Source organism: Trachypithecus francoisi, unplaced genomic scaffold, assembly GCF_009764315.1.
Source record: "Trachypithecus francoisi isolate TF-2019V2 unplaced genomic scaffold, Tfra_2.0 Lachesis_group10, whole genome shotgun sequence".
Taxonomy (NCBI): domain Eukaryota; kingdom Metazoa; phylum Chordata; class Mammalia; order Primates; family Cercopithecidae; genus Trachypithecus; species Trachypithecus francoisi.
Window position 1 is genome coordinate 107247804 of NW_022681455.1, and position 143081 is coordinate 107390884.

General features: G+C 43.7%; 4 protein-coding genes across 14 annotated transcripts; 1 reads left to right on the forward strand and 3 right to left on the reverse strand.

Moving 5' to 3' along the window:
- Window positions 1-315: 315 nt before the first annotated feature.
- DYNC1LI2 (dynein cytoplasmic 1 light intermediate chain 2) lies at window positions 316-33087 on the reverse strand. Of its 2 annotated transcripts, XM_033218691.1 has the most exons (14): window positions 32751-33087; window positions 32539-32612; window positions 30499-30615; window positions 23502-23732; window positions 16593-16762; window positions 14760-14853; window positions 12576-12711; window positions 10346-10457; window positions 8968-9027; window positions 8041-8082; window positions 7532-7649; window positions 5639-5755; window positions 3181-3248; window positions 316-2253 (listed from the first exon to the last, which is right to left on the reverse strand). In XM_033218691.1, exons 1-14 carry the CDS (start codon window positions 32855-32857, stop codon window positions 2167-2169), a joined length of 1533 nt encoding a protein of 510 aa, XP_033074582.1. In that variant the 5' UTR covers window positions 32858-33087; the 3' UTR covers window positions 316-2166. The 2 variants fall into 2 exon arrangements, with proteins under 2 accessions (XP_033074582.1, XP_033074584.1); XM_033218693.1 differs by having other exon boundaries at window positions 318-3248.
- A 3964-nt stretch (window positions 33088-37051) lies between these two features.
- TERB1 (telomere repeat binding bouquet formation protein 1) lies at window positions 37052-88931 on the reverse strand. 7 transcript variants are annotated; one of them, XM_033218697.1, is made up of 19 exons: window positions 88775-88931; window positions 88284-88362; window positions 84152-84214; window positions 73420-73530; window positions 73094-73222; window positions 70074-70202; window positions 67826-67886; window positions 67615-67730; window positions 67387-67509; window positions 60496-60648; window positions 58519-58650; window positions 56474-56599; window positions 54261-54421; window positions 51381-51724; window positions 49533-49597; window positions 48845-48940; window positions 41606-41755; window positions 41241-41303; window positions 37052-37343 (listed from the first exon to the last, which is right to left on the reverse strand). In XM_033218697.1, exons 3-19 carry the CDS (start codon window positions 84180-84182, stop codon window positions 37120-37122), a joined length of 2214 nt encoding a protein of 737 aa, XP_033074588.1. In that variant the 5' UTR covers window positions 84183-84214; window positions 88284-88362; window positions 88775-88931; the 3' UTR covers window positions 37052-37119. The 7 variants fall into 7 exon arrangements, with proteins under 7 accessions (XP_033074588.1, XP_033074589.1, XP_033074587.1 ...); XM_033218698.1 differs by lacking the exon at window positions 88775-88931 and adding an exon at window positions 88699-88739; XM_033218696.1 differs by lacking the exon at window positions 84152-84214 and having other exon boundaries at window positions 88699-88914.
- A 1574-nt stretch (window positions 88932-90505) lies between these two features.
- On the reverse strand, window positions 90506-121142 carry NAE1 (NEDD8 activating enzyme E1 subunit 1). Of its 4 annotated transcripts, XM_033218703.1 has the most exons (20): window positions 120989-121142; window positions 116858-116961; window positions 116704-116764; window positions 115027-115057; window positions 113055-113126; window positions 112153-112232; window positions 109283-109392; window positions 106366-106475; window positions 105273-105335; window positions 104815-104878; window positions 104420-104511; window positions 101667-101726; window positions 101443-101576; window positions 98648-98723; window positions 98327-98366; window positions 96955-97041; window positions 96488-96580; window positions 93862-93976; window positions 93727-93776; window positions 90506-90742 (listed from the first exon to the last, which is right to left on the reverse strand). In XM_033218703.1, exons 1-20 carry the CDS (start codon window positions 121039-121041, stop codon window positions 90633-90635), a joined length of 1605 nt encoding a protein of 534 aa, XP_033074594.1. In that variant the 5' UTR covers window positions 121042-121142; the 3' UTR covers window positions 90506-90632. The 4 variants fall into 4 exon arrangements, with proteins under 4 accessions (XP_033074594.1, XP_033074595.1, XP_033074597.1 ...); XM_033218704.1 differs by lacking the exon at window positions 113055-113126; XM_033218706.1 differs by lacking the exons at window positions 116704-116764; window positions 116858-116961 and having other exon boundaries at window positions 120989-121133.
- A 9807-nt stretch (window positions 121143-130949) lies between these two features.
- CA7 (carbonic anhydrase 7) lies at window positions 130950-140792 on the forward strand. Its single transcript, XM_033218708.1, has 7 exons — window positions 130950-131092; window positions 133621-133818; window positions 137186-137304; window positions 138111-138206; window positions 138312-138374; window positions 139353-139508; window positions 140018-140792. Exons 1-7 carry the CDS (start codon window positions 131053-131055, stop codon window positions 140138-140140), a joined length of 795 nt encoding a protein of 264 aa, XP_033074599.1. The 5' UTR covers window positions 130950-131052; the 3' UTR covers window positions 140141-140792.
- The last annotated feature ends 2289 nt before the right edge of the window (window positions 140793-143081 follow it).

Below are 143081 nucleotides of genomic sequence, written 5' to 3' on the forward strand. Positions count from 1 at the left end.
ATGGCTGTAATTTTTAAAAACCAAAAAAACCAGGCTGGGTTTGGTGGCTCACACCTGTAACTCCAGCGCTTTGGGAGGCCAAGGTGGGAGAGCCATTGGAGGTCAGGAGTTCAAGACCAGCCTTGACAACCCCCACCTCTAAAAAATAGGATAAAATAAATATGGCTTTACAATGTTATTCTTTCCAGAATTTCTGACAATTTCAAGTGAGAGAGGTAAACATTTTTAGTTACGTGATCAGATACCCCATATGATTAGCAGACAATTCAGTATATCTCCAGTGGGATGATTTACCATAAAGAAAGCCACCAAAAATTGTAAGCAGTCTGGATTCGTATTTATTGAAGCCAGTAATTAGAGACATCTTCTTTTTTTCCCAGGACTAGAAAGCAAGGTTCCACATGACTGCATACTGCACCCGGACAGAGCCACACCCCTGGACTAAGGCTGGTGGGGGATCATCTGCAGTCTTAATTTTAAGTTAGAAACACCAATAAATTTAGTATACAGACAACAGTGAACTTTCACTTACAGCATTAACATTGTTAAGGTCATGATGTACAGAGCAGTCACTTTCAACTTTGTTAAATTAATAAAACACGACAATGTCTTCAGTTTACCGATTTTAAAATGCCAATCAAAAAAAGTGCAAACAAAATAACAATCTAGCAGCATATCTATTGCATTTTTAGGAAAGACCAATTCCTGGCTGTTATCTCAGCCACGTATTCAAAGTTGGGCTTTTCTTTGATTTTTTTTTTATTTTAAAGACAAACAGCAGATGTAACCATTACAATGTGCATAAATAGTCATAATAGTCATAAAATTGTCTTTAACAGTCTACCATACAAGTGTACTCTGCAAATAAAATGAATTTTACTTTAAAAACTAAAGGCTGTTTATTATTTGGCCTTTGGTTCCAATGCTTGAAAACCCCAAAATAACAAAACTCATCTCCCTTCCTCCCACCTCCCAAAAAGAACCCTGCAGCTCCCCAAAGTTGGTAGACTTTGGCAACCACTGAGCACATGACACTATGTATCAGCTTCTTCTGATACTAGGAGCATCCACTTGTCACGTGTAAATAAAAGTGGTCTCCAAGAAACCTTCCTTCACAAGACATGTCTTAGCATTTCATCAGTTTTAGTATATTTTATATTGACACAAAAAGTGCTTATCAGTTCAAATGATAGGAAAAAAAAGACAAATTAAAATTTTGCATTAAAATTTAAAATTATACCATATCCCTCTTCGGCATGTGCCTTTCCAGGAATTCTTGTTTCTGAGGTCACTCATTTTACTCCCAGGGACTAAGCGACCCCACCTTTAGTGCGGCCACAAGCTGTTTGACATCTATTGGTCACTATACCACAATTATCATTCTACAGTCAGTTTACTGTCATTACCTAGACAACCTGGTAATTGGAAGCCACAATACATTTGTTTTTTTAAAAAACTGAATTAAAAAAGGAAAAAAATAGTATATTTCAACAATAAAACTGGCACAAGAAACGTTTCTATCTGAAAGGCAAGTTGATACTCAGCTTTCTCTTTAACAGTGTTCAGACCTTTACGCAAGCAATTCAAGAAAGTCTTAAAAGACTCTTGACACAACATAGAATATTAAGTTATCCCCAGTACTACATTAGTGGTCAGTCAAATCTGGTATGTAAAAGTAATGACATTAGGGAAGTTATGCTTAGACACAGTACAACAAACATTCATATAAAAAAAGTAAACTCCACATGGTGAACTGTGGTTTTTTCCCTTGGTTTGACAACATTTTATACATGAAATTCATGGTAGTGTTTGCATTTAAATGCTGTCATATATAAAATTAAAAGTGCAATTTCAAATCCACAGAAATCATTTCCAGAATGGTGGTATGACATGACAATGTGCGTGAAATTTGCCCTAGGTGGGGAGACACCTGAAACTCTTTATTCCATAAGAAAAAAAATGCTACATTTTATGAAAACACGTAACAAGAGAAATGTATCATTTCCATTTTCGGTATAAAACATTCATGCTTATCTGTCCATCTGATAGCACTGATCAGACCGGGAAGCTAGGAAAAGACCCTTTTGCATCAGTGGACTCCTTGAAGCTTTCCACAAATCATAAGGCAGGACTTGGTACGAGCCAATTAACCAGAGTGCAATTACATTAAAAAACTCCCCCAAACTTTCTGTGGCACATTGCATTATGGTAAAACCAGAGGTTGATCACCCATTTTCTGTTAGTTAGGCCAGCCTGTGGTAGTAAAAACAAAAAATTTAATTTAAAAAACAAAGCAGGAGCTATTTAGACAACAAAATTCAAAGTAAACGAATTCTGTAACTGCTGACTTTGAAGACATCCCACAGTGACTGTCTGCCCCACAACACATATCCATGGAGCCCAGCACCTCTCAAGAGGACATAGCCTGAGCCAAGCACATGGGTCCCGGGCAGCTGCCATCATTCCCACCCCTGGGTCAGCTCCACCTGACTCAGGCACCCCCACAATTAATACATCTTTCATAAGTTAAAGATGCATTCAAAATAAGCCTAATTCCCATTTTGCTTAGTGTTTTGTTTGGAAATGCTTCTAACAATGATTCTCCAACTTCTACTGAATGCACAGTATTTACTGACACTGCTCATCTCCTCCTTCCTCCACCTCCCTCAACATTCAGCTTCCCCACCATCACTTCTCTCATTACTCCTTCTGGTCTTTCTTTCCTGGACTCTCTGCCACTTAATCTGCTTCCCAAGAACAAGTGAATTTGCTAACATGAAACTGGTCAGACTAACCATCATCTTACCAATGATTTCTTGGTCTCATTTGCTCCACCCTGATAGAAAGCGGGCCCTCCTTCTTTCACTCTACCTCCCCCTCCACAAGAAGCCCAGACGTGCTTGCCTCCCACAAAAGAGCCACATGCCCGAGAGTCCAAGGGTTATCCTTAACAAAGGGTCTGACATGTAACCTTCCTAAATGTGCATTTCATACTCGGACAAGCCAATGAAGTTTTTTTTTTTTTTTAAGTTCATCTCCCCTGCCCCAAAAAACTGATAGCATGTGCCATATCAGAAAAATCCTGGTCTTAGCAGATCAATATACATAGTTATTTGGTCATTCAACATATGCACTTTTTAAGGAGGTTCAGGCTTCATTTTCTGTTGAAGAGTTTGTTACCATAGAGTCTGGCTTTCGAGTCATTCTATCCAGTTCTTCCTGAACATTTGACAACACAGTCTTTTGTCCTGAAAAAAAGCAAAAAAGCAAAGTAATGATGTGAGAAGAGGAAACAATTTTTTTTAAAGGAGCATTTAAAATTATACAGCCTTCTATAATCACTTGATGACAGTAATCTCAGTAAGAATGAGGAAAGCCTTTTTCCACTGCTGTGGAGAGGAGACCCCAACTCAGCACATCTTAATCCCAAAAGTCACAGGCCAGTGCTTCCTCCAACTCCAAGTGGGTGACCTGACTGCTCCCTGGCAGGGGGTGCCTTTGTGCCAAATACAAGAACCTTTCTGAAAACTTTCTCACCACCCAACCCTGACCCCTGTGCACTCTCACCACCACCTTCCTAGAAGTAGTATCTGAATTTCAGCAATGGAGGAAACTATTTTCTTCGCCCCAGACAGGTGTTTAGGTTTTGTTTACAATTATAACATTCTAGACTGACTCACATGGATAGCCTGAAAACATTGTTTCAATAACAATGTAAGACTATAGCCAGATAATTCAATCCTGCACCAAGTCTGTACTTGTGTTTTTCTGCTGTCAGAAACTAACGGGCCTAGAAATAGACACCTATTTCCCAGTAGGGAATACTACCAGCCCAGAGTCTGGGTCACTAGACCAGACTCTGAGTTTCTTAGAATATGGAAGCCACTGAAGGCCCAGGCTGCCCCAAGAATGGAGTGATTTCCTGAGGGTCTCCTCTGCCCTGAAGACATCAACTAGGGAAACACTGTATAAATATACCTTATAGCCAATGGAAAATGGAAAGCAAAGACCCCTTAAAATGTCCTCCAGCACGCCAGGTGCGGTGGCTCACGCCTGTCATCCCAGCACTTTGGGAGGCTGAAGCAGGGGGATCACAAGGTCACAAGTTCAAGACCAGCCTGGTCAATATGGTGAAACCCTACCTCTATTAAAAATAGAAAAAAATTAGCTGGGCATGGTGGCGGGCACCTGTAACCACAAGCTATTCAGGAGGCTAAGACAGGAGAACTGCTCGAACCCGGGAAGCAGAGGCTGCTGTGAGCCAAGATCATGCCACAGCACTCCAGCCTGGGCGACAGAGTAAGGCTCCAATCTCAAAAAAAAAAAAAAAAAAAAAAAGTCCTGCAGCTTCCTGGGAAAATGTGTAATTCCCAAGGAACATGTTTTCTTTTGTTTCAGAGATCTCCAAGACACAGACCTGCCCTACCTGCCTACATGGAAGAACAGGTGGTGGCTGCCACAGAGGTGTGTATGTGATAAGTGGGGAGCTTCAGGGAGGAGGAGGAGGCCCTGACTCTGCAGTGAGACAGTGAGGGTTCACAGGTTCTAGTTCACAGCAAAACTGGGGGCAGTGGAGTAAACCAAAATCCTTACAAAGCGTCACAGAAAAAAAAAAAAAGAATAGAACAAATAAAACATCACTGGTTCAGAACAACTAAGGCTTTAGTATAATTTAAAAAAATTAAAAGTATGCCGGGTGCAGTGGCTCACGTCTCTAATCCCAGCACTTTGCCAAGACAGGCGGATCGCCTGAGGTCAGGAGTTCGAGAACAGCCTGGCCAACACAGTGAAACACCATCTCTACTAAAAATACAAAAAAATTAGCCAGATGTGGTGGCGCGTGCCTGTAATCCCAGCTACTCAGGAGGCTGAGGCAAGAAAATTGCTTGAACCCAGGTGGCGGAGGTTGGCAGTGAGTTGAGATCATGCCACTGCACTCTAGCCTGGGCGACACAGCAAGACTCCGTCTCTATTAAAACAAAACAAAACAAAAATTGTCAGCCAGGGGCGGTGGCTCACACCTAATCCCAGCACTTTGGGAGGCTGAGGTGGAGGGATCACCTGAGGTCAGGAGTTCAAGACCAGCCTGGCCAATATGATGAAACCACATCTCTACTAAAAATACAAAAAATTAGCTGGGCGTGGTGGCAGGGCGCCTGTAATCCCAGCTACTCGGGAGGCTGAGGCAGGAGAATCGCTTGAACCTGGGAGGCGGAGGTTGCAGTGAGGTGAGATCGTGCCATTGCACTCCAGCCTGGGCAACAAGAGCAAAACTCCATCTTGGAAAAAGAAAAAAAACAAAAAGTCACTGGTACACCCTCCAGGGACCATGACTTCTACTGAAGAGGTTCTACAACAGGGCCACGTATGTAATTTAGGCTATATCTCAACTCACCCAACACCCAGTTCCCGAGAACCCTAATGTACACAAATCCCACTCTCAATGTGCCAAGGAAACCTGCATGGTAGTACGGCAATCCCACTGAAAGCATGGCACACTGCTCAGTAGGAAGTGAAGACCTGCTTCCTTGCTTGGCTATTCAGGACACTGAGGGGTCGGCAGGGCAGGTGTCCTCCTCTCCATCCTTGCAAGACTGCTCAACCACAAGAGTCACAGGTCTCCAGGGCCCTTCTGTACCTGACTTCTTGGCTGTGCTCTGCACCCCACCAGCACCAGGACTTCCAGGAGAGCCTGTCTTTTTACTCAACAGACTGTTGAAGAAGCTGGCCAACACCCCTTCACTTGCAGCATTATCTAAGGAAAATTAAAGGGAAAAAAAAAGCATCATATAAACTGGAAGACTTAAAATTAAACACCCTAGTTCTCAGCTTGGCATTAGCCATTTGTGGCCATCAGCTTCCTAGGATACTGATAACATTCATTTGCTACGATGCCTTTACACTGCTACCGCTGAGGCTACTTAGCATGATTACTAAGTAGAACCATGTTTACATTTCCCACTTGTTTGGGGGCAGAATAGATAACCTGTGCTCCACACCACCCCCACCCCCATCCATCAGACAGTGTTTTTCAAAGTCGCATGAGCACTTAACATTCCAAACTTGCTGTGAAAAGCTCACATCCTGAATAGAACACACCCATCAAACATGCAAGCATTAAATAAAACTGTTTTTTAATGGTTTCATTGCAGGCAGTATCTCTGAGTATCACTAAGTTACTGGGATAAAAGCTACTTAATCTGAAAAGTAGTTGAGCTTGACAAGAGAAGTGAAGGAGGAAAAAATCCCCACAATTCATAAATAGTAATAATATAAACATAATGAAAAACAAGGCTAAGGATTCAAAATACACACTTTAAAGTGACTTCCTCAACCAGGTGTGGTGGCTCACGCCTGTAATCCCATCACTTGGGGAGACCAAGCAGGTAGGACTGCTTGAGGCTAGGAGCTTGAGACCAGCCTCGGCAATATAAGTGAGACGCCCACCTCTACAAAAAAATTTTTTGTGTTTTTTTGAGATGGAGTCTTGCTCTGTTGCCCAGGTTGGAGTGCAGTGGCACAATCTTGGCTCACTGCAACCTCACCCTCCAGGGTTCAAGCCATTCTCCTGCCTCTACCTCCCAGGTAGCTAGGATTACAGGTACCCACCATCACGCCTGGTGCCTTTATGTATTTTTAGTAGACAGAAGGTTTCACCACGTTGGCCAGGCTGGTCTCAAACTCCTGACCTCAAGTGATCTGCCCGCCTCAGCCTCCCCAAGTGCTGAGATTACAGGATTACAGGCGTGAGTCACCACACCCGGCCTTTTTTTTTTTTTTGGAAGAGTCTCACTCTGTCACCCTGGCTGGAGTGCGGTGGCATAATCACAGCTCACTGCAGCCTCAATGCCCTGGGCTCAAGCAATCCTACCGCTTCATCCACTTGAGTAGCTGGGACTAGAGGCAAGCACAATCATGCCCAGCTAATTTTGAAATTTTCTGTAGAGGCGAGGTCTCACTATTTGGCCCAGGCTGGTCTCCAACTCTTGAGCTCAAGCGATCCTCCCACCTTGGCCTCCCAAAGTACTAGGATTATAGGCATGAGGCACTGCATCTGGTCTACAACAAAAATTTAAAAAATTAGCTGGGCATGGTGGCACACGCCTGTAGTCCCAGCTACTCAGGAGTTGACATGGGAGGATCGCTTGAGCCCAGGAGTTTGAGGCTGCAGTGCGCTATGATCACATGACTGTGCCACAGGCTGGGTGACAGACTGAGACCCTGTCTAAAAAAATAAAATAAAGTTACTATTTTGCATTCCTCTCTGAAGGAATGTGCAGGGCCTAAGTGAGGTCTCACACAGAGCCAGGTGCATGGGCTACCAATTCCAACAAAAGAACAGGCCCTGGTCTCTGTCTACCACAGACCTTCTTCCTCTGGAATGGGGAAAATGGAAAGTAGTCCTTATTGAGGAAGAGAATAGCCTGGCTTCCATGAGTCTCCACCTTATAGACTCAGCCACGCAGCCCCTGTAGGGCTCAGGTCTGAAACTACTACTCTCCAAAGAGACATACTTTTGAGGAATACATACTTTTGATGTTTGGGTCCGGCTTTTTTACTGACGTGCCTGGGGAGGAGCTAGGTACACTGGCTGGCCCTCCCCGACCCTGAGTCCTTGGAGAGCCAGAGGGTCCTCTTGCAGGAGATTCCTAAGTTCAAAAGCAGCTAAGGTCACACACAGGCATAACAATAACAAAAAATACATATGCCACAAACGGAGACATGCTTCTGCAGGATATTTTTCATAGGCTATGGTACAGGACTGGCAGTATGCTCTCAACTCAAGCCCTTTCTGGATCTGGTTCTCCTGAAAGACATCCAGATAACAAAGCCAGCTCACTCTAATTCCCAGAGTTGCATTCTTTCACCAGAAACATCTTGAGTTTCTTTTATGTTTCTGGTCACGGGTCTTTAGGGAAACCAAATTCCCACTGAAAATACAAAACCCACACAAATATAAGCTCTCACAAATAATGGTATAAAGTTTGATGACACCCGCAACACTAGGCCTTGACCCTCTGTTTAGTGTAAGGTACTCACAGAAGCTCTCGTGGGCGTGGCTGGCTGCTTGGCAAGGAGTGACTGCAAAGAGAGGTACAAACTGGTCATTAACCAAGGCCTAGAGAAAAACTTACTCCAAGTACTCCACTAGAGGGCACTATTAACAACAACTAAGTGCCATGTTTTATACTACAAATGCAAAAAATTTTAATTGAGCAGTCTGGTGCATGGTGAAAAAAAATACTCCAAGTAACCAGTTTTGAAGCTCAGGAAGCAAGCAAGGGACAGAAAGGAAAAGGTTGGAAAAAGAAGGAAACAGTTGGAAAAAGAACCATCAAAACCTCCTGCTGACCTGCCTGTACCATTGGGCAGACAATAGGTGGACCCAGCACAAATCTAACAATAATCTAGGTTAGAGAAATGTGCAGTTTGTATTCTAAACCGTCAGCTTTGGGAAGTTACTCTCCTCACCTGCAAAATGGGCATCACCTGCCTTTATGTACAGGGCTGTGTGAGGCTACATGAAATAATGGATGGGTGCAGCGCACTAACATGGCACATGTATACATATGTAACAAACCTGCATGTTGTGCACATGTACCCTAGAACTGAAATTAAAAATAAATAAATAAAAAGAAAGAAATAATGGAAGTGTAGTCAGGTTACTTGGTAAACTGTCAACATAGGAAGAATTATGCCAGAAAACCGTATTTCCAAAGAAAGCACTTGAAAGACACAAATCCTACTATTCCTGTAGGAGTCTGCAAGGCAGGCACGTGATCTGCTAAGGGAGGTGGTACATCCCCAACTAATCCTAGAAATAGGAGGGAATGAGACCTGGTCCCAACCCCTCTACCACTGCAAGCTCTCTGTGAATTCCCACATGCAGACACCCCCAATCCCACCCTAGGAACTGGCATTTCATACATGAGAAGGCCTCTGTTCTAACCTCACTGGTCTTCCTACCTGTTGCTTCATTAGGAACACCTGCTCATCTTCTGCTGCCAACTCTTTGTCGTGGACCAGCTGTGAAGAAACATACACGTTTGTGGCCACAGGCCAAGAATACTCCCAAACACTGTCAAACTTCATGCTGAAAGGAGAGTCTGAGGCTCAGGTTTTGACACAGGTCTGGGGGATCCCTGCTGAGACTGCAGAGTAACATTTTTCTAGCCTGGCACAGACCTCTCCCAAAACCAGCTGTGGCACGTAGCCAACTGGCGTTTTTAAGTCTCGCAAGTTCTAAACACCTCAGGGTCTGCAGGACATCACATGAGAGGATCCAGTAACAGTAATCCAGAGGCAACAGCAGCACTGGCAGGACTTAATGGGAAACACCACCAACTCCAGGTGGGCATTCCATCACTCCTGCCCACCAGCCCCGAGCCATTTACATAACACCAGACCTCATGTAAAGATCAACAAGGCCAGGGGCGGTGGCTCAAGCCTATAATCCCAGCACTCTGGGAGGCGGATCACGAGGTCAGGAGATAGAGACCATCCTAGCTAACACGGTGAAACCCCATCTCTACTAAAAAAGACAAAAAAAAAAAAAATAGCTGGGCGAGGTGGCGAGCGCCTGTAGTCCCAGTTACTCAGGAGGCTGAGGCAGGAGAATGGCGTAAACCTGGGAGGCGGAGCTTGCAGTGAGCCGAGATCTGGCCACTGCACTCCAGCCTGGGTGACAGAGTGAGACTCTGTCTCAAAAAAAAAAAAAAAAAAAAATCAACAAAAGGCCCTGGGACTTAATACTCCCCACTACCCCCTACAATACTACACAACATGTAAGACCTGTTTCTTTATAGTTTTTTGTTTTGTTTTGTTTTGTTTTTGAGACAGAGTCTCGCCCTTGTCACCCATGTTGGAGTACAGTGGCATGATCTCGGCTTACTGCAACCTCCGCCTCCAGGGTTGAAGCAATTCTCCTGCCTCAGCCTCCCAAACTGCCGGTATTACAGGAATGAGCCACCACGCCCATCTTTATAGGTTTCTTTTTGCATTAAAAACACCTAAACCCTTTTTCTTTTTTTTTTTGATACGGAGTCTCGCTCTGTTGCCAGGTTGGAGTGCAGTCGTGCAATTTGGGCTCACTGCAACCTCTGCCTCCCAGGCTCAAGCGATTCTCATGCCTCAGTCTCCCAAGTAGCTGGGATTACAGGCACCCGCCACCATACCTGGCTAATTTTTGTATTTTTGGTGGAGACAGGGTTTCGCCATGTTGGCCAGGCTGTCTCAAACTCCTGACCTCATGTGATCTGCCTGCTTGGCCTCCCAAAGTGCTGGGATTACAGGTGTGAGCCACCACGCCCAGCCCTAAGCCCTTAAAGCAATTGTCTTTGACTACCTTTCTCACGGGAGGTTTCACAATAAACTCTTCATATGCATCTTCTGGCTTCACGGTTGTAAAATTTTCGTGTAAAATAGCTATTTTCTTTTCATTGTCCCAGCCTGCAGGTCTAAAGGCAAAGAGAGAGGAACTGAATTGCTTTTTCTGGGGTTGCCTTAGAGCATACTCAGATCACATTCAGGACTCCTCGGTAGGACCCTTCCCATAAGATACAGTGTGTAGTTGTTGGGGGCTGTTTGTAGCTTTTGGCAGATGTGCCAAAATACACTGTGGATATAATCCATCAGAACAACATCGCAGGTCCTGCTCCACACTGAGTTCATGGGCCCAAGGTCTAAGGAGCCAGTACGAGATCTGACTCCACAGGCTGCCCCACTCAAAGCATTTAGCACTTTCCCACAACTCCGCCTAGAAGAGCAAGGACACAGTGGGATCCTGTTCTGACAGAGCATAGGATGCAGAGAGCAGCACAGAAGGCAGAGCTCAGGATGGGATGGTTTTCTTGGGCTCTGTCATGGCTCCCCTCCTGCAGGTTGTTTCTCTAAGAATTCTTTCTACAGTTATCTTGTGGACTGGTTCATTAACTTTGCTTGCATGGGAAGATGTGTCCCAGAACCAAGTAGCATGCAGGGCCTGTGTTTATCCTAGACCCCAAACCAGAGGAGCACAGTCCTTGAGGTTCCTACACCAGTGCTGGGCAGCTCAATATCACAGGTAGGATGGCACCCAAGTTCCATTATGTGAAGCCACAGCCTAGGGTTCCCACCTGAATCCCTTAAAGGTAGCAATGGTAAAATGTCCTGTATGACACACTTTTGAACTCAAGCAGCTCTGAAAGATGGCAACTGACTGATTGTTCTCACAGGCCTTTCATTCTCCATCTGACTTCTACTCCATAGCTCTATAATCAAGAGGGTACTTAGCCAGGGTGCTCCACCCCAATATCCTTGCTGACTTTGCCAGTCACCAGAGAAGTAACCAACAGGACCAAATGTGCAAAGGGGTAGGGCATGACTGAGATACTGCCGTGGGCCATGCAGCCTTCGTAAGCTCAGAGATGCTTCTTCATTCCAGACCAGCCCCAAAATCAACTGGTCTCCTTGATCCTAGGGATGACATGTGATTTGGATACCAAGTGATTCCAAAAACACACCTCTCACTGGGCTTGTGCCTTTGGCACCTGCCTGACTGCTCTGAACAAGTCTCTAAAATCAGCCCAAGCCTGTAGGTATGCCACCTAGGATTAGCCTGAGTGACACTCTCCCTGACTATGCAGGAGGCAACCCAGTTCCCTGATAGCTCCTGGCTTTCGCATTTCCAGCCTCTCATAGACTGCACTCCCCGGCTTCCCCTATTGCAATTCTTTCCAGTCCGCCTGGGATCTACCACTTGTCTTCCAGCATCACCCCCCAACCTTCCCTGCCATACTTCCTCCATAACCCCCATCACTGCCCTTCCCTTCTTCAGAGGCTGTGTATGTGCCCTCTACAGTGCCATGTGCAAGGAACACGTATCATTCATTTCTGTGTCCCTTGCAGAGAACCTGAGCACCTAGTGGGTGCTGAGTAAGGTTTCCTGAATGAATAATGTAATTGTTTTTTAAGTCAGGAGGATACTGAAGCCTGAACATCAATCTGCTAACACAATTCCTGTCAGAGACCACAGCTTCACATGTATGCATCCAGCAACACTATGATTCTCCAGTGAGAGAAAGACACCAGGTTGGGGAAACAGGTCTCCAAGTCTCTATCGAGGACAATCAACTCCAGTGGCTCCCAAAATGTGAAATGCCAGAAACACAGTAAGCACTTAGTATAGCCAAAGCCTGTGCTGACAGAGATGCTGAGAGGATGTCTGCAATCATCCCTGCCAACACACAGACAAAGCAGGTGCTTTAACAGAAGACATTCAGGATCCCCCAAGCACAATCCCCTATATTCCCTCCCCAGCCAGTATTTTACCAGAGTTGGCAGTGAGTGCCAAAAATGGCTAGCTTAGGTTTTGGCAACTTGCTCTCAATGAAGAAAGGCAGCACCCCTGACCACACCACCCACTTCCCTCAGGCAAATGCCTCATAATCCGGAAAGGAGCAGAAAGAGAAGGTGCAGTGAGAGAGCTGGCTGTAGAAGACACAGACAGAAGGCACTTTCCTTGAAGGGGTAAAATGTAAAAAGCAAATGTACTTGTAAAAAGAAGAGTTTCAAAGCATCATCTCAAAATAACTCACATAAAAACGGCATCCTTTTCCACAACTAAGGCAGGTGTGGTGAAGTGGAAACCGTATGTTTTATGAACAATATACTTATACAACAAGTCGAGGTTTTTCTCTTCTTTCACTGATGTGTAAATCAAGGCAGCTCCATCTAATCAATCTGCTTAAGAAAAATCAATTCACTGCAGGAGGAGACAAAATCAAACACATACAACCTCAAAGTACTACTCATAGGTTGATCAGTTTTTGATCAATACATGAGTAACAGAAAGCGTTACAATTTTAAAAACTAAAACGCTTATAGTATTACATATGCATATTGCAAACTGGTAAAATAAATAAATAAATAAATAAATAAGTAAGTAAAAAGGTCACAGTAGCAGATGAACCACGTCAAAAGCATAAAGCTATGTTGATGCTAGTGGGCTGTGCAGTTTATTTTTTAACATGTAAATTGTTGTCTTGATCCCACAAATTACTCCCTGAGAAGTCAAGTACTGGCTCTGAGGTTAGCCCAGGAAAATACTCTCAGAATATCAAGGTACACAGATTCCTTCCCAGGCAGATGCCTACATGTGACCAAATTTATCACTAAACCCATTTTTTGAGGGATGGGTGCCAACAGGCTAATGGGCCATCCCAAAAAAGGTGGCAGGAACTCATCTCTCACCTCGACCCCAGGGTGTGGAACCATGGCACCAGCTGCTATTGGCCTTTTACAGTAACAGGACTCAAAAGACTGCAGACACCACCACCTCTCTATCATGCACAGCATGAAACATAAACATATGGGAAACACCAATGGCCTATAAAACAATACCCTGTTTGGTAATTGACCTTTTCTACATAAAAGCAAAGTTTAAAAGTATTTCTGCCATACGCGGTGGCTCACGCCTGTAATCCCAACACTCTGGTAGGCCGAGACGGGCGGATCACAAGGTCAGGAGATCGAGACCATCCTGGCTAACACAGTAAAACCCCGTCTCTACTAAAAACTAAACAAAAATTATCTGGGCAAGGTGGCGGGCGCCTGTAGTCCCAGCTACTCAGGAGGCTGAGGCAGGAGAATGGCATGAACCCAGGAGGCGGAGCTTGCAGTGAGCCGAGATCATGCCACTGCACTCCAGCCTGGGCGACAGAGCAAGACTTCGTCTCAAAACAAAAAAATATTTCTAAGACAGTATGATAAAAGTAATTTGATGATAAAATGATCACATTAAATTCTTAACACAAAAGCTTATCAAATGCATAGCATTAATAAAATTGGGCGGACGCTGTGGCTCACGCCTGTAATCCCAGCACTTTGGGAGGCCGAGGCGGGCAGATCACTTGAGGTCAGGAATTCGAGAACATCTTGGCCAACATGCTAAAACCCTGTCTCTACTAAAAATACAAAAATTATCCAGATGGCCGGGCGTGGTAGCTCAAGCCTGTAATCCCAGCACTTTGAGGGGACCGAGGTGGGTGGATCACATGAAGTCAGGAGTTCGAGACTAGCCTGGCCAACATGGTGAAACCCCATCTCTACTAAAAGTACAAAAATTAGTCAGGTGTGGTGGCTCATACCTGTAATCCCACCTACTTGGGAGGCTGAGGCAGGAGAATCGCTTGAACCTAGGAGATGGAGGTTGCAGTGAGCTGAGATCATGCCATTGCACTCCAGCCTGGATGACAAGAGTGAAGCTCTGTCTCAAAACAAACAAAAAATCTGGATGTGGTGGCACACAACTGTAGTCCCAGGTACTCAAGAGGCTGAGGCAGGAGGACTGCTTGAACCCAGGAGCACAAGGCTGCAGAGAGCTAAGATTGCACCACTGCACTCCCGCCTGGGTGACAGCGCAGACTCCGTCTTAGAAAAACAATTAAAAAAACGCCAAGCGCAGTGGCTAACAGCTATAATCCCAGCACTTTGGGAGACTGAGGTGGGTGGATCACTTGAGGTCAGGAATTTGAGACTAGCCTGGCCAAAGTGGTGAAACACTGCCTACAAACAAACAAACAAACGCATGATCAAAGGTAGACACAAGTTAATAAAACTAAAACTCCAACACAGTAAAACATAAACCTACTAAAAAGATATATACAAAATTCTCTCTGGCAGAACACTATTTTGAGTTCGGGAGGTGCTTTATCTCTTTGAAGATGCCCCATTTGGAAGAAAGCCTGTGACCCAGGCCCCACACAGTGCCCAAAGGATACACTGAAGGCAGAACCTCCGCAGGTGTGACTGGATAAAGTCCAAATGCTCATCCCTGTAATCGTGCTCCTTCTCCAAGACACTCACCGCATCACACTGCAGGGAAGACAGACAGAGTCATCTTTTTGCCTCATTGCCTGCTGATGATGGGAACACCGCATTCTTCAAATATAAAGTATTGTGACTCCAAAGAAGAAAGCCATAGCTCATAGGTCCAAGCATTAATTAGAGAAGAGTAAAAAAGAACTGGAGATTTTTCTCATTCATATTGGCCTCAGTTTTTTTTTTATCCATAGAGTGAAGATGTAATAGGCCTGATCACCTAATAGTTTGTTCTAAACATCAAACAAGCTCCCATCAGGAGACAGGTCCAGTGCACACAGTTGTGCACTCCACTCCACAGGGCTCCATTCTCAAGAACAGGATGAGAATGGCACACTATAATTGGGTAACATGATGGCTCTGACTGGAAATAAAGTACTTTTAAAACCCCAAATGTGGCCAGGCGTGGTGGCTTATGCTTGTAATCCCAGCACTCTGGGAGGTCAAGGCAGGCAGATCACCTGAGGTTGGGAGTTTGAGACCAGCCTGACCAACATGGAGAAACCCCCATCTCTAATAAAAATACAAAATTAGCCGGGCGTGGTGGCAGGCACCTGTAATCCCAGCTACTCAGGAGGCTGAGGCAGGAGAATCACCTGAACTGGGAAGGCAGAGGTTGCAGTGAGCCGAGATGGCACCATTGCACTCCAGCCTGGGCAACAAGAGTGAAACTCCATCTCAAAAAACAAAAAAAAAGTTTTAAAACCTATTGTTTTTCCTCATATAAGAGATACAACTTTATTTCTCTATGACTGAACTTAGTTTTTGTTTTGTTTTGTTTTGTTTTTTTGAGACATAGTCTCACTCTGTCGTCCAGGATGGAGTGCAGTGGCGCCATCTCAGCTCACTGTAACCTCAGCCTCCCAGCTCAAGCAATTCTCCTGCCTCAGCCCGAGTACCTGCGATTTACAGGCGCCTGCCACCATGCCCAGCTAATTTTTGTATTTTAGTAGAGACAGGGTTTCACCATGTTGGCCAGACTAGTCTTGAACGCCTGACCTCAAATGATCCACCCACCTGAGCCTCCCAAAATGCTGGGATTACGTGAGCCACCATGCCTGGCATGACTGAACTTAATTTCTATTCCTACCTCATCATTCTATTTTTCCACCATCAGTTTGGACCACATTAACTGATTTAAACAGACTTAAGAAAACTGCTGTGAGTTCTTTTTTTTTTAATTTTTTTTTTTGAGACGGAGTCTTGCTCTATCACCCAGGCTGGAGTGCGGTGGCGTGATCTCGGCTCACTGCAAGCTCCGCCTCCTGCGTTCACGTCATTCTCCTGCCTCAGCCTCCCAAGTAGCTGGGACTACAGGCGCCCACCACCACGCCTGGCTAATTTTTTGTATTTTTAGTAGAGATGGGGTTTCACTGTGTTAGCCAGGATGGTCTCGATCTCCTGACCTCGTGATCCACCCACCTCAGCCTCTCAAAGTGCTGAGATTACTGCAACTGGCCAACTGCTGTGAGTTCTAAGTTTGAAAGTCAATAGTGCTTCAGAGACATTAACCCTAGGCCATGAGTAAACTGACTAGTCATGTTTCCTGCATTTAAATTTTCAATTTACATGATAATTTTTTCTGTCTTGACATATTCAATGTACCTTAACGAATCCCAAATAGGCCCAACTCTCCCTTGGGAAAAAAATGTCAATAGTTTCTCAAACTTTCTTGCAGATGGTGACTGTTCACTACCTGAACCCAGCCAAGCCAATAACCCCCTGGCACGCACCTTTGTGCACACCACCAACACCGGGATCCCCAGGTTATGAGTCAGCACATTGTCACCCAGAGGCAGGGCAACATTTTCTTCATCGGAGCCTGAGGTCAGAGGTCCTCTCCTCTGTGGTGAACCTTGACAACCTTCTTCAGGTTCCATATAGTCTTGAAAATCTTTCACAACTGGGGGAAAAAGGGAAAAGAAATTACATGCACATAAATAAAAACACATGTTAGCTTTAGAACACTGAAAAGAAGGCAGTAACAAGCACAAAACACACATGCAGTTGTGTGTGACAAACTTCCTAGTCACATCCAACTGCAAAATCAAGGATTTGGGGATGGTGATACAAAATGCTGATTCTGACAGATTCAGTGTGAGCTTTGTAACATTAGGGCAGCAAAGACATTCCCCTGGGCATCTTTAATTGCACCAAACTCCTGAACAGGTTTTTTCTCTTCTTTTTTGAGACAAAGTCTGGCTCTGTTGCCCAGGCTGAAGTGCAGTGTGGAGAGATATCACCATCTTGTGAGCTCAAGTGATGTTCCCACTTCAGCTTCCCAAGTAGCTGGGACTAACGGTATGTGCCACCACACCCAGCTAATTTTTAAATTTTTGTAGAGGTGGGATCTTCCTATGTTGTCAGGTTGGTCTCAAACTCTTGGGTTCCAGAGATCCTGCTATCTCGGCTTTCCAAAGTGCTGGGATTATGGAATTACAGGCTTGAGCCACCATGTCTGGCCCTTAAACACGTTTTTAAAAAATTCTTGCCGGGCGCGGTGGCTCAAGCCTGTAATCCCAGCACTTTGGGAGGCCGAGGCGGGAGGATCACGAGGTCAGGAGATCGAGACCATCCTGGCTAATACGGTGAAACCCCGTCTCTACTAAAAAATACAAAAAACTAGCCGGGCAAGGTGGCGGGCGCCTATAGTCCCAGCTACTCGGGAGGCTGAGGCAGGAGAATGGCGTGAACCCGGGAGGTGGAGCTTGCAGTGAGCTGAGATCTGGCCACTGCACTCCAGCCTGGGTGACAGAGCGAGACTCCGTCTCAAAAAAAAAAAAAAAAAAAAAAAAATTCTAAGGTTTCAATAGTTCTTACCATGAAGAAAGCCACTTTTCTTTTTTTTTTTGAGACGGAGTCTCGCTGTGTCTCCCAGACTGGAATGCAGTGGCACGATCTCGGCTCACTGCAAGCTCCACCTCCCAGGTTCACGCCATTCTCCTGCCTCAGCCTCCCGAGTAGCTGGGACTACAGGCGCCTGCCACCATGCCCGGCTAATTTTTTGTATTTTTAGTAGAGCAGGGTTTCACCGTGTTAGCCAGGATGGTCTCGATCTCCTGACCTCGTGATCCACCTGCCTCGGCCTCCCAAAGTGCTGCGATTACAGGTGTGAGCCACCACACCCGGCCATCCACTTTTCTTATGTATCTTACATTTTCAAAATACCAGAAGAGTTGAACTGTGTTACTTCAACATAGCCAACCATCAGAAACAGCTATAACTTACAATACTCATCACAGTCCATTAGAAACACTTAAACTGGGCGCAGTGGCTCATGCCTGTAATCCCAGCACTTTGGGAGGCCGAGGTGGGTGGTTCACCTGAGGTCAGGAGTTCGAGACTAGCCTGGCCAACATGGCAAAAGCCCATCTGTACTAAAAATACAAAAATTAGCTGGGGGTGATGGTGCACCTGTAGTCCCAACTACTTGGGGACTCGTGCTAAGGCACGAGAATAGCCTAAACCTGGGAGGTGGAGATTGCTCTTGCGTCACTGTACTCCAGTCTGGGCAACAAAGTAAGACTATATCTTAAAAAAAAAAAAGCTTCCACCCTGGCCAACAGGGTGAAACCCCATCTCTGCTAAAAATACAAAAATTAGCTGGGTGTGGTAGCGCGTGCCTGTAATCCCAGCTACTCGGGAGGCTGAGGCAGGAGACTCATTTGAACTTGGGAGTCGGAGATTGCAGTGAGCCGAGATCACACCACTGCACTCCAGCCTGATGACACAGCGACTCTCCGTCTCAAAAAAAAAAAAAAAAAAAAAAAAAAAAAAAAAGCTTAATGAAACAATTCAAATTTTATAAGAACATGCTGTTTCCACACAGCTATAGTCTGTCAGCACTAAGTAACCAGGCTGGTCTTGCCCAGCACCAGATGTAATTCCTTATTATCCTCACTCTTGTGAACTCAGTCTTATCTTCTCGGGATCCCAAGTCACTTGTGCAGTGTTCATGGCCTATTCCTGCCTAACACAAGAAAGGGTCAGTGGTACAACATCCACTTATTGGCATACAATGTTCACTAATCCAGCTAAGGAAGGCCATTAAGGTGACAATGGTCCAAGCCTCAGTTAAGCCAAGTGACCACAAAGTCCACAGCTCTGCACCTTTATGTGAGCACTTCAAGACTCTCATGTTGGGCCAGAGAACAAAAAATGCAACAGTTAAAGCTACCTTGAGCCAGAGAAGAAAACAGGCAGCTCTACCCTTCTAAGTCCAGTTAGACTGAAGGATCAAAAAGCCTTTTACTCTCACCAACATGCTAAGTAAATTAAAATAACAAGACTGAAGTGGATCTAGAGAAAGGTCCTACCTAGTCCTCTTTACCCACAAAACAGGTTTCAAACATGTCCCCTGCTGTGAAATACCATCTCACCATCCGGAGAGAAATTGTTAACACTGCAGTATGTGTATACCCAAGAAAAAATGCACGTTTTACTATCCAACTTACATCGTCCTTCCTCTTTTTAATACTGCCTTTTCACTCATGTTATGTACATTTGCTCTGCCTTCTAAATTGCTTTCTAAAATGCTAAGTTGGCCAGGCGCAGTGGCTCAATGCCTGTAACCCCAGCAGTTTGGGAAGCTGAAGTGGGCCAGTTGGTTGAGCCCAAGAGTTCGAGACCAGCCTGGGCAACATGGCGAAACCTCGTCTGTACAAAAAATTAGCCAGTCATGGTGGTGCACGCCTGTAGTCCCAGCTACTCAGAGGCAGAGAAATTGAGTGAGCCCAGCAGGTCAAGGCTGCAGTGAGCCATGATGGTGCCACTGTCCTGCAGCCTGGGCAACAGAGCCAAGACTCTGTCTCAAAAAAAAATTAAATAAAATAAAATGCTAAGTTATTTAAAAATATGAATTTCCTACTGTTGTTGGGCAGCCACAATTAAGTCATTCCTCTAGAGTGTGAATAATCTAACCTAGGGCTTCTGAACTATTTGCTCCTCATGGCACAGGTAAAGTACAGCAGAAAAGTTTACAGTGCACGAGGTAATGGGGTGGAGGTTTGTAGAGCCAGCTGTCTGAGCTGCCTGCCTCCACCTTCCCACCATAGCTTAGCTCACCTGTGAGCCTTTCCAGGCCCTGTGCTGCTCACTGTCTGGAAAGCCCTAGTTGAGTGCCTCATGAGATCTTGGGGCATTAGATCTTGCCCAGTTAAGCCACTGTATATTTTATTGATTTGAAGATTTGTTAAAAGTGCTTTTAGAGAGAAAAATGTGAGAATATTTGATTCTTTTAAAGACCCTTCAACAACCACGTTGAGTTCTTCTCTGTTTTTGTCCAAACTGGAGTAAAGGTCACTTGACTAGATTATTTATATTGACAGTGAAGTGTTTGTGTGTGTGTGTGTGTGTGTGTGTGTGTGTGTGTGTGTTTTGAGACAGAGTCTCACTGTCACCCAGCCTAGAGTGCAATGGCACGATTTTGGCTCACTGCAGCCTCCTCCTCCTGGTTTCAAGTGATTCTCCTGCCTCACCCTCCCAAGTAGCTGGGATTACAGGTTCCTGCTACCATGCCTGGCTAATTTTTGTATTTTTAGTAGAGACAAAGTTTCACCATGTTGGCCAGGCTGGTCTTGAACTCCTGACCTCATGATCCACCCACCTCAGCCTGCCAAAGTGCTGGGATTACAGACATAAGCCACCATGCTCGGCCTGACAGTGAAGTTATATGAATGAGCTTAATTAAAGAGATGCTGTAGAGATGAAATATCATATCTGCACTGTAGGGCTTAATCGGTTAGTTTTCAGTTTGCTCACTATGATATGAAAGACAAAGCTCTCAGATAATTTCAGAAGCTCATATAATAGTAACCTCAAATCTTTGTAAATAAAAACTCACGGTTTCGCCATGTTGCCCAGGCTGGTCTCGAACTCTTGGGCTCAACCAACTGGCCCACTTCAGCTTCCCAAACTGCTGGGGTTACAGGCATTGAGCCACTGCGCCTGGCCAACTTAGCATTTTAGAAAGCAATTTAGAAGGCAGAGCAAATGTACATAACATGAGTGAAAAGGCAGTATTAAAAAGAGGAAGGACGATGTAAGCTGGATAGTAAAACGTGCATTTTTTCTTGGGTATACACACACTGCAGTGTTAACAATTTCTCCCCAGATGGTGAGTTGGTATTTCATAGCAGGGGACATCAGCCCACCTGGGGCTTCCCTTTGCAATCAGATGGGAGTGGGTACAAGAAGATCAAAGAGTATCTTCACTGCTGCTGCTGCTTCTCTCTCAACTTTTCCCTCCTACCTCATTTATTGGTTCCAGAATCCTGAGAAGACCCCATAGTCCTACATAAGCACAAGAAAAGCCACAGATATAAGACAAGAAGACTAAAGTACAAAAAAGCGCCACCTTCTGGTGGCTATTCCCTCTCACTCAGATGATCCCTGCAGCCAAACAGCAGCCACACACACAAAACCACAGGGAAACTAACCCTAAAAGAGAGTGGCCAGCCATGGAGCTGCTTTCCAAAATCAAAGACTGGAGACTGGTGTTGGACTGGAAACTAGGTTGAATAACAGCATTCCATACACTATCTAGAGTCCAATTAATCTGGAAAGGAAGAGTTCTCTGGGCAAGAGGATAGCCAACTGCTTTATTAAAATGTAACCTAAACCCAGTACTAACAAAGCCTCCTCCAACATACAACACAAAGACGTGGCTACCATTCCAAACATCTGAGAAGGGGTGGTGACAGCAGAGAGGCCAATGGAAAGCCAACCAGAGTCATGAGACATGGTTCCAGCAATTGCTAGCTGCCCTACAGTGTCCTCTCTCCTCTTCCTCCTTATAACCAAACTGAACTGATATTTAGAACACATGGCAACCCAAAGTAAAGATTACACATCCCAGCCTCCTTAAAAGGCAGTAGCCCCTGCAGCCCTGCATTCCTCTTCCTCTATCCTGCTGACTGGAACACGGATGTGAAGGCTAGAGCTCTGTCAGGAGGAAGAGAACCACACCCTAGAAATGACAAAGCAGTAAGCACAAAGGAGCAAGGTCCTCCAGCTGTCTTCCCAGGACTACTTTCCAGTCCTCAACTACCTACAACTCTAGATTTCATTTACAGGAGAGAATATCCCTCAGTCTTGTTTAAGCCATTATGTTAGCTCAGGTTTTATGTCACATGCAGCTGAATCTAATTCTAAGTAACAGCCATCAATGACTAAACCACAAAATAAATTCAGTGTTTTAAGGAAATTTAAGCTCCCCAGGGGCAGGCATTTTATTTACTGTGTCTCCAGCACCTAGAACAGTACCCGGTATCTGGTACAGTATAGCGCAGATGCTTTCCCTATCTGGGAAAAAACAATATCCTTGGCTCAATCTCTCTCTTTTCTGTCTTAACAAATCTCTAAGAGGTTATCACTCTAAGAAAACAGCTTCAGAGAACTGAAGTCGCCAGTGCATTAGCCCACTCATCTGGGTACAAAGCTGTCTGTGCAGTGGATGAAAGCAGGTCTTCAGACTCAGAACTATTCAGAGAAGTTGTCCTTAAGGGCTCTATTTCAGAGAAAAAGACGCATTATCTAGAAAGGTCAGTGGCTGAAGACACATGAGCTGAGCTGCATAACAATCACAGTAGTACACATGCGGGTGACCAGGGAAATATACACATGCACAACAAGCCGAAGAATGAAATGTTAAACTCATTGTTTTAGCCAACGTGGGACAGAAGCAAGATGAAGGACAGGATAGAAAACACACTGCGAGAAATTTGATTTAAAAAGCACATCAAAATTTCTGAACCATTCCGCCAGTTAAGTGTGAAGATCCTGAGTGCCATACCCCAGAAGCCCTCATTAATTCACTAGAGGGGTGATGTCATCCTGTGGAAATATGCCAGGCTGGGTCAAGCTTGCCCTGGCCAGGACGGCTGCTGCTGCTGCTGCTGCCATGGCTCTAGCCCCTGCCCCTCCCATTTCCCTGGCAAGTGGACAGAAGATGATGTAACTGCACAGAAGCAAGGGAAAGGAAAAACAAGCTTCTGAACCACATTAAGGAAAAAAAAAAAAAAACCAAACAAACTTCCTTTAATTTGAAAGTTATTTGCTGTCAAAAGGGCTTGGATGTCCTTAGTCCAAAATAACTTTTCATGTTAACTACCAAAAAAAAAAAAAAAATCCTCCTATTTCTAATTAAAATGATATTTTGCTGGATTCCAAAATGAACTAAGGAGCTGAAAGCTTTGTCTTTTTTAGGACTTCCTCTAAGCCTGCCAACATGAGGGTCCATAGAGCCTTAATGGAATTCCAGGGTAGTGAACTCAAGCTGCACAGACCACAGCAAACCCTCACATCCTCTGATGTTAACTCTGCAGACACAGCGTAACAGAAAAGCTCAGAGATCCACAGAACTTAACACATTTTGGGAAGTGAGGGAAGAACTCTTATTTGAAATGGAAACCAATGAAGATAATGAATGTTTATTTGTTTTTTTCAACTTGTGACACTTGAGTTACAGACTGCTTTGAATACTTTTGACTAGTAAGTTTACAAGAGGAACTCTTAAATAAATGGTGCAAACAAAACAAAACCACGAAGCAGGGGAAGCCTCTAGGATTGGGAAAAGGAAGGTGATTCAAACCATCTAAAGAGACTAGTGAATTTCCCAATTAAGAAAATTATATTTTACTCACACTTCCGTTCCAGCTCCCTCATTTTTTCTGGTGGAATTTTCATTTTATCAATGTGCTCACGTAAAACACTAGCCCATTTCTGCAGAGATTCCATCACAGTCCAAGGTCTAGACATGTCTGCAACAAAAATGACGAGGGTCTCTGGCAAGGATTCAGCAGAAACTGCAAATTTCAGCAGGCCTTTGTGGTACAAGTCTCCATCCAGAATCCACACATTGCAGCGTGTGTGATCTGCGAAAAGAAGTGAATGAAGCTAGTTACCATGTAACAACGACCATCAGCACAGCTGTAGAAACAGACATATCAGGAAGATCTTGAAGGTGACAGCTATGAATTCTAAATAGAATGCAAAATTTAGTAATCCAAACTAAAAAGTGCCCAAATGCTCAGTAGACAGCAATCCTTGGTCCTGGTGCCTTTAAAACTACAGTAATATAGGGTCCAGGCATGGTGGCTCACACCTGTAATCCCAACACTTTGAGAGGCTGAGGCAGGTGGATCACTTGAGGTCAGGGGTTCGAGACCAGCCTGGCCAACATGGTGAAACCCCATCTCTACTAAAAGTACAAAACAAATTAGCCAGGCGTCGTGACACTCGCCTGTAATCCCAGCTACTTGGAAGGCTGAGGCAGAATTGCGTGAACCCCAGGAAGTAGAGGTGGCAATGAGGTGAGATTGTGCCAACGCATTCCCACCTGGGTGACAGAATGAGAGTCCGTCTCAAAAAAAAACTACAGTAATATAGGAAGTGTTCACACCTAAAAAGGTTTCCAAAATGTCTATGTAGTAAAGAGTAAGGGTATCGGACCGGGCATGGTGGCTCATGCCTGTAATCCCAGCACTTAGGGAAGCCAAGGCAGGCGGATCACGAGGTCAGGAGTTCAAGACCGGCCTGGCCAGCATGGTGAAACCCCATCTCTATTAAAAATACAAAAATTAGCTGGGCATGGTGGCGGGTGCCTGTAATCCCAGCTACTTGGGAGGCTAAGGTAGGAGAATCACTTGAACCCGGGAAGCAGAGGTTGCAGAGAGTCGAGATTGTGCCACACTGCACTCCAGCCTGGATGACACAGTGAGACTCTGTCTCAAAAAAAAAAAAGAGTGAGGGTATCTTAGCTTTCAATAAGAATCAAAAGATACTAATGTTCACTGGTCAACTGTGCCACAATCTAAATAATCCATCATCCTAAGATAACAGCAATCAGTGAAGCAGTGAGCTGTGCTGAAGAGCCTATGTTTAAACAAGCCTTTCTTATGTTGGTCACACTAAACAATGCGTTCACATACTATAAAGGATGCCAAAGAGACAGAAACTTTGTATTTAAATGTGAAGATAAAATCATCACTTACATAAATTGAGATATGAATTACCAGATGCCTGATTATATTAGGGAATTAGTAATTTTTTGTTATAATAATAATAGTTATGTTTTTAAAAAATCCTTATCTTAGACATCTTTATGGCAGTGTACATAGATAAAATTTAATGTTTGAAATCTGCTTCAAAATCATCTAGTGGGGAGTAAACAAAGCAAAGAGTAAAAGTACAGTTGAAATAAAACTGATCAAGAATTGATATGTGTGTATGTATGTATTTATTTATTTTTGAAACAGGGTCTGAGACACCCAGGCTGGAGTGCAGTGGCAACCGCAGCCTCAATTTCCCGGGCTAGTGATCCGCCCACTTCAGCCTTCCGAGTAGCTGGGACCACAGGCACAAGCCACCACTCCCAGCTAATTTTTTAATTTTTTTGTAGAGATAGGGTTTCCCAATGTTGCCCAAGCTGGTCTCAAACTTCTAGGCTCAAGCAATGATCCCGCCTTGGCCTTCTAAAGTGCTGGGATTACAGGCCTGAGCCAGTGCGCCCAGTTAGAACTGGTCATTGTTGAAGCAAGGTGACAAGTACACTGTGGCTCATGATACCACTGTCTACTTTGTATGTATTTTTTGTTTTCTATTAAAATATATTCACACAAACGTGCAAGTGCTAAGATTTAATCAAACACGGTTGCAAACAAATACCAGGATGATATAACTATCGAAGACAATTATCCAAATTTATTCATTTATTTGAAACAGATTCTCACTCTATCACCCAGGCTGGACTGCAGTGGCACGATCTTGGCTCACTGCAACCGCTGCCACTCCTCTCCCGCCACCCAGGTTCAAGTGATTCTCCTGCCTCAGCCTCCCAAGAAGCTGGGATTACAGGCACGTGCCACTACGCCTGGCTAATTTTTGTATTTTCAGTAGAGATGGGGTTTCACCACATTGGCCAGGCTGGTCTCAAACTCCTGACCTCAAGTCATCCGCCTGCCTCAGCCTCGCAAAGTGCTGGGATTACAGGTGTGAATCACCACGCCCGGACAACTTTATAACATATTTTTAGAAATTTTCAGTTATCTTTGAGAACTTTTTTTTTTTTTTTTTGAGATGGAGTCTCCCTCTGTCACTCAGGCTGGACTGCAGTGGTGCAAGCTCAACTCATTGCAATCTCCTAGAGCTCCGAGGCTTCAATTCTCCTGCCTCAGCTTCTGAGTAGCTGGGATTACAGGAGTGCACCACTATGCCCAACTAATTTTTGTATTTTTAGTAGAGACGGGGTTTCACCATGTCGGCCGGGCTAGTCTTGAACTCCTGACCTGTGATCTGCCCAACTCAGCCTTGTTGGGATTACAGGCATGAGCCACCATGCCCGGCAGAACTATTTTTTATAAAAGTACCTTGAGAACTATCATCAAAAATATTTTATTAACTATTAATACTTTTTCTTTTTGCGATCAAGTTTCGCTTTGTTGCCTAGACTGGAGTGTAGTGGTGTGCCCAAACTGGTGTAGCTCACTGCAGCCCACACCTCCCAGGTTCAGGCGATCCTCATGCTTCAGCCTCTTGAGTGGCTGGGATTACAGGTGTGTGCCACCATGACTGGCTGATTTTTGTATTTTTAGTAGAAATGGGGTTTCACCATGTTGTCCAGGCTGGTCCCGAACTCCTGGGCTCAAGGGATCCGCCTGCCTCAGCCTCACAAAGTGCTGGGATTACAGGCATGAGCCACCGCACCTGGCCTATTAGCTTCTTTTTCAACAAATACTTTAAAACCAGTCAGGCGTGGTGGCTCACGCCTGTAATCCCAGCACTTTGGGAGGCCGAGGAGGGTGGATCACTAGAGGTCAGGAGTTTGCGACCAACCTGGGCAACATGGCAAAACCCCGTCTCTACAAAAAATACAAAAATTAGCCAGGCTTGGTGGTATGTACCTGTAGTCATAGCTACTCAGGAGGCTGAGGAGAGAGGATTGCTTGAGTTCGGGAGGTGGAGGTTGCAGTGAGCCGAGATGGCACCACTGCACTCCAGACTGGATGACAGAGCCAGACCCTGTCTCAAAAAAAAGAAAAAAAGAAAGAAAACAAAACAAAAAAATCCAATCTTCCTCTTTTAGAAAAATATACTTTAAAAAAACCCTATCTTCTATTAATTACCTTTTTTGTATAAGCAATTAATCAATATGCTATAAAAAATTTGTATTCATGACTTCGTGTCAACAGTACAAAGTATCTAAATCTAGCTATACTTTCAGACTCTATTTTAGCGGCTTTAGTTTGGGTTCTGTGAATGTCTTCAAAAATACTGCTCTGTACCCAAAGTCTGTGGGTTTTAATGCCTACCCATCCACAGGCATGGTTCCTTTTTTCAGCCTCTCTCCCCACTGCCCACTACACGTAACTCACCCATGTGCTTGGAGATCACACCATGTGTAGCATTAAACAGATGCCTGCAAACCTGGAGGCAGGGGTCCTTTGACATGTCACATTCTACCACAAACTAGGTACAAGCCAGAGACTATTTTCTCTACCTGGGTCTGTGAAGTGTATATTTATAACTCAATCACACCACACAATAAAAAAGACTAGGGCTGGAAAATGTATAATTAACAATAGATAAGGGCAATTCTTCCATCTAACAGGAACTTGCAAGTGGGTGGCCTAAAAAAATCTAATAAATGCAGAGACCAAGAAGTTTTTAAGGTAACCTTAAAAAAATCTGTATAGAAGTTAAAATACACTTAAAGGCAAATAAACGTGGTCAGCACGATGCTCTGGCATGAAATATGCTTATGGTATCTTGAAACAGAAGAGGCTATAGAGATTCATAGATTATCTACATCATGTTTTACACTTTCAAAAGAAACAAAAGGGTACTAGAGTTATCACCATGTCTCAAGCACTGTTACACCTGATATACCCTGTCTCATTTGTATAGGCACCATTAGCCCATTCTACAAATGAGGAAACTCAAGTACAGAGTGGTTAAGTCAGTTACCCAAAGCCACACAACTACTGGCTACAGGCATGGCATTCTGAACCAGTTCTGTCTGGCTCCAAAGCCACAGCTCTTTCCACAGCAACCACACTGTCCAAAAAAGACAGGAAGCAAAAGACTGAACACATGCGAGATCCTCTGGCCAGGCTCAGCAGCCCTGTATGTACAGACTCCAGTGGGCTTAGATGGGTACCCAAATGCCTCTGTCCTTACACAAGAGACTCCACCCATACCCTCAACTTTTTTTTTTTTTTGAGACGGAGTCTCACTCTGTTGCCCAGGTTCGAGTGCAGTGGCACAATCTCAGCTCACTGCAACCTCCGCCTACCAGGTTCAAGTGATTCGCCTGCCTCAGCCTCCTGGGTAGCTGGGATTACAAGCGTGTGCCACCATGCCTGGCTAATTTTTGTATTTTTAGTAGAAATGGGGTTTCACCATGTTGGCCAGGCTGGTCTTGAATGGACCTCAGGTGATCCGCCTACCTCAGCCTCCCAAGTGCTCAGATTACAGGCGTGAGCCACTGCGCCCAGTCACCCATGCCCTCTACTAAACAGCTCTTGGAGATGGTAGAATCACGGTGCTGGAAAGGACCTTGGTTCAACTTTGTCATTTTAGCAATAAGGAAATGGGGGACTAGGTGGTAGGATCAGCCCTCGTTATATAATTGCCCATACATTGTAATCTCTACTGTTTAAATGAGTAAAGGCAAATATAAAGAACGTAATTTTTTTTTTTTTTTTGAGATGGAGTCTCACTTTATCACCCAGGCTGGAGTGCAGTGGTGCAATCTCGGCTCACTGCAACCTCCACCTCCTGGGTTCAAGAAATTTTCATGCCTCAGCCTCCAGAGTAGCTGGGGCTACAGGCATGTACCACCACGCCTGGCTAATGTTTTGTATTTTTAGTAGAGATGGGGTTTCACCAAGTTGACCAGGCTGGTCTTGAACTCCTGACCCCAAGTGATCCACCCGCCTCAGGTTCCCAAAGTGCTAGGATTATAGACGTGAGCCACCGTGCCCACCCTAAAGAAAGTAATTTAGTGACTACATTTTATCTTTAGGTTATACAGATAACTTTCCTACCAAAAAAACAAACCAACCAACCTAGGTACCAATGATTATTTATTTTCGAGTCACTGAAAAGATTTAACATAGGCTGGGCGCAGTGGTTCTTGCCTGTAATCCCAGCACTTTGAGAGGTTGAGGCAAGCGGACTGCTTGAGCTCAGGAGTTCAAGATCAGCCTGAACAACACAGTGAAATCCCATCTGTACAAAAATTACAAAAATTAGCCGGATGTGGTGGCATACACCTATAGTCCCAGCTACTTAGGAGGCTGAAGTGCAAGCAAGGATGACCTGAGGCTGGGAGGCAGAGGTTGCAATGAGCCAAGACTGAGCCACTGCACTCCAGCCTGGGTGACAGAGTAAAACCCTGTCTCAAAAAAAAAAAAAAAAGAAAAAAAAAGATCTAACGTAAAATCAAAAGATTATAAAGGAGGCATTACTGAGCAGTTGTAACCCAAAACCATTATTCCAACTCACAATTACAAGAAAAAATTTTTAAATTATATGTAATCCTTATAAGAGTGTTTATCATGTGCTTTTTTTTTTTTTTTTTGAGACGGAGTCTCGCTCTGTCGCCCAGGCTGGAGTGCAGTGGCCGGATCTCAGCTCACTGCAAGCTCCGCCTCCCGGGTTTATGCCATTCTCCTGCCTCAGCCTCCCGAGTAGCTGGGACTACAGGCGCCCGCCACCACGCCCGGCTAGTTTTTTGTATTTTTTTAGTAGAGACGGGGTTTCACTGTGTTAGCCAGGATGGTCTCGATCTCCTGATCTCGTGATCCACCCGTCTCGGCCTCCCAAAGTGCTGGGATTACAGGCTTGAGCCACCGCGCCCGGCCTATCATGTGCTTTTAATCATTCTAAGCAGAAACTATTACTACTCACATTTTAAAGATGAGGAATTAAAGAACATTCCCACCTCTGAGAATCTATTCTTCTACCAGAAGAAACACAGAAAATGAGCATTTCTTTCATTCTTTCTTTTTTAAAAAACAGAGACGGTCTCGCTCTGTCACCCAGGCTTGAGTGGATTGATATGGATATAGCTCATTGCAGCCCCCAACTCCTGGCCTCAAGTGATCCTCCCACCTCAGCCTCCTGAGTAGCTGTGATTACGGCAGGAGTCATCAAATTCTGCAGAAATTACCATTTCTAAACTGTCACAAAGAGACTCAGGAAACTCTCCTATGAACATACGTTAAATTGTTACACTCTAAACCACACCAATTTCAGATTCTCTACTAGAACCAGGCAGAGTAACAATGGTCCCCAGGACAGTCAAGCATTTCTCTCATTCAAAACTCCAAAGCTTTAAAAAATCTTTCTTACCACCTTTATGGGTAAGTGAAAATTTACCTTCAGTATCTCTTTTTAAGAGCAGGCTAGCCAGAGCAACAGCTAAGTGTCCCATTCTCCAGTTTTGCTAACATACTCTATAAAGGAAAGTGGGTTAAGTCCTGCAAAAGACATATACTTCATCTATTCTCTGTGATTACCTCTCTGAGAACCAAACAGAAAACTGAGAATGTCTGGCCATGTTGCAAGAACTGCACCCAAGGAAGCAGTCAGAGTCCTGCATACACCCCCTTACCATGGGATTAATGCTTCACTCACCATCTCGGTCCTCATCATGGACGCTGAGGTAGAGATATTCTAGGCCTCTTCCTTTTTTGCCATGCTCAGCTCCTTGTAGTTTAGTCATGAGGGTTGTTTTACCAGAACCATCTTCACCTACAAAGGATGTTTGCAAGACAAAGGTGTACTGTTTATTCTGGGCAAGGATGGGGAGGCATAACACTCACATGACATGGAACAACTAAGAATTTCATGCAAAGTCTGCTGTTGAGGTCTCACCTGCTTTCATAAACAAAGGACTTTGCTGGAAGAGTGGTTGGGAGGGTGGGGAGGAGAGGGTGGTAAAGGCAGCAAATCCCAAAATCTAAAATGACATTCTACTGCGTTATCCTTACTTCACAAGGGAAATAATGAGGCAGGTCCACAGGCCCTATCTATAATTTATAAGACATACATTTGGAGAAGTGAAAGTAAAAGGTAGGGTTAGTTTCTCACAAGATAAACTTTCACCACAAGAAAAACAAGAAATCTTTTATGATATAATTAACCTAAAAGTCCAGGTACTGTAAACTAAAAAAAGTCTGATCCTACTTCACAATGGTGAAGAATGGAAGTTATTCACTTTTGATTTTAGTACATCTCCTTCACAAGCATTCTGAAGACTAAGAAACTGAAGAAAATAATTATAGACCTAGCAAAACTCTTTAGTACAATCTCAGTTAATTAATAAGCACTTCTTCATCTCCCTCCACCCAAACAACACCCCCTCTCCAGATCCTTAAACATCAAGGAGAACCATCGCCAAACATTACTAGGCACTTCTGGCATTTAATAATATGGAATTACAGAACATGAGAATTGAAAGGCAGTCAGTACACAGATCAAAGACCTCCTCTGGGTCTCCAATGCCTCTACCTTATTCAGGCCCTCTGCATACAGACCATGGTGAGTACCTATCAGTCTGACTTCAGTACCTGCTCATTTTGAGCTACTGTCCCTCTGCAGGCAGTGTTCTTTCTAAAACTCAGATCTGGTGATCTTGATCCCCCACTTCTTGAAGCTCTCTAAGGGTCCAGTATTACCGACCACAGTCATTTCCTGAGGAAGGTCACACATTCTCGTCAGTAACAGTAGGAAAACTATCAAGGCAGTGATTCCCATGAGAATTGGGGGATGGAGGTGAGATAACAGGCCTTTGAGAATCAGAGAACTTCAGGAAACAGCACTAACTCTTCAGCCTTCCCACGATCTGCCCCCAACTTACCTTAGCAGCCACCAACCACAAAGCGCTTTGAGCAGTTTCCAAACCCCACACCCTCTTGTCATCTGTGTCCCTGCATACTGACACTTTTCTGCAAAATACTCAACCCCCAAATCATCCTCCTTCAACAGTTCCAAGCTGTGTGATGCTTCCACAATAATCGGCATGGATCTGTCTTCCACCGGACTGAGATTCTTGTATGGTGTTTAAGAGACGTCTATGCTGAGCCAGTGCCCAGCCCACAGGTCCCAAGCAAATGGACTTGCTGTGTGAATGTACCCAAACTCCCTCACTTGAGGAGAGTGAGGCCAGAGGGATTAAGAGACCTGACTCAGGTAACCTAGCAGTGAGGGCTGGAGCAATGCAGGAAATGTCCCCAGTGCTGACTCTCTGTCCTCTGCAAAGTCCCTAAAACCTCGGACTATGAGGCTCAAAGAAGGCTCCCGTGGCCATTTCCCCACAGCTCCAAGCCCAGGTCACCTAGTTCTCCCATCTTTTCCACCTAACCTCATTTACTAGCTCCCCTCTCCACGATCTCAATTTGGTAACCGTCGAGGCTATGGAGGCATAGAAGGCCAAGTGACTGAAACAATGTGCCGACAACCCCAGAGCACCACTAGGCTCTCTAAAGACGGCAGCATCCTACCCTCGGGCGCGGGAGGTTTGGCCACACTCCAGCTGCCCGGCCAGGGCCGACGGTCCCTTTCCCGCCAGGCTGCAGGCAGGCGGCTGGCAAGGGGAAGGCGGGGACCTGTGGGAGGGGCGCCCGTCTCGCCCACCCCAGCGCCCCGGGGCAACGCCCCGCTGCCGATGCTCACCGAAGACCAGGATGTTCTTGCCGGACGGCAGCTTCGACCTGGCACGGGTGGACACTTCGCTCAGAATGGAGGACCTGCGGCGACAATGGTGAGAGTGGTCAGCCCCAGGCCAGACTGGGATGGCCCGGCTCGCGATGGCCCCTCAGTGTGTCTGACGGTCCGGCCCAGAGGCCGCGGCCTCCCCGGCCCGGCCCGACCGCCCGCGACCTCACCATAGGCTCTGGCCTTCCTCCTCCTCACTGGTCAGGTCGCCGGCGGCCGCTACCGCGGGCCCGTTGGGACCCAGCAGCAGCTTCTTCTCCACCCCCACCGGCGCCATCTTGCCAACTGCAGCCACAAAGAGGGCCCTCCCCCGGGCCCGCCGAGGACCCGCGAGGACCCGGCCGGGCCGCCCCCCGCTCGCCGTCCCCCGCGCCGCGCCGCCCGCCGACCTTGCCGCGGCGACTGCGCCACCCAGTGTGCCCTCTAGGTCTGCGATGGCCACGGGCTCCCACAGGTTGCGAGGCCGCCGAGGTGGCGCGCGACGGTCAGGCAGCCGCCGGGGCAGCCATGCGCGGGGAGGTGGTGGCAGGGGCGGGCACCGTCTGGACCGAGGGCGCTCTGGCGGCCTCTGCCGGTTGAGGGGCGCAGCGCAGCGCCCCGCCAAGCTGGCGGATTCCGCTGTGCCCTCGGGGGTCGGACAGCCGCATGACCCTAAAGCCTAGGCTTTGGGAATGAGACTGATGCACACAAAAGCGCAATTTATCTGGAGCTCACTATGTGCCAGAGTCACACATTATCTCACTGAATTTTATCTAACCCTTTCACAGATGAGGAACCTGAAGCTCAGAAAATTTAAGAAACCCACCTAAGGACCCAAGGCTAGAAAATAACATTCGATACTTCTAATTTATTCGCCAACCCTGGACTATTATATCATCAACTTGGCCTAACCCTACTCAAGCCCTGCATTGAAAGACCAGCCTTAAGCAAGACGCCAGAATCCTCATAAATATCCTGCTTTTCCCCTTCCTCCTCGGAAGACTAAAGACTTTTAGTGCTCTTGACCGCAGTGCATAAATACACTTGGCTTTGCTTTATTAACATGCTTTTTAAAATGATGTTTTCAGGGAGCCAGCATTTCACACCAGAAGAGGAGCCCTTAACTTCCTTGGGGGCCAGGTGGCAGGTGCAGAGTGGGGAGGAAAACAAAAGGAAAGGGGATGGAAAAGGGAAAGAGCGGAGAGTAACCGAAAGAAAAACATACATTCCATTATCAAGCTTAATTTTAGGTGTGGCCTCTACTTGAGGGCTCTTGCCATTCTCTATGGAAACAGGCTAAGAAGACATTTCTAAATATCACAAGAAAGTGGAATATGGCAGAAAAGCACCACCTGAGTGGGTTTCATATGAGTAGGATTGTGATCCTGACGCCAAAAATCTGGCAGCATGAATTACAGGATAAAACAAATGGGCATATCATCTGCCAAACTGGATGTAAGGTTTAAACAAGACAATGAGAGTGAAAACCCACTGAGTTCCTCCCTTGAAAATCTGGAAAAATCAGGCAAAGTGCCAGAAGTCCTAAAAGAGCAAGCAGTGCTGAATTTTCACAGAAGATGGAGTTGAAAATTACAGTCCAGTGAGCTTAATCAGCACTAAGTGAAATTTTGTGATTAGACACTAAAGGAAAAGAGAGTACCAGATTTACACAGTATCTTTCTTTTTTGCAGGAGTACCAGGTAGGCGGATGCTGCAGATACAGCAAATGCAGATTTCAACAGGGCATTTGACAATTCACATCTTAGATGCGAAAGTGAAATCAATGCTGGATGATAGCATTGAGGCTTATTAAAGACTAGCCCAGAGGTGCCTGATGAAGAGGAGGGACCAGCAGAAGAGGCTGCTAGGGGCCTGCCCAAACCTCCTGCCCTGGCCAGCCAATTCAGGGTGCCATCAGTGACTTGGATAAGAATACAGCAGCAGTAATGGAAGTTGTGGATGACCTGAAGCAGGAAGGGTTGCCTTATCTACTGCTTGACAAACTGAGCAGAGACTAAATCTAACAAGATGAAATTTAGTAGGTTTTTTTTTTTTTTTTGAGACAGAGTCTCACTCTGTCGCCCAGGCTGGAGTGCAGTGGCCAGATCTCAGCTCACTGCAAGCTCCGCCTCCCAGGTTCCCGCCATTCTCCTGCCTCAGCCTCCCCAGTAGCTGGGACTACAGGCGCCTGCCACCTCGCCCGGCTAGGTTTTTTTTTTTTGTATTTTTTTAATAGAGACGGGGTTTCACCGGGTTAGCCAGGATGGTCTCGATCTGCTGACCTCGTGATCCGCCCGTCTCGGCCTCCCAAAGTGATGGGAGTACAGGCTTGAGCCACCGCGCCCGGCCTAGTAGGAACTATTAAAGTCCTGTGGAAAGGTTTAACAAAAAAGCATAGGAAGGCCAGGTGCAGCGGCTCACACCTGTAATCCTTGCACTTTGGGAGGCCGAGGCTGGTGAATCACTTGAGGTCAGTTCTAGACCAGCCTGGCCAACATGGCAAAACCCCATCTCTACTAAAAATACAAAAAAAAAAAAAAAATAGCCAGGAATGGTGGCATGCACCTTTAATCCCAGCTACTTGGGAGGCTGAAGCACGATAATTGCTTGAACCCAGAGACAGAGGCTGCAGTGAGCTGAGACTGCACCACTGCACTCTAGCCTGGACAAGAGACTAAGACTCTGCCAAATAAAGTAAAATTAAATTTAAAAATGCATAGGAATAGGATAGGAAATTATTTAAAATAAAAATTATAATCTAAACGTCATTCAGTAACTATAAGAGTTGGTCATGTAGAATGACAAGAAGCATCTTAGGGTAGAACCCATAAAACTTCACTGATGCTAATAAAGAAGCTAGCCCCCCATGCAAGTCAGGCTGGATTTCTTAGGGTGACATTTCTGGACACATTTTGCAAAGACAGAGTTATCCAGTGTCAGTGACTAAACTCCTAAGGGGATAAGACATTGTTCTGCTGCAACATGAAGTAACTAGGGCTCATCAATATGAAGGATAAAGACATAGAGGGAGAAGAAGGGAAAGTGTAGACACTTCTGAAAAGCTAAAGCAAATAAACATACACTACAAAGAAGTGAACCTGACTATACAATGTGGAAGTATTCAAAGCACTGCATAATTAGTCTTTAGAAGAAGAAATTTTTTTTCTCTCTAGGATACTACAGTAAACAATAGAAGAGGTAACTTTTTTTTTTTTTGAGAGGGAGTCTCGCTCTGTCGCCCAAGCTGGAGTGCAGTGGCAAGATTTCAGCTCACTGCAAGCTCCGCCTCCCAGGTTCATGCCATTTTCCTGCCTCAGCCTCCCGAGTAGCTGGGACTACAGGTGCCCGCCACCTCGCCCGGCTAGTTTTTTGTATTTTTTAGTAGAGACGGGGTTTCACCGTGTTAGCCAGGATGGTCTCGATCTGCTGACCTCGTGATCCGCCCGTCTCGGCCTCTCAAAGTGCTGGGATTATAGGCTTGAGCCACCGCGCCCGGCCAGAAGAGGTAACTTTTTTAAGAGACAGGGTCTAGTTCTCTAGTCCAGGCTAGAGTATGGTGGAACACTCATAGCTAACTACAACCTCGAACTCCTGGGCTCAAGCGATCCTCCCACCTCAGCCTCTCAAGTAGCTAGGACCACAGGGGCATGCCACCGCATCCAGCTAATTTTTAAATTTTTTGTAAAGAAGGGGGTCTCACTATGTTGCCCAGGCTGGTCTTAAACTCCTTGCCTCAAGTGATCCTCCCACACTGGCCTCCCAAAGTGGGAGATTACAAATATGAGCCACCACCACAGCCAAGGAAACGTTTTAATTAACAAAATGTCAAATATTGATTCAGTGTGTGGGAACCTTAAACAGCTTGGGGAACTATTCTTTCTGAATTCTAGGGAGGGACTTTTGTGCCGTATAAAAATACTAAAATCCAAATGTCTCACGTAGTATTTAATGCAATATAATGTCAAATAACGTTTAAAGGCTGGTAATTCTTTTCTCTATGTCATTTAAGCTTAAGGAAAAATAAAAGCATATTCCTAAACAAGTGTTTGATCTTTTTTTTTTTTTTTTTTTTTGAGACGGAGTCTTGCTCTGTCGCCGGGGCTGGAGTGCAGTGGCCGGATCTCAGCTCACTGCAAGCTCCACCTCCCGGGTTCACGCCATTCTCCTGCCTCAGCCTCCCGAGTAGCTGGGACTACAGACGCCCGCCACCTCGCCCGGCTAGTTTTTTGTATTTTTTTAGTAGAGACGGGGTTTCACAGTGTTCGCCAGGATGGTCTCGATCTCCTGACCTCGTGATCCGCCCGCCTCGGCCTCCCAAAGTGCTGGGATTACAGGCTTGAGCCACCGCGCCCGGCCAACAAGTGTTTGATCTTACGAAGGAATTTTATCTTACTAATCTGTACACTGGAGATATATTTGCTTTATAAATCATTGTAATAACTTGATGAGTTTCAGCATCACAAAAACTGTTTAATGAAAACTGTATCCTCATTTCTACATTCCTTCTCATGAGAGTTTAGAAAAATACTTTAAATGTTGTATCTTTCACGGCACTGTATTTTAAAAATCCAAACTAAAGTGACAGTCTTCTTCCAAAGAAGAAGCTGCACACATGGGGCTTTTGGTCAGCTTGCGGTATTTGTGAGCAAGGTCCACAGCCTTCCGTCCTTGCTGAAAGGGGAAAGACCACAAAATTGAATTCCAGTGATTTCCCATTTTCTTAACTCCATTGAAAAGGTAATTTACTTCTTCTTCAGTAAAGTTTTTGCGAACTCTTCTTTTTTCTGTAATTAGGATTGTAGAATATATTAGTATTTGCTGAACAAAGGTCCTGAGATGCAAATAGGTGCTTATTTGGATATGCTTACCTTATACCTAAGGATATAGAGAAATGCCAGGGCTTCTCATCATGTGGTAACCCACTTCAATTTTAAAAACCTGAGTGCCTAATATTAAGCTAGTTGCTATCACTGTGACTTCTGTAGTAATTATAACTTAATTGATAGTGCTAATACAATATCTTCCAATCAAGAAACAACAGTTTATAAACTTTTTTTTTTTTTTTTTTGAGGCGGAGTCTCGCTCTGTCGCCCGCGCTGGAGTGCAGTGGCCGGATCTCAGCTCACTGCAAGCTCCGCCTCCCGGATTTACGCCATTCTCCTGCCTCAGCCTCCCGAGTAGCTGGGACTACAGGCGCCCGCCACCTCGCCCGGCTAGTTTTTGCATTTTTTTTAGTAGAGACGAGGTTTCACCGTGTCAGCCAGGATGGTCTCGATCTCCTGACCTCGTGATCCGCCCGTCTCGGCCTCCCAAAGTGCTGGGATTACAGGCTTGAGCCACCGCGCCCGGCCACATTTGATTGTTAATTCAACATTCCTGTGAGGACAGTTAACAAACATCTTACCGGCCAGGCATGGTGGCTCACACCTGTAATCCTAGCACTTTGGGAGGCTTAGGCAGGTGGATTACTTGAGGTCAGAAGTTCGAGACCAGCCTGGTCAACATGGCAAAACCCTGTCTCTACCAAAAATACAAAAAGTAGCCAGGCACGGTGGCGCATGACTGTAGTCCCAGCTTCTCAGGAGTCTGAGGCACAAGAATTGCTTAAACCCAGGAGGCAGAGGTTGCAGTGAGCTGTGATCGTGCCACTGCATTCCAGCCTGGGTAACAGAGCAAGACTATCTCAAAATAAAAAAAGTAATAATAAAAAACAGCTTGCATATCTTACAGTCTTCCCAAAGGGCTCCATAACTTGATAAAATAGAAAAGAATATCAACACTTGTTACTTTAAATATTAAGTTTGATAATATTTTTAAGAATAAGGGTCTTTTAAAATTTGCTTTTAAAAACACGTGGTCAGCTAGATCAAAACTCAAAATATAGGCTGCACAATGGGGAAGGAAGTTTTTAACTATCTGGTTTTTAAGGAACACTTTCTATAAAGAAAGAATATACAGTTGATATCTGTAAACAAATATTTTCTGGTGATGATTACTAGGAAATAGTTTTCTTTAAGCTTTTTCATTCATTATTATCCCATGTTATCATTGTAGGTAGATGCTAGTGAGGAGTTTTTTGTATTTCCACTTGAGGCTGTTATTTACTTTCGTAGTACTGGGTGCAGCTGTCCTGAGTTACCCTTAGAAAATCTTGTCCTTGCAGGCCAAGACAGCCATTTGTTTACCTATTCTAAGAGCCATAGCAGACCTTTTAAAACAGATGAGAAAAATCTTCCCAGCAGAAGGTTATCAGTGTAAACAATGTCTGATTATTGCTTAATAGTATTATTTAGAATGTAAGCTCCATGAGGGCAGCAATTTTAATCTATTTTATTCACCATTGTATCCCCAGTGCTTAGAATAGTATCTGACACACAGTAGTAGTCAATAAATACTTGTTGAGAGAACAAAATTATTGGTAAAACTATCTCAAAACTTATCAATGAAATTACTCCTTCATTTTGGGTGTACTGGAAAACTGTGGCTATCCAAGAAATAGGTTTCAACTTCCCTTGTTAAATGATTTGAACTCATAATAATCAGGACTAGACTGGTTACTATAACTTTCAGGATACTGAGCCCGGGAGCTGATCATGTAAAGCCCCACTTTTCCATTGTGGCTGCCATCTCCCTGAATTTTATACTTACCATCTGTGCCCAAATCCTCAAAGATTCCTACAGCAGAGTACTGAGCAGCCTGGAAGAAGGAAGCAGCTCTCTACACCCCAAGCTCCCCGCTCTGTGACTTATTTAGTCTTAATATTAGGTATTAGGGAAGAGTAAGGGAAAATGGGCAAGAGGACTTAATTCTAAGGACTCTTTATTTTTCAAGCCCTCTCAAAACACCAATCCATCCTAAAATAGAGGCTTGGGGAAATCTGTAAATGCTTAGTACAGTGGTCCCTTCTCAGAAGAATGGGCTCAAATTTGAGTATAAAGTATAATTAAATGAATAGTAGTGAGTGTCCTAAAAAAAGGTAAATTTATTAAGAGGGGAAAAAAATGGCAACACACCAAATATTCCTGGCCTACTTGTGAAAGAGATGTAAGAATCACTACTTTCTCAAGATTCCTTTCTAAATACTAAAAAGTAGGCCAGATTATTTGGTTTTAGCTAAAGCAAGTTTTACCTACAAAAAAAAAAAGTATGTTTTTTTCTGAGCTCAATGTCACTTAATAGTATATAGGACCCCTGTATATAATCATTGTATAACCATTATTATGCACATTTCATGAAGTTCTGCAAATTATTTTACTATGCAAATAGATTATAGCATATTTTTTGTTGTTACATACTTGCTTTGAAGACATGTTGTTGAAAAACACCTATTATTAATTTGATGCCAAGCCCTTGTCAAGAACAAGGTCTCCAAGTGCATGATGTTTCTATGAAAAAAATACCCATTTTCTAATCATTACTACAGAAAACATTACTTCAGAAAGTGGGCTCATCTGTAGTGGTACTATACTTAATTATAATTTGCATGCAGAACTTTTAATCTAGAAAAAGATTCAGATATAAAAAGCAAATTTGCAATTTCCTTGAAAGTTCTGCCAGTGAAAATAGCCAAATAAATATATGTGGCAAAATGCTTCCTGAATGTATCACGTTCAAATGTCTAAATAACAGAGTGGCTCTATAGATGTTACTAATTAATATATCCAACCTATTTTAGTCTGCAGGTATTAACTCCACATGAATAAAAGAAAATGATAATGTTATTTAAGCTTCTGATAAATCGGAAATGGTGATCAATGCGAAATGTTAACCCTATAGTTAAATTAAAATTCCCATAAATAAACTAATTGTTTAAGAGACATTTTTATTTTTAAGCAGAGTTTTAAGGTTTATACTATTTGTCTCTTCAATTTTTATTGTTTCAAGCACTATAGTTATGAAAAAAACCTCCTGCAAAGTCTCTCTGAAGCGCTTGTGCATAATAATTTTGTTCTTAAAATAAAAACGTGAGGATAGAATAAGGGCTTCTGAAGAATGGCTTTTTGAATCTAAGTTCTGCTACTTACCAACTATTAATAATTATACCTTACAATAGGAGCAAATTAGTATCTAACTTACAATATTACTATAGGAACTAAAGGAAATAATATCTATACACCATCTAACACCTAGCAGGTGCTTAATAAATGTTAGTATCCTCCTGCTCCTTCCCCTGCTGGCAGGCAATGAGTGAGCAAGCAACATGAAGGGAAGAGGAAAGTCTCTTTTATTAGGGCTGACCCTCATCAGAGGCAAGGTTTATCATTTAAGATCCGTTAATAATGAGACTGAGAACAACCACTCAGCTGTTCTCTTCTTTCTCAGGAATATATGAAATTTAAGTTCATTTAAAAATTAAATATATTCAGCCAGGTGCAATGGCTCATGCCTGTAATCCCAGCACGTTGGGAGGCCAAGGCGGGCAGATCACTTGAGGTCAGGAGTCTGAGACCAGCCTGGCCAACATGGTGAAACCCCATTTCTACTAAAAATACACAAACTAGCAGGGCGTGGTGGCACATGTCTGTAATCCCAGCTACTCAGGAGGCTGAGGCAGGAGAGTCACTTGAACCTGGGAGGCGGAGGCTGCAGTGAGCAGAGATTGCTCCGCTGCACTCCAGCCTGGGTGACAGAGCCAGACCCTGTCTCAAGAAAAAAAAAAAACTAAATTAAATATATTCACTTATTCTTCCAGGGGTAGTAGATTCATTACTGAGGCGTCTTCTACGTGGGGTCAGCAGAATTTCTGAAAAATATGGAAAACATTTAGGACACTTAGCATATCAATCTGAGTAATAGCATATCAATTCCATTAGTATATTTCCTTTATTCCCCCGTCTAGTGGGAATACTTAGATAGATTAGGAAGAATTTTTAAACTAACAGTCTAAGACTACTCCCTGGGTACATCTTGAATTACTGGTTGCTTAGAGACAGATTTTCTTTTTAAGATTATTTTACCCTCTAGTTTTTGATATATTTAATGCTTTAGATAATAGTTCAGAAGGTATAGCCATAATTACAGTTTTAAAGCTGCTGAATTAATTACTTTTGTTACAGATAAGTAATTTCCTTAGTTCACTTTTATATCTGTCTTCAGCTTCCACAATGACTTTGTGACGATCACATTGGTATGGGCAAGAGTGCAAGAGCTTGCTAAAATTTCGGCTATTCAGGGATTTTTCTACTGCTATGCAACCTAAAAGAAAACAAATTCAAGTTATGTGTAGATGTCATAAAATATCTAGTAACAAATCTATGAAAGCAAATATCTATATGATGGTAACTGAAGTAAAATCAGGAACTATAAACACCTCAAAAAGCTCAAAATCATGTGAAGGAGTAAAGACAACAAATACAACAGAGTGAAATAAGTGCTGGGAGGGAGGTATGGACAGACAGTTATGATGCTTTAGAAAAAGAGCATCTAGGCTGGGCACGGTGGCTCACGCCTGTAACCCAGCACTTTGGGAGGCTAAGGTGGGTGGATCACGAGGTCAGGAGTTCAAGAACAACCTGGCCAATATGGTGAAAGCCCGTCTCTAACTAAAAATACAAAAATTAGCTGGGCATGGTGGCATGCACCTGTAGTCCCAGCTGCTTGGGAGGCTGGGGCAGGAGAATCACTTGAATCCAGGAGGTGGAGATTGCAGTGTGCCAAGACTGCACCACTGCACTCCAGCCTGGGCGACAGAGCAAGACTGTCTCAAAATAAAAATAAAAATAAAGACAGAAAAGAAAAGGAAAAGAGTATCTAGGCTGTGCACAGTGGCTCACACCTGTAATTCCATCACTTTGGGAGACCGAGGTGGGCTGATCACAAGGTCAGGGGTTCAAGACCAGCCTGGCCAATATGGTGAAACCCTGTCTCTACTCAAAGTACAAAAAGTAGCCATGCATGATGGCAGGTGCCTGTAATCCCAGCTACTTGGGAGGCTGAGGTGGGAGAATCACTTGAACCTGGAAGGCAGAGGTTGCAGTGAGCCGAGATCATACCATTGCACTCGACCCTGGGTGACAGAGCAAGACTCTCTCAAAAAAAAAAGGAAAGGAAAAAGAAAAAGCATCTAGGGCTGAGAGTGGTGGCTTATGCCTGTAATCCCAGCACTTTGGGAGGCCAAGGTGGGAGGATCACTTGGGCTCAAGAGTTCAAGACCATCCTGGGCAACATAGTGAGACCCTGTCTCTACCAAAAAAAAAAAAAAAAACCAAAAAACAAAAAAATTAGCCGGGCGTGGTGGCACACATTTGTAGTCCTAGCTACTTAAGAGGTTGAGGCAGGAGAATCCCTTGAGACCTGGAGTTCAAGGCTGCAGTGAGCCATGATCACGCTATTACACAGAATAAGACCCTGTCTCTTAAAAAAAAAAAAAAAAAGGTTGGGCTGGACGACCCATGCCTGTAATCCCAGCACTTTGGGAGACCTATGCAGGCAGATCATGAGGTCAGGAGATGGAGACCATCCTGGCCAACATGGTGAAACCCGGTCTCTACTAAAAATACAAAAATTAACTGAGTGTATTAGTGCGCCCCTGTAACCCCAGCTTACTAGGGAGGCTGAGGCAGAAGAATCGCTTGAACTCAGGAGGCAGAGATTGCAGTAAGCCGAGTTCACGCCACTGCACTCCAGCCTGGCGATAGAGTGAGACTGTCTCAAAAAAAAAAAAAAAGAAAAAGGAATATCTATTTTGTCTGGTTTTGAGCAAGAGTCACTGTTAAGGGAAGATATCCAAAAGAAGTGATCCTTAAGCTCAGTCATCTTTTTTGTTTTTAACATTATGTAAAATTTCAAACACTGAACTCCCATGTATCCATCATCCAGCTTCAATAATTATTAACTCATGGCTAATCATGTTTTATTTATACCTCTACCTACTCAGCTCTGTCCCCATGTATACACTGGATTATGACACTTATAATTTACATTAAAGTATCATTTCATCTGTAAATACTTCACATGCATCCTTAACAGATAAGGATTTTTTTTTTTCCTGCGACAGGGTCTCCCTGTCACCCAGGCTAGAGTGCAGTGCTATGATCACAGCTCACTTTTAGCCCAGGCTGGAGTGCCAGTGGTATGATCACAGCTCACTTTTAGCCCTGACCTCTACCACACCTGGCTAATTTTTTATTTTTTGTAGACATAGGGTCTCCTTATATTCCCACGGCTGGTCTCAAACTCCTGGGCTTAAGTAATCCTCTCACCTCGGCCTCCTAAAGTGCTGGGATTACAGGTGTGAGCCACTGCACCCAGCCAGGATGTTTTTTCTGAGATAGTGTCTCACTCTGTCACCCAGGGTGGAATGCAGTGGCGTGATCTCAGCTCACTACAACCTTAACCTCCTGGGCTCAAGCAATCCTCCCACCTCAGCCTCCCAAGTAGCTGGGACTACAGGCATGCAACACCACACTCAGCTAATTTTTGTATTTTTTTTTAGAGATGGGTTTCACTATGTTGCCCAGGCTATTCTCGAATTCCTGGGCTCAAATGATCCACCTGCCTCAGCCTCCCAAAGTGCTGGGCTATAGGTATGAGCCATCACCACGCCCGGCCAGGACTCTTTTTTGTAAACACATAAAACTATTATGACACCTAAAAAATCATGCTTAATATAACCTAATATCTAGTGTTCAATTTTCCTCATCAATTCAAAAATTTCTTTTGAAAGTTAGTTGTTGGAATCATGATCCAAATAAGATCCACCATTACTTTTTTTTTTTTTTTTTTTGAGACAGGGTCTCACTATGTTGCTCAGGCTGGACTTGAACTCCTGGGCTCAAGCAATCCTCCCACCTCAGCCTCCCACGCAGCTGGAACTACAGACACACACACCACCGTGCCTGACTTACATTCGGTTAACATATGTCAAGGTGCTTTTAATCTATCAGTTCCCCTCTCTTCCTTGTCATTTACTTATTGAAGATACTAGGTCATTTGTACTATAGTTTCTCAAAGGCTAAGTTTTGCTGATTGCATCCTAGTCTGGTCCTTTAAAATGTTGTTGTGTGTCCTATAAACTAGTAATTAAATCTAAATGATTGCTCAGATTCAGGTTCAAGTGTTTTTACTAGAATTCCATGCAGGTAGTATTGTATGTTTCTTACTGTATCATATTAAGAGATACATATTGTCTGTCTCTCTTTTTTTTATTTTTATTTATTTTTTATTTTTTAATTTTTTTTTGAGATGGAGTCTCGCTCTGTCACCCAGGCTGGAGTGCTGTGGCCGGATCTCAGCTCACTGCAAGCTCCGCCTCCCGGGTTCACGCCATTCTCCCATCTCAGCCTCCCGGGTAGCTGGGACTACAGGCGCCCGCCACCATGCCCGGCTAGTTTTTTGTAGTTTTTAGTAGAGACGGGGGTTTCACCGTGTTAGCCAGGATGGTCTCGATCTCCTGATCTCATGATCCGCCGGTCTCGGCCTCCCAAAGTGCTGGAATTACAGGCTTGAGCCACCGCGCCCGGCCTCTCTTTTTTTTTTTTTTTTTGAGACGGAGTCTCGCTCTGCCGCCCAGGCTGGAGTGCAGTGGCCGGGTCTCAGCTCACTGCAAGCTCCGCCTCCTGGGTTTACGCCATTCTCCTGCCTCAGCCTCCCAAGCAGCTGGGACTACAGGCGCCCGCCATGTCGCCCGGCTAGTTTTTTGTATTTTTTAGTAGAGACGGGGTTTCACCATGTTAGCCAGGATGGTCTCGATCTCCTGACCTCGTGATCCGCCCGTCTCGGCCTCCCAAAGTGCTGGGATTACAGGCTTGAGCCACCGCGCCCGGCCGTCTCTTTTTTTTAAAAAAAAAAAATTGTAATTGGGCAGCCTCTTGAGCCAATAGGGTTAGACAAACTTCCTCTTTTCTTAAATATTAAGAAAGATCAGCAGCAAACCACGTGGCACATGTTTACATATGTGACAAACCTTTACATCCTGCACATGTATCCCTGAACTTAAAATAAAAGTTGGAAAAACATTTTTTAAAAAAAGATAGATTGGTAGGTTCAGGTAATGTCAGCCATGTCTGTCCATTATAAAATTCTCCATCAGTTTGTCACCTAATTGTATTAGTGGCTCATTCCTAAAGGACTAGAAGTTGGCCATGCAGATAGTTGGCTGAAATGAAGACATTTCAGTACAATAAAGATGTGCAAAACCATTGAAGTGTGAAAAAGCATAGTGTTCAGAGAATCATGGACACTCTAATATGGCTAGAGTACAGAGAAGTGCAGGAGAAAAGGTGGGGCTGGGGAGAGTTGCAGGGAACCAGACCAAGAAGAATCTTGAAAGCCGTGCTAAGGAATTTTAACTCTCTTCAAGGCAACAGGGAGGAACATAGAAATAAAAGCAGGAAGATGACACAATTTCACTTGTCTTGTAGAAACGGCACCTGAAGGCAAGAGGATCAGTTGAGAGGTTACTTTAGTAGTCCAGAAAATAAATGAAGGGATTTTGAAACAAAGCATTTGCAGGGAGAATGGAGAGATTTCTGATGTAAAATTAGCAGGGTTTGATGAATGAGCTGTTGGGATAAGGGAAACAGTTTAGGATAACTCTCAAGAAATTCAGTACTTGCATAAATGGCAAAGTTTGAAATAACCATAGCACATTTCTAGCAGATTCAGAGTAAATGTACAGTAAATTTTAACAAGTGGAAGCAGGACAAAATTCCATACAACTTTGAAAGCCAGGCAGAGAGCTTGATTCAATGGGTTACAGAGAAGCACAGAGGGTTGTTTAGCATGATGACACGATAAAGCACATATTAAGAAGATAAGTTAACAGTGATATGCATATTATAGTTGGGAGTTGGAGATGCTTAAGACAAAGACTGCTAGATAAAATTGCTGTGATAATTTAGGCATGAAACGAAAAGGGCCTATGTGGCAAAAAAGAACAAAATCTGATAGACTAGAAATAAGGGACGGAATGAGAGAGAACAGTCATGGATGATTCAAGACTTAAAGTCTGGGAGACCAGACAAATAGTGGCAACACTGACAGAAATGCAGTGAGTGGGGAGGCCAATTTAAAAGGAAGAAAGATGCTGTGGATGTTGTGTTTAGGATACATTAAGCTTAAAGTAACAAGAAGATATTCAAGTGGGTATGTGCTGAGAACTACTGGAAATGAAAGAAGAAGGCCCAGGTTAGAAGCCAAAAGTCAAGATACATATTTGAAAACCATCAATAAAATGATAGATGATGCTACAAAAGTAAATGTAGTGAAAGAACTGAGTAAGTGCTATAGACTAGGTTTTGAGGAGAATACATGTGGCAATCTGGCAGGAAGAGAAAAATAAAGGTGAAGACTGAGTTCTATTCATCTTAGATTCCAGTGCCAGCCAAGGACTAAGCACTCCATAATGTTTGTGGAATGAATGAATGGTAACTAGGGAAGAAAGGAACAAGGAAAGAACCATCTCATACAAACTAAGGGATGAAATGGGGTTAGCAGTTACAGAACATCCACTCTGCCACCTAGAATACTTTTGACCAGAGATTCCCAAACTTTCTAGGTTCATGGCACCTATAAGCCAAAAGAAATGCCTAATGATTCTGTCAGATCCAAAACAACTTAATAAGTATTTATGTTCTAACAACTTAGTAGCCTTTTAAAAAATAATACAATTAAATTGAAATAAATATTTGTACTTTATTCTTATTAAATACATTTTCTTTTTTTTTTTTTTTTGAGACAGAGTCTTGCTCTGTTGCCAAGGCTGGAGTGTAATGGCAGGATCTCAGCTCACTGCAACCTCCACCTCCCAGGTTCAAGCAATTCTCCTGTCTCAGCCTCCTGAGTAGCTGGGATTACTGGCACATGCTGCCATGCCCAGCTAATTTTTTGAATTTTAGTAGAGATAGGGTTTCACTGTGTTGACGAGGCTGGTCTTGAACTCCTGAGCTCAGGTAATCCACCCGCCTCAGCCTCCCAAAGTGCTAGGATTACAGGCATGAGCCTCCGCACCCGGCCTATTACATTTACTTTCTAATGGCATATGTGCATCTGTTGGGAGGAGTGAATGAATACTTGAAAGGATAGCAAATCAAACAAACTTTTGGGTATTTTTTTAAGATGAGGAGAAAAGAGCATAGTTCAAGGTGGAACAAAAAGAGTTAATGAATAGAATGGGAGTAAAGAGAAAGATTTTGCAATTAGTATTAAAATGTGGAGGAAAAAAAGATATGGGACTCAGCTTATGGCTACACATCAGTTTTAGAGGAATAGAGATAACCTCTTCATCCAAGAGGGAAGAACAATGACGTTCTGAGCCGAATACAGAGAACCTCAATTTCATCCATAGAGCAGAATACAACAGCAAGATGAACAAAGAGGAAATACTGGGGTGTGAAGGAGGAGGAGAAGGGATGGAATAAGTATTGTGGAATATTTACAAGACCCCTGCAGAAAAAATAAATAATGGACATGAAACACTAGAAATATTTACATATTATAAATATAAAAATAGGTATTTTAAAAACTTAATGCCTATGTTTACAGGATAATCCAGAACGCATACCTAGTAATAACTGGTTCTCTGAAAACATTAAAAAATGTTTACTTTACTCAGTAAGGTTAAATTTATAGATGGTATTATGACAAAAAGATAATAAAGTAATAAAAAGGTACTAACTGTGTTGATTCATACATACAAATATTGGAAGCTCAGCCTGATGCTGATAAAAGGTGTTTTGTTTTTTGTTTTGTTTTGTTTTAATTATAGAGACAAGGTCTCGCTGTGTTGACCATGCTGGTTTGAACTCCTGGCCTCAAGAAATCCTCCAACCTTGGCCTTCCGAAGTGTTGAGATTACTGCTGCCTCACCTGGCCCAGATAGAAGATATTAATTTGAATGCTTTGATACTCCATAATATTATTTCTCCAAAGGGAACAAAGTAAATCATATGTGTAGAACTATTATAAATTCTACTTAATTACAATAAGTGCAGTGGCTCATGTCTATAATCCCAGCACTTTGAGAAGCTGAGGTGGGCAGATCATTTGAGGTCAGGAGTTCAACATCAGCTTGACCAACATGGTGAAACCCTGTCTCTACGAAAACAAACAAACAAAAATTAGCCAGGTGTGGTGGCGAGCACCTGTAATCCCAGCTACTTGGGAGGCTGAGGCATAAGAATTGCTTGAACCTGGGAGATGGACAGTGCAGAGAGCCAAGATCTTGCCACTGCACTCCAGCCTGGGTGACAGAGTGAGACTCCGTATCAAAAAAAATAAAAAAATTGTAGTTAATATCATAAAAGGCTTTTACTGTGAAACAACTGCAATTAAAAAAATACTTACCTGAGCACCTATACGTCAACATTTTGGAACAACTGGGAGTTGCTAGAAAACTGACTACTTCTTTATTTATTATATCTGAACATAATGTAAATGGATCTGGAAAAAAATTGCAAAATGAAGGATTTTTGGATTAATGAAAAGAATCAGATATTTTAAGGATTTATTAAATATCAAGCTTTTCATAAACCTTAGCCTAGTACTATGCCTCTAGTCATGCTGGTGAATAAACAGAAAGATTCTGGATCTTGATGGAAGGCATTTACAACAGGAAGAGTCAAAGGTGTGGCTTATACTTTAGAGGGCCAATATACCAATGGACTTTTTTTTTTTTGAGATGGAGTCTCACTCTGTCGCCCAGGTTGGAGTGCAGTGGTGTGATCTCACCTCACTGCAACCTCTGCCTCCTGGGTTCAAGCAGTTCTCCTGCCTCAGCCTCCCGGTAGCTGGGATTACAGGTGCCCACCACCACACCTGGTTAATTTTTGTATTTTTAGTAGAGATGGGGGTTTCACCATGTTGGCCAAACTGGTCTTGAACTCCTGATCTCAGGTGATCCGCCCACCTAGGCCTCCCAAAGTGCTGGGATTACAGGCGTGAGCCACTGTGCTCAGCCAATGTACATTTTTAGCTATATGGTTACCTAAATATCTGTTTTATTGAAAAACCAAAGAAACATTTTTAATCATACCTGTTACTGGTAACTGCTGCTTTATATTTTTGGCAATGTGAACTGGATGTTTAAAAACATGGTCACTAAAAGAAAATAGACACCAGATTACTAAAAGTGAACATACTGTTTGGTGTGTGGACCAATGTTTCTGTAAGCAGTGTTGTGATTTTCAGAGTTTTATGGGCAAAAGCAACCTGGAATCATGATCGACTAAAATCTACCAAATTCTGCCAAAGTAGGGCCTGCAACAATTAAAGCCTTGTTTCTAGAGCTACAGTCAAATAAGACTCCAGAGGGCAATAGTATTGATGCCAGATGAAACTTGGAAGAAAAAGATTATAAAAAGAAGGAAGTAGGAGAGATGAAGGCAAAAAGGAGAGAACAAAATCAGTGGGAGCAAAAATGAACATGTGTACAGGATGGCAAAGTGCTAACAATAATCATTTAAAGACCTGAATTTAAAAATCCTTCCTAACCCCCAAAACATTTGTGTGTTTGAACCCTGTAGTCCTTGATGAATAAATACAAGTTTTGATTATACTGTCACAATGATAATAGTACAGAAAAAGGCAAGAACTGTAGATCAGGTAGCAGGCATAGCAGTAGCTTTACAATTACAGCTATCTGTCCATGTACATATATTTGTAGGAGGGAAAAAGCATTTCAAAGAGATAAAAATATTAATAACTTGGCTGAGGTAGAAATATGGCTAACCCTAGCTGCGTGCAGTGGCTCACACCTGTAATCCCAGCATTTTGAGAGGCTGAGGCGGGCAGATCTTGAGGTCACGAGTTCGAGAACAGACTGACCAACATGGAGAAACCCCATCTCTACTAAAAATACAAAAAATTAGCTGGGCGTGGTGGCATATGCCTGTAATCCCAGTTACTCAGGAGGCTGAGGCAGGAGAATCCCCTGAACCTGGGAGGCGGAGGGTGCGGTGAGCTGAGATTGCGCCATTGTACTCCAGCCTGGGCAACGAGAGCGAAACACTCTCTCTCTCTCTCTCTCAAAACAAAACAAAACAAAACAAAAGGAAATATGGCTAACCATATAGAGGAAAGAAGGCTATGGGTATGGAAAGCTTGGGATGGAGGTCAAGCAGGCTGGCCCATGACCATATCTTACTGCTTCCCAATTCCCATACCTGAGAAATCAAGTTAAAATTAACATCAAGAATGGTCTTGAAACAGATAAAAGGGGTGGTACTGATGTAACCCTTCTTCTTGGTACTTAGTTTACCCTTCAACCTGCCCAAAATGTAGCAGCATCCTCTTCATTTTTCCTAAGTACTGTAACCATCAGAAGAGCACAACCTAGTAAAGGGTTTAAGAAAAGCTACAATCCCGGGTCTAGCCCCACAAACTAACTGCAAGGGAAAAAGACTATGTTCTAGAGACAAAGTGCAGGGAACAAACAAAAGGGCAAACCCAAACCAAATTTTATTGACATCCTATTCCCTTTATCACATTCAATTTAAAAACTAGTTTTTGCTATACTGCTGACAGATTATCAACGCATGCATTGTTACTTCAAGTAAAGGGTTTCTGTTTAGGTTTTATTTTCTGAGTATCCTTTCTAAAATTCAAATATGCTACGCCACTTAATTTAAAATCCTCAATCACTCCCTATACCCTGGGAGTTAAACCCCAAAATCCAGAGTATGACATTGCAGGGCCCTAGATGAACTGGCCCATACCTCCCCGTCCAAACTCCTTTCCCAACACTTCCTACTTCAGGCTCTTCCCAAGACCATGTTTCATCATGTCGTTTCTACATGCCCGTTATTTAACAGTGTGGCATACTGTAGTACACAATAAATACTCGCTGAATAAATAAAAGTTACACATAATTATTAAACTATACCTTGATTGAGAAATAAAATTCTTTTTAAAAGTAGTTTCTTCACGTAAGTTTTGATTGCAGCTTGACTTGGCTTTATATAAAGACTTATTTTGCTCACTCTCTCTACAACAAGTATGGACTGGATTTGCACTCTTCAATAGTGTCTTCATTTGGTCATCATTTGTACATGCTTTAGACATGGCTGAATGGGACTTATAACTCTGCAACTGTCTAGAATGGCTTTTATCCTCATCTGCTTTGGTAGCTCGACCAATATGATCTGCATGGAGATGTTTCCATGTATTCTGAATATTCATGTTCATAGATGAAATATTATCCTGACAGTTTTCTCTTTGTATTTCTTCCTATAGTGTAAAAATGACAAGAAAATAATTTCAATATAATGCATTCCCTTTATAACCCAATTTATATTTCATTTAAATAATGAAGAATGAAGAAAAAGTTTATGATTACCAATAGAACATATATGATAAAAGTCAGTTTACATTAGGAAGAAAAGGGAGTTTATTCGTTAAACGATATTGGGACAATTGGGTAGCCATCTGGTGAAAAAATAAGGTGAATATCTTACAGCTTATACAAAGATAAAGTCAAAATGAAACAAATATATTTAAATACAAAAACAAAGTCATATATGTTCTAAAAGGAACCATTATATTTTAATATTCTCAAGGGGTATAAGACCTTTCAAAGTATTACCCAAAATTAAATAATAAAAGAAAACTAATATACTCAACCACATAAAATTTTTTTTTTAAATTCTGCTAGAGATCAAAAACGTTACTCTGGGCAGGGATCTCAGGAATAAAGAACCAGAAGCAAAACCAAATTACAATCAAAACACCCAGAAATAATATGTATAAAGCATATCTTAAGCAACAGGATATATATATATTTTTTTTTTTTTTTTTTTTGAGACAGGGTCTTGCTCTGTTACCCAGGCTGGAGTGCAGTGGCATGATCACAGCTCACTGCAGCCTCGACTTCCTGGGCTGAAGCAATCCTCCCACCTCAGTCTCCTGAGTAGCTGGGACCACAGGCATACACCATCATACCGGGCTAATTGTGTATTTTTTGTAGACACAGGGTTTTGCCATGTTGCCCAAGCTGAAGGATAATTTTTAAAAATAACATTTATAAAAAGTTACTACAATGAAATATGAAAAAGATCAACGATAGCACGAAAAAGCAGGCAGAGAAGATGAACAGATAGTTTATAGGAAAGGAAATATAAATAGCTCTTAAACACAAGAAAAAATGTTCCATCCCACTTGAGATAAATAAATACTAAAGCTACACTGAGATATTTTTCTTCATCTATTACACTGACAAAGATCAAAAGGCTGTGGCGAAATATGTACTCTTAAACATTACTACTGGGAGTGTAAGTTGATATAACTTCTATGGCGAAACAATTTGACAGTATCTTTCATAATAAAAACTATGTCTATCTAGATATCTGAGAGGTACTATTATTTTCTCCATTTATCAATGATGAAACTAAAGCACAAAGAGATTAAATAACTTGCCTAAACTTCCCCTAAAGTTCCCAGCATCCATGAATTTGGGTATCCGTGGGAGGTCCTGGACCCAATTCCCCATAGATACCAAGGGTTGACTGTACTTTAAACGGGTGAACTGTACGGTTTGTGAATTATATATCATTAAAGCTGTTACAGAATACACACACACACACACACACACGGGTACATGTGTAGCAGGTATTTAGAGTTGTTTCCAATGTCCATCAATAAAGGACTGGTTAAATCAATTATGGCACATCTGCCATAGTGAATACTACTCAGACAATTAAAATAATAAAATCACGGCCGGGAGCAGTGGCTCAAGCCTGTAATCCCAGCACTTTGGGAGGCCGAGACGGGCGGATCACGAGGTCAGGAGATCGAGACCATCCTGGCTAACACGGTGAAACCCCGTCTCTACTAAAAAATACAAAAAACTAGCCGGGCGTAGTGGCGGGCGCCTGTAGTCCCAGCTACTAGGGAGGCTGAGGCAGGAGAATGGCGTCAACCCGGGAGGCGGAGCTTGCAGTGAGCTGAGATCCGGCCACTGCACTCCAGCCCGGGCGACAGAGCGAGACTCCGTCTCAAAAAATAAATAAATAAATAAATAAAATAAAATAAAATAAAATCACTATATTATACTAACTTGGACACTGTTTTTATTTTTTTTAATATATGCATATACAAAGACACAAAGCATGCATACATAAATATATTTATATAGAGAGGAAAGACGTTATTAGATTATTACCACTTTTCTCTTTCTTGAACCCCAATTATTCAGATGTTAGATCTCTTGGCTCAATATTCCATGTTTCCTGTCTTTTCAGTCATCATTTCTACTTTTTAAAAATCTTTTTTTTGTTTTGTCAAAGCATGATTCTTCAAGTATTACTATGGAGTTTTCCATTTAAAACTTTAAAAAACAACTTGGGAAGAAAAAATTTTTTACCCTCCAATCTCTACTGTTAAAAAATATTGGCTGGGCATGGTGGCTCACGCCTGTATTCCCAACATTTTGGGAGGCTAAGGCAGGCAGATCACTTGAGGTCAAGAGTTCAAGACCAGCCTGGCCAACATGAGGAAACCCTGTCTCTACTAAAAATACAAAGAAATTAGCTTAGTGTGGTGGTGCACATCTCCTTGAAAGGCTGAGGCATGAGAATCACTTGAACTTGGGAGGCGGAGGTTGCAGTAAGCCAAGATCACGTCACTGCACTCCAGCCTGGGCAACAGAGCAAGACTCTGTCTCAAAAAAAAATTTTTTTAATGTATATGTCACTGTAGTATGGAGAAAAAAAGACATTTTAAAAATGTGAAAAAAGTTCTATATATTCTTTAAAACAAAGAATCCAACCTCATTTCCTTCTCTTTCAAGCTGCTCTATTCTGTGTAGAATTTCCTTTGCTTTCCTCCAGTGCTCTTCAAGATTCTTCTCTTTCACATTTATGTCCTTTAATTGCTGTGCTTCCTTTTCATCAAAAGGATATTCTCCTAGACTTAGAGATAATTTCTCAGCTTTGTAATATGGGAAAAACACAATGAATGAAAGGTTAAACACTTTATATGTAAGGACAACCTCATACCCCACTCTCTCCTTTCTCTAAATTTTTCCATCCAAACTATCTTAACAGCTTAATTGGTACTGAAAAGTAAGTGGAAGAGTACCTAGCAGAGGTCCAGAACTCAAACAGTCATAAATTAGACTTTACTCTTCAGAGTTACAGAAGAAAAAACATGCAAATACGTTATGCCAGGCACATAAACACTCTCAGGTACATGCATACTGGTTTTAAAGTAGTTAGCTTTTTAGGCCGGGCACAGTGGCTCACACTTGTAATCCTAGCACTTTGGGACGCCGAGGCGGGAGGATCACTTGAGGTCAGGAACTCAAGGTCAGCCTGGCCAATATGGTGAAACTCAAAAAAAAAAATAATAATAATTAGCCAGGCATCGTGGCACGCACCTGTAGTACCAGATACCAGATACTCCGGAGGCTGAGGCATAAGAATTCCTCGAACCCAGGAATTTGAGGAGGCTGCAGTGAACAGAGATTGCACCACTGCACTCTAGCCCCAGTGACAAAGTGAGACTTTGTCTCAGAAATAAAGTAGTTTTTTAAAAAAACAATGTTCATAAATTGATTCCTTCCTATAATCTTTTTTTTTTTTTTTTTTTTTTTTTTAACATACTGTGTCTGCAGTTTTTCTTCCACAAAGATCAAAATTCTTATCATGGCCACTGCCCTCTGAGCTCAAGCTACACTGGCCATCAATTCCTTAAGTGCACCAGGTTCCTTCCCTCCTATCACAGGGCCTTTTTGCCTCACTGTTGCTTATGCCTGAGATGCTCACTGGTAACAAATTCCTTCTTTTCACCTAATTAACTCTAGACATTCAGTTCTCAGCTCCCAAAGCCTTTTCTGCTCCACGTCTAGACCAGATTTCTTTGTTATAGGCTCTTAAAGACCTGTGGTCTATCCCTTTATACTTGTTATGTCAATTTATAATAACACATAATCTCATTTTTTGAGTTACTATTTCTCTAGTTAAACTAAGCTCTGTGAACACACAGACTGTTTTCTCATCACTGTATCCCTGATGTCCCTGATGCCTAGCACACTGCCCAGCACATAGCAGAAACTCAAACTTTTTTTTTTTTTTGAGACGGAGTCTCGCTCTGTCGCCCAGGCTGGAGTGCAGTGGCACGATCTCGGCTTGCTGCAACCTCTGCCTCCGGGGTTCAAGTAATTCTTCTGCCTCAGCCTCCCGTGTAGCTGGGGCTATAGGCGTGCACCACCATGCCTGGCTAATTTTTTTTGTATTTTTAGTAGAGATAGGGTTTCACCATGTTGGCCAGGCTGGTCTCCAACTCCTGACCTCATGATCCGCCTGCCTAGGCCTCTGAAAGTGCTGGGATTACAGGCGTGAGCCACCGTGCCCAGCCCAGACATTTAAAAATGAATAAATGTACTTACGATTTAACAGTAAATAACCCTTAGTCCACAAATTTAATTCCTGCAAACTAAATTTGTGCACATGGCATAAAATAGTGAATTATACTGCTGCTCTCTTCCACATGGGTTTGTATATGCTGAATATACCCTAGTTGTCATGTCCAAATTATACACTCTGACTTTTTTTTGAGACAGGGTCTCACTGTATGAGCCAGGCTGGAGGGCAGTGGTGCAAACACAGCTCATTGTAGCCTCAACCTGAGCACCTCCTGAGCTCAGATGATCCTTCTACCTCAGCTTCCCAAGTAGCTGGCAGGCGTGTGCCACCAGGCCAGATAATTTTTTCTTTCTTTCTTTCTTTTTTTTTTTTTTTTATAGAGACAGAGTTTCTCCATGTTGCCCAGACTGGTCTTGAACTCCTGGACTCAAGCAATCTACCTGCCTTGGCCTCCCAAAGTGCTGGGATTACAGGCATGAGCCACTGTGCAGGGCCTACTCTGCTTTTCAAATGTAAGAAGAATCTGAGAGCTAAAAGGCGTTGGCTCATGAAAGCAGATATAAATTCCCCTTTATAAACTTTGGTTGGTATGTTCTTAAAGTAATAGTACACTTACTAATTTTTTTGCAGTTGTGAAGCACAAATGTGGCAGCTTTGTTCAGTTCCTCATTCTGAGATTCAGTTAAAGCTTGAATCATGAGTGGAAGCCCATTGTTTTTAAAAAGGTCATACTGATTTTCCTCTGGAAAACACACAGTTAAAGAGGACAATGATTTTATCATAAACTATCTATATGAGGTCGTAATTCTTCCTTGTGATAATTATGAACATAGTTCAAAATTTTAAAAATAGGCCAGGAACGGTGGCTCACTCTTGTAATCCCAGCACTTTGGGAGGCTGAGATGGGTGGATCACTTGAGGTCAGGAGTCCAAGACCAGCCTAGCCAACATGGTGAAACCCGGTCTCTACAAAAAATGCAAAAAAATTAGCCAGGCATGGTGGCAGGCACTTGTAATCCCAACTTCTCAGGAAATTGAGGCACAAGAACTGCTTGAACCTGGGAGGTGGAGGCTGCAGTGAGCCAAGGTCCAGCCATTGCACTCCAGTCTGGGCAACAGAGTGAGACTTTGTCTCAAAAAACAAAAACAAAACAACAACAACAAATTTTTAAAATAGAGAAACACATAGTTTCAAAAGGATTTTTTTTTTTTTTTTTGAGACGGAGTCACGCTCTGTCACTCTGATTGGAGTGCAGTGGCGTGATCTCGGCTCACTGCAACGTCCGCCTGCTGGGTTCAAGCAATTCTCTTGCCTCAGCCTCCTGAGTAGCTGGGACTACAGGGGCTCACCACCGTGCCCAGCTAATTTTTTGTATTTTTAGTAGGACAGGGTTTCAACATGCTCGCCAAGCTGGTCTCGAACTCCTGACCTCGTGATCTGCCTATGTCAGCCTCCCAAAGTTCTGGAATTACAGGCGTGAGCCACCACATCTAGCCTCCAAAAGGATTTTTAATACAGAAAATAATTCACTTAAGGCCGGGCTCAGTGGCTCATGCCTGTAATCCCAGAACTTTGGGAGGCCGAGGCGGGCAGATGACCTGAGGTCGGGAGTTTGAGACCAGCCTGACTAACATGGAGAAACTTCATCTCTACTAAAAATACAAAATTAGCCAGGCATGGTGGTGCATGCCTGTAATCCCAGCTACTTGGGAGGCTGAGACAGGAGAATTGCTTGAACCTGGGTGGCGGAGGTTGCAGTGAGCCAAGATTGTGCCATTGCACTCCAACTTGGGCAACAAGAGCAAAACTCCGTCTCAAAAAAAAAAAAATTCACTTACACAAAATATCTGTCTCATAAGTGATCTCTGAAATGCAGCCACAGAGTAGTATCATAACTCATAAAACTGCCCTCGCTTGGTTTGAAAAAGGGTATAATCAATCCTAAATTACACAGAAATTAAGGGAAAGAATAGATAAACTAATGGAGGGAGTAGAAAGTGTAGGGGAAGGAAGAAAGAATGGGAGAAGCAAGAGAGAGCAAAGGGAGGAGAGTGGAAAAGTGAGAACTGAAAGAGCAGAGACAGATTAGAAGAAGAGAGGGGGTAGAGAGGAAAATGGAGAGAATTGGTAAGAAGAAGTAGATTGAACAGAGGGAGAATGAGAGGAAAGTAGAGAGGAGGAGGAAAGTAAAAGGGGGAGGAGAAAGAAAAGAGAGAGAAGACAGTAATAGGTAGAAAAAGAAAGAATCTTTGAAAGTTTTAACAAGGAGAACAGAATCAGATTTGTGCAGCAAGGTGCAGAGTGGACTAAAAAATGAAGATAGAAGGGAAAGAGCTTTCTCCCTGTGCTGCAGTGAGAAAACCATTGCAATAATATTGACGAAAGATGTGGGTTTGAGGGCCTACTGTGGAAGAGCAGCATTGGAACTGGACAGAAAGGGATCAAGAGGGGTAAACAGAAGCAGAACTACAGGTCTTAATGACTGACTTAATACAATGAGTGAAGGAGAATTAGAAGCTGAAATGATTAGTTTGAGGTCTGAATAACTAGGAGAAAAGCAATACTTTTAATACCTTCACATGACTGGAAGAAAAAAAAAAACAGAAGTATATTTCCACTCTACTATTTTAATAACCACACTCAATAAATCCAATATTTACCACAATCCTCTGTGCAATGACCAAGAGTAAGCATGATGCTAAATTTTTCTCCTGAATCCAGACTTTCATGAAGCAGTAATGCCAGAAGTTTTGAAACAATGTGGTACTTGGAGAGTACTATCCCAAAAGTAGCTATTAGTATAAAATAGGAAAAAAGATAGTACAAATTTAAAACTTATAAATGTATATATACATTTTTCAGCTTATTCAGATAGAATGTTATATATCTATATAACATTAAATATACACATATAACATCTAATAAATATGTGTATGTGTGAATATAAATAAAATATAAATTCATTGTAATAAGATGGTTGCTTATTACTATAACCCTCATTACTCTTTCTTCCCATACTAAAGACATATTACTAAAGCAAATTTTTTGAAGAATTTTTTTTCTTAATTGTTCTGTAGAATGCTGTGAAGATGAAGTACCACTAACTTCCTAAAAGCTGAGTATGCTTACTCTCCCCTTACCTACTTCTTCTTATCTAGATTGGATAGTAAAGACTTTCCTACATAATCAGTTCCTGCTGTCATTTAAAATACACTATTACTATTAACTGACCACAGTTTTGCTGACTTACAATGAAGCATATGCGAAGCTATGCTGAGATTGACAAAAGTCAAAAAGTCCTCCATTTTTTGGCCAGGCGTGGTGGCTCATGCCTGCAATCCCTGCAGTTTGGGAGGCCGAGGCAGGTGGATCACGAGGTCAGGAGACCGAGACCATCCTGGCTAACATGGTGAAACCCTGTCTCTACTAAAAACACACACAAAAAATTAGCTGGGTGTGGTGGTGGGCACCTGTAGTACCAGCTACTCAGGAGGCTGAGGCAGGAGAATCGCTTAAACCCAGGAGGCGGAGCTTGCAGTGAGCCGAGATCACACCACTGCACTCCAGCCTGGGCAAGAGAGCCAGACTCCGTCTCAAAAAAAAAAAAAAAAAGTTCACCATTTTAAGCTATATTTCTCCAAATGTGGCTTTTAACAGAATTCACCCAGAGTCTAACAACATTAATATCAACAAAAAAGTTGTGAATTCCTCAAGGGACTACATCTTAGTCATTTTTGTACTTGTAAAGCTCAGCACATAGCAGGCCCTCAATAACCACTTTTTTAAAAACCATCTATTTTTTGCCCCCTAGTTGTTTGTGAATACCAATAGAGTTTCTTACCCTTCAGTGTTTGCACATGTGAGAAGCAGCAGCCATGAGTTCAAGTACGGTTCTGCCACTCACTAGTAATGCTGTGTTGGGTAAGTCCAACCTCATACTTAGCAGAAAGAGATGTATTCTTCACATAAATTGGGTTTTCCATTCCTTAATCTCAAAAATATCCCTTGGTTTCTCATCTGAATATTATTATTATTATTTTTTTTTTTTTTTTGAGAGATGGAGTCTTGCTATGTTGACCAAGCTGGTCTCAAACTCCTGGCTTCAAGCAATCCTCCCATCTTGGCCTCCCAAAGTGCTGGGATTACAGGTGTGAGCCACCATACACAGCCTGAAATATTTAATTTAATGTTGCCTTTTTTTTCCAAACAGAGTTTTGCACTTGTCGCCCAGGCTGGAGTGCAGTGGTGTGATCTCAGCTCCCTCACTGCAACCTCCACCTCCTGGATTCAAGTGATTCTCTTGCCTCAGCCTCAGAAGTAACTGGAATTACAGGCACCCACCACCACGTTCGGCTAATTTTTGTATTTTTAGTAGAGACAAGGTTTCACCATGTTGGCCACGCTGGTCTTGAACTCCCGACCTCAAGTGATCTGCCTGCCTCAGCCTCCCAAAGTGCTGGGATTACAGGCATGAGCCACTGCGCCTGGCCATGTTGGATAATTTCTAATACTCCCTTCCACTTGTGAGAAACTGTTGGTCTGAACCATGTTACTGTTCAATCTACTATTTCAACACTCTTCATGCTATATTCAAAGAAAATTCAATTTCAAAAAAACTAGTAAGCACTGTCACTCACGATTATCAGCAATGCATGCATCCACAGTCTTTGTCACAACCACTGCAAGTTTAGCACTGGAAAGAGTCTCATGTGAATCAGATTCCAGTTGCACGAGAACTTGAGACAATACATCCAGTCCACCCACAGATATGAAGTATTTCTGAACATATGCTTAAAGAATAAAGTAGCAAAACTATTAATATTTCAAACAAGACAGCTGAATGGTTTTATTCAATCAATTTGCACTAAATATAACATTAACTTGGTCTTTTCAAATACTTTCTAAAAATCCCAAAATTAAAGAATTAAAAATCCAATCTTTACCTGTGCATATACATAATCATAAAATAGATTATTTATTTACGTAAGTACCTTTGACATAGTAAATTATATGTATAGTAGAGTATTTCTTGTGTATTAGAAATCTTTTTTGTTTCATTTAGTAAGAATTGCTCTATTTTGTAAGAACAGCATTATTAAGCTGCCCTTTGGGCCGAGCATGGTGGCTCACACCTGTAATCCCAGCACTTTGGGAGGCCGAGATAGGCGGATCACAAGGTCAGGAAATAGAGACCATCCTGGCTAACATGGTGAAACCCCGTCTCTACTAAAAATACAAAAAATTAGATGGGCGAGGTGGTGGGTGCCTGTAGTCCCAGCTACTCGGGAGGCTGAGGCAGGAGAATGGCGTGACCCCGGGAGGTGGAGCTTGCAGTGAGCCGAGATTGCACCACGGCACTCCAGCCTGTGCAACAGAGAGAAACTCCATCTCAAAAAAAAAAAAAAAAAAAAAATTTAAAAAATAAGCTGGTCGTGGTGGTACACACCTATAATACCAGCTACTCAGGTGGCTGAGGCAGGAGGACCACTTGAACCCGGGAGGCAGAGGTTGCAATGAGCTGAGCTAACGCTACTGAGTGAGACTCTGTCTCAAAACACAAACAAAAACAAAACAAAACAAAAAACCAAAAAGAAACCTATCCCTCAACATTATTAAGCAAGTATTTCAATAGAGTTATAAAGAATATATTCATTCATTTATCTTGGTAATTAGCAAGCTGCCTATTTTCTGCAATCCAACATAACTAATTCCTCAGATTGTTTGACTCCTCAAGATGCAAAGTAATTTAACTGTTCTAAAAGAGCATACATCTAATCTGTCATATTTACACCTAATTATTTTACTTCTTGGAGCATAAAATTATAACACATCCCTGAGAGTCATAACAACTATTCCAAGCAAAGATTCAATGACCGGCATCTATTTTTCTAAATCTGAAGTCTTTTGTTTCCTAGTTGAAAATAATTCTGGGCTGGGCATGGTGGCTCATGCCTTTAATGACTACAGATGTGCACCACCATGTCCAGGTAATTTTTGTATTTTTGGAAGAGACAGGGTTTCACCATGTTCCCCAGGCTGGTCTCGAACTCCTGAACTAAAGCAACCTGCCTGCCTCGGCCTCCCAAACTGTTAGGATTACAGGCGTGAGCCATGGCGCCAAGCCTAGAAACATTATTTAAGGGAAGGCAAACATTTTCAATATTATGGTGGCTCCAAAATAGACTTCTTTACTAGTAAGTATTTTCACTTTTTAAAAATCTTCAGAAAAGAGGCTGGGTGTGGTAGTAGCTCATGTCTGTAATCCTAGCATTTTTGAGAGGCTGAGGCAGGAGGATTGCTTGAATTCAGAAGTTCATTATCAGCCTGGGCAACATAGTGAGACTCCATCTCTAAAAAAAAAAACAAAGTAAAAATTAGCCAGGCTCAGTGGTGTGTGCGTGTAGTCCCAGCACCTCAGGAGGCTAAGGCAGGGGGATCGCTTAGGCCCAGAGGTTTGAGGCTGCAGTGATCCATGATTGTGCCACTGTACAATCATGACAGAGTGAATAAGACTCTGGGGTGACAGACTGAATAAGACTCTAGCTCAAAAAAAAAAAATAAGCCATTTGTTAATGCTTAGATGAAAATGGCAGTGTGTTACCACAGATTCTTAGTTATAGCCTACGTGACAAAAAACTCAGGCATATAAGCAGAAGAACATCCTAGACCACATTTATTGTATACTGAATATTTTAGATTTTCTCTAATCTGTAGTTCACTGAAGGTAATGAAGTCCTATAACTATCACTCATTAAAGTTGGCTTTTAGAGATAAAGGGACTGTCAGGGTATCATGGAAATATATTCCAATTTTTTTTTGAATTCTAGAGATATATCCTTTGCATGTGACACGAGTATTTGTTTCAAACACTTGAATATAGATATACATTAGCAATGTGTGAAAGTTCTAGTTGTTCCACATCCTTTGCCAATATTTAGCATGATCACTTTTTATTTTTAACATGCTAGTTGGTGTGTAGTAATATCTCTTTGGGATTTTAATTTGGATTTCTCTGGTAACTAATTATTTCTTGAGCATTTTTTTTTTTCCCCTGAGACAGAGTCTTGCTCTGGCTCTGTCACCCAGGCTGGAGTGCAGTGGTGTGATCATAGCTTACTGTAAGCTTGAACTCCTGGACTCAAGTGATTCTCCCGCCTCAGCTTCCTGAGTAACTAGGACTACAGGTGCATGCCACCATATTTGGCTAATTTTTAAAATGTTTTTGTAGAGACAGGGTCTCACTACATTGCCCAGTCTGGTCTCAAACTCCGGGGCTCAAGCGATTCTCCCTCCTTGGCATTCCAAAGCGCTGGGTTTACAGGCATAAGCCACCATGCCCAGCCAATCTTAAACTTATCTTTTCAAGTGCTTATTTAATATTCACATCTTCTTTGCTACAGTTTCTGTTCAAATCTTTTGCCCACTTTTTTAATCATCAGGTTGCTTTTGTCTTATCGATTTATAAGAGCTGTTGACAAGTTTCTGGGTACAAATTCTTAATTAGATAAATATTTATCAAATATTTTCTTTCAGTCTAGCTTACCTTTCATCCTCATAGCAAGCTCTTCTGAAGAGCAAAATTATTTCAATGAAGTCCAATTTACCATTTTTTCTTTATTTATGCTTTTTGTGTCCTTAGAAACCTTTGCCTACCCCCAAGTTGTGAGAATTTTCTGATTTTGTCCACGTTTTATATTTTTCACTGTTACATTTAAGTCTATGAACTATTTCAAGTTAGGTTTTGTATACTGTATAAGGGTTCGGATTCATATTTTGCATATAGATATCCACTTTTTCTAGCATTATTTGTTGAAAATATCTTTTCCTCCACAGAATTACAATGGCATCTTTGTAGACAATCAACAATGATATATGTATGAGTCTATTTCTGGGCTCTCACTTTTATTTCCTTAATAGGTAAGTCTACAAGGCCGGGTGTGGTGGCTCATGCCTGTAATCCTAGCACTTTGGGAGGCCAAGGTGGGAGGATCACCTGAGATCAGGAGTTCAAGACCAGCCTGGCCAACATGGTGAAACCCCATCTCTACTAAAAATACAAAACTTAGCCAGGCATGGTGGCGGGTGCTTGTAATCCCAGTTACTCAGGAGGCTGAGACAGGAGAATCACTTGAAACCGGGAGGTGGAGGTTGCACTGAGTCGAGACCATACCATTGCACTCCAGCCTGAGCAACAAGAGTGAAATTCTGTCTCCAAAAAAAAAAAAAAAAAAGAATCTGTAAGTCTATACCTACACCAATGCCACGCTTTCTTGATTTCTGTATAAGTACTAAAATCAGGCAACATAGTCCTACGGTTTTATCCTTTTTTCCCCAAAAGTTTCAATTATCCTAGGCCCTTTGTATTCCATGTAAGTTTAGAATCAGCTTGTTAATTTCTAGAGAAATATCTCCTGGGATTTTCCTTGAGAATTCCATGAATCTAGAGATGAATTTGAAAGTGACATTCTTACAATGTTGAGTCTTACAATCCAGAGTATTATATATATCATCAATTTATTTTCTTTTTATTTCCGTTGTGTGTGTGTGTGTTACAGGATCTCCCTGTTGCCCAGGCTGGAGTGCAATAGCAGAATCATAACTCACTGCGGCCTTGACCTCCCAAGCTCAAGCAATCCTCTCAAGTAGCTGAGACTATAGGTGTAAATCATTACACCTGGCTAGTTTTTAAATTTTTTGTAGATACAGGGTCTTTCTATGTTGCCCAGGCTGGTCTTGAACTCCTAGATCCAAGTGGTCCTCCTGCCTTGGCCTCCCAAAGTGCTGGGATTATAGGCATGAGTCACTACACCTAGACTCTTATCTTTTTTCCAGTCTCAAGGAGAAAACATTAAGTCTTTTGCCATTAAGTGTGCTACTTGTAGTATTTTGTAGAGGTCCTATCACATTAAGGAAGTTTCCTTCTGTTTCTAGTTTACCATGAGTTTACAGATGTATGTTGAATTATGTCAAATGCTTTTCCTGCATCTATTGAAATTATCATATTGTTCTTCTTTTCTAGACTGTACATATGATGAATTTTCTAATGTTAAACCAATCTTGCATTCCCGGGATACATGCCACTTGGTCATAATGTATTATCTTTTCTATATGCTAAATTAGATTTGTTAATATTTTCTAATGCTAAATTAGATTTGTTAATATTTTGTTAAGGATTTTTACATCTATGTTCTAGAGCTATTAGCCAACAGTTTCTCGTAATGTTGTTTCTGGGTTCTGATACCGGTGTAATGCTGGCCTTATACGTTGGGAAGTGTTTATCCCACTTCTGTTTCCTGGAATAATTTATGTGAAATTATTGGTTTGTCTCCTGAAATGTTTGGCAGAATTCGCCAATGAAACCATTAAGGCCTGGAATTTCCTAAGCTAAGGTTTTGTTTTGCGTCTTTGCATTGTTTTTTGTTTGTATGTTTGTTGTTGTTGTTGTTATTGTTATTGTTTAAGAGGTGGGTTCTTGCTATGTTGCCCAGGCTGCAGTGACTATTCTCAGGTATGATAATAGCAGACTATACCCTTGAACTTCCAGGCTCAAGTGATCCTCCCAGCTCAGTCTCCCAATAGCTGGGACTACAGGCATGCGCAACCATGCCCAGGCTTGTGTTAAGCTTATAAACTACAAACTTGACTTATTTAACAGATATAGGAATATTCAGGTTACTAGTTCTTCTTGGGTGAGCTTTGTTTGGTAGTTTGTATCTTTCAAAGCATTTGTCCAACTCATCTAAGTTGTAAAATGTCATAACATAAAGCTGTTTCTACTATTTTTTCATTACTCTTAATATCTGTTAAGATCTATAGTGAAGTTATCATTCCTGGCACAGGTAATCTGAGCTTTCTCTCATTACTTTGTGATCAGTCTGGCTAAAGGATCACTTATTGATCTTTTCAAAGAATTAGCTCATGTTTCAATTATTTTTCTCTATTCTGTGCTTTTCTCTATTTCACAATTTCTAATCTTCTCATTATTTCCTTGGTTATGCTTATTTTAACTTGCTTGGTTTGCTAATTTCTTAGGTAGAAGCTAATATGATTTTTTATTTATTTATTTTTGAGACGGAGTCTCTCTCTGTTGCTCAGGCTGGAGTGGAGTGGTATGATCTTGGCTCACTGCAACCTCTGCCTCCCAGGTTCAAGTGATTCTCCTGCCTCAGCCACCCGAGTAGCCGGGATTACATGTGCACACCACCACACCAGGCTAATGTTTTTGTATTTTTAGTAGAGACAAGGTTTCATCATGTTGGCCAGGCTGGTCTGGAACTCCTGACATCAAGTGATCCCCCACCTCAGACTCCCAAAGTGCTGGGATTACAGGTGTGAGCCACCACACCCAGGCAGAAGCTAGTATAATTGACTTGAGATCTTTCTTCTTTTCTTATACAAGCCTTAATACTATAAATTTCCCTCTCAACACTGTTTTGCAGAATCACACAGATTTCTTTTAATTTTTTTTTTTTTTTTTTTTTGAGACAGAGTCTCACTCTGTCACCCAGGCTGGAGTGCAGTGGAGTGATCTCAGCTCACTGCAATCTCTACCTCCCAGGTTCAAGAGATTCTCCTGCCTCCGCCTCCTGAGTAGCTGGGATTACAGGCACCCATCTAATTTTTGTATTTTCAGTGGAGACAAGGTTTCACATGTTGGTCAGGCCAACATGTGGTCTCAAACTCCTGACCTCAAGTGATCCACCCGCCTTGGCCTCCCAAAGTACTGGTATTACAGGTGTGAGCCACTGTGTCTGGCTTTTTTTTTTTTTTTTTTTTTTTTTGAGACAGAGTATCATTCTGCTGTTGCCCAGGATGGAGTGCAATGGTGCGATTGTGGCTCACTGCAACTTCTGTCTCCTGGGCTCATGCGATTCTCCTGCCTCAGCCTCCCAAGCAGCTTGGATTATAGGTGTCTGCCACCAGCCCAGCTAATTGTTGCCACCATGCCCAGCTAATTTCTGTATTTTTAGTAGAGATGGAGTTTCACCATGTTGGTCAGGCTGGTCTTGAACTCCTGACCTCAAGTGATCCGCCTGCCTCAGCCTTCCAAAGTGCTGGGATTACAGGCGTGAGCCACCATGCCCGGCCTAATGTTGTATTTTCATTATTATTCAGTTAGAAACATTTTATAATTTTCCTTATGATTTATGCATTGACTCATGGATTTCAGTACAAGTTGTTTAATTACCAGATATTTGGGGCTTTTCTAGATGTTTTGTTTTTATTCATTTCTAATTTAATTACCTTGTGATCAGAGAACACACTCTATGGGTATTTAGTCTTGCTATTTGGTTTCTCCGTTTTATGAGAGTATCTGGAGAGATTAAGAAAACGATGCTGCTACCACCATCTTCCCAATATCCTCCTAAAAATATCCACTTTTAAGATTTTCTTATCTTTAAGAGTCTAAATACATCCAAAATAACCCAAATTACAAGGACTCAATTGATTCAATAATAAATTCAATAGTTTTTATTATGCTTTGAAATGTTTCTTCAACTATGACCTAGAAAATAATGACTACTTACTGTTATTTGCAAGAGTGAGTCCAATAAATGAGCAAATAGGGCGAATTATCTCAGGTTTCATGCAATTTTTTAGCCATTCATTAGCATGTGGAAAAAGTGAACAGCAAAACATTTGATTCTCATCTGAAAGAAGACAAAATCAATCATGATTTAATATGACAATTGGAAAACATCAGTTTTCATTTGTTTTTATCTTTATTTTTATATTTAAACATTACAGATAGTTACCATTTTGAGGATTGTTGACACAGACACACAGAGTACTACACACTGAAGACCACAACTGATAACGCTGGAAAACATTTTTATTTGACAAATCCAAATCATATTTTGAAATAACTGTCCTATTAGGTCAAAAAGAAAAGAAAGTAAATTAATACAAATGTGTTAAGGTCCTAAGTAATTAATAATTAACAAAAAGAAATTTGTATTTGTTTACCTGAATAACCGTGACAGAACCGTAATACAACCTGTTTCTCTCACAAGTGTTTGTCCGGTCCCTTAAAAAAATAGCCATATAAAAATATGAGTTTTATTTACAAATAGTCTTGCAGAAATGAATAACAGAAGTTTTATTTTAATAAATAAGTTTTAAACAACTTTAAAGTATTACAAAGTATAACATAGAATTACTGTGGATAAAAATCTGTAATCAAGATTATTATGAAAAATATATCACTACTTCTTAGAGACTAATTGCATTCAAATTCCTCTAAAAATTACAAAACTCTTACTTTGCATCATGGTTCTGTGTTACAGTATCAAGATAAGTTCCAAAATGGAAAAATAAATAAATTTGACGTTTTCTAGTTTTTCCAAAATAAAACAAAATCTAGAAACTTTTTTTTTTAAAGTGCACATCTGGCAAGAAGGCGACTCCTCAGGCCTCTCTGGCAAGAGGCTTAGCTGAATTGCCTGAGCCTGCTCAGACTACCATTGTGCCTGGGTCTGTGACCCACCCCATGGAAACAATAATAGCAGAGGACTAGAGGGGTGAGGGACCAGCCACTGCTAGCAGAAGAAAGTAAGGCTTGACTCCTCCACTTCAAAGGATACAACCTGATGCCTAGCTTCCCTGAGGCTGCCCCACCCCCACCCAACACCCTGGGGGTTTGGGCCTTGAGCTCTCAACCACCCAGATGTCCCCCTCTATTGATGCCCATACCATTTCCCCTCTAGCAGGAAGGGTGGCATGAGAGAGTCTGCTGGTACTGAATATGGTTGTTGTGCTGGGACCTGGGTGACATAGGAAAGGGGCTACACCGCCTTGGCCTCCCCAAGTGCTGGGGTTACAGATGTGACCCACCATGCCTACCTAGAAGCATTTCTTTTTTTTGAGACAGGGTCTCGCTCTGTCACTCAGGTTGGAGTGCAGTGGCTTGATCACAGCTCACTGCTGCCTCAACCTCCACAGCTCACTCAATTCTCCCACCTCAGCCTCCCAAGTAGCTGGTAGTACAGGTGTGTGCCACCACACCCAGTTAATTTTTCTTTTTCTTTATTTTTTTAATTTCTTCGTAGAGACAAGGTCTCACTGTGTTACCTAGGCTGGTTTCAAACTCCTGGGCTTAAGGTATCCTCCCACATTGCCGGGCGCCGTGGCTCAAGCCTGTAATCCCAGCACTTTGGGAGGCCGAGACGGGCGGATCACAAGGTCAGGAGATCGAGACCATCCTGGCTAACTCGGTGAAACCCTGTCTCTACTAAAAAAAAATACAAAAAACTAGCCGGGCGAGGTGGTGGGCGCCTGTAGTCCCAGCTACTCGGGAGGCTGAGGCAGGAGAACGGCATAAACCCGGGAGGTGGAGCTTGTAGTGAGCTGAGATCTGGCCACTGCACTCCAGCCTGGGCGACAGAGCAAGACTCTGTCTCAAAAAAAAAAAAAAAAAGGTATCCTCCCACCTTGGCCTCCCAAAATGCTGGGATTACAGGGATGATCTACCACACCTGGCCTAGAAACATTTTAAATGCTTACAAAATTTCTAATAATTTGAAGAATTAAAATTTTAAAAAGTTAAAAAATAACTGAGCAGTAAGTATACGGGAACATATTATCTTTGCAACTTTTCTGTAAATCTAAAATTATTCCAAAATAAAAACCATCACTGGTTTATACTGTAAACACTGTAACTAAATGGTCAATTCAACAGAAAATCAACTAAACTAATTCATTAAATGCCTCTCTTTTTCTCTTTAAACCTGTTACCTTTCAACGCTAAGCACTATAAATTACTTTATTATTTCTTAAAATTAATAAGTATTGAATGATTAAATACATGCTAATAACCCACTTTTCTTTAAACTAATATTTCTCAGAGGTGAGGTTAAAAAAAGACACTGGGCCAGGAGCAGTGGCTCACACCTGTAATCCCAGCACTATTTGAGACCAGTCTGGCCAACATGGTGAAACCCCTGTCTCTACTAAAAAATCCAAAAATTAGCTGGGCATGATAGCATGTGCCTGTAATCCCAGCTACTCAGTAGGCTGAGGCAGAAGAATCACTTGAACCAGGTGGTGGAGGTTGCAGTGAGCCAAGATCATGCCACTGCACTCCAGCCTGGGTGCCAGAGCAAGACTCTGTTTCCAAAAAAAAAAAAAAAAAGGATATAAGAACTCAAATAAAAAATTAATAATGGCTGTTCCAATTGATTAGTGTTTTCAAATATTCATAAGAGAATGTACTTACTATTATTTGAAACCAGAACCAAAATAACATAAACAGACATTCTTTTCAAATTTATGTTTGAATCATTAGATAAGAACCAAGTTAAGTCTTCAAGTAACTCTGAAGTACACAAAGTCTGCTGACAGTAAACTGAAATATAAAATATAATTTTAATTTCAATGCATTGTCACAAACATGCTTTAAAATATGCTGAACAAAATAAAAAATTACCTAACTGGGGATGGTTCTTAACCAAATCTCATGTAATTGATATTTATTAGTCATACAATAAAATTTCTGACAAACTGATATGTGCTTACTCAATTAGCAGACCAAAGAAGCAGTATATTAATCAAAAGTACTTAATCTAGGCTCCAAAACACATACTGAAATCCCCTAGAATTTACAATAAAAAACGTATCTGAATAAAAAATTAAATAAAATTTAGCAAAAAAAAAAAAAAAACACTTTAAAGGATGAGTAACAAAACATAGCAAGAAAAACAATTCAAGAAAATTCAGAAACCTGCTTTAGAAAACAGAGGGACAAACAATATTTGAGATATGTTTTGAGACTTTGCTAGAAATAAAAATCATTTCAAGAATCATACTACCTGATAGTTTTTTTGTGTGTGTCCTAATGCAACAAGCAGAATTTTACAAAAATAATATAGACGTAAAGATACAATCAACATTCCTCCAGTTCTTAGAACCAGCTATTAGACCCTATCTCAAAGGCAAGGACTAAGCCAGGCGCAGAAAGACAAACACATTCTCACTTATCTGTGGGATCTAAAAATCAAAACAATTGAACTCATGGAGATAGATGATTATCAGAGGCTGGGAAGGGTAGTGGAAGATGGTGGGTATGGTACCAAAAAAAAAAAAAAAGAAGAAAGAATGACTAAGACTTACTATTTGATAGCATAACAAAGTAACCATAGTCAATAATAATTTAATTGTACACTTTAAAATAACTCAACAGTATAATTGGATTGTTTGTGTAACACAATGAATAAATGCTTGAGTGGATGGAAACCCCATTCTCCACGACGTGATTATGCACTGCATATCCGTATCAAAACATCTCATGTACCCTATAAATATATACACCTATTATATAGACACAAACATTAAAAATAAATTTTAAAAAAAAAAATTCAAGGATTATATCTGACTTATCCCTGTATCCCCAATGCCTTGCACAAAGATTGCTTCCTAAAAGGTGATTTTTTTTTTTTTTTTTTTGGTGACAGGGTCTTACTCTGTGGTCTGTCGCCCAGGTTAAGAGTGCAGTGGCGGCCGGGCGCGGTGGCTCAAGCCTGTAATCCCAGCACTTTGGGAGGCCGAGACGGGCGGATCACGTGGTCAGGAGATCGAGACCATCCTGGCTAACACAGTGAAACCCCGTCTCTACTAAAAATACAAAAACTAGCCGGGCGAGGTGGCGGGCGCCTGTAGTCCCAGCTACTGGGGAGGCTGAGGCAGGAGAATGGCGTAAACCCGGGAGGCGGAGCTTGCAGTGAGCTGAGATCTGGCCACTGCACTCAAGTCCGGGCGACAAAGTGAGACTCCGCCTCAAAAAATAAATAAATAAATAAATAAATAAATAAATAAATAAAAAGAGTGCAGTGGCATAATCTTGGCTCACTGCCACCTCCACCTCCCAGGCTCAAGTAATCTCTCACTTCGGCCTCCCAAGTAGTTGGGACCACAGGTGCATACTACCATGCCCGGCTGATTATTTGTATTTTTGGTAGAGATGGGGTATCACCATGTTGCCCAGGCTGGTCTCAAACTCCTGAGGTCAAGTGATCCACCTGCCTCAGCCTCCCAAAGTGCTGGGATTATAGGTGTGAGCCACCATGCGCCTGGCTGATGAAGAAATATTTAATAAATAAAAATATCAGAATATAAAGTTGGTCTGACAAACCAATGGTTTATATTCAACCTCATTTTAGATACACTGCAGAAAAGTGTTCTTGCCAACATGAATTTCTATACCCACACATTACATGGCTGTGGGTTATCTTCATCCTTTGATCTGGAAAGATGAAACAGAAAGGAAAGGACAGGGAAAAGGGAAGGGAAGGGAAAAAGGGAGGGGAGGGGAAGGAGAAAGAGGAAAGGAGGGGGGGAGAAGGAGTGGAGGGAGGGGAAGGGAAAAGAGAGAAAGAGAAAGAAGAAATGAAAGAAAAGAAAAGAAAGGAAAGGAAAGGAATGAAAGGAAAGGAAAGGAAGGAAAGGAAAAGAAAGAAAGAAAAGAAAGAAAAGAAAGTGAAGGAAGGTCGGGCGCGGTGGCTCAAGCCTGTAATCCTAGCACTTTGGGAGGCCGAGACGGGCGGATCACGAGGTCAGGAGATCAAGACCATCCTGGCTAACACGGTGAAACCCCGTCTCTACTAAACACTACAAAAAACTAGCCGGGCGAGGTGGCGGGCGCCTGTAGTCCCAGCTACTCGGGAGGCTGAGGCAGGAGAATGGCGTGAGCCCGGGAGGCGGAGATTGCAGTGAGCTGAGATCCAGCCACTGCACTCCAGCCTGGGCGACAGAGCGAGACTCCGTCTCAAAAAATAAATAAATAAATAAATAAAAATAAATAAATAAAAAAATAATCCAAACATGTCAAAAAAGAAAAGAAATTAACTAGAAAATTAGTTTTGGGGCCGGGCGCGGTGGCTCAAGCCTGTAATCCCAGCACTTTGGGAGGCCGAGACGGGTGGATCACGAGGTCAGGAGATCGAGACCATCCTGGCTAACACGGTGAAACCCCGTCTCTACTAAAAAATACAAAAAATTAGCCGGGCGAGATGGCGGGCGCCTGTAGTCCCAGCTACTCGGGAGGCTGAGGCAGGAGAATGGCGTAAACCCGGGAGGCGGAGCTTGCAGTGAGCCGAGATCGCGCCACTGCACTCCAGCCTGGGCGACAGAGCCAGACTCCATCTCAGAAAAAAAAAAAAAAAAAAGAAAATTAGTTTTGAGTATACTGTTGAAATATAACACAATGCTTAAAGTATAATGAAATAAAGTTTTATATTTTACCATTTTTTTCTGCAATAGCTCCTAATGTATATAAGGCTGCTTCTTTTACCATGCTATGTTCACTTGACTTTGCAAGATTTTTTACAAACATCAAACCACCAATTTCCCGAAAATAAACACTTGCATTACCTGTAGGATGTGCAGAAAAAAAACAAAATAGAAATGATATTTATTTTCATTATCCTTTCAGGGATAAAATAAATCACATGAAGACAGTAACATGATATGTAAAATAAATGAATGGAAGATAAAGAACTATGCTTATTTGATATATCATAGTACTAAAGAACTAGAATCACAGATAAAAATTCACTATTATATCTTACTGTTTTGTTGACAAATTGAATGAATAGTGACCAAAGCTTCCTTTTGTGAAAAAGCATTGTCCATTTGATACTTTAGACACTCCAATAATAAGTTCAGGTCAGTCTTCATTTCTAAAGAACAAAAATGTCATTATTTTAAACCAAAAAGTTTATTTCAAAAACTAACCATTAAAATTTCACTTACTAAATACATATCTTTGGAATGGTCAACTTTTAAAGTAATAGGCATGTATTACTTTTTTTTTTTTTTTTTTTTTTTTTTAGATGGAGTCTTGCTCTGTCGCCCAGGCTAGAGTGCAGTGGCCGGATCTCAGCTCACTGCAAGCTCCACCTCCCGGGTTCACGCCATTCTCCCGCCTCAGCCTCCTGAGTAGTTGGGACTACAGTCGCCCGCCACCTCGCCCGGCTAGTTTTTTTGTATTTTTTTAGTAGAGACAGGGTTTCACCATGTTAGCCAGGATGGTCTCAATCTCCTGACCTCATGATCCACCCGTCTCGGCCTCCCAAAGTGCTGGGATTACAGGCTTGAGCCACCGCGCCCAGCCTGTATTACTTTTATAATCCAACAACCATGTTTTTTTTTTTTTTTTTGAGGCGGAGTCTCGCTCTGTCACCCGGACTGGAGTGCAGTGGCCAGATCTCAGCTCACTGCAAGCTCCGCCTCCCAGGTTTACGCCATTCTCCTGCCTCAGCCTCCCGAGTAGCTGGGACTACAGGCGCCTGCCACCTCGCCCGGCTAGTTTTTGTATTTTTAATAGAGACGGGGTTTCACCGTGTTAGCCAGGATGGTCTCGATCTCCTGACCTCGTGATCCGCCCGTCTCGGCCTCCCAAAGTGCTGGGATTACAGGCTTGAGCCACCGCGCCCGGCCAACCATGTATTTTTTTTTTTTTTTTTGAGACGGAGTCTCGCTCTGTCGCCCAGGCTGGAGTGCAGTGGCGCCATCTCCACTCACTGCAAGCTCCGCCTCCCGGGTTCACGCCATTCTCCTGCCTCAGCCTCCTGTGTAGCTGGGACTACAGGCGCCCGCCATCGCGCCCGGCTAATTTTTTGTATTTTTAGTAGAGATGGGGTTCCACCGTGTTAGCCAGGATGGCCTTGATCTCCTGACCTCGTGATCCGCCCGTCTCGGCCTCCCAAAGTGCTGGGATTACAGGCGTGAGCCACCGTGCCCGGCCTAAAGATGTTCTTTAAATAAAAGAACTTAAAATGAACTTCTTATAGTTATTTGAGCTTCCCTTTTTATAAATACAGGAATAGAAAGTCAAAATATCGTTCTCTTTAAGTAAAGCTACACTGGTTTAAATATCGGTCATTTAGAAAAAAAGGTGGATAAAAATGAAAATACAACATATGAGAATTGTGGGATGCTTTGAAAGCAGTATTTAGGATGAAAGGTCTCAGATCAACGATGTCAGCTACCACCTTAGGAAATTAGAAAAAGAACAAATTAAACCCAATATAAGTACAAGAAAGGAAATTATAAAGATCTAAGCTGAAACCAGTGAAACAGAAAACAAATGCAGAGGAAGTTCTTTGAGAAGAGCAACAGAACTGATAAACTTCTAGCCAGATGAGTTAGGAAAAAAGGAGTAAAGACACAAATTACCAATATCAGAAATGAGAGAGATGGCATTACCACATTCCACAGATATTCAGAAGATATCAGAGGGAGTACTATGTACAATTTCACACCTATGGATTCAACAACTTAGGTAAAATGACATCACCAAAACTCACCCGAGAAGAAAAAGACAACTTGAATAGTCCTACATCTATGAAAGAAGTTGAATTAAGAGTTAAAAACTTTTCCACAAAGAAAACCCTGGGTTCAGAAGATTTCATTTGTAAATTCTACCAAACATTTAAGGAAAGAATAATATAAATTCTACTCAAATTTTTTCAAAAGTTTAAGAGAAGGAATACTTCCCAACTTATTCTATGAGGCTAGTATTACCTTTATACCAAAACAGAAGCCATTAGCAAGAAAACTACAGACCAGTTTCCCTCATGAACATACATGCAAAAAGTCTAAACAATTTTAGCAAATTGAATCCAACAATATATTAAAATAAAAAGACATCACGACTAAGTGGGTTTATCCCAGAAATACAAGATTGATTTATGATTTGAAAAAAATCAATGTAACAAAACTAAACAGGAAAACCTTTGGTCATCTCAATGGATGTAAAAACAGCATCTGATAAAATCCCACATGCATTCCTGATTAAAGAAAAATATTTCGCAAATTTGGAATAGAAAGCAACTTCCTCAACCTGGCAAAGTGCATCTACAGTTGAAAACCCTACAGCAAACATCATACTTAACAGGGAAAGACTGAATATCTTCTCTCTAAAACCAGGTATAAGACAAAGATGTTTGCTCGTATCACCACTCCTATGTAACACTGTCCCAAAGAGTCTAGCCAGTGCCGTCAGGTAAGAAAAAAGAAATAAAAGGCACTCAAATTGGCAAAGAAGTATTTGAATTTACATACAACATGATCTTCCACATAATTTGATGGAATCTACAGAAAGCTACTAGAATAAGTGAACTAAGTTTTCCAGATAACTCTTTAATACATAAAAATAGATTATACAGTCAAATGTTGCTTAATGATGGGGATACATTCTGAGAAAAGCATTAGGTGATTTCATCATTGTATTAACATCATAGACTTTACTTACACAAACCTAGATGGTAGAGCTTATTACACATCTAGGTTGTATGGTATAGCTATTGCTCCTAGGCTATAAACCTACGCAGCATGTTACTATATTGAATAATATAGTCAATTGTAATACAATGGCAAATTTTTGTATATCTAAACATATCTAAACATAGAAAAGTTATAATACAGATTTTTTTTAAAGGTATATCCAGAAGCTGCTCTGGGTGCATCAGCGAGTGGTGAGTGAATGTGAAAGCCTAGGACATTATTGTACACTACTGTAGACTTCATAAACACTGTAAATTTAGACTACTCAATTTATTTTTAAAATATCTTCAATAGTAAAATAAATTTAGCTTATTGTAACTTCACCACACCCAGCTAATTTTTTTTTTTACACAGATGGGGGTCTCACTATGTTGCCCAGGCTGGTCTCAAACTCCTGGCCTCAAGCAATCCTCCCATCTTGGCCTCCCAAACCACTGGAATTATTTATAGGTGTGAGTCATCATGCCTGGCCTATCTTTATCTTTTAAAAAAACTTTATTAAAACTAAGACACAAACACACACATTAGCATAGGCCTACACAGAGTCAAGATCATCAATATGACTGTCCTTCACCTCCACATCTTGTCCCACTGGAAAGTCTTCAGGGCAATAACACACACGGAACTGCCATCTCTTATAACAATCCCTTCTTCTGGGATACCTCCTGAAGGACCTGCCTGAGGCTATTTTACAAAATTTTTGTTTATAAGTAGAAGCAGTGTATTCTAAAACAACAATAAATAGTGTAGTAAATACATAAACCAGTAACAGAGTCATTATCAGGTATTATGTACTACACATAACTGGATTTGCTATAGTTTTACACAACTGGCAGTATGGTAGGTTTGTTTACACCAGCATCACTGCAAACATGTGAGTAATGTGTTGTGCTTACTATATTACAATGTCACTACATGACAGGAATTTTTCAGTTCCATTATAATCTTATAAGACCACTGTCCTATATGAGGTCTGTTGTTGACTGAAACATCATTATGCAGCACATGACTGTATTTCTATATACTAGCAAATAAACAAATGGAAATTGAAATTTTAAAAACCACCCCATTTACAACACAGCATTGAAATACTTAGGGATAAATTGACAACAGAGGTGAGACATACACCAAAAACTAAAAAATACTGCTGAGAGAAATTAAAGATGACCAAAATAAATGCCATTATATGCCATGTTCATGAGTCAAAAGACTAAATATTGTTAAGATGTAAATTCTTCCCAAATTGGTCTATAGACTCAATGTAATCCCAGCAGGCTGTGTGTGTGCGCGCGCGTGCGCGCACGTGTGTGTGCGTGTGTGTGTAAATTGACAAGCTGATGTCAAAATTCATATGGAAATGCAAAACCCTTACCATAGCCAGACAACACTGAAAGAGAAGTATAAAGCCAAAGGGCTAACTCTACCATATTTCAAGACTTTAAAAACCTACAGTAGGCCAGGCACAGTGGCTCACATCTGTAATTCCAGCACTTTGGGAGGCTGAGGCAGGCGGACCACTTGAGGTCAGGAGTTTGAGATCAGCCTGGCCAACACAGTGAAACCCCGTTTCTACTAAAAAATACAAAAATTAGCTAGTTATGGTGGCACGTGCCTGTAATCCCAGCTATTCAGGAGGCTGAGGCAGGAGAATTGCTTGAACCTGGAAGGTGGAGGTTGCAGTGAGCCAAGATTGCACTGCTGCACTCCCTCCACTCTGGGCAAATAGAGCGATATGCTATCTAAAACAAACAAACAAACAAAAACCCTACAGTAACAAAAACAGTGTGGCACTGCCATCAGCATAGACAAAAAGATCAATGAAACAGGACAGTACAGAAATAAACCTACACAAACCCATGAGTTTTTACAAAGTCATTGCTAACAAATAGTGTTGGAACAACTGAATATCCATACTCAAAACAACAGCAACAAAAACTCTTGAATTCATACTTCGAAACACATACAAAAATCAACTCAAAATGGAATGCAATCTAAATGTAAAATCTAAAACTATGAATTTTTTTAAATTTTGTTTTTGAGAGGGAGTCTTGCTCTGTCGCCCAAGCTGGAATGCAGTGGCGTGATCTCATCTCACTGTAACCTCCACCTCCTGGGTTCAAGAGATTCTCCTGTCTCAGTCTCCCGAGACTGCGCCTGGCCAATTATGAAACTTTTAAAAGAAAACATGGGAGAAAATATTTGTAACCTTGGGTTAAGCAAAGATTTCCTAGATATTACAATAACAGCAAAACCCACAAAATAATAATGAACTAGGCTTCATAAAATTAAAAACTTCATTGTTTTAATAGTGTCTTCTAAAGCGTAGCAAAGACAAGCCACAAACTGGAAAATCTTTGCAAAGAACATATCTGATAAAGAACATGTAGCCATCTAGTGTACATTCTGTATGTCAATTAAAAAACAAAAAGAACATGGGGCCAGGCACAGTGGGTCACATCTGTAATCCCAGCACTTTGGGAGGATGAGGCAGTAGTATCTCTTGAGGCCAAAAGTTTGAGACCAGCCTGGACAACAATGTGAGATCTATCTATGCAAAAAAAAAAAAAAAACTTAAAATTAGCCTGGCATGGTGATATGTGCCTATAGTCCCATCTACTCAGGAAGCTGAGGTAGAAGACTGCTTGAGGCCAGAAGCAGTGGCTCATGCCTGTAATCCCAGTATTTTGGGAGGCTGAGGTGGGCAGATCACCTGAGTCAGGAGTTTGAGATCAGCCTGGCCAACATGGTAAAACCCCATCTCTACTAAAAATATAAAAATTAGCTGAGTAGGGTGGTGGGTGCCTATAATCCCCCCTGCTTGGGAGGCTGAGGCAGGAGAACCACTTGAACCTGGGAGGCAGAGGTTGCAGTGAGCTGAGATCAGGCCACTGCACTCCAGCCTGGGCTACAAGAGTGAGACTCTATCTCAACAACAACAAAAAAGTACTGCTTGAGCCAGGAGTCGGAGTCTGCAATGAGCTATGATTGTGCCACTGTACTTTAACCTGGGTGACAAAGTGAGACAGTCTCAAAAAAAACAACATATATCTAGAAAATATAAAGAACTATGAAAGCTCAGCAACAGAAAAACCAACAACCAGATAAAACAGCAAAAGATGTGAACACACTTTAACAAAAAAGATAAATAGATGGCAAATAAGAATATGAAAATATTCTCAATATCATTAGTCATTAAGGAAATGCAAATTAAAACCACAAGGAGATGCCATTACATGCCCACTGAACAACTAAAATTTATGACAGATCATTTCATATGTTAGCAAGGACATGAAGGAACTGGAACTCTCATATACTGCTGATGAATATGTAAAATGGTACAAAGATTTTGAAAGACAGATCAGCAGTTTCATAAACTGTTAACGTATACCTACCATTTGATTCAGCCATTTCACTCCTAAGTATTTACCCTAAAAAGGGGAGATACATGTCCATACAAATGTTCACAGCACCATTATATGTAATAGCTAAGAAGTGTAAGCAATCAAAATGCCCATCAGCAGATGAATGGATAAGCAAATCATGGTATAACCATACAATGGAATACTTAGCAATAAAAAAAGAATTACAGATGCATGCAACAACACAGATGAATCTCAAAATAATTATGCTGAGTGAAAGGCCACATAAAACAGAATTCATACTGTATGATTCTATGTACAGAAAAAATGCAAATAGTCTATAGTAACAGAAGGCAGATTAGTGAGTGCTTGGGGAAAAAGGCTCTAGGAAAGCACAGAAGGTAGGGATTACAAAGGAGCAGGAGGATAAATGCACTATCTTGATTTTGCTGATGCTTGCATGGCTACATACATATACCAAGCTTTATCAAAATGTAAACATTTTGTTTATAACTAAACAGCAAACAACAGACAACTATTTTCCTATAAAATTCTTTAGTATAGTCTTAAAAACAATTTCTTCTCTTGATTTTAAGGATTTAAGTCAAATGGTATATAGATTTTAAAATAATGCTTGAAGTACATTTAGAGTAGTAGGTTGGGCGCAGTGGCTCACACCTATAATCCCAGCGCTTTGGGAAGCCGAGGCGGGCGGATCACCTGAGGTCAGGAGTTCGAGATCAGCCTGGACAACATGCTGAAACCCCGTCTCTACTAAAAATACAAAAATTAGCTGGGTGTGGTGGTGGGTGCCTGTAATCCCAGCTACTCCGGAGGCTGAGGCAGGAGAATCACTTGAACCTAGGAGGCAGAGGTTGCAGTGAGCCGAGATTGGGCCATTGCATTCCAGCCTGGGCAACAAGAGCAAGACTCTGTCTCAAAAAAAAACAAAATGAAAAAAAGTTAGAGTTCTGAAAGATATAGGATGAAGGGTGGATATAATATAGAGGAGCACACTAAGAGAAATTAAGATGTATCATCAATCAATATGGTACTTAGTCTCACTCTTTGTTTTGAGGTTTGGTTGGTTTTTTTGGTTTTTTTTAAGATGGAGTCCCGCTTTCTCGCCTAGGCTGGAGTGCAGGGGAGCAATCTCGGCTCACTGCAACCACCGCCTCCTAGGTTCAAGTGATTCTCCTGCCTCAGATTCCCGAATAGCTGGGATTACAGGTGCCCACCACCATGCCCGGCTAATTTTTTGTATTTTTAGGACAGATGGGATTTCACCATGTTGGCCAGGCTGGTCTCAAACTCCTGACCTCACATGATGCACCTGCTTCGGCCTCCCAAAATGCTGGGATTACAGGCAAGGCATGAACCACTGCACCCAGCCTGGTTTTTTTTTTTTTTTTTTTTTGAGATGGAGTCTCACTCTGTCACCCAAGCCGAAGTGCAGTGGCACAATCTTGGCTCACTGCAACCTCTGCCTCCCAGGTTCAAGCAATTCTCCCACCTCAGCCTCCCAAGTAGCTGGGATTACAGGTGCGCACCACAACACCCGGCTAATTTTTTGGTATTTTAGTAGAGACAGGGTTTCACCATGTTGCCCAGGGTGGTTTCGAACTCCTGAGCTCAGGCAATCCACCTGCCTTGGCCTCCCAAAGCATTGGGAGTATAGGCATGAGCTACTGCGCCTGGCCATAGTCTCATTCTTTTTTTTTTTTTTGAGACAGAGTCTCGCCCTGTTGCCCAGGCAGGAGTGCAGTGGTACAATCTGGGCTCACTGCAAGCTCCACCTCCTAGGTTCATGCCATTCTCCTGCCTCAGCCTCCCAGTGGCTGGGATTACAGGCACTCGCCACCACGCCCAGCTAATTTTTTGTATTTTTAGTAGAGACGGGGGTTTCACCGTATTAGCCAGGATGGTCTCAATCTCCTGACCTCGTGATCCGCCCACCTTGGCCTCCCAAAGTGCTGGAATTACAGGCGTGAGCCACCGCACTCGGCCCATAGTCTCACTCTTGAAAGAAATTCAAATGTCAATTTGTTTCAATGAAATAATTCATGACAAAATTTGTTAGTGAAAACCATAGTACAAAGGTTATCACTAAGATGTTTTTAGCAATAGCAAATATTTATTTATCATTTTGTACACTAACAGACACCATAAGAAGGTAAGTTTGACTCTATGGATACCAATAAGCCACATCAACAACATGCTGAAAATCTCTGATGGAGCATAATGATTTTCAGTTCTAGGCACAATGCAGGTAGGATACAAGAGACTTTTATTTTCTTTTGAGACAGGGTCTCACTCTATTGCTCAGGCTGGAGTGAAGTGGTGCAACCACAGGGCACTGCAGCCTCAACCTCCTGGGCTCAAGGGATCCTCCCACCTCAGCCTCCTGAGTAGCCAGGAATACAAAATTAACCACGCCTGGCTAATTTTTGTAGTTTTTGTATAAACGGGGTTTTGCCATGTTGCCCAGGCTGGTTTCGAACTCATGAGCTCAAGCCATCCTCCTGCCTCGGCCTCCCGAAGTGCTGGGATTACAAGCGTGAGCCACCACGCCTGGTCTGCGAGAAACTTCTTTACATACTCCTCCATTCCCTTCTGTATGCCTTTCTCATACTTTGATATCTCCTGTCATAACCCTTCCCTTCCCAGCCAAAGCATCTCCTGACATCACAACTATCATATTTCACCTTGGTTTTTATCTTCTCTAGGCAAAATAACCTAGTTCCTTCAGTAACTCCTGAATAAAATAAACAAGCAAATACTGAAGTGAATACAAAAAACACAAGCAATCAAAGAAAATTTGATAAACTGGACTTAAAATTGTAAATCTTTATACCTCAAAAGACACTATCGAGAACACAGAACAACAGCCCAGTCTAGAAAAAAGTATCTGAAAATCTGTTATCCAAATAAATAGGGGGCTTGTGTTCAGAACAGATAAAGAATTCTTAAAACGTAATACTAAAATCACAATCTAAAGTGCGGAATGGATTTAAATAGACATCTGTCCAAAGAAGATAGATTGCCAATAAGTACATGAAAAGATACTCAACATTCACTGGTCATTAGGCAAATGCAAATCAAAACCACAATTAGATACCACTTCACCCTGTTGCTAAACAATTGACTGATGGGAGCTGATAGATAAATACTCTTCACCCCTTGGCTGGGATGACTCTCAGGGACATGACTCTAAACTGGCTCCCAGAGTTTCCCAGTGGGCTTAAGCTCCAGTTACCCATAATAATAACTTATTTGATAACATATTCTCTGTCTTCTTTCTCCTGTCTCATTTCCCCACTTTCCAGCTAGTGTTCCCTGGGATCACTTTCTGAAAAAAGGTACTTGCACTCAAATCTTTATCTCACAGTGTACTTCTGGGAGTAACCTAAAGACTTAAAATGGAAGAGAGTGAGATGTGGGACTGAGGTTAGAGGTTTTATAAATGGTTTGAGAGGGGAATCACCAACAGTTATCTCTTATCTCTCCAGTTTTCAACTTCTCCCTCTCCAGAATCTCCGTTCCCTCTTCAGAAATTCTCCTGTCTTTTATAACACTTTCTTGACATTACAACTTTCCTCTAGCTACTGCCGTATATCTTACTATTTATTTATTTATGAATGAATAAAAGGGTCTTGCTCTGTCACCAAGGCTTAAGTGCAGTGGTGCGATCATGGTTCACTGTAGCCTTGACCTCCCAGGCTGAAGTGATCCTCCCACCTCAGCCTCCCAAGTAGCTGGCACTACAAGTGTGTACCACCACGCCTAGTTAATTTTTAATTGTTTTTGTAGAGATGAGGTCTCACTGTGTTGCCCGATTTGGACTCAACTCCTGGGCTCAAGTGACCCCCACTTTGACCTCCCAAAGTGCTGGAATGATAGGAGTGAGCCACTACACCTGGCTGATCATATATCTTTAGTCAAGCTCTTAAAGAGTAAGCAATTCATACTGTGTCTTCAGATCTTAATTTTCCACTCAAATATAAACAGACTGCAATCTGGTTAAAATCTACTAAGTTTACCATTAACATAACATATCACATCCTAAATGCAAAATGCAGTGGAAAATTCAGTCCTCAGCTGTGACATTTGACATTTTAGGCTCTTAAGCAACCTCTTTCTCATGAAGCATTCTCTTAAGGTTCTGATTTCAAAGATACCACATTCCTGACTCTCTTTCCACCTTTTTGAAATGTTTTTCTCAGACTTTTTTAGGGGCTCTCTTCCTCAGCTAAAACCTTATATGACAGTGTGTATTAATGAACACTATTCTCCATCCTTTTCTCCCTGGTTAACCTCCTCCATGCCCATGGATTCAGTTTCCATCTTTCTGGGAACAATTCTGAAATCCGTACCTTCAGGCATCCTTTGATGGTGGTCCTCTCAGGTTCCCATTATTCTTGTATACACTGACATTAAATCAACTATCACGTGAAATTCTAATTGTCAATATGTCTTTTCCCATTAGAATGTCAGTTTCCTGAAGCCAGAAATTATGTGACAGGCACAAAGTAGTGCTCAATATTTATGTAAATGGCTGAATGATTCTTTCACTTCCTGAATCCTGTCAAATAATCTACAGTATATCCTACCAATACAAAACTAATTGCAGATATATGATTCATCAATTTCTCACCTTGTGTTTTCTTTGTGTCTTCACTTTCCATGCTTGTCTATATTCTTTTTCCTTATATTTCGTCTATAAGATAAAGGTATTTTCTCAATTTAAATCAATGTTTGAGAATAGCAAAGATATAAGCACAAACGGGTGGGAAAAATTGTTTTCCTGAAGCCAAAAGACCAGGGAATTACAATTTTTAAAATAATAATTAAATTTAATTAATTTAGTTAATAAGTTGAATCTGCAACTTATTAGATGTGTGCTATCAAGCAGGTTGATTAAATTCTTTGAGGCTCTGTATCCTCATCTGTAAAATAGAAATGATATTCCTATTTCACAGAGTTGTTACAACAATTACATTTAAAAACATAAACAAACATATCTGGCATTTTTAAGCACTATACGCATTCAAGAAATTTTATTAAGCAAATGAATGGGTGACTGGATCTAACTGGACCTCTTAACTGGTCCCATTCCCTTCTTTTTTTTTTTTTTTTTTTTTGAGACAGCAGGGTCTCACTCTGACGCCCAGGCTGGAGTGCAGTGGCTTGATAACGACTTACTGCAGCCTTGACCTCCCAGGCTCAGGTGATCCTCCCACGTCAGCTTCCAGAGTAGCTGAAACTACAGGCACGTGCCACCACACTTGGCTAATTTTGTAGAGATGGGGTTTCGCCATGTTGCCCAGGCTAGTCACAAACTCCTGGTCTCAAGCAATCCACACATCTCAGCCTCCCAAAGTGCTGAGTTTACAGGTGTGAGCTCCCACACCCAGCCCCCACTTTCTTATTTTCTTCATGGAAATCTTCATCTCATAGTTTCAGATTAGGGACCCCTCTTACCTATGAGAGGTTTATAAAACACACACACATACACTTTAGATTGGCCTTTCTCTTCACAAGCTAAATACTAAATTAACAACCCATGTTTATTTTTGACATGGTATAGTGAGATGGCATCTCACTATGCTGTCCAGGCTGGTCTCCTGAACTCAAGCAATCCACCCACCTCAGTCTCTCAAAGTGCTGGGATTACACACTTGAGCCACCACGCCCAGCCTAGAACCATTTTTAAAATAACTGGCAACTCTGGTATGACCTCTCACATACCCTACTTTAAAATGCTAAACTGATTAGTTAGAAAAAATGCCTCAGAGTCCAGTTAACTTAGAGCAACAAATCAGGAGTCACAGAACTCTAAAATTCTTATTTATTCCAACACTATGTTGTTAAAGAGAGATATCCAATTATCCATTTATAGAGCAAGGCCTTGTCTCAAAAAGAAAAAAAAAAAAAGCACAAAGAAATGTTTAAAGAAATAACAAATGTAAAAATCTTTTATAAAGTACTATACAAATGTACAGGTATATTATTTTTGCCTTTTTTTTTTTTTTTTTTTAAAGAGACAGGGTCTCAATCTGTCACCCAGACTGTAGTGCAGTGGCATGATCTTGGCTCACTGCAGCTTCAAACTCCTAGGCTCAAGTGATCCTCCTGCCTCAGCATTCCGAGTAGGTGAGTCTACAGGCACACAACACCACACCCAGCTAATTTTTAAATATTTTTGTAGAGGCAGAGGTTTTGCTGTGTTGCCCAGTCTCGTCTTGAATTCCTGGCTTCAAGAGATCCTCCCGTCTTGGCCTCCCAAAGTGCTGAGATTAGAGGCATGAGTCACCATGCTTGGCCCATTTTTTAACCTAAATATTACATTAAAATAGAAGTAGGTATAAGTCCACAAGATAGGATATTATTACAAGAATATTCACATTTACTAGAAATGTTCAATAGCAAAGAAAAATGCTTATGTTATAAAGTTAACCAAAAATAGCAAGACTCAATTTAATCTACAGTATGATCCAAATTAGAGGTAAACATAAAATAAGACTGGCTAGAAAGATGACATATTAACACTTGTCTTTAGTTGGTGGTTCTATGGGTTTTATCCCACTATTTTCTGTTTTTCACAATTTTTAAAATAATGACAGCTTTTAAAATTCAGTAAATACCTATTGAAGCTAGGCCCTGTTCTTTACACCTTATGAATATTCTTTTTCGTCTCCACGATAACCTTATGAGGGAATTATAAGGATGAAGATACATGAGGAGAGGGCAAATAATTTGACTAACTTCAAATTGCTAGTAAGTGCCAGAGTTAAAACAGGAACCAAGAAAATCAGGCCAGGGCTTACACTCTTAACCACTCTTATACTGTCTCCTGTACATAAATACATATTGCTTTTCAACAAATGGGTTAAGATTTGGAAAAGATTACTAGATTTTAAAAAAATGAACTCTTCAGAAAATGGAAAACTGTTATCATATATGGATGTTTTTGTTTCATGGACAACTTTAAGGACTATATCCTTAATTTTAATTATCCAATCTATTCTGCTTTTAATATAATTTTTAAGAGGGGTATGTATAATTTTTTTTTTTCCAGACAGAGTCTCACTCTGTTGCCCAGGCTGGAGTGCAGTGGTGTGATCTCAGCTCACTGCAACCTCCACCTCCCGGGTTCAAGCAATTCTCCTGTCTCTGCCTCCTGAGTGGCTGGAATTGCTGGAATTACAGGCACGCACCACCACGTCCGGCTAATTTTTGTAATTTTAGTAGAGACAGGGTGTCACGATGTTGGCCAGGCTGGTCTCGAACTCCTGACCTCAGGTGATCCACCCACCTCGGCCTCCAAAAGTGTTGGGGTTACAGGCTGAGCCACCGTGCCTGGCCTATGAGGCGTAATGTATAACTTTTAAACCTAAATGCTTTGAAATTAAAACTGACCACTCACATTCTTTTCTCCCTCTGTTTTTATACTTTCTTCTTATAAATGGTTACTTTGCACAAAAAGAGTTTGCCAAGTACTTGGTAGCATTAATACAAGTCATCTATTTACTTGAGAAGTGCTTACAAACACCCATAGCAAAGGATAAGTTATAACTTTCAAGGGATTGATAATCACAAAATTATATTTAAAATTATAAACAAGTATATTCTCAAGAACAAAAGCATCTCCCATATAAAGCAGATTATGAAGTGCTTTTAGTAATTTAGTGAATATATGTACTGTCACAAACAAGATTTCAAAATTCTTTACTGTATTCTCACAGGAAAAGAAGGATTTTTTTCTGGATGACAGAGAGAACCTCTCCCACTTACATGTTTCACTCAGCCCACTCCCCAAAACAGTAAACTCAAATCCAAATTGCAATAAGAAAAGTAGCTGAATATTACTCGTTTACTTGATTTACAAAATGTATACCAAAAGCTTTTGAGGGGCTGGGCGTGGTGGCTCGCGCCTGTAATCCCAGCAGTTTGGGAGGCTGAGGTGGGCGGAAGACTTCAGGCCAGGAGTTGGAGACCAGCCTGGCCAACATTGTAAAACCCCATCTCTACCAAGGAAAAGTACAAAAAGTAGCTGGGCGTGGTCACGCACCTGTAATCCCAGCTATTTGGGAGGCTGAAGTGGGATGATCCCTTGAGCCCAGGAGATGAAGGTTACAGTGAGCCAACATCATGCCACTGCACTCCAACCTGGATGATGGAGGCAGACCCTGTCTCAAAATAAATAAATAAAAAGAAATAAAAAAAATTTTTTGAGACAGTCTGGCTGTGTCGCCCAGGCTGGAGTGCAGTGGCGCCATCTTGGCTCACTGCAACCTCCGCCTCCCGGGTTCAAGCGACTTTCCTGCCTCAGCCTCCCGAGTAGCTGGGATTACAGGCGACTGCCACCACGCCAGGCCAAGAAACCTTTTTGAAATCGAAATATTATCCCAATATATCAGAAAGATAAATGGCATCTTTTTGTGTAAGGCTGGTAGAGCTGATAATCCCACCACTAAATTGTTGTCAGCTGATACCCAGCTTGTAATTACATACAGCGAAAATACGCTCTAAAGAAGACGCAAGAGAGAAAGGGCAAATTTGTTTTCGATCGTTTAAACGGGTCAAGAGAACAGTCATTCAGGTCCCAGAAAACGCACTGTGGGTATCCGGAGTCAGCCGGCTCTGCAATAGGATCCCCCCGAGCCCAGAACATAAATCCTCAAGGCCTCCTCCCGGGTTCCACAGGTAACAGACACGTAACCTTTCCAAGGCGGGAGCGCTCACCCCGTCCGGCTTCCTGCCCATTCAGCCCGCGGCCGACTCACCTACAGAGTTGGAGGAATTCCTCGTGCAGAGCTTAGGTGGCCCCTCCAGGCTCCTCTCTGACCACGGCTCGCGGGAGTCCTGCGCGGGAGCAGTGCACTGGTGAGCGGCGCGGGCCGCTCGAGAGCCATCAGGCTCAGCAGGCCCTCCCCGCTCAGGTGCTGTGGGACGTGCAGCCCGGCCCTGGCTCTGAGAAACGACCTCAACGGTGGGTCCCACCCTCTCCACACATCAAAGTCACCAGGGGAGGCGCCTGGGGAGTCAGAAGTGAAATAGGGGCTAATACTGCCAGGCTCTACACGCCTCTAAATGGTTCGTGATCACTGTCTCCTCCCGCCAAAGGCTGTGGGGACAACAGCTGGGGCCTGGCACCTGCTCATAAAGGCCCCGTTCCCCCAACTCGACCCTTCTCCTCACGTGAGCTAAGAAGGGCCTGACGGGACGGTAAGACATCCTGGCCGGCCCAACCCGCCTTCTACAGACGCCAACATACGGAGTTTCCAAGCGCAGTAAGGCAGGGCTGGGCCCAACACGCGGGAGCGGAGGCCTTGGCGTCTACCCTCAAGCGGAGGCTTCCGCCCTTTCTTCATCACCGCCCACCTGCCACGACGCCCGCTAGGGTTTCCCGCCCAGCAGTCCAGGCCCACGTCCGTGGGAGGGACTTCCTGCCGACACGCCCACCGCCCCTGCACGAAGCCTTAACGCTTCCGCGCGTGCCCCAGGTTGCCTAGGGCAATAGGGTGGCCCCTATCCTGGATGCAAGATTTTTAAGAAAGCTACAATTTGAAAGAGAAATGTAATCTTACCGCCCCCGGTTTTTAGGGTTTTTACCTCAGAAGAGCATTAGCCCCAAAATTAGGGGACTGTGCACGTGGTTGACGAGGCCTCGCTATGGGACAGTAAACGCGAGGCACGGGGCGGCGAAGCCCCCACCTCCCTTCCACCTGGCATCTGTGCTGTGCGCTGTGCGTTCTCCCTTTTGCTGGGCACCTCGCTAATGGTCACCGCAGCCCCACAAAGGCAGCCAGGCCGCCACCTCACCGGGGGACTTCCGGAGTTCCGTCCAGGCGGACTTATCTGCACCCGGACCAAAGGATCAGAGTGGGGCCGAGGCCTAGGCCTGTCCCTTGCCTCTTCCGCCGTAAAATGCAGCCCATGGGACTGCTAGGCAATGAAGGCGAGGGGAAGGTCCCCGATACAGTGAAGAACAGCCAAAGAATGGCTGACACATTAGGGTCTGGAAAACCAAGTCCCTGTGAGGTACCCTAGTATATCTAACAGGTTCTCAGGAGACGCTGGCCTCAGAGACAGCTGCAGCAGGTTAGTGGCCTTAGATATTAAGAGTCATGAACCACGGACCACGTTCCTCAGCCCTAAGTATTAATACATCAAGTCAAAAACCGGGCACTGCCCCTACTTCTGGATTCTGGATTTCCACTCCGTTTGCATCTACTACTTCCTTTTGTGCCCTCTAAAATGCTGGTGAATGCTATTAGTCCCATGTGACTAAATTTCAGAGCATATATGAGTGGAATGACCCCATAAAATTTTTTTTTTTTTTATTTTTTGAGACGGAGTCTCGCTCTGTCACCCAGGCTGGAGTGCAGTGACCAGATCTCAGCTCACTGCAAGCTCCGCCTCCCAGGTTGACGCCATTCTCCTGCCTCAGCCTCCCTAGTAGCTGGGACTACAGGCGCCCGCCACCTCGCCTGGCTAGTTTTTTGTATTTTTTAGTAGAGACAGGGTTACACCGTGTAGGCCAGGATGGTTTCTATCTCCTGACCTCGTGATCCCCTCGTCTCAGCCTCCCAAAGTGCTGGGATTATAAGCTTGAGCCACCGCGCCCGGCTGACCCCATAAAATTTCAAGAAGTAGGTTAGGCAGCCAAAACTTTAAGATAATACTACATACAAAGGGATGGTCTTGTTTTCTGGGAAAACTACATATCCAGAAATAATTTCTTTTTAAATTCTATTCGTTTTAACAAATGATGATGGTCCTAAAATGTCCATAGCTAACATCTGCACATGGCTTAAATTCATTATTGAAGATGGTAAGAAAAAAAATTTTTTTAACTATCTCTAATAAAACACAAGGATAATCTATGATAAGTAACTTTGAAATAGCAAGTCAATATTGATGCTCAATGAGAAATGGATAGGATTCATTTTCTAGGAAAATGACTGTCTCCTTTCCCCTCCCCACAAAGCACAAGACTACATTATTACAAATGAGAAAAATGTTTATTAAGAAAACAATTTAGCAGCTCTCCTTTAGAATTTTACAGACTAAAGCACAACCCGAAGGCAATTACAGTTTCAATCATTAACACACTACCTAAGGTGCTTACTCTACAACTGGAAAGTTGCTGAAGTTTGTGACATGCCACTGTAAATGTAAGTATTATTAAAAATGACAAATTGTTTGGTGATTATTTTGATGACCTCTTGAGCAGCAGCTCCTGAAAGGAAAAAGGAGAAAAGCAAATCTCTGAAGAGAGTGAACTTCAAGAGTTATATAAAAATACTCAATTCTGTAAAGAAACCTTTCCTTTTCAAAAGCAAAGGTGTTTGAAAGTGACCCAAAATAGATGCAGTTAGCTTACTGTGTCATATCAACATAAAAGCCTGTAATTCTTTTTGTTATTAAAGGAAATCTAAGCAGTAGCGTGGTTGACCAAACTTTAAAGAATACACACAGGCATAAAAGATTCTCAAAGGACACCCTACTGCTGCATTTGAATTTTACCTTGTATCTGTTTTATAATAAAAAAGGAGAAAGGTATATTTGTTCTGAATGCATTTGTAATTTAGGAAGGATCTATACTAAATATCGCCAAACTGCTATATTTACTCAAAACAAAAAAACTACTAAGAAAAAAAGTTGTGCATCTTCTATAACCTGAATATTCCTCTCTCCCAAATATTCATGGACTGGATAGAATTTTTCCTTTTTTTTTTTTAGACGAGTCTCACTCTGTCGCCCAGGCTGGAGTGCAGTGGTGTGATCTTGGCTCACTGCAACCTCCTCCTCCCAGGTTCAAATGCTTCTCTTGCCTCAGCCTCCTGAGTAGCTGGGATTACAGGCACCTGCCACCACACCTGGCTGTTTATTTTTGCATTTTTAGTAGAGATGGGGTTTCACCGTGTTGGCCAGGCTGGTTTCGAACTCCTAACCTCAAGTGATGCGCCCACCTCAGCCTCCCAAAACGGAGGCCTTACAGGCATTAGCCACTGCACTCGGCCAACTGCATAGAATTTGAGACTACTGTGCACCAAATACTGTTCTAGGCAATAGGGTTACAGTAAGAAAAAGACAGAAAGACCCACTTACCCTCATGCTACTTTTTAGCAGCAAGAGAGAGATAATTTACAAATAAATAGAATGTGTAGTATGTCAACTGACCATAGGTGCTAAGGAGAAGCAGCAAACAAGGGCGATATAAATACAAGAGGAGGGGTTCATCTTTTAAATAGGGGAGTCAGGGATGGCATCACAGAGAAGACAGCATTTGAATAAAACCTGAAGGAAGTGAAGGGATATAATGGCACTGTGCAAAATGATTACAGAATGCATAGAAGTAAAAAACAAAAACAAAAACACAAAAAACCTTCAATTTATACTTTTTTCTGCTATTGGCAAGTCATCCAGTCCATCTATCTGGCTATACCTCTTCTTAGATTCTGGACTGAATCTGAATAAATAATAATTTGCCCTTTTCTGTGAATTGGCAGTTAACTTTGCTATTTTGGCACAAGAGACTACTTGGTTTTAGTTTAAAATAAATTATTCTGAATCAAGCTTTATTTTGGATTTGCTTAGAAAATCGTTTTCTTGGCCGGGCGCGGTGGCTCAAGCCTGTAATCCCAGCACTTTGGGAGGCCGAGACGGGCGGATCACGAGGTCAGGAGATCGAGACCATCCTGGCTAACACGGTGAAACCCCGTCTCTACTAAAAATACAAAAACTAGCCGGGCGAGGTGGCGGGCGCCTGTAGTCCCAGCTACTCGGGAGGCTGAGGCAGGAGAATGGCGTAAACCTGGGAGACGGAGCTTGCAGTGAGCTGAGATCCGGCCACTGCACTCCAGTCCGGGCGACAGAGCGAGACTCCACCTCAAAAAAAAAAAAAAAAAAAAAAAAAAGAAAATCGTTTTCTTAGGTCTATATGATTCATTCACATTTTGAACACTTCAAATATTAATCAAACCTAAGTCTGCCTTTAAAACATTCAACATCTAGAAGGAAAATGCCACAAGCTAATAGCTCAGTCTATAGGAGATCACAGACAGAAGAGTAGTATTTTTTTGAGGGGTGTTACAGACTGAATGGTTCGTTTCCCCCTCAAATTCATGTTGAAATCCTAACCCCCAGTGTAATTGTATGAGGATAGGGCCTTTGGTAGGTGATTAGGTCAAGAGCGTAGAACCTTCATGAATATAGGTTTAGTGCCCTAATAAGAGACCCCAGAGACTTCTCTTGCCATTTTTTTTTTTTTTTTCCACTATGTGAGAATACAGAAGAGAGAGCTGTCTATGAACCAGGAAATGGGCACTCACCAGACCTGACCATGCTGGCACCCTGATCCCAGACTTCTAGCCTCCAGAACTCTATGACAAATTTTTGTTGTTTATAAGTCTATGATATTCTGTTACTAAGCCCAAAGTGACTAAGACAAGGGGGAAGTAGAGTGAGGGAGGGAAGTAAGGGAGCTTCTATGAAAGACACGTCATTTTTGAGTTCGGTCTTGTGGAACATGTAGGTTTTGGACATGCAGAAAAACATATTTTTAAGGCAAATAGGTCCAGAGGAGCAAAGATCTAGGAGCAGGAAATCAAAGGGCATGCCTGCGGGGAAAGCAAGTAATATGATAAAATCAAGGCTAGAAAGGCTGAGTGGAACTAAAACACAGGGATTTTTAACATCAAGCCAAGGTCCCTGGACTTGCTTGAAGGACTGTCGTAGAGTGTGTGTGTATTGGTGGGGCAGACGGTTCGTAAAAGGACACAATCAGAGCTATGCTTTAGAAGGATTAATGACTCTTAAGGAGTTTAAGTTGGATGGCAGTGGGAGAGATGGAAGGCAGGGAGACCAGTATAGAGGCAACTAAATAAGTATCCTAACCTGGGCAACATAGTGGAGCCCTGTCTCTACAAAAAATTGAAAAATTAGCCAGGCTCGCTGGCACATGCCTGTAGTCCCAGCTATTCAGGAGGCAGAGGTGAGAGATCACTTGAGCCCAGAAGTTGAGGTTGCAGCGAGCTATGATGGCATCAATATACTCCAACCTAGGCAAAACAGTGAGACTGTGTCTCAAAAAAAAAAAAGAAATATAACATCCTGCTTCACTGACCTCCCTAATTAAAATAGCTAGACGACACAATTTCGTATTAAAATAGTAACTGTACTGTGTAACAACAGGTGAGCCTTCTCATATATGGAACTCACCCCCCAAGAACGCAGCAATGGTATGTGGCTCAGCAGCTCCATATCGGCAACTAGAGGAGATCACAGAGACATGAATTTTGATTAGCCTTATGACAGGTGTGGAATCATCTCCTAGATACCCTAAAAAATACTCACAATTCATGGACATAATCATCTTTCACCATTACAGATAAACCATATTCCTGAAGGAAGCCAGTGAGACAAGACTTCAACTTTCCTGTATCTTCTTCAACTTGATAGTTAGATACCCCTAAAAATAAAAGTTAGTTTTCATTAAAATAAATGTGATCGAAAATTAATGGTCAACTCCTTTATTTAAAGGAAACAACTCCTAGTTTCAGATGTTCTAGTCAAAATATGTATGAAACTGAAGAACAAAAATAACAAAGTATGAGACCAATATTTGCAAATATCACAAACCTATAATCAGAGACCAACTAAAACCTAGTAAAAATTTGAATTTAATTAAATCTTTGTTAACTGCATCATACTCACTGTCTAGAAGAGCATCTGGCACACAGTGCTTAATAATTATTTGATAGAAGAACTTAATGAATGAGAAAGTAATGTCCTACTTATACCCTTTATAAAAGTTATTCTCCAATTCTAAAAGACTAAATGATAAATGACACTGAGGACATAAAGCTATTAATAATAGGTAACTTTTTTTTTCTTTTGAGAGAGAGTCTTGCTGTCACCTAGGCTAAAGTGCAGTGGTGCAGTCTCGGCTCACCGCAACCTCTGCCTCCCGGGTTCAAATGATTCTCATGCCTCAGCCTCCCAAGAAGCTGGGACTACAGGAGTGCGCCACCACACACAGCTAATTTTTTCTATTTTTAGTTTCAGTGTTGGCTACACTGCTCTCGAACTCCTGGCCTCAAGTGATCCACCCACCTTGGCCTCCCAAAGTGCTGGGATTACAGGCATGAGCCACCATGCCTCGCCAATAATAGGTCACATTTATTGAGCATTAACAGATGCTGGACACTGTTCTAAGGACCTTATATATATATTAATTGAATTCTCAAAACAGTCCTATGAAGTAGATATCGTTATCTCTATGCATAGAAGAGAAAACTAAGGCACAGAGAGATTAAGTTACTTAGCGCATAAGTGATGCTGTATGACTTCCAACCTAGGTCATAAAAAGCCCTGTAACTTCCGCTTGGGTTTTTTGGAATGGTAACTGCAGAAGCCAACTGACATGCTAAAAGGAAGTCCAAGCTAGCCACCTGAAGAGAGATACCTGACCATCCCACTGTTCTGACTAAGGGGCTAGTTACATGAGTAAAAATGTCTTCTTGCATGTCTAACTCAGTCAGTTAAGCTTTCAGAATGACTCCACCCCCAGGCATCAAGCAACTGCATGCCTCCTCAAGGAGAACTGACTGAGACCCGGCAATTCACAAAATCACGACACTATTTATTGTTTTAAACCACTAAGTTTTGAAGTGGTTTGTTATGCAATAGATAACTGAAATAAATTCTAATCAAATAATACAAATAAAGCAATATATATTTGGTGTTTATTCTTTTTTGTTTCTTCTAGTTAGCTTGCTCATTAGGGCTATAAACTCTGGGCCAGGCACAGTGGCTCATGCCTGTAATCCCTGCACTTTGGGAGGCCAAGGCAGGAGGATCACTTGAGGTCAGGAGTTCAAGACCAAACTGGCTAACATGGTGAAACCCTGTCTCTACTAAAAATACAAAAATTAGCCAGGCGAGGTGGCGGGCGCCTATAATCCCAGCTACTCAGGAGGCTGAGGCAGGAAAATTGTTTAAACCCAGGAGGCGGAGCTTGCAGTGAGCTGAGATCCCATCACTGCACTCCAGCCTGGGCAACAGAGACAGACTCCGTCTCGAAAAAAAAAAAAAAAAAAAAGACTATAAACTCTGGAGACACACTGCATGAGATGGAGCAGCAGGTTTTATGATACTTCTAGAATGTGTTGCTATGCAATAATCCTGCACAATTAAAATTATCATCCCAAACAGAAATATTCTGAGCAACCTCAGATCTTTGAGATTATGCCAATTCTCCAATGACTACATTCACTGAAGAGAAAAAGTAGATACTAAACAAACAAATTCCTACATCTTCAGAGTTCTTGAGTTCAGAAATTACTAGCATACTTTTTTTTTTTTTTGAGACAGAGTCTCACCACGGTCACCCAGGCTGGAGTGCAGTGGCACAATCACAACTCACTGTAGCCCCAAATTCCCAGGCTCAGATGATCCTCCCACCTCCTCCTCCCGAGGAGCTGAGTCTACGAGTACACACCACCATGTCTGGCTAACTCTTTGTATCTTCAGTAGAGATGGGGTTCCACCATGTTGCCCATGCTGGTCTCCAACTCCTGGGCTCAAGCAATCTGCCTGAATCAGTCTCCCAAAGTGCTGGCATTACAGGTGTGAGCCACCATACTATGCCTGGCCTGCATATTTCTCGTGGCTTTCCTATTCCACTAAATTCAACTCAGTGCGAGTCTTAGTAGCCAACTATGGAAAATGACAGAAAAAAGCTTTCTTCTATATATATATTCAACCAACATCCCCCTATAATAGTTTAGAATCGAACACTATTTTGCAAATAGTTAAACTTAAAAAACAAAAGGTATTTCCTCACTGGGGAACGTTTGGGGTGTAATCTGTTTACAATGTGAAATTCAAGCAACACTATTATAAATACCCTGAGAACACTTTCAATTTAAATATTTTATTGAAGATTTATTATATCTGGTAATTCAATTGCTATTCTTACCTGGGTATCTACCATGTTGTTTATAAAATCTATCAACAGCCCGTAACATTAAGTACAACACTATTTCATTATCTGGATTGTCCATGCTAGAAACTGAAAGGAAAAAAATTTCAGTTTAATTTGATTAATTTGCAATATAATAAATAATAAAGGGCTGAATTTCCTATATACTTGAGTTTCAGGACTATTAGTTGGAGTCACACAATCTCTACTAAAGTAATAACATACTGACTTCAACTCATACATATCATACAATGGACTCTGTGACCTAAATATGACTTTATACATACATTAAGTTTCATATAATAATAAATTATAATTACTTAGATAAGCTTAGAATAAAATTAGAATATGAATATTTACATTCTCTTTTATATCACCATATACTCAACACTATTTTACGTAAAATATTTATATCTTTTAAATTAATTAAAATTAACCCAGAATCAGAAGGCTATTTTACTTACTAATTTCATCCTTGTTAATTGTATCCAAACCATATTCTTCAGCTAAGGATCGACATCTTACCACTCGAAGAAATGCAGAATTGCTGCCTGAACAGAAGAAAGATATTCTGGAAGTAATGACTGTGACAGGTGAATATTATCAATCACAGGTGACTTTAAGAACAGAGAATTATGTGTATACCTTTCTCAGACATGAGAATGTGAAGAAATGTTTTCTCCTTGGCTCTAATAGCAGAGAAAGCACTAGAACACAAATCACCTTAAATTCATATCCCTGGCACTACAGCCAGTTCAGAAGCGAGTAAGGTGATGGCCTCTGAACCTCAGTTTTCAAGCATAAAATGGGGATGATACTGTTTACCTTTGAGAATTATTCTATGGATTAAATGTGACACCTTGTATAAAGTGCATCTCTAGCACAATGCCTGATATGGCTCTACAAATAATAGTTTTCATCATTATTATGGATAAGTAGTCCTAAAAGAGAGAGGTTTATGAATTGTACTCTTGATATATGTAATGACTTTTTTTAAGCTTTGTATTATTGAAATTTTCAAAAATGCCCCAAAGTAGAAGAGAATAATAAATGTTCAAGTACCTAGCATCAAACTTTTGATCTAGTAGTATATAATCTAATACAACAAATGCTAATTCAAGATTAGTCCAATAGAACAAACAAGGTGCAAGATTAGTTGTGGCAGAAAACATTAAAACTGAGCCTAAACAGACATTGTGGAGAAGTCATAAAATGGAAAGCTTGGATAAATCTATTTTAAGGATGGGGAGCATGCAAAATATAAACTTCCACAGGACGTAGGAGCAGCAGCTACAGGGAGAAATCTTCAGATGGCATGCACAACAGATTGAGTATTTTGAAACTGACTCTTAAATAAAAGAAAATGCTTTTGGCCTACTGAGGAGTTACTGAGAGACTCCTACGAACCTAACCACTCTGAAACTAGATGGCAAAATTCATAACTCCATTACAGTCATTTAACACAGATCAAAATGAGTATTTAAACCAATATTGTCAATGTACATGTGACTCAAGATTTCACACCCAAAGTCTTCAGACAAAAAAATTTCCTAAATTACTTAACATTTAAAAACTGAAAATACTGTATTAATGGCAATTTTCAATTAACTGACCATCATGCCTTTTTAGCATTGCCACAGATAAACATGCTCTACCTCTGATTCAGTCTTAAAATACTCTCCATTTATTATGGGAGGAAAAAAAAAACCTTACCCAATAATTATATCACTGAGGCCACGGAAAACTTAAAATTTCAACCATTCAAAATACCTGGGAACATTCCCTGTGGCACATTTCCATCAAGCAAAATAAGGAAATTAATTCAAGGGGACTTACAGAGTAATTTTAATTCTTTCTCTGAAATGGACTCTGGTGCCTGTAAAGAGATAAATACAGATTCTGTTCCAGTTTAAAAGAGAAGATTAACAAAGGGTGCGGCACAAAGCCAATCACTGTGAGATGGGGAGGCTTTCTCCAAGAGCTGGGAGAGCACTTTAAATATATCTTGTTTCCTTATCACAAGCTCTCCCATTAGGCAGGCAAATGAGAGCTCCCCGTAAATAAGCAGAGCTAGTGCCACACCCTCTGTCTCTAAACCCTGTCTGGCTACAGTTATGTGCTCAGGCCTGTATGGGTACAGTGTGCCCAGCAGCTTACCTGGCCAATGGACTGCAGCAATTTGGCAACATGACTACCCACAGCGGCAGCATCTTTCTTTGCTTTTTCACGGTAACTGAAAAAGAACAAAAAGCAATTATTAACAAATTTTTAAATTAGCAAAATTAAATTGTTACCATGAACAAAAAATTTATTTCCTTTTCATGAAAAAACACAGGCCTATGCCAGGGAAATGCTATCAACAGCACCTATGAGTAGCTGGGAATCTTTCCAGTGTTAGTGACAGACTCTCAGTGCCCACTAAAACCCAGGGTCCCTCTAACAGCACCCAACTTAAAAACTGCCCTCCTAGAGGGATCTATGATTTAGGCTCTGTGACAGAGGACCTAAAAAATACGTTACTGAAGAACATGACTTACCTCCTGGAAGTCAAGTCCAAGGAAAATTAAATACATTAAAACTGTTCATCTCCAATATAAAACTTTTGTTTTTGTTTTTTGAGACAGGATCTCACTCTGCCACCCAGGCCGGAGTGCAGTGGTGCAATCCTGGCTCAATGCAGCCTCAACTTCCCACACTCACATGATCCTCCCACCTCAGTCTCCCAAGTAGCTGGAAATTCAGGCACACGCTACCACGCCCGACTAATTTTTGTCTTTTTGTAGAGACGGAGTTTCACCACATTGCCCAGGCTGGTCTCGAACTCCTGTGTTCAAGTAATTTAAAAACTGAAAATACTGTATTAATGACAATTTTCAATTAACTGACCTTCATACCTTTTTAGCATTGCCACAGATAAACATGCTGTACCTCTGATTCAGTTTTAAAATACTCTCCATTTATTATGAGAGGAAAAAAAAACCCTTATACAATAATTATCTATACCACTGAGACCATGGAAAACGAAAATTTCAATCATTTAAAATACCTGTGAACATCCCCTGTGGCACATTTCACCACGTGCTTTGGCCTCCCAAAGTGCTGGGAATACAGGTGTGAGCCACTGCACCCAGCCATAAAACTTCTTCAGGTCTATTTACCTTTCACCCTCTAAAAATCTTTAGTGTTCAGGCTGACTACCTCCCACATAAGGTCATACTTCTTTCCACCCTCAATTGACCTTCCCCAAGTTTTAAGTAGTTGAACTCTTAGGCTAGGACAACAAACCAACATTCTTTCAATGGTGACATGATAAAGAGTGAAATCTGTCTGGGGAACAGAGATCATCTCTATGTGACATTACTTGGCCCCCAAAGAAACCAAGCCAGCAGACATGGATTCTCTGCACCATGCCCTAACTATATGAGGACAATATTCATTGAGATCCATCCCTATGGTAGTCTATCTGGGCTCAGGCTAGTGATACCTGGATAGCAAGGTGTCTAGTTATAGTCATAGACTATAAATTATGAAACATTAAGATAAAAAATTCATCAAACACTTCATGGTTTTAAGTTACAAATAGAAGGCAGTATAGGGCCATGGCTAAGAATACACGCTCCGGTACTGGGTTTTCTGGGGTTCAAATCTTGGTTCTGCCATTTACCAGCTATCTGATCTTGTATAAGTAACCTTTTCAATACCTTAGTTTCTTCAAGTGTAAAATGGGGACAATAACAGTATCTCTCTCTCTCATAAGGTTGTTGTGAACCTTGTGTGTATATTAAATTACTTAATACATATAGTTCATAGCACAGAGTTAAGTGACCAAATATTAAGTTTATCATGAGGTATGAAAAAAAAAACACTCTGCCTCCTAGGGATATGTGGTAATTCTGTATTTCCCATTCAATTTTGCTTTGAGCCTAAAAAGAATCACCCCTAAGTTGTTTTTTGTTTTTTTTTTTTGAGGTGGAATTTTGCTGTTGCCAGGCTGGAGTGCAGTGGCGTGATCTCGGCTCACTGCAACCTCCACCTCCTGGGTTCAAGTGATTCCCCTGCCTTAGCTTCCCGAATAGCTGGGACTACAGGCATGCACCACCCATGCCTGGCTAATTTTTTGTATTTTTTTTTTAGTAGAGACAGGGTTTCACCATGTTGGCCAGGATGGTCTTGATCTCCTGACCTCGTGATCCGCCCGCCCACCCTAAGTTTTTTTTTTTTTTTTTTTTTGAGACAGTCTTACTTTGTCGCCCAGGCTGGAGTGCAGTGACATGATCTCGGCTCACTGCAAGCTCCACCTCCCGGGTTCATGCTATTCTCCTGCCTCAGCCTCCCAAGTAGCTGGGACTACAGGCGCCCACCACCACTCCCAGCTAATTTTTTTGGATTTTTAGTAGAGACGGGTTTTCCGGTATTAGCCAGGATAGTCTTAATCTCCTGACCTTGTGATCTGCCCACCTCAGCCTCCCAAAGTGCTGGGATTACAGGCATGAGGCACTACACCCGGCCTGGCCTAAGTTCTTTAGCTTACTTTTACTTATTTATTTATTTGAAACAGGGTCTTCCTCTGTCACCCAGGCTGAAGTGAAATGGCATGATCATGGCTCACTGCAGCCTCAAACTCCTGAGCTCAAGAGATCCTTCTGCCTCAGCCTCCCGAGTAGTTGAAATTAAAGGCACATGCTACCATGCCCACCTAATTTTTCAATTTGTAGAGACGGAAGTCTCACTGTTGCCCAGGATGGTCTCAAACTCCTGGACTCAAGCAATTCTCCCACCTTGGCCTCCCAAAGTGTTGGGATTACAGGCATGAGCCACTGCAGCTGGCCTAGTTTATTTATAAGCAATGAGGTTATAATAAACTTTCATTTGATTTCTGATAGGATGATAAAATGTTTATCTCTAATATAATCAGACTTTGCATACTACATAGTTTGAAAACAGTGACATACACGTTTTGCAGTTTTATATATTTGCCTGAATCTGCAATCATATCAGGGATTGTGCCTCGAACAGGTAAATTTCCTTGACCCTCTTTGGCCACAAATTCCTTTAAGGCACGAGCTAAAATCCAAAATGATGGAGTCTAAAAGAATAAGAAAAAATTAACATTAAGCAGCGTTTTACTTTGACCCAAAGGTTTAGACAGCAATGTTTTTACTTTTGTTGTTGTTACCTGTTTGGTGATATTTATGCAGCGATCATCATTAAATATATCTTCAATACTGCTTGGGATCTAACAAAGGAACATGAAACATTTACTTACACAGTATTAAGAATTTGCCCATCTTTATTTTCAGTGCTATTTCTTCAGATATATTCTTTGAATTCTCAAATTGTAATCAAATACAAACTTCTGATTTGTTTATAATTTTATTATAATCAGTACCATATGAAGATTTGATGGGGAAAGAAAGAATGGAAGAAAGACCTCTCCTGCCCACTGTTGCTAGCATTTAATACCTATTCTCTTATACCATAAATGGGGTAAAGAAGGGGCCCCAGTAAATGATTTTATATAGTTAAATCTGAAGACAAAACAGATTATAGACTTGTAGTATTCCATGATTTTCCATCTTGTCAAAAATTGGAAACCCTTGCACCCTAATTAGTGACCATTGAGACAACCACTCTGAAAAAAACTAAAACTATAAAGTAATTTTATTGCTAGAAAGATCTTCATACATTAATCAAGAGTATAAAGCCGAGCACGATGGCTCACACCTATAATCCCAGCATTTAGGAGGCCAAGGTGGGAGGGTCACTTGAGCCCAGGAGTTCGAGATCCGCCTGAACAAAACAGGAAGACCCTGCCTATACAAAATGTAAAAAGTAAATTAGCTGGGCGTGGTGGCATATGCTTGTGGTCCCAACTACTTGGGAGGCTGAGGTGGGAGGATCACTTGAACCCAGGAGGTCAAGGCTGCAGTGAGCAGTGACTGCATCACTGCACTCTACCCTGGGCAACAATGTGAGACCCTGTCTCAAAAAAAAAAAAAAAAAAAAGTATGCAAATCATAGGCTTTAATTCTACTGTTGCGTGGAAAAATGAAATGTCTCAGTGGTACCTCCTAACTGGTCTCTCTGCTTCCACTGCCAGTCCCCTCAATTCTGTTCTCCTCACCAAAGCCAGAATGGTCTTTTCGAATATAAAGCAGCTCACTCCACTTCCCTGATCGAAATGCTTAAATAGCCTGCAAGGCCTTTATGATCTGATCCTTTCTGCCTCTCCAAACTCAAATCCTTCCTACCACTTTCCCCCCTTTTTCACTTCACTCCAATCACACTGACTTGCTTACTGATGCTTGAACAAAAGTCAAGCTTCCTCCCACTTCTTTGCACATGGGCTTCCTCCAACTGAAAAGCTCTTCCCCGAGACCTCTGCATGTCACTTCACTCAGGCTTTTGCTTAAACAACTCTTGGAAAGTCTCCCTGGCTCCTTATCTAAAATTGTCTCTCAACCCCAGATTCCCTTGTCCCCAACATGCTCTCTGCCCCTTTGTTCTGCTGTAATTTTGTTCATAGCACCTGGTGCATTTTTATCTGTTTATTTAGCTTACTGTCCCCCAACTATTAGAACCTTTTCTTTTCAACTGTGGTTTTATATTCAGTGAAATACAGAGATTTTAAATGTCCAATTCAATGCATTTTGATAACTATATACACATATTTTTAACCATAACCCCAAAAACAGAAAATTTTCATCACCCCAGAAAAGTGATTCACAAAGCACATACTTTTATTTTTTGGACACAGGGTCTCATATCATTGCCTAGGCTGCAATGCAGTTGCACAATCATGGCTCACTGCAGCCTCAACCTCCAGGGCTCAAGCAATCCTCCCACCACCTTAGGGTTCAGAGTAGCTGAGACTATAGGTGCATACCACCACACCCATCTAATTTTTACATTTTTTGTATAGACCGGATCTCCCTATGTTGTTCAGGCTGGTCTTGAACCGGGCTCAAGCAATTTTCTGCCCTGGCCTCCCAAACTGTTGGGATTACAGGTGTGAGCCACCACACCTGGCCAGCAAACTTTTTTTTTTTTTTTTTTGAGACAGAGTCTCACTCTTGTCACCCAGGCTGGAGTACACTGGGAAGATCTCAGCTCACTGCAACCTCTGCCTCCCAAGTAGCTGGGATTACAGGTGCCCACCACCATGCCCAGCTAATTTTTTGTATTTTTAGTAGAGATGGGGTTTCATCATGTTGGCCAGGCTGGTCTTGGACTCCTGACCTCATGTGATCTGCCCTCCTCGGCCTCCCAAACGTGTTGGGATTACAAGTGTGAGCCACCGCGCCTGGCCCCAGCCAGCGCACACTTTTAATCACTAAGCAATGCTGCCTTGTTGTCTCCAAAAAGTTGGTAATAATATCTTATGTGCCTTCCTAATTTGAAAGGCAGCATATTTGCTGTTTTAAGTTGCAAGAAAATTCTAACTTACACTATCAGGTATTATTCCAAAGCTCCCCAAAAACTTCAATGGTCATACTTCAACAACTAAGCCATAACAAAACCAAAGGCACCTGAGGCGGAGTCTTACTCTGTTACCCAGGCTGGAGTGCAGTGGTGTAATCTTGGCTCACTGTAACCTCTGCCTCCTGGGTTCAAGTGATTCTCCTGCCTCAGCCTCCCAAGTAGCTGGGATTACAGGTATGTTCCACTATGCCCAGCTAATTTTTGTATTTTTAGTAGAGACGCGGTTTCACTATGTTGGCCAGGCTCGTCTCGAACTCCTGATCTCAGGTGGTCCGCCCGCCTCAGCCTCCCAAAGTGCTAGGATGAGCCACCATGCCCGGCCTTGTATTTATTTCTAACTATACATTTAGAAAATATTAACTTAAATCACTGTAATCAACCATTTAATAGTGAAGGACTCTAGAAAACACCTTGTTCATGTGAATCCCTCAGCAACTCTTTCATTACCTGAGTTGTATTTAGTGCTGTGTTCACATTTTTAATAGCTTCTTCAAAATTCTCTTCATCTTCTGGAGCCCCATTTTCATTCTTTAGAATTCCTATTTTAATGGGAAATTGTTAGCAAACAACAGCCCTTTTCTTTTCACTCTTCTGTTCCCCCATTATAAAAATAACCTTGTCAGATTCTGCAGAATATTGAATCTTAAGAAGAAATATGGCTTATCATTAGTCCTTAAAACTATACAAAGCGTGGCTTCTTAACTTCTCCAGAGGGAAAGTGAAATAAAAGCTCATGATGATATCATCTGACAAAGGTGTCAACAGAAATCCAATAAGCACTTGCCTCTAGCAATTTGCTTTTCAAGCTTTATACAGTATTTAATCATATCCCATAATATTACCTTGTCTAATCAAATCTCTGAAGTCTTCTTTTTCTTTATATGTTTTAGGTATTCGTCCATTTGTCTAAATTGGTTAAAAATTTTAAAAATCTAGTTATTAAAAACTCAAAATACAGAAATTGAAAGTCTATAATGTCCCCCATTCTCTACCTAAGATTTCATCAACAAATATATTTCTCTGTGAAATCAGAGGCTCACTTGATAGAAAACACTGTGACCATTTATCTACATTCATTCCCCCTGCCAGTTTCATAACAACATTCATCAAATTTCATTTTGTTAATTAAAATTATCAGGATCAAAAGAGGAACTGCTGGATTTAAATTTAAAAGCATCCATTTGCCCTACCATACAAGCCCATAAGGAAAAAAATTAATCTCCCATTCCCCATCAAGGAAATCCTTTATAAGAAACTGAAAATACAGTTGCATATGAAATTTTTTTTTAAAAGGACATACTTCACTATACCACTGTGCTAAATATTTAGCTATGATCACAATCCATGGAGTATGGCTGTGGTCCTAAAAATGAGAGACAAATAAAAGAAAATATTGGTATTATTAATTCTTCACAGTACCATCTCGTTTTCAACAAATTCAACAATATTTATGATCTCCTAATATATGCAGAGTAATGAATAGAGGAAAATGAACTGAGTTAATAAAAACTGCTTTACAAATTCTTCTAGAGGTAGATAACTAGTATGTCACATATATACTATGATTGTCCCCATTATACCAGCAAAACAGTCTCAGAGACTGCCACCCAAAGACACAGCTCAAATCTCAATTTCAGACACCAATCCTAAAGAAAAGAGGATCTTTTCTGTTTTCTGATGAACCAAATAAACAACTGCATGTTAATTAATATGGAAGTAGGCAAAAATACATATACTCCTTAAATTATATTGTTATGTCATTATTTATATTTGTTTAGAAAAAGGCCATAGAGAGGACTTCTTGGAATTCTTTTGTTTCTGTTTTCTGTTTGAAAATTTTTTATTTTCAATTTTTGTGGGTACTTAGGTATATATATTTATGGGGTACATGCTTTGATACAGGCATGCAATGTGAAGCACACAATGGAGAGGGGTATCTGTATAGCATTTATCCCCTCAAGCGTTTATCGTTTATGTTACAAATAATCCAATTAAACTCTTAATTATTTTAAAATGTATAACTAAGTTGTCATTATTAACTATAGTCACCTTGTTGTGCTTTCAAGGAGTAAATCTTATTCATTCTTTCTAATTATTTTTTTGGTACCCATTAACCATCCCCATCTCCCCACCTGGAATAGGTTAATGTCTAATTTCTTGACCTGGGTAGTGATTACACAGATGTTCAGTATCCGTACTTTTCTTCAATAAAAAAGTTTTTCAATTTTGGAGAAAAATTAGTATGTTGAAAACAAGGTAAAATATTGTTATTGGGTAATCTGGATGAGAGGAATATGGAGGATTTTCTCACTTTGGTGTAATTCAAAAACCTTAGGTTAAAAAAAAAATGTTTTAGGTCTATCTGTAAATGTAAGGTCACACACACTACCAACCTTTTTTTCCATATGATCCAAATCATAGGACTGAAAATGTTCTCTCAGTTCAGGAAATGGCTTATCTAGTCGTAGATCTTCTAATGCATTATCTGGATGAGATTCTATTACTGTGAAACAAAGAATTCAAAAGGATAAATTTAATACTTAAAAAAAAAAGAGAGAGAGAGATAGGATCTTGCTGTATTACCCAGGCTGAAGTGCAGTGGCACAACCATAGCTCACTGCTGAAACTCCTGGGCTGAACGGATCCTCCCACCTCAGCCTCCTGAGAAGGTGGGACTACAGTCTCGTGTCACTGTGCCCAGCTAATTTTTTAATTTTTTTGTAGAGATGGGGGTCTCACTATGTCACCCAGGCTAGTCTGAAATTCCTGGATTCAAGGGCTCCTTCTGCCTCGGCCTTCCAAAGTTCTTGGATTACAGGTGTGAGCCACCGTGCCCAGCTCAAAAGATAAACTTAATTCTTTGGCAATACTGATGACAATACACTGAATCATAGAAACTTACGATATCTTTAATTTTTAAATGGGCACAGGGCCCACGGGTTTTTTCACTGTTTTATTAAGGTACGATTTATACATAGTAAAATGCACAAATCTTAAGTCAACTATAAAGTTTTAGTAAAAGTAAAACAAGATTCCTTTAGAACATAATTTGTTCTAACTGGAAAAGCTCAAAACTGACAAAACCTATGTACAGATAGCAACTAACAACCTATCCTCCCTCCTCTTGTGGTCTTCAATAGACCGCATCACCATTTACCTAGACTCTTCCCCAGAAACCTGATGGTCATCCTTCACTTCTTGCTTCCTTGGCCCCAATATCAGTAACTCCCCACTTCCTAATCTCACTCTGTACACTGCTGTCCACATGAGAGAGTACAGGAGAGTGTATAATTTCAGTGAGTGCTTAGAGGTAGGCCTAGTTTTGTCACTTGCTAACTATGTGACCTTAGGCAAATAATTTAATCTCTCATTGCCTCAGCATCATCTATAAAAAGCAGATATTAACGTATCTATAGGCTGTATATCTCTCTTATCCAAAATGCTTGGGACCATAAGTGTTTTGGATTTTGCTGAGATTTTGGTATATTTGCAAATACATATTAGATGAGCTCTCTAACCCAAAAATCTGAAGAAATGTTCCAATGAGTGTTTTCTTTGAATATCGTATCAGTGCTCAAAAAGTTTTGCATTTTGGAGCATTTCTGATTTTGGATTTTTGGATTAATGATGCTCAATCTGTACCTTATAAAGGTTTTGGAAAGAGTAAATGAAATAATTCTTATAAAGGCAGGCACACAACTAGCAATGCCGAACCTTCATTATTATCTACCGCCTCTTCTTCTCTTCCCTAAACTGGGAAAAAGAACACACTCTGTCTTACTTAGGCCACTGGAAATTTCTAACAGCAATCCCTGCCTCCAATCTTTGCCCGTTTAAATCCATTTACTTTCTACTCAACTTCAGAGTGACCCATTTAAAATAAAATGTTTACCCGGTCACTCTCCCACTTTCCACTCTTTTGTCCCCTCCCATCAGTTGACACCACTTTCAACTCTTAAATGGCTTACCACCAGCAGCCAGAGCTTATCCTGACAAGTATTCCCTAACTGCCCACACAGATATTACTCCTCAGTGACGCTACCAATACCAATGGCTATCATCACATTAGCAGAGTGCTTGGCTCATAGTAAAAATGTTTTCTTGAGTAAATAAAGAGCATTGTATGAATACTGGATGAAAATTTTATGATGATTAAACTTTTTTTTTTTTTTTTTGAGACGGAGTCTCGCTCTCTGTCGCCCAGGCTGGAGTGCAGTGGCTGGATCTCAGCTCACTGCAAGCTCCGCCTCCTGGGTTTACACCATTCTCCTGCCTCAGCCTCCCGAGTAGCTGGGACTACAAGCGCCCGCCACCTCGCCCGGCTAGTTTTTTGTACTTTTTAGTAGAGACGGGGTTTCACCATGTTAGCCAGGATGGTCTCGATCTCCTAACCTTGTGATCCGCCCGTCTCGGCCTCCCAAAGTGCTGGGATTACAGGCTTGAGCCACCGCGCCCGGCCGATGATTAAACTTTTATAAGTAAAGGGCTTATATCAACTCTCAGCTGATGGAGGTCTGCCTATAAACGACTTTGGTCTCCTACAATAGTTTCCCTGGGAACAGTAGTTATGTAAATGTCTTTGTTGTGTGAAATTGTACCTGAATTGAGAGAACCTAAAGCCTGCATGAGGATGAAATAAAAGATTGGAGGGACATGGTGCAATGGCTCACACCTGTAATAACAGCACTTTGGGAGGCCAAGGCAGGTGGATCACCTGAGGTCAGGAGTTCGAGATCAGCCTGGCCAACATGGTGAAATCCTGTCTCTACTAAAAATGCAAAAAATTAGCTGGGCATGGTGGCAGGCGCCTGTAATCCCAGTTGGGAGGCTGAGGCAGGAGAATCAGTTGAACCTGGGAGGTAGAGGCTGCAGTAAGCCAAGATTGTGCCATTGTACTCCAGCCTAGGCCACAAGAGCGAAACTCCGTCTTAAAAAAAAAAAAAAAAGACGGGAGAGGGGAAAGGTGGTGTAACTTCATGGGTCAGAGTGACCCACATTCCTTAGCTCTCCACAGCCATACATGCCTGATGTGGGTTGGGGGCAAAAGAAGCTGGGTACTTGCATAGTTGCTGGATCTCCTAATAAGATGAAGAAGCTGTACCTGTTGTATGTCCTGCTTTGTATCCTTCTATAATGCTACATAAAGAGTAGATTGCAGCCTATTGAATCTGATTGCCACTTTGAATCTGCAACTAGAAATATGCTGCCACAAATTTACTTCGTAATTTAAAACTGACTTTCTAAATTGTCAAGTTTCTAAAATTATAGCTAAAGCAACCAATAGTAAGCCCATATGCTCAACAATTTTACCTGGATGTTCTTTTATAATGATCCTCATATAACCAACTAGTCCATATGTCCTACAGATCAAAAGAGGAATCTGGGAATTCCAAAGGACATCTGCTAAGCGTAGTAAAGTGCTGTTAAAAAAAAAAAAAAAAGCAAAATATGAACATAAGCAAATGGAAATATGCCAAACATGGAAACATGCAAAACATGAAAATGTCTTAAAATAAAGCAACTTTCTTACTAAATAATAAATGCAAAAGTACATAACTGCGTTTACATAAGCAGGTCAAGAATACACTGAAAAGCAAGCATTTCCATAGGTTGCAGTCTCAATGAAAGAAAGTACATCTTTTGGACAAGAGGGATGTGAAACCTTAGTCTGTTATATTAAGGAGAAACGTTAAAGAAAGAAAATTCTAAACATTTCCATGACAGAAAAAAATATAAAACCCACAAATACACCCCCAACAATTTCAATAACCAATTCTCTCTTTTTTTTTTTTTTTTTGAGTCAGAGTCTCACTCTGTCGCCCAGGCTGGAGTGCAGTGGCTGGATCTCAGCTCACTGCAAGCTCCGCCTCCCGGGTTCAAGCCATTCTCCTGCCTCAGCCTCCCAAGTAGCTGGGACTACAGGCGCCCGCCACCTCGCCCGGCTAGTTTTTTGTATTTTTTAGTAGAGACGGGGTTTCACCGTGTTAGCCAGGATGGTCTCGATCTCCTGACCTTGTGATCCGCCCGTCTCGGCCTCCCAAAGTGCTGGGATTACAGGCTTGAGCCACCGCGCCCGGCCTTTTTTTTTTTTTTAAGATAGGGTCTCACTCTGTTGCCCAGGCTGGAGTGCAGTGGCATGATCATGGCTCACTGCAGCCTTGACCTCCCGAGCTCAAGTGATTATCCCATCCCAGCCTTCTGAGTAGCTGGGACCACAGGCATGCACACCATCTGGCTAAATTTTGTATTTTTTGTAGACACAAGGTTTTGCCATGTTGCCCAGGCTGGTCTTAAACTCCTGCGCTCAAGTGATCCGAATCTGTCTCAGCCTCCCAAACTGCTGGAATTACAGGCATGAGTCACTGCACCCAGCCTTCAATAATCAATTCTAACTAGTTTTTAATCACTAAAACAACAAAACAAACAAACAAACAAAAAAAGTTCAGTTTAACTGCTCTAAATATATTCCAAAAGTTTCACATCTAAGACCGGGCTTGGTGACTCCATGCCTGTAATCCCAGGACTTTGGGAGGCTGAGGCAGGCAGATCACTTGAGGCCAGGAGTTTGAGATCAGCCTGGCCAACATGGTGAAACCTCGTCTCTACTAAAAATACAAAAATTAGCTGGGCAAGGCCGGGCGCGGTGGCTCAAGCCTGTAATCCCAGCACTTTGGGAGGCCGAGACGGGTGGATCACGAGGTCAGGAGATCGAGACCATCCTGGCTAACATGGTGAAACCCCGTCTCTACTAAAAATACAAAAACTAGCCGGGCGAGGTGGCAGGCGCCTGTAGTCCCAGCTACTAGGGAGGCTGAGGCAGGAGAATGGCGTAAACCCAGGAGGCGGAGCTTGCAGTGAGCTGAGATCCGGCCACTGCACTCCAGTCCGGGCGACAGAGCGAGACTCCGCCTCAAAAAAAAAAAAAAAAAAAAAAAAATTAGCTGGGCATGGTGGCACTTGCCTATAATCCCAGCTATTTGGGAGACTGAGGCACAAGAATTACTTGAACCCAGGAGGCGGAGGTTGCAGTGAGCTAAGATTGTGCCACTGCACTCCAGCCTGGGCAACACAGCAAGACTCTGTCTAAAGAATAATAATTTTTTAAAAAGTTTCAGTATTTTTATCTTCCTCATCTTTTCAATGTTGGAAGATTTCTAAGAATTTTTTTTTTAATTTTATTTATTTATTTATTTTTGAGACAGAGTCTCACTCTGTCACCAGGACTGGAGTGCAGTGGCACGGTCTCGGATCACTGCAAGCTCCGCCTCCCTGATTCAAGTGATTCTCCTGCCTCAGCTTCCCAAGTAGCTGGGACTACAGGCGTGCGCCACCACGCCCAGCTAATTTTTGTATTTTTAGTAGAGATGGGGTTTCACCATGTTGGCCAGGATGGTCTCGATCTCTTGACCTCGTGATCTGCCCGCCTTGGCCTCCCAATTAAATTTATTTTTTTTGAGAGCAGGTCTCGCCTCATCACCTAGGCTGAGTAGAGTGGCATGATCATGGCTTACTGCAGCCTTGACTCCCCAGGCTCCAGCAATCCTCCCATCTCAGCCTCCAGAGTAGCTGGGACCACAGACATGCACCACCACTCCCAGCTAATTTTTGTATTTTTTGTTGAGATAGGGTTTTGCCATATTGCCCAGGCTAGTCTCAAATTCCTGAGCTCAAGCAATCCACCCTCCTCAGCCTCCCGAAGTGTTGGGATTACAGGTGTGAGCCACCATGCCTGGTCAAGAGTTTCAAATTTATGGCTGGGCACAGTGGCTCACGCCTATAATCCCAGCACTTTAGGAGGCCGAGGCGGGCAGATCATGAGGTCAGGAGATCGAGAACATCCTGGCTAACACAATGAAACCCTGTCTCTAATAAAAATACAAAAAAGTAGCCGGGAGTGGTGGCAGGCGCCTGTAGTCCCAGCTACTCAGGAGGCTAAGGCAGGAGAATGGTGTGAACTCGGGAGGCGGAGCTTGCAGTGAGCCAAGATCATGCCACTGTACTCCAGCCTGGGCAACAGAGTGAGACTCCATCTCAAAAAAAAAAAAAAAAAAGTTTCACATTTAAAGTTTTTGTAGAATTTAAGAATTTTAAAAACCATATCATCATACACTGTGCAAAGAAAATAAAACAATGCAAATCTAATAAGATTAAAATAAAAACATATTAACAAAAAAATTTACCTTTCAGGAAGCTGAGTTGCAACCACAACAGTAAACCTACAGAAAAATGAAGGATCATTGTCTAGAAGGTTTTCTGGACTCTAAATAGGACAGCAAAGAAAAAAAAAAAAAATTCACAATTATATTAAACATGGCAGAGACAGTTAAGCTATTTTACAATAAATGAGGCAACAAATCCAATTCAACTAATTATAAAAGACATAAAGATTGAAAATTCTGGCCGGGCGCAGTGGCTCACGCCTGTAATCCCAGCACTTTGGGAGGCCGAGACGGGAGGATCATGAGGTCAGGAGATGGAGACCATCCTGGCTAACCCGGTGAAACTCGTCTCTACTAAAAATACAAAGAATTAGCCAGGCGTGGTGGCTGGCACCTGTAGTCCCAGCTACTCGGGAGGCTGAGGCAGAAGAATGGCATGAACCCAGGAGGCGGAGCTTGCAGTGAGTCGAGATCGTACCACTGCACTCCAGCCTCGGCAACAGAGCGAGACTCCATCTCAAAAAAAAAAAAAAAAGATTCGGCCGGGCGCAGTGGCTCAAGCCTGTAATCCCAGAACTTTGGGAGGCTAAGACGGGCGGATCACAAGGTCAGGAGATCGAGACCATCCTGGCTAACACAGTGAAACCCTGTCTGTACTAACAAATGCACAAAAACTAGCCGGGCGAGTTGGCGGGCGCCTGTAGTCCCAGCTACTCGGGAGGCTGAGTTAGGCGAATGGGGAAAACCTGGGAGGCGGAGCTTGCAGTGAGCTGAGATCCAGCCACTGCACTCCAGCCTGGGCGACAGAGCGAGACTCTGACTCAAAAAAAAAAAAAAAAAGATTCAAAATTCTAAATTTCTAGGGCTTTAAATTATTTAAAAAATTGTATTTCAGCACAGACATAATGTGTATACATATATACCTCTTCCACAAAACTTCCAGAGACATCGCTATTTAATTCTTGTAAGAATTCCATGGCAGCTTCAGCTCGGTTCTTTTTAAAAACAAAGCATTTAACTTGAATTAGAAAAAACTTGGTCACAATATAATCCCCCAATTTATGGAACAGGCAAACATACTGTAAAACTATCCAAATTTCATGCATAAGTATGACAACTCTGTTTCCCTTCTTTTTTCTTTTTAGAGACAGGTTTTTGTTCTGTTGCCCAGTTTGGAGCATAGTGGCCTGATCATAGCTCACTGCAGCCTTGACTCCTAGGCTTAAGCAACCCTCCTACCTCAGCCTCCCAAGTAGGTAGGACTACAGGCATGTGCTACCATGCCCAGCTAATTTTTTTTATATATATATATTTTGTAGAGACAGGGTCTTGACATGTTGTTGCCCAGGCTGGTCTTGAACTCCTGGCCTCAAGCAATCCTCTTGCCTTGACCTCCCAAAGTGCTGAGATTACAGGCGTGAGCCACTGCTCCCAGCCAATTCTGCTTCCCCTAGTGTTTAAGACTCAACAGAATATTACTTAAAACAAAGCAAAACCATCATCATCCAGAGTTCTCAAATGACATTATCCGTACTCTACTTTTTTGATTAGGCAAATGACCAAAAAACTCTGGGTAGCAGGCAGGGATATCCTCGATCAAGTTCAGACTCACTCTAACCCCCCACATCTATAATCCTGTACAAGAGTGGTTAATCACCACGCTAATGGTCATTTCACTAAGTTGACTAATATGGTTTGGTAAGTTTTTTTAGGCCGGGTGTGGTGGCTCACGCTTGTAATCCCAGCACTTTGGGAGGCTGAAGCAGGCGTATCACGAGGTCAGGATATCGAGACCATCCTGGCTAACATGGTGAAACCCCATCTCTACTAAAAATACAAAAAATTAGCCAGGCGTGTTGGTGGGCGCCTGCAGTCCCAGCTACTCAGGAGACTAAGGCAGGAGAATGGCATGAATCCAGGAGGCAGAGCTTGCAGTGAGCCGAGATTGCGCCACTGCACTCCAGCCTGGGTGACTGACAGAGCGAGACTCTGTCTCAAAAAAAAAAAAAAAAAAAGGCCGGGCGCGGTGGCTCAAGCCTGTAATCCCAGCACTTTGGGAGGCCGAGATGGGTGGATCACGAGGTCAGGAGATCGAGACCATCCTGGCGAACAAGGTGAAACCCCATCTCTATTAAAAAATACAAAAAACTAGCCGGGCGAGGTGGCGGGCGCCTGTAGTCCCAGCTACTCGGGAGGCTGAGCAGGAGAATGGCGTGAACCTGGGAGGCGGAGCTTGCAGTGAGCTGAGATCCGGCCCCTGCACTCCAGCCTGGGCGACAGAGCGAGACTCCGTCTCAAAAAAAATAAAATAAAATAAAAATTTGTTAACCAGAATCCATCCTCTGAATATTAACATTACTCAAGATTTAGCTTTAATACAGGATACAGGCCGGGCGCGGTGGCTCAAGCCTGTAATCCCAGCACTTTGGGAGGCCGAGACGGGCGGATCACAAGGTCAGGAGATCGAGACCACCCTGGCTAATACGGTGAAACCCCGTCTCTACTAAAGAATACAAAAAACTAGCCGGGCGACGAGGCGGGCGCCTGTAGTCCCAGCTACTTGGGAGGCGGAGGCAGGAGAATGGCGTAAACCCGGGAGGCGGAGCTTGCAGTGAGCTGAGATCCGGCCACCGCACTCCAGCATGGGCGATAGAGCCAGACTCCGTCTCAAAAAAAAAAAAAAAAAAAAAACAGGATACAATGTATAAACACAGACAGTACTTCTAAGTTTTTAAACTACCAAACATACGAAGATTTACAAGATGAGAAAAATTAGTTAACTTTTTTTTCAGAGAAATAATACACATTTTTAAAGTCAAAGCTTTTCAAGCAATCAAAACATAGTGGCATCGTTAGATGCTCACATGCAACTATATTCTCTAAAAAATTGTTTACCTTGCCGATACTGCTTCTTTGAAGGAAGAAACTAAAGTGAACAAAACAAAGGGAAGAAAAGTAAAGTTTACTGACTATAAAGGAGAAGTTGTTATTGTAATAGCATGTATATTTCATTCATAGTATAAAACAAACTATATTGTGATTACAGATTATAATGGCCTTCCTGGAGGAAGAAAATCAGATGAAACTTATAAAGAAAGATAGGCTAATAAATCAATGTTTCTTTCCCAAAGTGTGTACCACAGAATGTGAATTTCACAAGATCCTCTGAGAGAAAAGGGTTCCTTGGCTAAAAAACATTTGGGAAACACTGGCGGGTGCAGTGGCTCACGCCTGTAATCTCAGCACTTTGGGAGGTCGAGGCGGGCGGATCATGAAGTCAGGAGATCGAGACCATCCTGGCTAACATGGTGAAACCCCCGTCTCTATTAAAAATAGAAAACATTAACCCAGCGTGGTGGCGGGCGCCTGTAGTCCCAGCTACTCAGAAGGCTGAGGTAGGAGAATGGTGTGAACCCAGGAGGTGGAGCTTGCAGTGAGCCGAGATCTCGCCACTGCACTCCAGCCTGGGTGACAGAGCAAGGCTCTGTCTCCAAAAAAAAAAAAAAAAACAGTTTGGGAAACACCATATACTATTATTTCCCTCTTGGAAATTCATAATACACACAATACATGTGATACTAAAATCTTATGGTAAAGAAATTTTAACTTCATTTGATCCATTTCCCAAACTAATTTGACCGTGGAACCCATTGGCCCATTGAACAGCTCTTAACGTTCCCTAGAACCAGTGTTCCATAGACCACTCTCGATGTATTGAACCATTTGTTTTTGCACGTAACTGTAACAGACTTGTTCAGACTTCCTCCCACACATACCCTTGATGTGTCTCAAGGCCCAGATATGAGGCTGCTGATCAGAGTCAGGATGCCACTTTTCGGTATAAGCTCACTGGCTCCATAAGGAGAAACCTTATTTTTATCATATTCTACTCTAACCAACCAAGTAAGCAAAGACAACAAGACTTCTTTGTATATATCAATGAAAAAGCTGTGCTGTGCCTAGCAGAAACTGGCACTACCATCCAAAGAAAAAGCATCAAAAACTAAATATGAACTAATTGCTGGTTTTCCTTATATTTACTCACTGTTGTTGTTACTGACAAATACAATGAGATACCAGACTTCAAGTCCCTGAAAAGGTGAGCTTTAAATCCAAATTTCGGCATGCTCTGAAAGTCTAAATATAATCTTTAAAGAATACATAGGCCATCTTTAAAACAGCATTTTTGTAGACACAGTGTAAAGAGAGATACACCTAGACTAAGCCTAGAAGACATCACAAACAACAGGTGTTATTGTTAATCATATGCTAACACCTATGAATCAATGCAAGAGCTTAGGAAGTGCCCATATTCCATGAATAAAGGAATAACGACTACTCCTTTATATTAATAACAATAAAGACAGTAATGATGGGTACCATTTATTAATGCCCGATTTGCCAGATGCTATACTAGCACTTTACATATATTATCTCACTTCCTCCTCACCATAATCCCAAACATAAGGATGATTTCCACTGAGAGTCGAGTCACCCTGACTGAGGAGGTGAAGCTAAGATTCAGGCCTTGCCTTCCTTAACATGTATATATTTGAAAAGAATAGAACATACTTGTTTCCAGCATCTTCTCCGCTGACCTGATTTCCATCAATAATTGTAAACGAACCAATACCTGACAGCCAAAACAGAGTCAGTCAGGAATATATAGTTCTAGGTCATAATCTTAAAGAAGTATATTTAGAACACAACCACAAAACTGCATTACCTGGTAGTACCAAGTTTTTAAGAATTTCAGTTCCTGTGGCCGTTGCATTTATTAGGCAAACATGAGCAGATTCTAAAGCCTCTTGCCCATGATCACCCCACAACCTACAAAACAGACACAAATTTCACGTTTTTAAAACTTTCATGAAAATACAGCTTTATTTGAATGGTGATCTTTAAACTTTAAACTGTCCTTGTATAGACTGATGTGATAACCACAGAAAATAGGTAAGACAGGAACAGATATTAGTATAGTGATTATACAGTAATCTAGAACTCAGGTTGATGCCTTGAATAGTTAGGGGGAAAGAGGGAGAGGGTAGAATCAGAAACAGAAACTTGGTCTTCCAGCTCCTTATCAGCCTGGGCACAAGAGTGACACTGTGTCTCAAAACAAACAAACAAACATTTAAAAAGTGTCTTTGGACTTAAAACCTCATCTGTTTTCTATTTCATTTATTCTTTTTTTTTTTTTTTGAGATAGAGTCTTGCTCTGTCACCCAGGCTGGAGTGTAGTGGCGTGATCTCGGCTCACTTGGCCTCCCAAAGTGCTGGGATTACAGGTATGAGCCACCATGCCCAGCCCTATTTCATTTATTCTTAAACTATGTTAGATGCACCAGTCACAGTGGCTCACACCTGTAATCCCAGCATTTTGGGAGGCCAAGGCAGGCGGATCACAAGGTCAGGAGATTGAGAGACCATCCTGACTTAACATGGTGAAACCCCATCTCTACTAAAAAATAGAAAAAATTAGCCGGTGTGGTGGCAGGAACCTGTAGTCCCAGCTACTCGGGAGGCTGAGGCAGGAGAATGGTGTGAACCCGGGAGGTGGAGCTTGCAGTGAGCCGAGATCGCACCACTGCACTCCAGCCTGGGCAACAGAGCAAGACTCCATCTCAAAAAAAAAAAAAAAATTATGTTAGATGCATTTAAGATCTCGATACAGGGCTTATTACTGTGACTTCTGCAAAAGCTTTACCAAGGAAACTGAATTACCATCTGAAAAGCCTCACGTCAACTTCTACAGGAGTACTTTCAAGTATATTACCCAGTGTAGAATGATTAATGTGCCTTCCCTGTTACCTGATCTAAAGCAGATTATCCCTTATTATGTAGCCAGTATGTCCTCCAGAGCATATGTCAAGCAACTGTTATTTTTTTTTTGTTTTTGATACAGGGTCTTACTATGTTGTTCAGACTGGTCTTGAACTCCTGAGTTCAAGCATTCCTCTCGCCTCAGCCTCTAGAGTTGCTGGGACTACAGGCACAAGCTACTGCACCTGGCTTCATTTGTTTTTGTTTGCTGAGCATCCATCTTTCCACTCCGTAAGGGCCCAGACAGCTGTCAAATGTCTGGAGGAATCGTCTAGAAGAATCAGATGGACTGTAAACGCCTGTTTTCTCCATCAAAGTATGGCATGTAGAAGACACCTGACATACATGGTTGACAGATGCTTGGATCATTGGAGAGTAAATTTAAGAATACTGGTGCATCTTGGCCGGGCGCGGTGGCTCACGCCTGTAATCTCAGCACTTTGGGAGGCCGAGGCAGGCGGATCACCTTAAGTCAGGAGTTTGAGACCAGGCTGGCCAACATGGTGAAACCCCGTCTCTACTAAAAATACAAAAATTAGCCAGGCACAGTGGCGCACACCTGTAATCCCAGCTACTCAGGAGGCTGAGGCATGAGAATCGCATGAACGCAGGAGGCAGAGATTGCAGTGAGCCAAGACCACGCCACTGCACTCCAGCCTGCGCGACAGAGTGAGACTCGGTCTCAATAAAAAAAATACTGGTGCATCTCAAGCAGGGTGAGACAGTGTGTGCCTGTAATCCCAGCTGCTTGGGAGACTGATGCAGGAGGATCACTCCAGCCCATGAGATCAAGGCTGTGGTGTGCCAATAATCAGACCTGCGAAAAGCCACTGCACTCCAGCCTGGGTAACATACTGAGACCCACCTCAAAAATAAAACAAAAAGAACACTGAGGCCAGGCACTGTGGCTCATGCCTATAATCCTAGCACTTTGGGAGGCTGAGGCAGGAGGATCACTTGAGTGCTGGGGTTCGAGACCAGCCTGGGCAAACCCCCATTTCTAAAAAAGCCAAGCATGGTGGCACATGCCTGTAGTCCCAGCTACTGAAGAGGCTGAGGCAGGAGGATCATTAGAGCCCAGGAAATTGAGGCTGCAGTGAACAGTGTTCTTGCCACTGCACTCTAGCCACTGTACTCTAGCCTGGGTCAAAGAGTGAGACCTTGCCCCTGGAAAAAAAAAAAAGAATCCTGGTGTGTCTCTAAGTAACATGTTTCAAGAAGAGGCCAAGTGAATCAGTCCTCTCTACTATCTTGCTGGCCCAACTATGGTGAAGTCAGGAGGAGCTTATTGACTGCTGCATTTTGCCTCTAACTGCTTCCCTTTGACACTTCCAAACGAGTTCTCACAATGAAAGGTAAAGTTTGGGACTTAAATGGAATGCCCTCAGCAAAAATCCTCTTTTGTTAGAGTTGCCTAGTAACCTCAACTATCTTCTCAGCTCTGTCATGTACAGTTATACCTGCATTAGAAACACAAGAACTCCAAGAATTTATAAGAAAACGTAAGTTGGTTATAAAGACTGTTACCTTGTTTCTTTTCCTAAAAGCCTGGAAGCAGGATGTAACTGAGTACCTCCAAAAAAGCCAGAAGAGCCTGAGTTTACGTCCTGGCTCAAAGATATGGGGAATTCTGGGCAAGTTACCTAACTTCTCCAAGACTCAGTTTCTCCAACTGTAAAGCACAGGAAATGGTTGCTTTCAAGGGTGCTCTCAGAATTAAGTGCCCAAAGCCTCTAATACAGCACTAGGCTAGTGGCGCAAATAGAAACTCCAGTCCTTGGGGACATATAACTTCTGTTGTCTCAGAGGCTCCAGGAAGGAGGAAAGCCAAGCAGCTTTATCTCCACAGCCTCAAGACATAGAAGACGCTCAATAAACAAGGAATGGGGAGTGCAAGGAGAAAAGGGAAGGGTGGGGAAGTACCCAAGGACCCTTCTGATGACTTAGGCCTGCACTGTCCATTAAGGTAGCTGCTAGCCACATGTACTACTGAGCACAAACAGCAAGGCTAGTGTTAACTGAGATGTGCTGTTAAGTGTAAAATACAGTATTTCTAAGACAGTTTTGGGGGGGCTTTTTGTTTGACGGAGTCTCGCTCTGTCACCCAGGCTGGAGTGCAGTGGCACGATCTCGGCTCACTGAAACCTACACCTCCTGGATTCAAGCGATTCTCCGGTTTCAGCTTCCAGAGTAACTAGGATTACAGGCGCGCACCACCACGCCCAGCTAATTTTTGAATTTTTAAATAGAAACAGGGTTTCACCATGTTGTCCAGGCTGGTCTTGAACTCCTGACCTCAGGTGATCAGCCTGCCTCAGCCTCCCAAAGTGCTGATTACAGGCATGAGTCACCGTGCCGGTCCTCTAAGACAGTTTTAAAAAGGAAAATACCCATGACCAGCTTGGGCAAGGTGGCGAAAACCTCGTTCCTACAAAAAAAAAAAAAATTGAAATAAAAATAAAAATTTAAGTAAAATATCTCAAAAACTTTTTATATTGATTGTGCTGAAACAGTAATGTTTTGGACATATTGGATTAAACTGTATTTAAAAATCAATTTCACCTGTTTCATTTTACCTTTAGTGTGGTTACTAGAAAATTTATGATCACATTTGCGGCTCACATGAGACTAGCATTTTATTTCCATTGGACAGCCCTGGCTGAGAACAAAACCTAACCCTCCGTGCCGCCCTCGCGGCCGGGATGGGGTGCGCTCCGGGCCTCCCCATTCGGAAAACGAGGAGTCCGGGCGCAGCGAGGCGGGGCCGGCAGCCGCCTTAGCGACCCGGCTGGCGCTGGGGACCGCGCCCCCCCGAACCGCACACCGCGTGGCGGGGGAAAGGGTCCCAGCCTTCGCGGAGGACCTCTGGCCCAGGGTGGGAGCCCCGAGCGCCGGCTTCCCGCGCCCCGCACAGCCCGGCCCAGCCTGGAAGAAGGCCTGAGGGAGGCCCGACCACGCCGCCCGCGCCCTCAGGCCCGGCCCGGCCGCTGGGAAGCCGGCCGGCCCACCCTCGGCTCGGTGAGCCTCGGCTCACCTCAGCTGCCGGTCGTACTTCTGCTCCTTGAGCAGCTTCCCCGCCTGCGCCATAGCCGCGCCCGCAGCGCGGAGAACAGCGGAGCCCCAGCGGAGGGCCGCCACCAGCTCCACAAGCGCGCAGGCGCACTGAGCGCCTCTCCGCGGCTACCGCCCCCTGCGCGCTGCCTGCAGGGGGCGCCGCACTGCACTGCGCACGCGTCACCGGTACGGCGGGACGTAGGCGGCCCCGGTACCCGAGGGTGTGGGGCTCACGGTCCACGTCGGCCGGAAGGGCAACCCCGCTAGCTTGCCAGTTCGCCCTCTGTCCGTGCAGTAATTGGGGGCAACTGGGGCCTTGGAATCAGGCATACTCGTATTTTGACCACTTAACTGGTTGTGAGATCTACTCTTTACCTCTCAAATCCTCAGTTTGCTCACCTGTGCAGTGGGGATAAATGGGTCCCAAGTGTCTTTTGACCTTAAACGAGATTTTGAATACAGGAGACCAGACTCCCCCCAAATCTTGCATGAATAGTAACTTTCATTATGATGATCATTATTTTTCACCCATTTCTTCCTCTCATGAAAAGCCCACAAGCCTGTTTTGAATCACAAAGCTAGGGGCTCCCTTCTGCAGATGCAGACAAGTCCAGGGCTCTGTTCTTGGAGAGTTTAGTCTCATGAAGGAAGAGAGACGGTAAACAAGCGCTTACCAGACAATGTGGCCTTTCTGCAGATAGAGGGAAGCAGGGTGCTCAGGGGTGGACAGAAGAACCTCCCCACTCCCCCTCTCCAAGAATGTTTCATGTGGTGGGGAGATGGAGGAGTGTTTTGTTTTGTTTTGTTTTGTTTTCGCGCTAATGCTCAGGCTGGAATTCAGTGGTGTGATCTCAATTCACTGCAGCCTCAACCTCCTGGGCAGCAATCCTCCCACTTCAGCCTCCCAAGTAGCTGGGACTACAGGCATGCACCACCACACCCAGCTAATTTTTGTACTTTTTTTGTAGAGATGGGGTTTCGCCATGGCCCAGGCTGGTCTCAAACTCCTGGGCTCAAGCGATCTGCCTACCTTGACCTCCCAATGTGCTGAAATTACAGGCATGAGCCACCATGCCCAGCTGGAAGGGTGTTTTAAGCATAAAGAACAGCAGGTACCATCTCTAGGAAGCCAAGAAGGCATAACGAGCTGTAGGTGCTAGAGTAAGTTTGGTCAGGAGAAGGATAGGGAGTGGTTGAGAAGGTTTGAGAGACAGTTGGGACTGGCTGGGTTCTGAGGACTGTGAACCTAGATCCAAGGAGGAATTTAAAGTCCTCCACTTCCTGAAAAGACCCTCCTTTCAGGAAGATAATGGCGTCCTGTGGGGATGGGAGGCCAAGGAAGGAGGTTATCCCATGAGGACAATTGGGAGGGGGTGGTGGTGCTGAAGACAAGGTGATCATCTGTGAGGGAGATGAAGACTCCTTCCCTTCTATCTCGCAGACCCTACAGGCAACTTGAGATTAATAACTGCCTGAAATAAGGTTAACATGAGCACAGATCCCCACCCCCAATCCTCTAGGATGGGGACCAGAGAGATGGCACAGTTTGATGGTAATGATGCAGTGATGATGGATTGCACTTTCCCCTGGGCACGGTCTCCTGAACCAGGGTGAGAGTACACCCTCCCATACCTTCCCTTGCCCTTACCCAGCTCCCATGGAACACACTGGTGGGAAACAGAGGCGTGAGGCTTTCCCAGCTCATCATGTGTTCGTGCTGTCACATTTCCTTCTCCAAGTGTACAGGTAAAATATAAGGGATAATAAAATACTACGGGAAAGTAGGAAGGTCAAAAGGCAGCAGATGAGAGTTCACTGCTTAGTTTCTCATGTCCATGCACTTCATCAAAGGAAACATCCTCAAATTTGGTAGAAGGCGAGTCATAGTGCCCGTGAAGAAGTAAATGATTTTGAAAAGGTTTGTGTTGGTGTTGTCTGTAAAATGATACTTCAGGGTATCAGTTTCCTAGGAATGTCATAACAAAGAACCACAAACTAGGTGACTTAAAATAAGAGAAATTTTTTTTTTTTTTTTTTTTTGAGACGGAGTCTTGCTCTGTCGCCCGGTCTGGAGTGCAGTGGCCAGATCTCAGCTCACTGCAAGCTCCGCCTCCCGGGTTTACGCCATTCTCCTGCCTCAGCCTCCCGAGTAGCTGGGACCACAGGCGCCCGCCACCTCGCCCGGCTAGTTTTTCGTATTTTTAGTAGAGACGGGGTTTCACCGTGTTAGCCAGGATGGTCTCGATCTCCTGACCTCGTGATCCGCCCGTCTCGGCCTCCCAAAGTGCTGGGATTACAGGCTTGAGCCACCGCGCCCGGCCAAGAGAAATTTATTGTCTCACGGTTCTGGAGGCTGGAAGTCTGCAATCGAAGCATGGGCGTGACTATGCTCCTTCTGAAACCTGTAGGGGAGAATCCGTCCTTGCTTCTTCTTGGCTTCTGGGGGTTTGCTGGCAATCTTTGGCTAGCAGCCACAGAACTTCAATCTCTGCCTCCATCGCCACATGGCATTCTCCCCTCATGTCTCTGTGTCTCCTCTCTTGAGGACACAAGTCACATTGGATCAGGGCTCACGCTGATGACTTCATCTTAATTGGATTACACTTGCAGAGACTCTGTTTCCAAATAAGATCACCTTCACGGGTACTGGCAGGTTAGGACTTCAGTAACTTTTGGGGAGGACATAATTCAGCCCATACTCAGAAGCTTTGTATTAATATTATCATTATTTTTTAGAGGTGGAGTCTCACTCTATTGCCCAGACTTGTCTCAAACTCCTGGGTTCAAGCATTCCTCCTACCTCAGCCCCTCAAAATTAAAAACCCATTTTTAAGAGAGTTATTTGTTTTATTGTTATTGAGTGGTCTGAGTTTGTATATTCTGGATATTAGTCCCTGATCTAATGTATATTTTGTAAATATTTTTTCTCAATCTGTGGGTTGTCTCTTTACTCTGTCATTTCCTTTGCCATGCAGAAGCTTTTTAATTTGGTATAAAGCCATTTGTCTTATTTTTGCTTTTGTTGCCTATGCTTTTGGAGTCCGGTTACTGTTTTTGGGGGGAGTGGGGGACAGGGTCTCCTTCTTTCACCCGGGCTGGCGTGCAGTGGCATAATCATGACTCACCGTAGCCCTGACCCCCTAGGTTCAAGCAATCCTCCCACTTCAGCCTTCTGAGCGGCTGAGACTACAGGCACCCACCACCACTCCTGGCTAATTTTTAGATTATTTTCTGTAGAGATGAAAGTGAAAATAATAATAATAATTCAACCCATAAAACCATGTAAAGGTGTCTACGCTGGAGCAGAGGAGGCTGATCAGACACAGTTCTTTTGATGGCCCTGCATGAAAGAACTCAGGGCCTGCTGGTGAGTTCTCCCTGTTGTGGAGGGTGGAAACCAGATATATCAGACCAGGAAGCCATGGTGTAATTTATTTAAGCAAGTGGTTTTCAAAGTGTGGTCCTGGACCAGCAGCATCAACATCACTTTGGAAACTTGTTAGAAAGGCAAATTCTTGGCTGGGTACAGTGACTCATGCCTGTAATTCCAGCACTTTGGGAAGCTAAGGCAGAAGGATTCCTTGAGGCCAGGAGTTCGAGACTAGCCTGGGCAACATAGCAAGACCCTGTCTCTACAAAAAGAAAAAAAAATTTAAAAATTAGCCAGGCATGGTGGTGTATGCTGGTAGTCCCAGCTACTTGGGAGGCTAAGGTGGAAGGATCACTTGAGCCCAAGAGTTTGGGGTTGCAGTGAGCTATTATCTTGCCACTGCACTCCAACCTGGGCAACAGAGTGAGATATCCCTATCTTAAAAAAAATAAAAATAAAAATAAAAATTAAGTATTAAAAAAAAGAAGGCCAGGTAAGGTAGACTCACTCTGGTAATTCCAACACTTAGGAGGCTGAGGCAGGAGGATTGTTTGAGCCCAGGAGCTCGAAACCAGGCTGGGTGACATGGCGAGACCTTGTCTCTGAAAAAAAAGAAGTACAAATTCTTGGACCTTATCCATACTTGCTGAATCAGAAACTGTAGAGTGAGGCTCAGGAAACAAGTCATCCAGGTGATTCTGCTACATGCTTGATCCTATCCTGGCTTTCTCAGCACTTACTATGATGCCAGGCAGGCCCCTGACATGCATCACCTCATGAGCTCACAACCACCCAATGCAATAGATATTGCTGCTAACCCTGATTTACAGACAGAGGGCAGATGTTTGGAGAGAAGTGCGAAGTAGCAAAGAATAAGAGGTGGTGCAGGGGTTAGAAACAAATACCCCAGTCTGGTGCGGTAGCTCACACCTGTAATCACACCTGTAATCCCACACCTGTACTACTTTGGGAGGCCAAGGCAGGAGGATCACTTGAGGCCAGGAGTTTGAGACCAGCCTGGGCAACGTTACAAGACCCCGTCTCTACAAAAAATAAAAAATGTCATCGGGTGCGGTGGCTCACATCTGTAATCCCAGCACTTTGGGAGGCCGAGGTGGGCAGATCACAAGGTCAGAAGTTCAAGACCAGCCTGGCCAATATGGTGAAACCTTGTCTCTGTTAAAAATGCAAAAATTTGCCTGGCGTGGTGGTGGGCGCTTGTAATCCCAGCTACTCGGGAGGCTGAGGCAGGAGAATCACTTGAAACCGGAAGGCAGAGGTTGCAGTGAGCCAAGATCATGCCACTGCACTTCAGCATGGGTGAAAGAGCGAAACTCTATCTCAAAAAAAAAATTTAAAAAATTAGCCAGGCATAGTGGCACACCTGTAGTCCCAGCTACTTGGTGGGAGGATCACTTGAACCCAGGAGTTGGAGGCTGCAGTGAGCTATGACTGCACCACTGTACTCTAGTCTGGGTGACAGAGTGAGACCTTATCTCAAACAGAAAGAAACAAATGCCCCCAACAGATCTGACCAGACCCCAGCGCAAGTCTGTCATTTTATCAGTCCAGTTGGTCTCAATGAGGGCAGACTGGATCTTTGGACTGTCAGGAAGTTGGGGGCTAGTTCTGTGCTGGCAGAGATTGTAGTCTGTGGGAGACCAGCCAGGAAGAATGAGTCATAAGCCAGGACATCCTCCCGGGCCACTAGCCCTCCCTGCCTGTCCTTGTGCATCCTATCCCTTCTCACCCTAGTCCTCATTGGCTGATCTCTTGCCTCTCTCCCCAACCCCATAAGCTCCCTGAGGCAGCTATGAGTCTATAATGTTCACAGTTGTATCACCTGTGCCTGGCCCAGCAGTTGACATCTAATAAGTCTTCAGTAAATGTTTATTGAATTAAAGAATAAATTTCTGAAACTATTGCCATCATACTTTATACATTTTAAAATATGTTCCTAGCAATGTATATATCATTTGACTTGATTATTCTGCCTCTATCAGTTTATTCCAAGGAAATCATCAGACACATATAAAGATGTATAAGTAAGGAGACCAGGCACATTGGTTCACACCTGTAATCCCAGTACTTTGGGAGACTGACGTGGAAGTATTGCTCGAGGCCAGGAATTTGAGATAGATCAGCCTGAACAACACAGTGAGACCCTTTTTTTTTTGAGACGGAGTTTGACTCTGTTGCCCAGGCTGGAGTGCAGTGGCACGATCTTGGCTCACTGCAAGCTCCGCCTCCCGGTTCACGCCATTCTTCTGCCTCAGCCTCCCGAATAGCTGGGACTACAGGCACCCGCCACCACGCCTGGCTAACTTTTTTTTTTGTATTTTTAGTAGAGATGGGGTTTCACCATGTTAGCCAGGATGGTCTTGATCTCCTGAATTCATGATCCACCCGCCTCCCAAAGTGCCGGGATTACAGGCGTGAGCCACCGCACCCGGCCGACCCCATCTCTTAAAAAAAAAAAAAAAACTAAAAAAAAAAAAAAATCATACTGGCTCTCAAAAAAAAAAAAAATACTAAAGATGTACAAGTAAGGATGTTCACTGCAGTGATATTTGCAACACTGAAAACTAGAAATAACAAAATCACAGCAGTGTGTGAATGAATATTATGTGTCAAGTTCTCCAAGGCCAATCAAGCAAGGAAACACTTACCATAGGGCACTGGATGGGAAAAAACGGGTCACAAAGCCATCCTATGATCCTGATGGCTCAATGGTTTTCCTTTTTTTTAAAGATGGGGTCTCTCTATGTTACCCAGCCTGGAGAGCAGTGGCTATTCATACATGTGATTATAGCATACTACAGTCTCAATCCCCTGGTCTTGAGGGATCCTCCCACCTCAGCCTCCTGAGTAGCTGGGATTATAGGCACACCACCACACCTGGCCTTGACTATTTATGTACTACTAATACACAGTGAGACCCCTGTCTCTATATAATCTTTAAGAAAAAGAAAAAAGGAAGTGAAAGTTGGAAGCCAGGGTCGTTGGATGACTGAGGCTTGGCTTTACAGGCTGCTCATGCCCTCCTCCCCCAGGCCTCCCTCACAGCCCTCACATCCCCCATTTTCCCCTCCCATATAAATAGCAAAAACCAGGAGCCACTGACACCGGTGAGACCAAAGAGAAGACTCTCAAGCAGAGAAATCAACTCTCAAGCATATAATTGACACTGGAGGCACCTGAATGGAGGCACAGGCTCCCCAAAGTTGACCTGAGTGGGCTGCTGGGGCAACTGGCACTTCACCTTAGAAGGGCAGCCTCCACTGGCTCCTCTCACCTGCCTGAGTTCCCAGTACCCAGAGAAAATGCTGAAGATAGGCTGCAGGAAGGAAAGAACTGAATCAACTTTTATTTGGTTGTTAAAGAGGTAATACAGGGCCGGGCGCGGTGGCTCAAGCCTGTAATCCCAGCACTTTGGGAGGCCGAGACGGGCGGATCACAAGGTCAGGAGATCAAGGCCATCCTGGCTAACGCAGTGAAACCCCGTCTCTACTAAAAAATACAAAAAAACTAGCCGGGCGAGGTGGCGGGCGCCTGTAGTCCCAGCTACTCGAGAGGCTGAGGCAGGAGAATGGCGTGAACCCGGGAGGCGGAGCTTGCAGTGAGCTGAGATCTGGCCACTGCACTCCAGCCTGGGCGACAGAGCAAGACTCCGTCTCAAAAAAAAAAAAAAAAAAAGAGGTAATACATGCTTTAATTCATTCAAAAGACACAAAGGAGTACAGTAAACAGTGTCCTTCCCACGCCATACCACACCCTTCCACAACCTCCCACAACCTTCCGGCATCCAGTCTCCTCCCTGTAGGTAAACACTCTCCCTAGCTTCTCTTAAGTCCTTTTGGAGGGACTTGCATATACACACAAATGAGAGTCAAATTTAAAATTCGCTTCCTCCCTTTCCAGTGATTTTGGACAATATTGAATAAGGGACCCAGCAGCCCTGGGTTTTCATCTTTGTTCAGTCACTCACTGCACATCTTTGAGCCCATCACTCATCTTCTCTGAGTCTTGCTTTTCTCATCTGTAAAATGGGGTAAAAATCCCCCCAGGGTTACTATGTAGATTAAGTTGGATGAAAAACTATGTGAAGAATTCCAATTGTAATTTTTTTTTTTTTTTTTGACACAGAATCTCACTCTGTAGTCCAAGCTGGAGTGCAGTGATGTTATCTTGGCTCACTGCAACCTCTGCCTCCTGGACTCAAGCAATTCTCATGCCTCAGCCTCCTGAGTAGCTGAGACTACAGGCACCTGCTACCATGCCTGGCTAATTTTTTGTACTTTAGTGGAGACAGGGTGTCACCATGTTGCCCAGGATGGTCTTGAACTCCTGAGCTCAGGTGATCCACCCACCTCGGCCTCCCAAAGTGCTGGGATTATAGGCGTGAGCTACTGTGCCTGGCCCAATTGTATCTTTTAAGAACTACAAATAAATATGAAAAAGACCTGAGTTCCTCTGAAGAGGAAATGGGCCAATGGAGTTTGGGCTATCCCCAGAGCTCTCTCCCAGGTAAAGGGTGTTGACAGCTCTCCCAGGTAAAGGATGGCTGGCTTCTCTGGGAGATAGAAGGTCCAAGCCTCATCCAGAAGCATGCCTTTGTCTTCTTGATCTGTAGGTGCCATTTCTGGCTTGGAGACCTGGGGCCTTAACAATGGTGGATTCTCTGTCACATCTGGTCTTGGGGGCTACTTGTCTCTGTCATAAGTCCCCTGCCCCACCTTAGGGTCATATTTATATTAAGTATCCCTTCCTGCTCCTGGATCAGAGGGGGGCATCTTTGCAGGCCTGGGCAGTCACTGACATCGGCCCAGCCAACCAGTTGTCAATTAATCTCCATAGCTCTATCTGAGGATCTGGGGTCAGGGCCTGGGAGAGGGAAACTGAGACAGACACAGAGATGTAGGGGAGCCAGGCAGACACATGGCAGATTCCTGCACAAGATCAGCCAAGAGCAGGGCCTGAAAGAGTGTCTCCGTTCAAGATCTGGCCAGTAGACATTGTACTAGTGGTTGTTCAACTCTGCTGAGTACAGGACCCTGGGTGGGATCATTTGTCTGTCCTTCCATCCACCCATCTGTTAGTCTTTCCAAAACTGCCTACTGAGGACTAGCCAGAGACAAGCCCTATCCCTGGCACAAGGCCACATCCTAAGATGAATCAGATTGGGCTGGCTGGAGCCAGTGGGTGGAAGATAGAGGACGCACCAGGTGGAGGGCACCACAAGGACCACGGCTTGTGGGTGGGAAAATCCTGGGCCAAGGCAGGCGCTGGGGTTGAGTGCAGGGTGGAGGGTCTGAGCTCCCAGTGGGTGTACTGAAGGTTATGGGGAGGTCAGGAGAGGAGGGACAAACAGCAGGCTATGGAGGGACAAGTAGAGTCCCTGAAGAAAGGAGGAAGCAGCAGAGAAAATAACAGGGATGGTGGAAGTCAGCGCCTCAGACTTAGCTCCATGGGGAAGCCATCTGGTGTCTGCCTGTCCTCAGGCCCATTGGTTGATGCCACTCCTCCTCACTCCCCCTTGGAGCTCTGATTCTACCTGGGCCAAGGGTTCAGATTGCCAGTCCTGTCCCTGAATCTACCCCAGGGTTCCTGGACCCCCACACTCACAGCACACCCTTGTACCCAGCACCAAGGAGAAATGGTAAAGACCCCAGTGTCAGGCCAGGAGTGGTGGCTCACGCCTGTAATCCCAACACTTTGGGAGGCCAAGGCGGGTGGATTACTTGAGGCTAGAAGTTCAAGACCAGCCTAGACAACATGGTGAAACCCCATCTCTACAAAAAATACAAAAATTAGCTGGGTGTGGTGGCCCACACCTGTAATCCCAGATACTTGGAAGGCTGAGGCAGAAGAATCACTTGAACCAAGGAGGTGGAGGTTGCAGTGAGCTGAGATAGTGCCAGCCTGGGTGACAGAGCAAGACTCTGTCTAAAAACAAACAAGCAAACAAACAAAAAATCCCACAAAACTCCGAGTGTCTGGAGTAAGAACCCCAGGGAATGAACCCCTTACCCCCTGGCTAGATGACCTTGGGCAAGTCACTTCACTTCTCCGGGCCTCAGTCCCCTCCTCAAACACCCAACCTTGTAGGGTAACTGAGAGGGTTATACTGTAGGGAAGACCCAAAGCTTGGCCCAGCACCTGCAACAGCCTCTGGCAAACAGTGGAAGTTCCAATTCTGGACACTTGATGGTCAGTGTAGTTTGCAGTTTAAAGGGGACTTTCCAACCCCAAAGGATTCAGGACCCAGAGCTCAGGTCCCTGGTGGTGGTATTTGCAGGTCTGGGACAAGCCTGGGGAAGGGACGACATGTGCGGCATGGGCATCTAGTGTCCCAGAGTCCGCACAGGTTGCCGGGGGAAAAAGAGAGAGAGTAGCCCAGCCAGGGCAGGGGTGGGAGTTGTGGGGAGAGGGTTACTTCCTCCTACCCTGAATCTCTGCTCCGGGTTCAACTGGCTCGCCGGCGGGCGAGGGCGGGGCAGGCCGGCCCCTCTGGCCCTGCTGGGGGGTGGGGGGCGGGTCCCCCGGGAACTGCTCCTCCCGCCAGCCGCTGCTTTAAGAGGCTGCTCCGCGGTAGCAAGCCGGGCCGGAGCCGCAGCCGGAACCAGCGGACCGAGCCGACCCGGCAGGTGCACGGCTGCGGGCACGGCAGCGGCATGACCGGCCACCACGGCTGGGGCTACGGCCAGGACGACGGTAGGCGCAGACCTCCCGCACCGCCCCCGGCTCGGACCCCGACCCAACTGCACTCGCCCCAACCCTCTTGCCCAGCTGGTTTCCCGGACCGGCAAGCTCCCACTCTCCAGGCTGGGCCAGGACCCCTCTTCCCATCCCGGCCCCCGAACTCGGCCCAAGCCTTGGTCCCCTGCGCCAGACGCAAAGTCCGCGCTGCGCCTCGGGTGGCCCCCGCCGCCAGCTAGCGACCCGGTCGCTGTGTTCTGCCGCCTCCTCCGCGAAGCCCCTGACTGCCCAGCCCGCTCAGACCCAGGCCCCGACTCTCACTCACTCGCCTGGGGCGTGCGCAGCGCGTGGGGGTGGCCCAGGGCAGCGGGCGGCGGGCGCGGCGGAGCGCTGTGCGCGGGTGTCTGTGCGGGGAGCGCGCACGGCAAGTGTGCGGGGACCTTGGGGGATCCGGGCTCCGCGTGGCAAGGGCGCAGTGTCCCCCGCAGAGAGTTTCCCCGCAGAAGTGGCCGAGCTGCCTTCTCGGCTGGTATGTGAGGGAAGGGGGCACTTGGGGGCGCAAGCATGTGTCTGGGTGTCTACACTGAGCAGGGTGTTTGTGCACGTCCGGGTGTGAGTCGTGAGAGCTCGTGGCCCACACCAGCCTCCTGGGCTGACGCGGAAGAGAGCTCCTTCATCCTGCCTCAGTTTCCTTAGGACTCAGAGAAAGGGAGAAGAGGCAGAAGATGAGAGCCAGACGGCTGGAGTGTGGGTCTGGGGCAGTCAATTCCTTTTGGGGCCATTTCTTACCAAGCAGGGGTGGAGGTGTGGGGTAAGGGGTTCCCTGTTTCGCTGGAGAACCAGTGCAGGACAGGTGGGGTGCGGAGAAGAAAAAGTAATGGTGGGAGGAACATCCCCCAGCCCCACTCCTGTGCGGAGAGGCAGTCACTTCTTGAGGTTGGATGGGGGACTACAATCTGGGAAGCCAGAAAGTTGCAGTAGACCAGAGGGAGTCTCTGGCCCCCTCTGGGGCTCCAAGAACAAAGGAGCATATTTTGGAAGAGAACCCCCCAGATCTGGGTATGCAAGAGCTGGAAAGAGACATTCAGAAAAAGATGATATAGACAAGCAGAGAGGGAGAGACAGGCAGACATGGGGCAGATGGACAGGACACGTAGACATCATCTTCTCCCAGCACCTGCTCTGAGCCACCTTTTGGGTACTTCCCCCAGAGCCAGAGTCCCCTGCCTCCAGCCCTTCTTGTTAGTCATGCCCACCATCTCTGAGCACCCAGTGTCCTGTGTAGCCTGCTCCATGGGCCTGCTCCTCCTAGGCAGTCACCCCATCACCCAGGCAGAGCTGGATTGTCCAGTCAAGGAAGAGAAGTACAGAGGACAGAGGTGCCGGCATGCGGCAGTGTTCACAGAGCTTCAAAAATAACCCAGAGGGGCCGGGCCACGATTCTGAGTCATCCATTGGGGACACGGCTCTGTCGGCACCTGCTGCTGTTTTCTCAGGAAAACTTAAGAAGCCAAAAAGGGGGAGAAGCACCAGCCGGCAGTAACTCTAAAAATAGGCTGCATCTCAGGATGTTCCCCAGGGAGATGCTGAGCCTCTCGGCTGCAGATGGATCCTCTGGGAGGCAGGTGGTGGGCGCCTGTGGGTGTGTATGCAGGTGTGTGTGTGTGTGCGTGTGTGTGTGTGCGCGCATGGGCATGTGTTTTGCTGTGGTCCCTTTATGCAAACTTGGGTCTCCAACAGAGGGGTTTGTGTGTGAGACAGCATATGCGCGTGTCAGATGTAGTCTGCAGGGCTGTGTGTTTGTACACATGAATATTCTGGGCCTGGATGCTCTGAGCCTACACAGCCCAGGTCATTGTGCATATGTGTGTACAATGGAAGATCACAGAAAGATTAATGTGTTCATAGGAAGATCTCTATGGATTCATAGGCACACATGTGGGGAGGGCAGCTGGGGGCAGCGCATGCACATGTTGTATATTTATATTAATACTTACGCATGCACAAATGTGTGAGTGGCCCTCAGTTCCCTCATCTATGAAATGGGGATCTTGCTGGTTTCTACTTCACAAGGTGATTGTGAGAGGCAAATACATGTTACAGAGTCAAAGCTAGGTTGATGTGAGTTTTTGTTGTTATTTATCACAAACACCAACACCAAATTGCCCAAGGCGCAGAAAGAGGTGAGATGCTGATGGGGTCGGGTCAGAGACTTCAGATGCCTGGAGATCTCCCTGCTGGGGAGACTTATTACTCTGAGCCACCCCTGAGCCTGTAGCTGTTATGTTCCCTTCCATACAGTACTTCTCTGGGCCTCCTATCAGCGCTGGAAGGTGAGTTTTAGTGAGACCATTTCACAGACAAAGAAATGGAGGCTGAAAGGGGAAATGGCAAAGCTGGCATTGGAACTCCAAGTTGTGCAGGTCCAATGCAGGGGCCCACCTCTGAAGGGATGCTGAAGAGACCATCCCCCATGGGTGTCCTCAGCCTAAAGCCCAGAGATCCTGGCTGGTCTGAGTCCTTGCCCTCCTCTCCACCTGCAGGCCCCTCGCATTGGCACAAACTGTATCCCATTGCCCAGGGAGATCGCCAATCACCCATCAATATCATCTCCAGCCAGGCTGTGTACTCGCCCAGCCTGCAACCACTGGAGCTTTCTTATGAGGCCTGCATGTCCCTCAGCATCACCAACAATGGCCACTCTGTCCAGGTAGACTTCAATGACAGTGATGACCGAACCGGTAAGTGGCCCCTTAGGGTCCTAATCTTATGTTGGGCAGTCTCAGGAAGCATGCTGTGGTGGGTAAGAAAGGCTCCTCCACTCACCAGCTGTGCAGCCTTGGGCTGATCTTCAGTCTCCGTATGCATAAAATGGGAGCAATAAGACCTACCATCTTAGGTCACAGAGGGGGAAAAAATGAAAAAAAAAACAAGTATGGTCGATAGAGCTGGCATACAGCAGATGCTCAAGAAATGCTAATTTCTTTCTTTCCCTTCCTTCCCTTCCGTGTGGTGCTACAGATCAGGTTTGTTTTCACTCTCTGCCCCACCACTGACCTGCCAAGCCCTCCTCCCTGTGTGATCTGGCCAAGCCCAGCAGGGAGAGAGAAGGGAGCTAAAATGTATGTGTGCTAAGCCCCCTGCTAAGGTCGCAAGTCACTCATTTATTCTTTTCAAAACCCATCTCTCAGATGGGCAAATAGAGGCTTGATGAGCTGCGGAGGGCTAGAAGCAGCCTGGTCCAGCCCGAAGGTCTCTCTCTCTCTCCAGTTCATCTACGACTTCAAGGTCCAACCATCTTGGGCCAGAAAGAGGCCAGTGGGAACTCGTGGCAGCTCCTTCCAAGGCCTCTTTGCCCTGGGATTAGAGTCCAGGTTCTTTCATGATAAATTCCTAGGCAGAGGCCTCAGGAGGGCTGTTCATTGAAGGGATTTTCATCCTTATAACTGGGCCTGTGGTGGGTAGGGTGGTGGAATGGGGCGAGGAAGAAATCTGCTAGAGTTTATTGTGTAAGGAAGTATTAATAACTGCTTCCTTCCCCCTTCTTCTCCCCTCCCCACAAATACAATAGAAGCCCTCAAAGGAACTTAAGTTTCAAATAGAAAATTAAAAGGCAAAGAAGATGAAGGAAGCCAGACCTTTCACCGGAAGAATGATCTTACTTAGTTCTGAGCTCCCTGGTAGGCTAGGAAAAAACAGAAAGATTGGTTATAGTTCTTGCTGCCGAAAGAAAGGGAGTCTAGCAGATCCTCAGGAGAAAGACAAAGCATTTATTTTCTCATACTGAATTCTAAGAAAACCCTCTTACTCAGAGCTGTGGGGAGGGGATATGGGGCTCTAGCTGACCCTAGATGATAGCTTGGCAAGAAACAGTTTTCACATGACTGTCCCTTCTAATAGCCTTCAGAGGGCACTGGGGGCTCAACTAAGAAATCAGTAGCTCAATGAAGTCCACTGGGGTGGGAGAAGACACGGGGGACATGCCTGTGGATCACTGATCTAGGCTGTTGCCTTCAGACCTGGCTGGGGCTCCCTCCCCTGCCCAGAATGCCCAGGCCTGAGGGTGCAGGAAGCCAGGGAAAAAAGGAATGAGATGGTGGGGCTCTGCCACTCACCCACTGTGGGTCAGTTGGGAGGTCAGATGGGTTGATGCCAGCAGAGTGCCAAACACACATTGAGTGCCCCATGAATGTGCTAAACACATATTGAGTGCTTCGTGAATGGCAGCACATTCTGTGTGTGAACTGGGGGAGGAGGCTAAGGGGTCCAAGGTCAAGGGGTGTTAGAGAGGGAGCTCCCTCTCCAGGAGCCCATACTATGGGGTCCCAGGTGAGGCATGCTTGGAGGGTGGCGTCTGCAGACCTATCCGATTGCTCAGCCTGCAGGCTCAGCCGCTCCTGCTTCCAGGGATTGGGCAGCCTGATTGAAGCCCCACCCACAGCTACCACCCCCAGACTCCTAACCAGTGGCCAGGACAGGTCTGGCCTCTTTGATAAGACCAGGCAAGAAGGAAGGACTTCTGGACTCTCCTGTCCTCTTGCTTGTGGAGGCCACAGGGCCAAAGCCCTACCCTGGTCACCCATCATGGAGGGGCCTAGTGGAACTCTGAGCCTGGGGTGTTATCTGATCCAGGAGTTCACATTCAAGCCTAGCTGGGGCTCCTTCCACCTCCAGATCCCTTTCAGCTAGAAATTCTATCAGTCCCAGGAGGCCACGTGCGTGGCCCCAGCTCACCGGGTATCAAGGCAAGAAAGTCACAAAACCAGCACAAGTGGGGCCCTCAGAAGAGTCCATTTCTGGGGGAGATGGCACTGGGGGCACCTGGGCCTGTCCAGGAAGGTAAAGACCCTCAGGAGCCACCCTCCTCTTCTGGAAAAGCACAAAGTTTAAAGAAGGCTCCAGGTTTTAGGGAGGCAGTGTTGCCTGGTGATTAGTGGCTTGGGCTTTGGACATAAGAGATACAAGTTCATACCCTAGTTCAATGCCTTGCTGTGTGACCCTGAGCAAATGCCTTGCCATCACTGTGCCTCAGCTTCCCCCTTTATAGAATATGGATAATAGTAAGTTCTGTCCCTCATGGGCTACTATGCAGACTAAACAAAGTTGTCTTTTCAACCTAGCCCTGGATCAGGGTTTTAGACATGGGAGGCCTAATTGTTAGTGGTAATGGGGGTCTTGGGAGGCAGGGTCCCACCCTCCGTGGGAAATTGGGCAGGGGTAGGGAGGACAGCTAGATAGAGAGCTGTCCTCTGTCAGTCCCAGACTCCTCTGTCACCTGTGGGCTGTCAGGATTTCTGCCTTGGCCCAGCTCAAGGGACAGGGGTCTAGAGAGCAGTGGGGACCAACCCAAGCCCAGTCAGCCCAGTGAATTTTCCAAATGAAAAATGTGTCCCACACTTTGGAAGGCCGAGGTGGGCAGATTACCTAAGGTCAGGAGTTCGAGGCCAGCCTGGCCAACATAGTGAAACCCCTTTTCTACTAAAAATACAAAAAGTTAGCCGGACGTGGTGGCGGATGCCTGTAATCCCAGATACTTGGGAGGCTGAGGCAGGAGAAATGCTTGAACCTGGGAGGTAGAGGTTGCAGTGAGCCAAGATTGTGCCACCACTTTACTCCAGCCTGGGCGACAGAGTGAGACTCCATCTCAAAACAAACAAACAAGCAAACAAAAACACACACACAAAAAGTAAAAATGTATCTCAGCTGGCACAGTGGCTCACGCCTGTAATCCCAGCATTTTGGGAGGCGAAGGCAGGAGGATTGCTTGAGCCCATGAGTTCAAGACAAGCCTGGCCAACATAGAGAGACCCCATCTCTACAAAAAATAAAAAAAATTAGCTGGGCGTGGTTCCACATGCCTATAGTCCCAGCTACTTGGGAGACCAAGGCAGGAGGATGGCTTGAGGCCAGGAGGTTTAGGCTATAATAAGCCATGGCATTCCAGCCTGGATGACAGAGTGAGACCCTGACTCAAAAAAAAAAAAAATATATATATATATATATATATATATTTATATATATGTCTCTTCCTGGGCTGCTGCCCTGGCCCTGGCACTGGGCTGTTGGTCCTCTCCTACTCATTGCCACTCGCCCCACTTCTACCCACAGTGGTGACTGGGGGCCCCCTGGAAGGGCCCTACCGCCTCAAGCAGTTTCACTTCCACTGGGGCAAGAAGCACGATGTGGGTTCTGAGCACACGGTGGATGGCAAGTCCTTCCCCAGCGAGGTACGGGCCCCCCTCCACTTGAATCCCTCTGCTACATGGGAAGGAACGCAGGCCTGGGTAGTCAGGGGCTTAAGGATGCCTGGGGTGGGGCCTTGGAGAGGGGGAAGAGGAGCACCCGGGGCCTTTGGGAGAGATACTTTCTACCCACCCCCAGCACAGGGTCTTCCATCTGAATCTGCCCACTGCTGTCCTTTCTGGTCTGTGCATCCTGGAGTTTTCTGAAGGGCTATCCAGTCCCACTGCAGCCTTGCTGACAGCCCTTCAAGGGTTGAGCCCAGGATTCAAGGCTGTGCATGAGCTAACCTTGCCTGGCCTCATCTTTCCCCTCATCTCTTCATACACTGAGCTGCATGACGAATCCCTTGTCCCTGTCCACACCTGGCTCCTTCATACCACCAAGCTTTGCCTGTGCTGTTCTCTCTGCCTGGAATGCCTTTCCCCAAGGCTTCCCTCTGATAACCCCCTGCTTATTCTCTGGACTCAGCTGTAGCCACCACCTCCTCAAGGAGGTGTCACGCTGGATGTTCATGATCGATTTCACAGCTCGTTCCCTGCAAGGCAGGGCCTGGGCCAGATTCCTCTTTGGGTCCCCTGGAGTTCAGAAAAGAATTGGGCCCAGAGCTGGGTGGATGCTCCCTGTGACCCTCTGGGGCTCCCCTGGGCCCCCAGCATCCTAATCCTTGGAGGCTTGACAGCTTCCCTTTCCTGCAAAGAGGCCAGGAGTCTGGTGGGAGTGAGGGGAGCCTGGCTCAGAGTTCCCATTGCCCCTGGGAGGCACAAAGCATTGTCCTGTTGTTGCCCCATAGCTTCATCTGGTTCACTGGAATGCCAAGAAGTACAGCACTTTTGGGGAGGCAGCCTCAGCGCCTGATGGCCTGGCTGTGGTTGGTGTTTTCTTGGAGGTGAGTGGTGGTTTGCTGGGGCCAGGAGGAGCATGGGAGGCCTGGCACTGCCCCTAGTTCTGGAACACAGTGGGTGCTGGGCTCATACTACCCTCTCCCTGACAGACAGGAGATGAGCACCCCAGCATGAATCGTCTGACAGATGCGCTCTACATGGTCCGGTTCAAGGTAAAGTCCATGCCCCTGACCGGAGCAGCTGATGGGGAGAGACGAAGAGGCTGGCTCACAAGTTGGACCCATCCATTCCTTCATTCTGGGAGTAAACCCTTGCTGAGACCAAGGAGGAGGGCAGCACCAGCAGGGCTCTGCACCTGATTCCTCATTGGGGTCAGCAGCCCCCTTGGGTGCCCAGCATGAAGCCTGGCTGGGTATAGAATTGATAAGATGCTTGTCACATTAATGGTGGTCTAATAGGCAATGTCACTGAGAGCAGCTGAAGGCAAGGGAGGGAACACCGTGGCCAAATACCTCCAGGAGCCACAGCTTTTACACACAAGCAAACAGATGGAGAGGGCCCGGCTCAAGCTGGAAGACGGTATCTGGGATTACAGACATTTGCCCACAATTTGCATCAATGGACATAGAGAGGCCTAAATTCTGCTGATAGAAATGGGTGAAGGCCGGGCATGGTGGCTCATGCCTGTAATCCCAGCACTTTGGGAGGCCGAGGCGGGCGGATCACTTGAGGTCAGGAGTTCAAGACCAGCCTGGCTAACATGTTTGTGAAACCCTGTCTCTACTAAACATACAAAAATTAGCTGGGCGTGGTGGTGCATGCCTATAATCTCAGCTATTCGGGAGGCTGAGAGAGGGGAATTGCTTGAACCCAAGAAGCAGAGGTTGCAGTGAGCCGAGATCGTGCCACTGCACTCCAGCCTGGGCAACAGAGTGAGACTCTGCCTCAAAAAAAAAAAAAAAAAGAAAAAGAAAAAGAGAGAGAGGAAGGAAGGAAGGAAGGAAAGAGAGAGAGAGAAAAGGAAAGAAGGAAGGAAGAAGGAAGGAAGAAGGAAGGAAGGAAGGAAGGAAAGAAGGAAGGAAAAAAGAAAGAAAAAGAGAAAGAGAAAGAAAGAAATGGGTGGAGAAGTTGCTGGTTTGGTCCCAGTGGGAGGTCTGTGCTGATTCCTGGGTTCCCCCACCTTGCTCCAGGGCACCAAAGCCCAGTTCAGCTGCTTCAACCCCAAGTGCCTCCTGCCTGCCAGCCGGCACTACTGGACCTACCCAGGCTCTCTGACGACTCCCCCGCTCAGCGAGAGTGTCACCTGGATTGTGCTCCGGGAGCCCATCTGCATCTCTGAAAGGCAGGTGAGTCCTCTCAGAGGGCCAGATGGAGGGACATGGCACTCAGGGCTCACCCCAGGCAGTGTGACTCTCCAACTAACACCCCACAGCCTGTGATCCCACCTTCAAAGTTCCTTCCCACTTTTTACTAATAAATGTATAGATTCTTGGTTGGGAGTTAGCTTGATTGTTAATCACCAGAACCTAGACACTGGCTGAGTGGGGGGGACACCTGGATCCTGGGACCCGCCCCCCGGCTACTGTGTTGGAACCTGAATGCTACATTTGCTGATAAGTCTTAGCTAGATGGGCTTGGAACTAGAACTAGGTGAAGCAGAGCCCAGGCTCTTTAGTGACTAAGTAAATGAGGGTCCCATAGAGAAGAATAAGTGGGGAAGAGTAGAGACAGTCCCTAAGGGAAGGAGGAGGGAAGGGTAGAGCTGGCTGCGCAGGTATGCTAGATGATGCATCTGGGGTCATAGAGGTCCACAGCACCCCCAATCTGCCCTGAGCATCCCTTCTGCTTCCTCAAGATGGGGAAGTTCCGGAGCCTGCTTTTTACCTCAGAGGATGATGAGAGGATCCACATGGTGAACAACTTCCGGCCACCACAGCCACTGAAGGGCCGCGTGGTGAAGGCCTCCTTCCGGGCCTGAGCTGCCCACCTGCCTAGCTGGCCACTAGGGCACCATCTTCCCAAGGGCTTCCACGTCAGCAGACACCAAACCATCTGAGGCTCCCTCCCTGGGGGGTGCTGGGGACCCTCCTTCAGCCAGTTTGCTCCTTGGTCACCTTGGAGGCTTCTGGATGGGACCCTTGAGTCTGGGGCACCCTTCAGCTGCCCTGGGGACAGGAAGGACAGGAGCTAAGCAGGGTCCAAGCCTGGGGCTGCCTCTGCTCTCCAAGACCCAAAGACCCCTGGGAACCTCCTCTGGTCTTCCCCACTGGCAGTGGCGGCAGCCCCACCTGGAGCACACACTGTGACGGAGGAGACTGAGCTCCCTGAGGCAGGTAGCTGACACTACCAGAGAGACTCAAGCAATAATTAGAGGTGGGCAGAGCTGCCCTCTCGGCATTACCTCTTCTGCAGGCTCTGCCATGCACGCACCTCACTGCCAGGCCATTAAAATCAGCACCCAGCATGCTGGAGGTGATGTGGCCTTCTCCCTCCAGCCACCTGCTGCCACGGGCAGGCCCTGGCTATAGCTTATATAGTATCTCCCCTTGTCCCCACCCAGTCACCAAAGCCACCTACATGACAATCCATCCCTGTTGAATTAATAAATTCATGTATCCATGCAACAAATACCAATTCAGTGCTTGTGTTGTCTCTAGTACCGTCCTAGGCTTTGGGGAGCAATGGTGGTGAGTTAAGCACTACGTGTTGGGAGGGATATGGGTGGTGAACAGGTGAGAGTTACACAAAGGGCAGGGAAGGGGCTATGAGAGCAGAGGAGAGGGGGAGACCATCTCACTCAGCAAGGAAATGAAATTCTGGCCAGGCACGGTGGCTCACACCCACAGTCCCAGAACTTTGGAAAGCCAAAGCAGGTGGATCACTTGAGCTCGGGAGTTTGAGACCAGCCTGGCCAACATGGTGAAACCCCGTCTCCACTAAAAATACAAAAATTAGCTGGGTGGTAGTGGTGCGCACCTGTAATCCCAGGTAGTCAGGAGGCTGGGGCAGGAGAATCGCTTGAACCCAGGAGGCACAGGTTGCAGCCAAAGTCGCACCACTATACCCCAGGCTGGGCGACAGAGCAAGACCCTCTCAAAAAGAAAGGAAGAAATGAAATTCCAACCAGTATTCCAAATCAGATAGAAGGGAACAGCATGTTTGAGTCCAAAGGAAGGGCAAGTGTGCAGGCTCAGAGGTGAGAGAGAGCCCAGTGTGGTTGTGGGGCTCAAAGGGCTCAGAGGGCTAGAGCCCTGGGGCAAACCTGGGATCCCGCCCCCAGGCTGACAGGGAGCTACCAAGGGCTTGAGTAGAGGAGGGGCAGGGCCAGGCCTGCAAATGGGGAAGATCCCTGAGGAATGCGGATGGGCAGGTAGGAATGGTGGCAGGGAGCAAGGGGTGGCCTGTGTCCAGGAGGGAGGGGGCAGGGTGGAGGGAGGTAGAAGACACAGGACTGGATGAGAGAGATTTAGGAGGTGGTGCCCAAAATATAGTGTTTGGCTGTCCAGGAAAGACAGGAGTCCAGGGCATATCCCTGAGCAGAAAGTGGAGCCTTCACTTGTTCTGGGAACACTATAGGGAAGCTGGCCACATTGGACATGCAGCATTGTGGGGTCCTGGAAGGAAAATCTAAGGGGGCATGTGCCTTCAGGCCCAGGCCCTGCACACACACAACTCCAAGAGGGGTTTGTTTATTTATTTATTTATTATTTATTTATTTATTTATTTATTTTTGAGATGGAGTCTTGCTCTGTAGCCCAGGCTGGAGTGAGTGGCATGATCTCAGCTCACTGCAACCTCTGCCTTCCAGGTTCAAGCAATTCTCCTGCCTCAGCCTCCGAGTAACTGGGATTACAGGTGTGTGCCACCACACCCAGCCATTTTTTTTTTTTGAGACCGAGTCTCTCTCTGTCGCCCAGGCTGGAGTGCAGTGGCGTGATCTCCGCTCACTGCAAGCTCCGCCTTCCAGGTTCACGCCATTCTCCTGCCTCAGCCTCCCGAGTAGCTGGGACTATGAGCGCCCACCACCACGCCTGGCTAATTTTTTGTATTTTTTAGTAGAGATGGGATTTCACTGTGTTAGCCAGGATGGTCTTGATCTCCTGCCCTCGTGATCCGCCCACCTCGGCCTCCCAAAGTGCTGGGATTACAGGTGTGAGCCACCGCGCCCGGCCCTGCAGTGCTTTTTTAAATGTGCATCCTCACCTTAGTCCCTAGTCCAAGTCCAGAGAGTGCCCAAAGGCAAGTTCACAGTTGGGCCTAGAGACCAAGTGTTGATCATGACCCAGATGAGACAGGGGCAGGAGTAGGAGGCAGACACTGGGGTTGCTAAGGAGTGAGGGGAGGTGAGAAACTGGGACCCCACATGTACAAGTTTAGTCATGAAGGGGGAGAAAGGGACAGTGGGGCAGGCTGTGGGGAGATGGGAACATCCAAACACCCTTGGGAAAGAGGCCCCACTGCAGGGCCAGGAGGGGCTGGCGATGCATATCATCTGCTCACTTTGTCCACAGTCCTGTCACTGTCACTATACCAGAAGGGAACTCCCAGGCCACAGGGCACTTTTGGGTCTTAGATTTCTAACTTCGACCTCAGTGATGTGAGGAAGAGAGAGGCTTGCTCTATGGAGCCCCCTCCCACTCCCATGCTTAGGGCAAACCTGTCTCCAGAGTGGAGAGGAGTGGGGTGTACAGGAGGAGCGGGCCAAATAGAGAGTTACCCTGCAAGCACCCCTGGTCTGATCTAGGTAGGGGCCATTTTCTCCCTCCACTTTGGAGGAGATGGTGAGGAGGGAGAGAGAGGTGTCTGGAGGACAGCATTTTCTCAGCTTGGAGGCAGGCAGCTGTAGCAACTGGGAAGCAACGCCAGTAATGTTCCTGTTAAAGCAGGCAAAGGGCCTGAGGCAGATGTCCAGCTCTCCC

What these genes read in the sequence shown, in the direction of transcription:
- DYNC1LI2 (XM_033218691.1), bottom strand. Translation starts at nt 32,857, where the DNA reads ATGGCGCCGGTGGGGGTGGAGAAGAAGCTGCTGCTGGGTCCCAACGGG. An exon ending in TGTTCCTAATGAAGCAACAG is followed by an intron (nt 8,083 to 8,967) that starts GTAGGAAGACCA and finishes CTCTCTTTGCAG; the next exon opens with TCACTCCTTGCCAAGCAGCC. An exon ending in CCACGCCCACGAGAGCTTCT is followed by an intron (nt 7,650 to 8,040) that starts GTGAGTACCTTA and finishes TTTTGAACTTAG; the next exon opens with GAATCTCCTGCAAGAGGACC.
- TERB1 (XM_033218696.1), bottom strand. Translation starts at nt 88,734, where the DNA reads ATGTCTTACCGTCCCGTCAGGCCCTTCTTAGCTCAC. An exon ending in ACTCACTCTTGCAAATAACA is followed by an intron (nt 60,649 to 67,386) that starts GTAAGTAGTCAT and finishes TTATTCTTTAAG; the next exon opens with CATATGTTCAGAAATACTTC. An exon ending in AATTTTATTTCTCAATCAAG is followed by an intron (nt 49,598 to 51,380) that starts GTATAGTTTAAT and finishes ATTTTCTTTTAG; the next exon opens with TGACCATGTTTTTAAACATC.
- NAE1 (XM_033218703.1), bottom strand. Translation starts at nt 121,041, where the DNA reads ATGGCGCAGGCGGGGAAGCTGCTCAAGGAGCAGAAGTACGACCGGCAG. An exon ending in TGCTGCAGTCCATTGGCCAG is followed by an intron (nt 98,367 to 98,647) that starts GTAAGCTGCTGG and finishes ATCTCTTTACAG; the next exon opens with GCACCAGAGTCCATTTCAGA. An exon ending in AATTAACAAGGATGAAATTA is followed by an intron (nt 96,581 to 96,954) that starts GTAAGTAAAATA and finishes TTTTCCTTTCAG; the next exon opens with TTTCTAGCATGGACAATCCA.
- CA7 (XM_033218708.1), top strand. Translation starts at nt 131,053, where the DNA reads ATGACCGGCCACCACGGCTGGGGCTACGGCCAGGACGACG. An exon ending in TGGTTGGTGTTTTCTTGGAG is followed by an intron (nt 138,207 to 138,311) that starts GTGAGTGGTGGT and finishes TCTCCCTGACAG; the next exon opens with ACAGGAGATGAGCACCCCAG. An exon ending in TCTGCATCTCTGAAAGGCAG is followed by an intron (nt 139,509 to 140,017) that starts GTGAGTCCTCTC and finishes TGCTTCCTCAAG; the next exon opens with ATGGGGAAGTTCCGGAGCCT.